At 41.3% G+C, this 127536-nt stretch overlaps 4 protein-coding genes across 8 annotated transcripts; 1 reads left to right on the top strand and 3 right to left on the bottom strand.

Annotated features, from left to right (window-relative positions):
- Window positions 1-8859: 8859 nt before the first annotated feature.
- Window positions 8860-21037, bottom strand: LOC144515216 (dehydrogenase/reductase SDR family member 13-like). Its single transcript, XM_078245852.1, has 5 exons — window positions 20852-21037; window positions 18026-18144; window positions 14930-15053; window positions 13474-13800; window positions 8860-9495 (listed from the first exon to the last, which is right to left on the bottom strand). The coding sequence occupies exons 1-5, from the start codon at window positions 20976-20978 to the stop codon at window positions 9236-9238; spliced, it is 957 nt and encodes a 318-aa protein (XP_078101978.1). The 5' UTR covers window positions 20979-21037; the 3' UTR covers window positions 8860-9235.
- A 2376-nt stretch (window positions 21038-23413) lies between these two features.
- Window positions 23414-55985, bottom strand: LOC144515214 (cadherin-1-like). 4 transcript variants are annotated; one of them, XM_078245851.1, is made up of 13 exons: window positions 55621-55980; window positions 51488-51607; window positions 50652-50792; window positions 50225-50380; window positions 49151-49295; window positions 46733-46905; window positions 46012-46140; window positions 41185-41307; window positions 40615-40770; window positions 39742-39886; window positions 37188-37360; window positions 36598-36726; window positions 23414-23843 (listed from the first exon to the last, which is right to left on the bottom strand). In XM_078245851.1, the coding sequence occupies exons 1-13, from the start codon at window positions 55669-55671 to the stop codon at window positions 23826-23828; spliced, it is 1659 nt and encodes a 552-aa protein (XP_078101977.1). In that variant the 5' UTR covers window positions 55672-55980; the 3' UTR covers window positions 23414-23825. The 4 variants fall into 4 exon arrangements, 2 of the variants coding, with proteins under 2 accessions (XP_078101977.1, XP_078101976.1); XM_078245850.1 differs by lacking the exon at window positions 23414-23843 and adding an exon at window positions 26117-26230 and having other exon boundaries at window positions 55621-55981; XR_013501730.1 differs by lacking the exons at window positions 23414-23843; window positions 36598-36726 and adding an exon at window positions 38692-39444 and having other exon boundaries at window positions 37274-37360; window positions 55621-55985.
- Window positions 55986-60419: 4434 nt separating this feature from the next.
- Window positions 60420-73710, bottom strand: LOC144515213 (scavenger receptor cysteine-rich type 1 protein M130-like). Its single transcript, XM_078245849.1, has 9 exons — window positions 73608-73710; window positions 70928-70960; window positions 70560-70844; window positions 68722-69039; window positions 68341-68631; window positions 65019-65336; window positions 64649-64933; window positions 62943-63025; window positions 60420-60835 (listed from the first exon to the last, which is right to left on the bottom strand). Exons 1-9 carry the CDS (start codon window positions 73651-73653, stop codon window positions 60716-60718), a joined length of 1779 nt encoding a protein of 592 aa, XP_078101975.1. The 5' UTR covers window positions 73654-73710; the 3' UTR covers window positions 60420-60715.
- Window positions 73711-89848: 16138 nt separating this feature from the next.
- On the top strand, window positions 89849-123111 carry akap1b (A kinase (PRKA) anchor protein 1b). 2 transcript variants are annotated; one of them, XM_078245848.1, is made up of 11 exons: window positions 89849-89929; window positions 95587-97217; window positions 104595-104719; window positions 109910-110036; window positions 110197-110324; window positions 111367-111544; window positions 114611-114761; window positions 119534-119601; window positions 120281-120354; window positions 121208-121273; window positions 122682-123111. In XM_078245848.1, the coding sequence occupies exons 2-11, from the start codon at window positions 95612-95614 to the stop codon at window positions 122742-122744; spliced, it is 2586 nt and encodes an 861-aa protein (XP_078101974.1). In that variant the 5' UTR covers window positions 89849-89929; window positions 95587-95611; the 3' UTR covers window positions 122745-123111. The 2 variants fall into 2 exon arrangements, with proteins under 2 accessions (XP_078101974.1, XP_078101973.1); XM_078245847.1 differs by having other exon boundaries at window positions 89850-89997.
- The last annotated feature ends 4425 nt before the right edge of the window (window positions 123112-127536 follow it).

Genomic DNA, 127536 nt, shown 5'->3' with positions numbered 1-127536 from the left:
GAGCAGGACTGACAGAACATCTATGAACTATAGCTCAAGGAAGAGAAGCGCACACTCCTGAGCTGCACACCTTCGGCCTTCAACAAGACAGCTTTATTATCTAATGGGCCTTCAGGAAATGAGGCTGCAACACATTTTTACTTTTCTGTGGGGGTCAGGACCCACCGCATCTGAGGGTTATCCCCCCCCCTAAAAAATTATTAAAGGTCCTATGACATGCTGCTTTTTGGATGCTTTTATATAGGCCTTAGTGGTCCCCTAATACTGTATCTGAAGTCTCTTTCCCAAAATTCAGCCTCGGTGCAGAATTACAGCCACTAGAGCCAGTCCCACAGTGAGGTTTACTTACAGCTTTTTTACAATCGCTATGGCACTTTTTTCAATACTTTTACCAACTGTCCTAAACTCTTAACACAGCACAACATCCATCTGTGTAGGCTATACAATTAACACATTTCTTGTTGCTTTGACACAAAATGCATACAGTTAACACACATTTTAAATGCTTGAACTTCTTTTACACACAAGCTCCACCAAGACCAAAACAATGGATCTTTACTGCCAAATTTACAAATGCTTTCACACTGTATGTCAGAACAGATAACAACATGTTCTTAACCTAACTTAAAGGCTAAAGTCAAAGAGAACAGCTGCTCATATTGTAAATTGAAAAACAAATATATCCCCTGCATTTTATACATGCATTTATTGAGAAACAGCTGATTGAAGTTATGCAAATAGATCAATCACAGCTGATTCCCTTCTAGGAAACACACCACTCAGGTGTTGAGGTTCTTTCAATCGCATGATCATATGGTAGTACAGTAAAAGAGGACCTATTTGAACAATATACTGTAGATGAACACAGAAAATAAGAAAAATGCCTTCACGAGGGAGAGGAAGAGGAGTACCAGGACAATTCTTTCTCTGTCTCCTTTTTTTCATAAACTGCACATTCTATAAAGCTACTCTGAGATGGGTCATTAATTTCTTTGTATTGAATCTCTGCAGCAAAAGAAACAAAACGGTGGCTGGGCTGGCTCAGTGGGTAGAGCAGGCGCACATATACTTCAATGCAATGCAAATCCGACTTCTCAACTAGCTGTCCTGTCAAATAAAGGCAGAAAAGCCCAAAAAATTATCTTTAAAAAAAAAAAAAAAAAAATATATGCATGCATTTACTAAACCCAACAAAACAAAAATGTAGAGAGGCTTCAAGAGAAACTGCAGTCCAAAACACAATCTATGATCGATACACTATATATGTGTGTAAGGGCAGACCTGACACATTTAAAATAATGCAGTTTCTGTAATTCCATGGGATGTTAGTGTTTTGTATGACATTGTTCTATGATTGACTAAATGTTCCTGGTGGGAGAGAACATGTGTTAGTGTTTTGGAAGAATTATTTGACTTAGACACATGATTGCATTGTTTTGGTAAACACAGTGTATTGTGTTAGTGAATTATTGTATTTTGAAAATCAGTGTTGGAGTTTAGTTTACAATGTGTGATTTTGAGCATGAAATTAACTGTTTTGCCAATGGTGTGTTGTAGGTGTGTTGGTGCGTTAAGAGTTTAGGAAAGTTGTTAAAAGTATTGAAAAAATTGTCATAGCGATCATGAAAAACTGTAGTATGTGCCATTTCTGTGTCTGTAGCTTTAAATCGCGATTAATCACATATTTTATCACATGATTAAAGTGCTATTATTTTGCATTTCAGAAAAGTTTTTAAGTACATATTAACAATCAAAAGCAGTTTTTACCAGTGTATCTTGATTGGGAATCAAATGAATGCAAAGAAGTTTACTTTATGAACTTGATTTTAAGATTTGTAGTTATTTATTTACTGTAAACAAAAGAAAAATTACCTAACTAAAAAACTAAAAATCCCTATCCTTACCAGAGTCAATATAGTGTTTAGTAACTCCTAAATAATGTTGATTACTCACTGACGTCCAGTGATCACCGGTTAATGAGCAGCTCATTTCTGCACAAGTCCGTGTTAACACTGCCCATCTCCACTCTTACCCGGCAACAGAGAAACAGGCTGGATAGTCCGGTACACTGTTGTTTCCACAACAACAAAAACACAGCAGTCTCTGAACTTGCGTTGGGAGTTTCGTTGAAGTTGGATGTAGTCCAGTTTTTGTCTAATGAGCAGGCTCTTGCAAGCAGGATTGATGGAACAGCTGGCCAGCTAGCGTTAGCTTTCCACCTAGCTAGGTTATACTCCAGCCCCCGTTCGCGTTTCACCGCTGAGGATGTCCCCTCGTGATTGCCCGCTCCGGCCGCTGCCCGCTACGGCCGCTGCAGCTGCTCGCTCCATCCGCCGCATCTGCTGCTGCTTGCTCCGGCCACCGCTGCTGCCCGCTCCGGCCACCGCTCTTATTTCCGAACATTCATCTCTCCCCCGTCCCCCGAGGGCCGGTGGTCTAGCTAGCATCACGTTAACTGTACTACTATGCTTAGCTCCGTAGGTGGTAGCTCAAGCTTGACGTGCTTCAGTGATATTTTAATTCGGCTTTACACAATGTTCATTTTTAGTTAGCACTAATTAGCCTGTGCCTATGTCATCTCCTTACATATACCTACGCTCTCCGTCGCTGCAAGATTCGGAATGATTGAGATTTCTCTTGGCACAGCTACCAGAAGACTTCCAACTTTCAGAAAGGTTGCTCACGGCACATTTACGTTGTGTCTCTCAGTTGGAGGCTGTGCAGTAACGCTCAGCCATCACCGGAAAAGTGCTTGTAATAGCCTTCACTGGTCTCTGTCCAGAGCATCAGGACCTGTTGGTCCATTATATATATGCAAAAATATACAGATAACCATTGTTTTTTTTACAGCCATGACTTATGTGATAAAATCTCTGCATTCTCATCTTACGCATCCCACTCCTCTGTTATGGTGTGGTGGCCATTTCAGTAGATTTACTCACAAACATAGTTGTGGAAACACAATAAGCATGGAAACTAAATACACACTTCCTGCATTACTGCGTTACTTCAAATGCTAAGTTACTCCTCTAGTAAACTAGTATTCACATGAAATAAAACAATAAAACATTGAGACCATTCAGCAAAGGACACTGGGTAACAAATTCAACACTGGTTGCTATGGACTCGTCACTACGCTTCCTCAGTCATTGTATATTTTAGCTGAACATTATCCGGAACTCCATTTCTCAGACAAGTGTCAATTTGGGGGCTTGCATGCTACCACTCCTTCCTTCTCAAATGCCTTATATTATATTATATTATATATATATAATAACAATCTAAGCATGTCAGGGGCAAAAACAGCACTTTTAGTGAATGGAAATTAAAGCTGCGCAATTTCCCATTAACATTAACATTGTAGCTTATTTTGTCTCTGCCAACTGCTTGCTTAATACTGGACCAATTTCAAAGAGTGTTGTTCCCACATAGACATACAAACATGGGAAAATAGAGTCCAGGTTGAAGAAGAAAAAAAAACGAAGTTACCCTTTAATGACCTCCCCCCTGTAACTGTTTGCTGGGGAGGGCAGTGCTGTTACTGGATTTTAAAAAAAATATGGTCACTAAAGCTGTTTCTCAATGAGGATTCAAGTTTACCACAGGTCCTTTCAGCATGCAGCAGAGACGGGGGGGCGGGGGGTGGTGGTGAAAGAGGGAAAGTTGAAGGCAGGAGGAGATAGGAATCGATCGTGGAAGTGTGTTCCTCCCCACCAACACTGCGGTTAAAGGAGAGGCCTGTGCAAAAGAATGTCCTACTGAGTAATTACAAGAGCACCTCTCTTAACACACACACACACACAACTGCCCCAGCTTTCATGCCAACCCGTGTTAATAATCAGTGCTCATAATGAACAGAATCCATAGGTCTGCTGGGTTAAGGTCCTCAACAACCTTGCTCCAAGCAACAATGGCCACGGCACAGCATAAAGACACACTGGCCTTCCTGCTGTTGGAGCTGTGCTGCGCTACTGCCCCCCTGTGGACACACTGGGCACAGACAAGCTCCAGTAGATTCTGTCTTTCAGTTGTTTTAGGATACTTCAGCTTCTGAGACAGACATGACATTATAAATAAGGTAATATACTGTACACATAAATGTATGTATTATGCAATTCAATGCGAGAATGTAAGTGTTAATGCATGTTTGATAAATGCTCTTTTTAATCTGGCTTTTAATTTGAATGTTATAGCATTAGTTTAAAGTGATAATCATTGTTTTTTTATATCCTTTTTTTTAACCCTGGTGTTTATTTTATGTTCAGAGTATTACCAGTATGCTCTGTAATTTTTAGTCTTGCTTTAAACAAACTGCATTATTCTTTTTTTGTCTAGTTTTCTTTTTGTTCCTTGTTTTAATTTAGTTCTGTGAAGCACTTTGGGCTGCATGCTTGCATAAAAGGTGCTATATAAATACAGTTGAGTGTTCATGTCAGACTTGGACTATGGTGATGTGATTCATAGACATGCATCATTTTCAAATTTTAAATCTCTAGACTCAGTCTATCACTCCAACTTGAGAGTCATAACCGGTCTAGCATAACCGGTATTTTATATGAAAGTGTCTCCGAGAGAGACGTGATACTCACTGGTATCTCTTTATCTATGAGGCTCTTATTGGGACACTAGCACATTACCTTACACAACTTCTCTGTTACTCAGAGGGACATTAACAGACTTGCTCTGCTCGGCTTTTCATTCATGTTACAATTTCTTTTTTTTAAACTGTTTATTTTTTTAAGCAACAGAACATTCCCTGACAATGGACCAGATAGAAACATTATAATAATTCCATGTAAGTAAATAAAGAGAAAATAAAATAAATTACATAAAATAGAGTGAAATAAAATAAGGATTGTGTTTATACATACTCTGCTATAAAAAGTACATAAACCCACAAATCAAATTTAGCAAAACAAGTTTAGAATCTAACTTAATAATAATAAAATACTTTTAACTTTAGTCCTGGAACTTTTGGACAATTTAGAAATATGGTTTTAAACCTTCTAACTTCTACTTGTACTTTCTTTACATCATTGTACTTTCTTTTGTATCCGTATTATCCTAATTTATTTATCAAATTGTATTCATCAATTTTCAATTCAGAAAGTTTTAAAGTTTTATTGTCTTTTTATCTTAATTATTCTTTTATGTGTTGTTTAGTTGTTGTCTTTGTAATTACTCAATGTCACTGTAAGTGACGGCTGCTTCTCAATGAACTCTTGAGTGTAATGCTGCGTTCCAGACACGATTTTTAGCCCGTAAGTTACGACTTCAAGTCACGACTCACGACTTGGTAGCTTTCCAGGCAAAGTAACCACGAACCCTTCTAGCTAGCGTTAGCTACCGACTACCTAACGTTGACGTTAGCTACCGACTACCTAACGTTGACGTTAGCTAGCGCTAGCTAGCGCTAGCTGATATTAGCGATTTCTAGTCGGCGACATATTTTGGGCTTCATTTAATAAACATAACCTGTAGTAGTACACACTCGTATGTGTATTGTTTTGAATACAATGTGCGGAATTACTTTACGTTGCCTATTTATGTCTATTTATTTCTATTTCTCACTGTTAATCACCGGCGTGTGTACAGCATCAACAGGGGTCGCCATTGTTGTTTGTGTGTGTGACGTCAAAAACTGGAACAGGGAGTACAACGATTTGGTACGAGTTCACGAGTAGTAAGTTACGGGTTTGACTGCCGTTCCAGAGCACTTTCACGGGTAGAAGGTTGTGAAAAGATGAGTTACGGGTTGCCTGGAACGCTGCATAAATTAAACGTTTATTAAAACAAAAAAAATTAGGTCTCATGGGTGTTGCGGTGCATCTCATAGCCCTTAAATTGCCTCCTCGAGTCCTCCACTTGCCTCCCTTCCTCGCATCTTAAGCTTGATTTATGGTTCAGCGGAGTCTCCACGCAGAGCTTTCTCCGTAGACTACGTAAGTGGCCTGAAGTTTGTACTTGTGCGTTGATGTGTGCGTCGAGCCGGCGTGTGTGTGTGTGTGGGGAGTGGGTGATAGAACGAGGGAGAAAGTGAGAGTGACGGCGATTAGCTTCGGAGCGAGTACCGACTCTAGAGTCTTAGTGAGAGAAACAAAGTGTCTCCCCTGTGCTTTCTGACCACGGTGGGAAATCTGGAGCAGGAAAAGTTAACCCTCTCCTTGATTTCATGTTGTTTATGGAGAAGGAGAACCAGGAAATGAGTCGGGGAAATGCAACGCTACCCAGCCAAGGCCGAGCGCCATACGTCGCCGCGACGTTACATTTTTTCGAGAAGTGCACGTCAGGCTACGGCGTAGGGTCAGGCGAGGTTCGTGTCTCCACGTACTCTACGTACTTAGCAACGGCGTAGATTTTAGGCAGAAGTATAAATCATGCTTTAGTCCCCCCCACCGAGGAGGCACGGGAGAGAAGCGAGGAAATCACGGGAGGAGAGAGGAAACAAGCAAATGTGTTTTAGAGGGATGAGACGTCTTTTCCTCTGTAGCGTCACATGAATAGGTCAGCTGTACGGGCGGAGTTAGCAACTCCTTCAGCTGCACGGCTTCCTGGAAGGCTGCTCTCGTGTATCCTCGCCTATAGCTCCTCGATGATCCCTCCTCAGTCCTCGGCCCAGAAATAAGAGCTTTGAGACGGCCTTCACCGAGGAGAGACAGAACAACGTCCGGTTCAGCAGAGGACCGAGGAGTCGAGGAGCTATCACATAAGGGCCATGAGATGCAGCCTTGGTCTCTGTTTTACAGTTTTAGGCTTTTTGCTCCGTCTTTCCTGCCCAGCATGGCTGGTTGATCTCTTGGCAGACTGGAGAGGCTGCCCTGCTGTCGGTCATCTGTCAATTCACCATAGAGCTGCAAGTCATAATATCACATATCTGCACTTACTCTGTCATTTACTCATTTGGGAGTGTCTCATTGGCGAACACATCTTATTGCTTGTTTGTGTCATCCTTACTATCTAATGTTTTGTTTCTTTCTGCAATGAGTATCCAATCCTATTTCAAGTCCATCTCTTGACTTTCCAGTCCCTCCACAGGGTGGCACACCCCACCTTTCACAAGACGTTACCCAAACCTCCCATACAAAAAATACATTTCCTTGCGTTGGTTAACAGCGGACTTGAACCACAATACCTTTTCAATCTGTTTTATCCAAGTTTACCTGCTACTAATACTACTAATTAATAGTCACTTCCCATATAATTCACTGATTTATGCATACATTCTGTTTGTTTTTTGAGTGATGTGATTTTTTGAGTGACATATTTTAAGGTCTAAAGGGCATTTTTTCCCAATCTTTGGGTCACTTGGTCTTCTTGTGTAATAATGCTTGTCAAACTTGTAAGGCACAATCAAGTTATAGAAAAAAATAAATTCAGGACGACCTGGGCTATCAGGATATGTATGCTGCAGGGATGTCACATGAATGTATATATTGGTATGGGACTATAAAGACAAAAAAAAAAAGACTAAAACAGAAATGTATTGGAATCACACAGAGAACAATAATGAACACGACTTTTGAAAAAATGTCCTCCAAAGTCTTGGTGAATGGTGCCTTTTATCAAAATATTGCACTTATACATCCATGATTTTCAACCGCAGAGTAACGTCAGATAATCTGCTTCCCGTTTATGCCGGCACACACATACCCAGTGTATATGTGGATGGTCATTTGATATGTGCTGTCAGACGTGTTAATATGGACAGAGATGCTACTGGAGTTAAAACTCTTGTGTAAACGAGATCTTTTAGTCTCAAAATGCTGCTTAAAAATTAAAACGTAGCCGTGTAGATGTAGCCTAAGGCATCGGAAGGGGTAGAGATGCTGACAGGCTTTCTTCACCAAGGTATTGACGCAAGAGGACAATGACAATCCTCTGTGATGTAGACACCGAGGGACCTGAAGCTGTCCACCCTCGGTTGATCCTGGCAGGTTGGTAGTTCCTTCCCTGCGTCTTCCCAAAAGTCCACCATCAGCTCCGTAGTCTTGCGGACATTCACACAGAGGAACTGCAAACGGCAGTACAGGGTTTGGGGGACGTGAGGAGGAATAGCTTCCAACACGTCCGGAGATCAGAGGATTTGTTAAGACAATCTGTGTTGAGGTTTAATGTCGATTTCAACTTTGGTGTAGTAAATGTGTACCTTTGACCAAACTGTCTTGGCAGTCTGACCTATCAGCAATCACATTACAGTGCCTGTGCTGTCATAGTATAACCTACTCCACAAGAAATGTGGCATGGTTTGCTGACAGTTGTGAGACAGAAGTAGATGGTATAAATTTCTAGAGCTGGGCAATATATCGATATTATATCGCTATTGTGATATGAGACTAGATATCATCTTAGATTTTGGATATCGTAATATCTTAATATGGCATAAGTGTTGTCTTTTAATGGTTTTAAAGGCTGCATTACAGTAAAGTTATGTTACTTTCTGAACTTACCAGACTGTTGTAACTGTTCTATTACTTGCCTTTACCCACTTAGTCATTATAGCCACATTACTGATGATTATTTATCAAAAATCTCATTGTGTAAATATTTTGTGAAAGCACCAATAGTCAACACTACAATATCGTTGCGGTATCGATATCGAGGTATTTGGTCAAAAACATTGTGCGATTTGATTTTCTCCATATCGCCCAACCCTATATATATTTCCATAAATTAACTGTGCTAAAGTATTGTCCAGTTAAAACCAAAGACAGCAAGTAATCACCAAGCTGCCAGCACTGTGTATTTCCAGTACCGGAGGGATATTAGCTGGGCCACTTTCTGGTCTGATGGAGCATTTATTGAAAGCAGTTATCTTCTTCATACTGGCCGGAGTAACATTTCAGTAAGAAAATGCAATCATGACATCTTTGTGGTTATTTAATCAACAGTAGGCACATATGTAAGGTTATGCAGATAACAGAAATAGTAACACACTGCACTCCTTTATGTTCACTACCTGATATATGTATCAGACTATAGCACATATAGGTCTGAGACCATGGGTGTAGCACTATTTGTTTATAATTGGATCTTCAAGCACTTAAAAAAATATTACTAAGAACTAAGAATATTCTGTTTCTTCACTTGGAGAGAAAAAAGTGGCGGGGCGTCATGCCGGTGCGCTCCGGCAGCACTACACTCCTGATCGAGACCAACAATAAGACACTGACACTGGAGGCCTGTAGAGGTCTCTGATAAGGCACCGAGCGATCTCTCTGGATTAGGATTTAGTCTGTTACGACAAACGGGTTAACCTCTCACTCACTTCCCACAGCTTCTTAGCCAGGGCGTCATCCCGTCCCTTGGCTCCCACTTGTTGCAGTGCACAGTTGGAGAAGTAGCGTCCGCTGAGCGGCTCGAGGCCCTCCTGCAGGGCACAGTGCAGGGTGGTCTGGGACCCCCCCTCTGGATCCAGGAAGAAGAGCTTGGCCAAGGGCTTCAGGAGGAGCTGCTGCCAGAGGCTCATACTGCGACACAGCTCTGTGGAGACCACTCCTGGAAGAACACATGACCCAAACATATGAGGTTTGGCTGAAGTGCTCCATGGTTACTGTTATCTGACAGAATAGCATCTAGTGGCAGCCATACTGGCCCATAATACCCCAGCAACAACAGAGTATGAGCAACTACTGCTATAGTTGTGGAGCAAATAAACCCGTCTATGAAAGGTATTGTCCATTTTATTAATAAAGGCCTTTACACACTGGGGTTTCTTTCGTGTGAATAATTATCACGTCAATATTGTTTTACGAACCTTTGTTTTTGTCATGGGTACTTTCCCACAGAACACGAATATTACGAGGCGATACAGCGACTGTTTACATATTTATGACCATATAGGCTACATTTTATGTACCGGTGTTATTGTTGAATACATTGTGTACACATATTTCTGAAATTGTATGATGTTTTTGTTGAGTTATTATTACACAATATGTTTTCTGACCTTTTTGAATTTTGGCCCTGACAAATAACCCATATTACAAAAAAAGACTAAAACTAACACTAAAACTACTAATACTAAACTAAAACGAAGCATTTTCAAAAAAAAATAATAGAAAACTAAACTAGCAAACCACTTTTAAATCTAATTAAAACTAAACTGAATTTGAAAACAAAATAAAAAAAATACAAAAACTAATGAAAAATGCAAAACTATAATAACCTTGGAGACGGGTGCCAAAATCGTGCGAGCATTGCGTCTCGTTCCACATCACTGTCACCATGTCATGTCTGAATAAAGCCATAACGTCTGTCAGATTGTTGTCATCTCTTGTTAGTATTAAAAACCAGCAGCTAAAAAATGATGCTGTTATGTGGTGTGGTCAGAGGTGCAACAGAAGAAATGGGGAAAATGAAAATGCTTTCCTGCTACGTCTTGACCTTTGAAGCCCCGTTCGGACCAAAGATTCACGACGAGACCAAACCGTTTTTAGAACGTTGCCGCAAAAGTTGGAACAGTCTGAACCGGCCCGTCTCAGCTCGACTCAAGCCAGCTGATGGCATCGCCTACGACTCAGATTCAGCTACAACTAACTGTTTTTATATCTATGAGTTAAGCACAGTTCAGACCAAAGATTCTCGACGAGCCGGTCTGCAGCGTTCTGAAACCTGCCAGTTCACACCAACGCCACGAGACGAGACGGTGTATCATCTCCATAACAACGCCTCTTTGAACTTCCGTTCTAACTTCCGACTTTCAGGCTATTTGTAGCTGGATATATAATTTGTTTCATTAAAATGTGAAAGTGGATAACGTTAGTGATATTGAGATGCTTGCTACAGTTACATTTCTAGTGATGAATCGGCGAAAACACGTTTTATTTCTCCGATTCACGGCTTTGTTCTAGCGCCGCCGGGCGCTCCCTCTCTTCGGTCACTCTCCATCTCTTGACCGTATAACGTTACCGTGCTTTTGGGCGCTCGTTGAGGCTAAAACTTCAGCTGTCTGTGACATGAAAATATAATTGATTATGGATCATTTTATTTCTTGTAGTTTATAGCTGACTTTTCCAGCGGACTTCTCTATTGGCTGTCGAAACAGGTTACGTCTCTTACGTTCTAAAACCAGCCTCTGCGACTTGACCGGCTGAGTCGCGGCGAAACCTTCAGCTGGCTTGAGTTGAGCTGAGACGGACTAGTTCAGACCGCTGAAACTTTTCCCTGCGACGGTTTCGTCTCGTCGCGAATCTTTGGTCTGAACTGGGCTTTGTTTTAGACGGAGGCTCAACGAGCAGCGGCGAGCGCGGTATGTGAAGGAGCGAGCTATAGAGTGACTGAAGAGAGGGAGCAGTGTGATAATACAGCAGTGATTCAGAGAAATAAAGCATTGTTCTTACCATTTCATCACTATCAGAAAAGCAAGTTTCTCACAATCACTATCCCCTCTTTTAAGACGCTACAAATTATATCCAGCTACAAAAAAGCCAAAAGGCAGAAGTTAGAACGGAAGTACAGAGAGTCGTTGCTATGGAGATGATACACCGTCTCATTGATGTAAACTGACGGTACAGATCCATTTGTCCGACATGACTGAAGCGTGGTGTCGCCACGTCATACATCCATGGTTGATGCTCCACGCCCTTGACCGGCAGCTGATTGGACGAACGCGTGACGTGGGTCTGGCTTCTCGAGAATTTCAACAGAGTGTCATGGCGGCTCGTTGAGAATACGATCTAGTATTTTGCGAAAATAGTTCACCGAAACGTGTTTCTGAAAACATTTTAAGCGAGAAATAGGCCATGCAGGTGCTGAATCTGTCTTCATTTCAGATCGACAAAGGTCAGTTTGAAAGATTTTCGTCTACTTCTACTGGATAGTCAGCGCGTTCAACGGATTCATTTGCATAAAGATGGGCATCGGCCAGCTTTTGGACGCGCAGCATTTTTTCAAATGCAGCGCCGCCTTCCCGGAATGCTTTGCGTGCACGTTGAAGTCGCTTGACGTCACCCATAGGAATAGAGTGGAGCGCGACAGCAGCGTCGCACGGTCAAATGGATCTGTACCGTGACAGGTTTCAGAACGCTGCAGACCAGCGCATTGCAAGTGGTTGCAAGTTTCAACTCGTCTCGTCCAGAATCTCTAGCGCTAAACCCAGCAGACTCCATTTAAAAAAAACAATACTTTTAGCGTGCATAGAGCCAACGTATTTTCACGTGTCGGTAAACTATGTGTTTTTATTTCAACCATAACTAGAGTTGTAGTGGTTGGAAAAGTGGAAAGACGACCCAAAACGGCTTTTCATAGTTTTATTTTGTTTCTGTCGACTTTGAATGAAGTGTATTTTACGACGCTAAAATTACTATTTATTTGCATGGAGTCTGGTGGCTTTAGCGAATGAAATTTCGCGGTTGTTTTTATGTTTAAAAAAATGATCTTACTCTTTAACAGAAAGGTCGACCTCCTTAGAAATCCTTTCCATAATGTTGTCGGACACTTAGAATATTAATCTGAGCCTGTCAGTGGCAAACACAGAACTTTTGTGAAGGTAAATACAAGCTGCACAATTGCCCTATTAACTTGTATTGTAGCTTGTTTCTCTCGCTTAATACTGGACCAATGTCAAAGATTGTTGTTCCCATCAGACACAAAAACATATGAAACTAGGGTCCAGGTTAGGCCTGCACGATATTGGAGAAAAACTGACATTGCGATATATATTGCGATATGAAAAAAGACTAATTTTTACAATATGACATAAATAGCTCTATTTGGAAATAATAAATCATTCTCGACTACTGGGGTGATTTTTGTAAGGGAGTGCATCTACATAGAAAATAAAAATGAAAAAGGAACTTTTCTTATGTGAACCATTCTTTGTTGAACTTTAATGCTTTACAAACACCAAAGCAAGTAAGCGCTGTGACTACTCTATTGAGAACCTTTGGAGCATCCTCAGGCAAAAGATCTATGAGGGTGGGAGGCAGTTCGCATCAAAACAGCAGCTCTGGGAGACTATTCTGACATCCTGCAAAGAAATTCAAGCAGAAACTCTCCATGAACTCACAAGTTCAATGGATGCAAGAATTGTGAAGGTGATATCAAAGAAGGGCTCCTATGTTAACATGTAACTTGCCCTGTTAAGATGTGTTTGATTGAAATAGCTTTTGATTTCAGTAAATATGACCTCCTAATGCTGCAACTTCAGCAAATGACCATTTTCAGTTCTTTACAACCTATAAAATGTTTTGAAACTCTGTTGTGCATAATAATTTGGAACAGTGCATTTTGAGTTTTTTTATTTTTGAAAAAAAATACAGTTTTCCTTGGGTGGTTTGTTCAATGAAATTCGTGAAAGTCACATTGCAACGTCCTGCGATGTGACTATCGCGCATGCGATGTAGCTGATGAAACAAAATATCGTGCAGCCCTAGTCCAGGTTTAAAAAAAACAGTAGTTACCCTTGAAAACAACAGCCACAGGATATGTTGCCTCACCCAACATTCCTGTATAAAATGTGTAGAAGGCACTGACCTGGGTGGAGGCTGTAGCAGGTGACACTGGTGCCCTCCAGCCTGTTGGCCAGCTCCCTGGTGAAGAGCACATTACACAGCTTGCTGTTGCAGTAGGCTTGAAGGTTGTGCCAGGTAGACTGAGCAGACACCGAGTCGTTCTTGGACGCCAGCAGAGGGAAGTCAGCTCTGCCAAAGCGGTGCAGAAGTGCAGCCACGGTGACCACGCGGCTGGGACCACACTGTTGCAGCTGCTCCAGGAGAAGGTTGGTGAGCAGGAAGTGACCCAGGTGGTTTACCCCAAACGCCATGCCGAAACCATCCTCAGTATGTCCTGGACCCATCACACCTGAAACAGAGTGGTTCAATCACTTAGTGTGCTTCCATTTTACAGCACTGTAGTGGTGGTCAAGTCAGATTTAACTGATCCTTTAAAAGGGTAACTTCTTTTTTTTTTTTTAACCTATTTTCCTATATTGTTGTGTCCAAGTGACTGATGGGAACAACAATCTTTGAAATTGGTCCAGTATTAAGCAAGAACGCTGCAGTCGGCAGCGGCGAAACAAGCTACAATGTAACATTAATGGCCAATTGCATCCACCTAAAGTGCTGTTTTTCCGCTGAAAGGCTAAGATTATTATTCTTATTATTATTATAGTGTCTGACAACGTTATGGAAAGGATCCCTACAGAGATTGACCTTTTTTTGTTAAAGAGTAAGTTCCTTTTTGTTTAACATGAAATCGCTATTACCAAACCCACCAGACTCCATTTAAATAAACAGTAATTTTATCATCGTAAAACACACTTCATTCAAAGTCGACAGAAAACAAAATAAAACTATCAAAAGCAGTCTTGGTTCATCTTTCCGCTGTTCCAACAATCACCACTCTGGTTTGGTTGTAATAAACCTTTAACTCACCCATTTACATGGAAATATATGCTGGCTCTATACAAGCTAAAAGTAGTGTTTATTTAAATGGAGTCTGGTGGGTTTGGTAATGGTGATTTCGGAGCCGTTTCTGGTTAAACAAAAGGATCTTACTCTTTAACAAAAAGGTCTATCTCTGTCCTTTCCATAATGTTGTCAGACACTTAGAATAATAATCTGTGGAAGAAATTGACGATGCCCATTTGAACTATAGGGTTACATTGCAGCCCGGTTCGCGTCTGCCGGTTACAGCGTGCTCGCTCAACACTGGACCAATTTCAAACATAGTTGTTCACATTATTCATTTAGACACCAATGCATGGGAAAATAGGGTCCAGGTTGAAAAATAAAATTAGCCTTTAACAGTGCTTTTTCATTTTGTTTCATGTCCAAACTGATAGAAGAGAGATCCGCACACTCAGATCTATGCAATGGTTCGCTTTATTTTGAGCTTTCAGTCTAACAGACCTTCATCACAGCGTTTCATTTTGATGTAAAAATAATAACATAGCATGGAGGGATATTCCACCGTATTTAAACATTCTCACCTGCGTTGTTGATGAGGATGTCCAGTCTGGGCTCAGTCTTCAGGAAGGTTTCAGCAAAGCTGCGAACAGACTTGAAACTCGCGAGATCCAACGGCATGAACACCACCTGGTTGTTCCCGCTCTCCTGAAGCACATTCACACTGGATCAGTCTGGCTGTAATGTGCATATCTGGCAGAACTAAACAATACTGATGGAAACACAAAACTTGCCTTGCTGATTTTTCTGCATTTTGAAAATACACCTGAATATATTGAAAACAATGTTTTCCTGCAGTCTGGTTGGTCTTGACAGAGCGGACAACGTGCAGTCTCCTGAAGGCTCAGGTCATTTCACAGTTACTGTGGTCAGAGTGATTAGAAAAAAAAACACCTGCACATCCTGATTATCACAGCAACTTCATTCCACATTAGTACAAATGTGCAGAGGGCTATGAGCAAATCTAATTGTGGGTTTACAAAAGCCTGGGCCTGGGAAGTTTTTGCTATGAAAAACGTCTATGAAACTGTGTGAATGCTAGACTTTATTAGGGGCAGATAGCTAAAACTAATGCAGTCTAAAATAGCAATACATCCTACTTTCGTGAAGATTCTAATGTTCAGTTTGTGTTGAAATATTTTAGAGGAATTGATCCTACAGTATGATCATTTTGGAATCTACTAGGGCTGAACGATTCGGGGGAAAAAAATGTAATTACAATTTTTCTGCCAGATATAGCAATTACGACTTGCGATTTCTTTTAGCTAAACTATAGCTAAAGTTCAATATTCACTGTGTAACAGATAAGACACGTCATGGAGCATTATAACATGAGACGCTATCAAAACGGCTCTATATTCTTACGGAGGATGAGAACATGGATATGAATTGCCAGAAATAAGTGTTTTTCTTTTAATAAGCATGGAAGATTGAACAGTCAAACACAGAACATTTATCAGAAAAGCTAAAGTTTTAATAATAAAAAAAACTATTCCAATAAAAAATATCAGTACTTTCCTGTAAACCGAAATGTCCGATCATCCTCCGTTCAACAGCAGCATCTACATATTACACCTTCTACCATCATGTTTAATAAAGTAATGCAAAATAAATGAAAACTCCACTGAAAATAGGACATTTCTGGAAACAATTTATTTTAATATATTTTTATCTTATGAAAAAAACAGTATATATAATAAGGAAAAGAGGAATAAAAAATGTTAAAATAAATGTTACACCAAACACTCAACTAAATATTGCACGATATTGTCGATTAATCGCCGTCTTCACAATTAGCCGATCACATTCTTTCCAATCTCAGTTTCCATTTGAAAACGATGAATCGATCAGCCCTAGAATCTACAGTTAGTGGTGCAGTTGAACTGTTTGAGAGGGGTTTCTATCATGTTGTCATTTATATCAGTGGTTAGGATAGGGGAGGCTAAAGAAAGTCCAGATTTTGGAGTATATCGGGAGCAGGGTTATGATAGTAAACTAAAAACTAAAACAGGCAGTGAAAAATATAAACGCAGTGTCCGTCGTTGAATCACCAAAAAATTACATTATCGAGGTAAAATGTGCAATTAATCGTGATTTTGATTTTAGGTCATATCGTGCAGCCCTAGCTACAGCTCTGTGTCTGTCCCTCTGACTTAATAGGTGCTTTCCGACCGGATAGTACTCTTTAGAGGAAAAGTACACTTCTAAGCAGTTCTAAGAACTACTCTCCCCCAAAATCTTTTTTTCCGTTCGCATTCCCACTGGCCAAGTGGCCATAGGGACTGGTAGGAGGGGTAAGGGAGTGACGCAAGCACGGCAACGGTCTTTATAGCATCGCCACTAGACCTTAGCGCCACATACAACAACAACAACAACAATAAAGCAGCATTCCGTCCATTCTCGTAGTAATTCACGTAATGTTTTGCTCAACACAGACGGGGCTTTATTATACTCGGAACAGACCCCGCCTCTGCCTGCTGCTGCGCTGTGGACGTGTGTGTGTGTGTGTGTGTGTGTGTGTGTGTGTGTGTGTGTGTGTGTGTGTGTGTGTGTGTGTGTGTGTGTGTGTGTGTGTGTGTGTGACGGCCGGCGAGCCGCAGGACACGCTTGTGGAGTTTAACTCCAAAAAGACAGCTAACCACAGGTTCCCGTTAATCTTATGATGGACATGTGTTGTGATATTTAAACAAACGAACCGTCAACGGCGAAATAAAAAAGCCTCTTATTTACGAGAGCGGTCTGAGAGACCTCCAGCTCACAGCGAGGTGTCTGAGCATGACCCTCCGAGCGACGAGCTAGAGGCCGGGGCAGGCGCCTGCTGGCTGTCGCCTCACTTCATGGAGCTTCTAAACTCCGAAAACTTTGAAGCAAATTGTCAATTTGGCATCAATTTTCGCAAGACTGCCTACATTCGAAATCTAAACAGTTAATTTCTCGCCTAAAACGTTGTCAGAAGTGAATTTAATGATGAATAAGATGGTGAAAATTGTTAAAAATGTCCCGTTGTTGGTTGTTGCTCTGCCTGCAAGTTCCGAGTTGGCAGTGGGCGTGACTTATAAGTTCGACCAATCAAGTACACCTAGGTAAAGGGAAAAGGGAAAAGACCCTGCTCTGGAGTAGGAGCTAAAAAAGTACGCTACAGCGGCCAGAGGAACTTAAAAATCCCCAAATTTTTCCTGTCGGAACACGACGAAAAAAGTGTTCTAGGAACGTTTAAATCTAAGAACTGCAAAAATTCCTCCGGTCGGAAAGCCCCTTATGTCCCGCCCACAATACTAGCTGTATGTTTTACTGTGGATTATGTTGAACGTTTATAATTATTAAATAATTGCTTAAAGCATTTCAAAAATAAGTTTTGTGTTGGAGTTTGTAACATTACAAAATCTTAATTTTGATTTCAAGAATTTCATTTGCACTGTAAATGCATGTTGGTTCCAAATATCGGCTATCGGTTTCATTAACTACAAATAATAGGTATCGGTCTTGAAAAACCAGTATCGGTTCGATCCCCAAAATGCTTTATAGTCCCACCTTTTGGATCACAACAGCTGACATTTGAATTGGAATTCTCTGTGCTGCGTGTGGAGTAGGGAACAGACTATAACTGTCAGAGTACTTACTGTACGAACGTCAAAAGCAGCAGCCTCAGCTTTGTCCTTGTTGCGGCAGGCGAGGATCACCCTGGCTCCTCTCTTTGCCAGATCCAGAGCCGCGGCCTTGCCGATGCCAGTGTTGCTTCCTGTGCAGGAAAACCACTCACTCACAAACATAATAATCAACAAAACACTGACAACAAGGAGCAATTGCTGAACTCTATCGATTCACATTCATATCGTGATTCAAGTTCTACCGATTCATAGAATTCTAAAAATCGTTTCATATTTTATTTTATTTTTTTCATTTTGTAATGCCGTGTATACTGTTGTCCTGAAATGAGGTTAGCTCGCCATTCCCATAGATGGCACTGCGTCTAATTCACACTGACGCCTGGGCACTCTTGTCATGATCAGAAGAAGGAGGAGTGCAGCGGAGGTAGTTTAGTCGGCGCAAACAATGGCAAACCTCACAGAAAGAATTATTCAACCTGCTCCATCCCATGGATGTATTAAGAGAACGCTCCATCATCATTGAAGGCGAGAGTTTAGACACATTTTTATAACCTCAAGGGGAAGACAGAACTTGATAGGAATCATGCGATATGCTGGCTTTGCAAAGCGAAAGTTAAGTATTTTGGAAACGCCACAAACTTGAGAACTCACATGGTACGGCATCACCCAGAGATTAACATTAAAGACGTGGACGAACAACAACCTAAAGTAACGTGCCAGTCAGGCAATGCACTCTTTCAATGCTCTAAACTCCCACCGAACTCTGAACGAAAAGCTCTTTTTATTTAACAGTTTTATTTTATACTTTATTTAAATGTAATTAAATGTATTTGAAAGCTGGCCAAAGCTTGGCACTAAAGTAATATCAAACTACATTTCATTTGTTGTGTTTCTTGTCTTTTAAATGGTATGTCTACTGCAATCACATGGGAAAAGTAACTACATTTACATACTGTGAATCGTTTTGTTTTTTTATAATCGAGAATCATTTTTGAATCAGAAATTGATTTGGAATCGAATCTTGAGCCTAAAAATCGATATCAAATCGTGACATTTTCTGAATCGTGCACCCCTACTGAACTCAATGACACCTGTCATTCCAAAGACTGGCATTTTATGTTGCTTGCAGATAACGGAATATTAGAGCTCATGTATGAACCAGTCATTACTTGTTTCATACATTTGGTATTGAGATTGTACAATCAGCATTCCATTTAAAAACAATTTCAGTTCTTTAAAATACACATTGTTTTAGGGATGCAAACTACCAGTTATTTTCATTGTTGATTAATCTGTGGATTATTTTCTGGATTAATGGATAAATTGTTTGGTCTCTAAAACGTCACAAAATGGTGAAAATGTGGATCAGTGTTTCCCAAAGCCCAAGATGACGTCCTCAAATGTCCACAACTCAATATATTTCGTTTACTGTTACTGAGTGATAAAGAAACCAGAAAATAGTCACATTTAAGAAACTGGAATCAGAATACCTATGACTTTTTTAAATAATAATAAATATAACAAATAATAAAATGACTTAAACCAACTAATTGATGTTGATTAATTTTACGACTGACAACTAATCTATTCATGTTTGCAGCTCTACATTGTTCTATAGCACCCAGCACACACAGAGGAATATTGGTATACAAAGATGAATTAAGAGTTAATAATTATGAGGGCATATTGAGAACATGCATGGGCTTATCAACACTGGACTCCACTCATTTCATAATATTTCTGCATGTAAAATATTACATATTTAAAATATATGTGGTTGGATTAATTCTTCATTTCAAAGGTACATTTCCCTTACAAATGTAGGTAGTATAGTCAAATAACTGAAAACAGATGTGGGTAGGTTTATTGGACGCACTATAACACACACTTAAAAATATCTAGGTTAGCTTTAGAATATCTGGATCCAAAACGAAATATAGGAAGACACTAACGTAGTTGATATGCTTGGATCAAGAGGAAAGATTAAGATAGCACTTGGGATAGATTAAAAGGAAATAAACTGAATATTTTATTTACAACTGTGCTGTCCTGCAGTGCCTCGTGAACACCACAAGATGGCGCTAACGCATTAGCTGCTAAACGTAGCCCCTCTAAACCCGCTCTAAACCTATATACCGTACTGTCTATGCTTTAAACCACACAGCCAGTTTACGGTTTCACAGTTTAGCGAGCATCCCTCGTTACCATTCGCTCGCTGTTTAACTCGCATTTGTTCTCGACAGTCCTGATATTCTTTTGGAGACCACGAAATGGCTGGATAGCTAGTTTGTCTTGTTGTTCAACATACTTTAAAATTACCCATAACGTTACGGTTTATCAAATCCCGCTAGCATAGCGTAAACTTTCTGGCTGGGAGCTGAGCGGACTAGTACTGTCTCCCGTTGCCAGGTCCGTCCTATTTACTGAGAACAGTATTTAGCAGTGAACAGCGTTTCCATTGCATTAGAACCTTTTGGGATGGGAATGTATCTTTCAGGGATTAGTAAAACCTTCAGGTGTTGCAAGGAAACAGAGTATTTGAAAATACTTTAGATTGTGATTGCACAACGCATGAAAATAATATATTAATTGTACATGTTAATGCCCTTTAATATGTCCATTATCGGGTAATTAATGGACTCCCGGCGATGCCTATCACGTCACCTAGCTAGCTAACTTTAATGAAAGGTACAGCGTTGACACACTCGGGATCATTTGGGGAAGTGTTTCAGAGACACACCTACTGTTTACATGAAGATGAGCTTATATACTGTCTGTGGCTGAGAGTCTGAATGAAGCTACATGTTAGCAGGATCTACAGTAGGTGAGGCTCTTTACCTGTAACAATGGCCGTCTTCCCATTCAGCTTCACTGAACTGGAGCACCTAGCGCCTCTGAATACACTGTAATACACTATCACATAAAAGCAAAGTGCTCCAGCTACGAGGCAAAGCAACGCAGACATCACTGCACTGAAGTAGCAACAGTAGGCTACAGTCAAGTTCGTAAACGCAATACCGTGTTCAAGACTTTCAAAATAAACTCTGTAGAACGTCTAATAATCTGTATCTTCAAACCTAGCTACTATGCTGGAGTAGAGTTCACAGAATGATTGTTTAGCTGACCAATGTGCTACATTTGAATTGAAATGCCATAATAACATGGGCTGCTCTAAATGCAAATCAAAGATCCTTAGCAATTGCCAAATGTGGTCTTTAATAGTTTGATGTGAATTTAGGCCAACAAAAGAACATTTACTCAATTATATTAGATGTATTTAGGGAATAGCATATTAGTAGTAGCAGCATAGAACATTTGAAGTTATTTTAAAGACCTAATGATTCGGGATTTGTGAGAAAACATTTGGGGCTGGAACCAGTAATATGTCGATTTCCACGTACCAGAAAGGGATTGCAGCTCACCTTGTGACTGAAAGGTTGTTAATTGTGTCTTACATTGAAGTATAAAACATGTCACCAGTGTTCCTAATGAACTAAAAATAAAATGCCACTAAATTGTGAGGGAAATTACTGTTGTTTATGTTGCTGGAACGGAAGTTAAATGAATAATTCCTGACAGTGGTGCTGAAAAAAAACATTCCTCCATCATTTCTGACAATTAATTATAGGCCTATATTTAAGTTTAGGACATCTGTTCTAAGACTGTCAAAAGGAACATATGTTCTATAGCCTACTTCCTGTGAATTTAATCCAAATTACCTTATTCCCATATATGCATTTTGTATAGCCTAGGCCCTACGTTAACACTTTATTTTGAAAACCGGACGTAGTGACATGTGTATAATGTTTGCATGATGTGCGCTAACTTCGCCAAGTCCGTCACTAGCTCTGCCTGTCAGCTCGATGACATTTACCATAAATGTCAGTATATAGGTCATGGCTGTATTTAGAGAACATTATGGGTTTACTACAGTTGTAACGTCGGCTGATTTGACTACAGAGATGCTGCTCAGCGCCTCAGTTCTCTGGCAATCTTCTGACCGGTCAATATAATGCAAGGCATGTATAGTCGATCAACCAAGTTGAAAAAAAGTTGATCCCTTTGGAGAGGTGCGGGGTAAAAGCATATGTCAATGGGTAAAAAGCAGTGGTGTAGTCTAATGTATTGTAGTGGCTATATTGACTAGAATTTACCTTTCTTTTTTTTGGGGGGGGCATATCATAGTGGGGGGGTCTGGGTGTCCTCTCCCAGGGAAGTTTTAAGCACCAACGACTTCATTTCCTGCATTCTGACACACTTTTATGCACCGATTTACGGTGGAAATACCTTTATTTAGTGTGAAGATGAAAAACACAGATGACATTTCAAAATATATTAAAATTATAATGGAAAGTATGTTGCTGCGTGTCACTGGGCCTTTTTAAGTTGGTATATGGAAATCCTGGAGCTTTCTTAGTGGGTATACTGCGTATACCTGCGTATCACGTAGGCTACACCACTGGTTAAAAGGAAGATCATTTCAAAATATGACAAACATTTAAAGGTAATTTAAAATAAATACATTTCAAAAAAAAAAATGAATAAATGAAAGGAAATAGAATTTCACTATATTTTACTGTGTGTATGTGATGATTAAGAATAAAGTTTGTTTGTTTGAGAGCGAGTTTTATTGCTGTAACGTCTGTTGACTGGTGTTGAAGCCAAAGTGTGTGTGATGAACCCTGAATGCCAGACAAATAATGTGAGATCATACTGTATGGCTGTTTTCCATTTAGTGATTGTGGTGTGCTGCAAATATACATAGCATAGCATCAATTGTATAGGGACAGTGTGGCAAGGCTAGAAGAGGGGAACAGGATGTGTTCGAAACCGTTCCCTATCACGGAAATAGTGCACTATATAGTGTGTTCGCCATTTTGTAGTTAGTAGTTAATTTCATTCACTATATAGTCCAGTATAAAATACCCACAATGCACTGCTAATTTGAGTGCGCATACGATGTAGCCTACATTTTACTCCCGTATACCACAATGTAACATGCAACATATATGAGTGCTCGGTTTGTCTTAGGGACGTATTAGAAGTATTTTTGTTTCAGTTTGTTTACATGATGCTGGGCGCACCCGCCTCCGTCACACAAACAACGGGCGCATCTCCTGACGCAAGTCACGCAACAATGTTTTCACTGAGTGTCCGAAATCTTGTTTGGTTGTTCCCTATATGGTTCACTATTTAATAAACACTATATCGGGAATAGTGAGTGAGTGAGTGATTGAGGGAGCGGTTTCGAACACAGGTCTTGTCACATGACCAATTAATGTTTCCATGACGACTATCCAATATTATGATACCGCTGGAATTTCTTTTCTTTTTTTTTGTCAGACTGAGTCTATAGAAAATGTGTATTTTATTCAGATATACAATTTGTGTAAAAACAAGTGAAACTTATAATGAATGTGATGTTTTATTTAGCAGAATTACATTGTGTTATATCCTATTCAATATTTCTTAAAGCTGTTTTTTTAGTATACAGTATACAGCAGATTTTATATGCTGTATACTGATAAAAAACAAAGCTTTGATAATAAAGTACCATTGGAGGTATAGCACCAAAAACCGTGTTGACATTATAATGTGATAAAGATGTCAGCTAAATAGACACTTATCATTTCAACAACAGATTGAACATTTTAAAAAGCATTTATTGATATCTCATTGCCCACAGCCTCAGAGGGTGATGTGGCGTTGGCTGGCTAACTGGATTTTCCCTTAAAGGGGTGATAGGCTCCAGGCCCTCGTGGTCTGCAACCCTCAGGACCACAGTGTACTCTCAACTGCTCAGCGATTAAATTCAGGACGATGACCGTTTCTGTAATAAAGAGGAAAATGGAGGAAATTTGACTTCAGAGCCCCTTTCAAATCAATTAAATTGTATTCATAGCATCAAATCCTAAAAAGAGCTATCTCAAGACACTTTACAGATACAGTAGGTCTAGACCACACTCTATAATTTGCAACTACCCAACAATTCCAATAATTCCCCAAGCAAGCATTTGGTGCAACAGTGGCGAGGAAAAACTCTCTTTCAGGGAGAAACCTCGGACAGACCCAGGCTGTTGGTGGGCGGGCATCTGACGGTGCCGTTTGGGGGTGTGATGAACAGTGGCAATAATCGTCACAATAAAGATAATGGAACTATGATTAGAAATAGTAGTTGTAGTAGTTCAGGGCAAGGCAGGGCGTAGTAGGGTATAGCAGGGTGTAATTTGGCATAGCAGGGCGTAGTTGGGCATAGCAGGGTATAGTAGGGCGTAGCAGGGTATAGCAGGGCATAGTAAGGCATACCAGGGCATAGAAGGGCGTAGCAGGCATAGTTGGGCCTTACAGGGCATAGTGTGGCTTAGCAGGGCGTAGTTGGCTTGGCAGGGCGTAGTAGGGTATAGCAGGGCATAGTAAGACATAGTAGGTTATAGCAGGGCATAGTTGGGCGTAGTAGGGCGTAGTAGGGTATAGCAGGGCGTAGCAGGGCATAGCAGGTGTGTAGTAGGGCGTAGTAGGGTGTAGCACGGCGTAGCAGAGTGCACACCAGGAACACAGCAGCAGCTGCAACCATGATTTAGGTACCAACCTCATTGAAGGAAAGCTGCAAGGCGGGAAAACATAAGGACTCCGGGGAATAAGCTCCCCAGAGCTAAGTTAGTAACAGCAATTACTGGGACATGAATACACACAGATATGACTGTGATACTGTACTGGACCCATGTACTCCGGTTCTTGGCGGGAACTGTCATTTGAAAGTGTTGAACCACATACATCGTTCACTATGGCATAATTATTGCTAAACGAAATATTCTTATTGGAAAAGCGAGGATTATACATCCTGTAAGACCTTGCAAACGCAGAGAGATCCAAGTTGTTACATATGGAGAAAGTGCAATACAATGTCTCTGGCAACTCTGCAGCCTTTGACTAAATGTGGTAGCCATTTCTTTCTTACATATAAAAAATATCTTAAAACACTTACTTTCTTTTTCCATCTTATCTTAATTTTTGATACATTGTTGATGTTTACTTGGTGACTGGTGTCACTGGTTTTTCTGTCTTTTTAGAAGAGCAAACTTTATTTTTATTTCATTTACGTGTGTGTGTGTGTGTGTGTGTGTGTGTGTACACATACATTACACAATTTTTTCTTCTTCTTTAGTTACTAATTTGTTAGTCTACGGTGGTCTTTTTGTTTTATGTGGGTGGGTGTGTGCCTACAGAAGAAGCTGGTCATGTAACGTCAAGTGTGCGTACTGCTCTTCTCAAAGTCAAGACCCTGGTTGGATGGAAGGAAACGCACAGCAGCACAATTTATCAGACGCAGCATACAAAACTAAAGTTCAATTTCCCAATCTTTACTTAAATACATAAAAGTGATTGTTATCTCATAAACTGACAATAGGTCGCTGAAAAACAAAATAATACAAACATTTATATCTCACAACTTTAATATTGTGGCATGTTTAAAGTGCTCATATTATACTTTTGGGCTTTTTCCCTTTCCTTTGTTGTGTTATATATCTTTTTTGTGCATGTAAAAGTGAAAAAGCCCAAAGTCCACCCCAAAGGGACTTACCATCTCCAACAGAAAACACTGTTCACAAACTCCTCAAACAACTCTATTGTAGTCCAGCCTTTACTTCCGTGACGAACAAGCGTCACTTTGTAACACACGTTATAATGCTCGCCTAGGCTAGCTGCTAGCGTGGCACGCCCTTCTACTTTGCTTCTGACTGGCTTGTAGGGCTGACCTAGGTACTGCATGTGTGACTCCCAACAAAGATGGAACAGAAGTCAGATGCCTCACTCTGTAGCTAAAACAGAGAGCTCAACACACAGGGTGAAAAGAGGAGCTATATCATCGTGCAGCACAACAAAAATATGGAGTTTTTTGAAAATTAAACCATGTAAACCTATTCAGGTACAACCTCTAAATACAATTATGAACCTTAAAATGACCATAATATGAGCACTTTAAAATAAAATGTTTCAATTGTAACTACAGCGATACAGCAGTATTTTGTCAGTATAAATTGTTTCTAATCGTCACCCTATATTCAGATTTCAGAAAATAAATCTAATTCTTTGTGACTGGGGGCCTGGGGAGCGTTTTCAAAGATGATGTTGTATATTAAAGGAGAATGCCTGGTCACTTTCCTTATTAATTGATTGTTCATCTATCTTCATCTGATTGGCCAGACCAATCACCAGCTGCAACGAAAAAGTAATAAAAAAGTAATTGCAACTACTAAGACATAAATACAACTTCATTGTCTATTCATCTGATCCACGGTCAGCATGTCAAGCAGTCTTACCGAGTGAAACGCTGTCAGTCTGCATACTGTCCATGTAGATTTAAATTCAATGTGGGGTGTGTGAAGTACACTCATCTTCACATAACACCTCCTCAGTTTGTGCATGCAAAACAAAATGTCACTATTTTGATGGAGAATGTATTTAAAAATGCATATATCATCCTATTTCAAAAGAGCTTACACTGTCTATTCCATCATGTTTGACCATATAATTTGGCTACTCACAAGCCTAATAATTAAAAAAGGAAATCATTATGTCCATGTTAATGCATTGATTGAGTTGTAACTGCATGTCTTCAGTTAAAGTGTAGAGTTTGACTGGTACCTTTCTGTTTCTACCACTACCTTTGTTCAAAGCCAGCCCTTTTGAATGAATACCTCTGCTAGAACTAAATTACAACTATGAATATAATTTCTCATATTATTTCATCAAACACAGTGACCAAAGGGTTTCAGGTTACTATTTGGACATTAGTAGGAATGAAAGGGTTATTGTATACGTTCTGGCTGGCTCTTGGAAAAGGTTAATCAGACACGGGGGTAAAAGCTAAAGTGAAATAATAACCACATGATAATGTTATTTAGTACACAACAAAAAACGCTGGTGAATGCTTAGGTAATGTTTTCTGAAAGCCTAACATCTAAAAGCATTCATTTAATTGAAATCCTTTGTCTGCAGCATTCAGAAAACATCTTAAACTTAAGCATCAATTTCCTAAATGAGTATTCCACTGTTTGTAAACCTCAGTGAAATGAAGAAGTATCTATGTCTGGTCCACCTGCACTAAAGTACTGCTAAGATTAATCCTGGAGTCTTATGTGTTAAATCAGCTGCCGCTCTGATCCGAAATAAACGTGTTTAACAGTTATTCCGTTGTCTTCGGAATGTGTTCTGCTTTATTTTTATTAAAATGCATCACTTGTCACTATTGCTGTCACAAGTTTGATTTAAATCCTACTATTGCAGTTGTTTGGATGGTAAGAAACGGGCTTTTCCTCCGCTGCTCTCTGAAGCGGAGGAATCTCTGAATTTGCCCCGTGCAACGTGGAGAGGCGGGGGGGAGGCAGGGGGATCCTCCCACACCGTGCGGCGGACCCTAAAGGAGGCTTTTAGCGTCAATAACGACGATAATGGCACCTGACCAAACGTCCGTATTTTACGAGATGGGAGTGGGAATGTGTTGGAATGCCACAAAGCTTCTTAATCTTTTTATTTTGGTGCTGTCACGCATCTTGGAGCTCGGGAGTGAGAAAAAAAAACATGAAAATAGGCTATATTGTTTTACAGATATGCTTACAGTGTGTATTGAAGTCACTTACTTCTTTTTCTAGTTTTTGCCCAGTCATGTTTGTTCTGTATGAACATTAATTGTAGAAAGATATTTAGAATTAGACATAGCTTATAGAGATTTGTGGATATGGTTGTAAAACATATTCTCGCATTATGAATAAGGGTTTGAAATTAAGCCTAGTCCTTAGGGTGAATGTCCAGAGGAACATTAATTCCCTCTGCTCACTTTTAAGGCAAAGTAGGCTAAATAATAAAACATTTTATTTATATAGCGCTTTACATGGTAGGCTACTCAGAGACACTTTACAGTAAAACCAGCACATTTAGCACATAAAAACATAACATATAACACATAAAACAAGCATATTAAAAGCAATTAAAACAGAGTGTACAACTTTGTAAAAATGTGGAGTGACTAGTAAGTAGCCTAGATCTTTTTAAATCCTTACACATTCAGTCGGTCCGCTATTGTCTGCCAGGCTTTTTTTCTCTGTCTGATAACAGCCGTATTTCCCTTTTTGCATATTATATGCTTCACCTCCTCGTAACTTTCCATTAGAAGCTGCTGCTGAGCGGGTGAAACATATGCCGCACGCGTCTTCTCCATTTCTGCATCAGTAAATCTGTGATCGATACCGTGGTCTATTTAAGAAAGCCGTGGACGTGCACTTATCCCAGCTATCTACACCTGGCTTGACATAGCTTCACCTTCTCATCCTGGCTCGGCAAACGTGCAACCGATTAAGCCGCGATGAGCGGATCACACTAAGTCAAGCTGCGCTTTTTCAGTTATCCTGGATTTCTTCATTCTACTTTTGTGCAACAGGCCCCTGGGCTCACCCTTTTTCCACAACAATAGCTTTAAGCCCTTTGTGATGGTCTGATGGTCTATTCACATACATGAGGGGACTGCACAGTTGTGTCTCAATAGTCCCCTCTTTGTCGGAACAACGAGATGCACACCTCTAAAGAGAACTTTACCTGGCAATTTTGTTTTGCCTTTGTGCTCTAAAGGCCCTGACACACCAAGCCGGCGGACGTCGAACAGGCGACTACGGCCACCTGTGGCGTCTGTGTCAAAAATTTGCACTGGAACACACCGCACAGACTGCAGCCGACGGCCAAGTACCACGTACGTTTTGCGAATGCATGCAAGGAAATACCTCCCCATACAAGCAGGCGGCGGTAATCATTCAACAAGGGAAATGTTTGTTATGATACCCACAGCAAACAGTGTTTGCTCTAGCAGTGGCAGGACTGAACAGAGCCTACGGTCCCTCTGCTTCACGTCCTGCCGGGAAGACAGTGGTACCGGGAGATGGCTAACTGAACTGTGCCTCTCCTGGGCTGTCATCCGATCTCTCGGCAAAGAAGTCTCCCTACGGTGGGAGCGGAGTGGAGCGACTGTATGGCCCGCTACTGGCTCGCTAGCTAACATTAGCTTGCTAATTTCCGAATCGCCGATATAAATAGGCTTTTTTTAAATTTATTTTTGGCCGCGCCGGCCCATAAGGAACGCACAGCAGCCCATTGGTTAATTTTCTTTATTGGCACTGGCCTGACCCAATCAAAGCCAGGAACCCCCTTCCCCACTCCGGGCCACAAATTTACGAATCCCCACTATGGCCACGCCTCCCGGCCCTGAGACACGAGCTGTAATAGTTATGCTGGAAGTTTAGCATCCACCTTAAAATGGACAAACGACCACCAAAGTGCAAGGGAGGTGCAGAGAAATTACGGGAGAAAAAAATTAAGAATCTACAGGCGTATTCCTCAAAATGTCCCGAAATTTCTGACACGTTTGGGGCTGTAGTAGCTGCTTCAACATCAGCATTGCCTGAAGTAGAGGAAGGAGGAGAGGTGGCTGGCTATACAGAGAATATAGAGATTGAAGCAAAAACAACATCATGACAGGGAAGAAGCCGAGGAAGAGGAGAGTGACCATGACAGGGCCATGGGAGCGAGTGAGGAAAAGATGGAAGAGAGAGTAGATGACGACGTGGTAAGGAGTAGGCAAATTAACAGGGACTCTCAGGAAGGGAGGGAGGTTGTGTGTGTGTGTGTGTGTGTGTGTGTGTGTGTGTGTGCGCCTCACGTCATAATGAAAACAAGCAGTTTGGCTGTGACGTTAAAGTTAGTGGCTGTCAGGTAACCTAACCGCTTAAGCTTACATTGAAAATGCTAGCGGTTGGCCTGTTGGGTAGCTGAAAAGTGTATTAAAGTTGTGTTCCTTGAATTGCTTATTTAGCTCTTTTCTAGGGCATATACTACTCTCAGCTTTATTGTAGCTTTTGGGAAGGGTTATGGTTATTGTATTTAGCAGACACGTTTGTCCAAAGCGACAAAATATGAATTTTACAATAGTTTAAAATAACAGTAAACAGTTTTTAAAGGGGTGATAGAATGATTATATAGGGTATTTCACACTGTTCCTTAAGGTCTCCTAATAGGGTATGTAACATTGGTTGGGCTGAAAATTGCTCGAATGCTATTTTATGGGTCCTTAACTATCCTGTGAATATGGCCTATTTGGAACAAGAGCTTTTCTTCCAAATATGGTATGCTCATGAATATTTAGATGAGCTGCTCTCTGATTGGTTTGAGCAAACCACATACACATCCATTGGAGACTAGACAGCAGGTCTCATATTTCAGACACTGCAAAGTTATACACTGTTTGTCTGCTATTTCGTTATTAAATTCACTTCTGAGACTTTTTTATGCGAGAAATCAACTATATAAAGTTCAAATATGGGCCGTTTTATGAAAATTGATGGCTAATTGCAAATTTGATAAGACGTGTCGGACTTTAGGAGCTCCACACAGTCTGACGAGAAAGCGGAAACCTCCATACCCAGTGAAAGTCACCGTTTACTCGGTCACTGGACTACCGGGGCTCCGGGCTCCGTGGAGCTCAGAGTATATTTACAGTTTGAATTTCGTCACGCCACTTATTTTACAGCTACTCCAAGGTCTTATAAAGCTAACAATGGTGTCCGATTTCAATTTAATGCATTTGTGAATTTCAGAGGTCTAAAAGGAGGCTAGCTAGCTCTCATTGATAGAGCTCCATCCAGCCGCAGGCTTTATCAATACAACTCGCGGACAAGAAGTGTTTAATTCCCCGATCGTTCGTTTAAATAACTCAACACACATATCCATTATAAGATTAACTGGAACCTGTGGTAAGAGATTGCGGGCGTAACAAGCTCGCTGACCGCGCTCTCACTCACACACACTGGCCGTTTAGCAGGAAGAGGGGAGCTGCAGGCCCTGGAGCTCTGTCAGGGCAGCGGCGTTTGGTAGTCCATTAACCCAAAAAATTGTGACTTTGCGCGGGTATGGAGTGCCGTGGGCTGCCAGCCGCGAAGGAGCTCCATCTACCTCACAGCAGGCCGGGGTCTGTGAAGGAGGGCAGGCCGGGTGGCGATGCAGCAACACAGGCAGCACCAGCCGCTGAACTCCGACACACAGTCGGACAAAATTTGCAATTAGACATCAATTTTTCGTAAAACGGCACATATTTGACCTCTACATACATAAAAAAGTCGCAGAAGTGAATTTAGTGGTAAAATAGCAGATGAACAATGTATACAATTTCAGAGATCTGCGCGACCTATTCAGAAGACTACCTGATCTCAGCTCAGTGGTGTAGCCTGTGTAAATGTTGGGGCGTGACAAAGATAGAGACTAGAGCCAAATAAGGAGGAGCGGATTCGCCCGTTTTCAGAGGCAGTTTCAAATTGTGAGATTTGCAGAGGAAAGAGGTGTCAATGGGATTTTGAGCTTCTATGTATGTCCTATTTACCCACTAAACTGTCGTTATTTAACTATGACTATTAACTATGACTATTCTATCACCCCTTTAAAGTTGCTATGCCAATATTACAAAATAGTAATAATAACAATAATGGCAATACAATATCAAATATCAATAATAAAAAATACCATAAATATACAAATCATAACTCTAAGAATGAATGAATTATTTAAGTGTAAGATCAACAGATAAGTCTTGGGACCCCTCTTGAAGGATCCAAAACGATCACATGAACACATAACACTAGGCAACTCATATCATAGAATGCATGCATATTTTAAGAGGACTGTCTGCAGGGAATGTGTCTGACCAATCACGGGCCGCCTGGGCCAAAAATGCCAGGGCCAATTTTTTGTCCCAGTCCAGCCCTGCTCGTAAATGTTTTTGCTCTGTCTCTGCAGAGGAAGATCAATACTTTACTAGAGAGTCTCGAGACAATCTTGAATTCACACTATGAAGACTTAGCATTAGTAAATACTTAATTCCTCATTTGTAAAGTGTTGTTCCTACATCAATACACATTAGTATGTCATTCATAATAACAGTTATACATGTTTTCTTTTTTTCTTTAATAAGCTAATCTATAATGTGTTTAGTGATTGTTTTGTCATACTTCATGAATAATGGATTCTCCATTTCTAAAATAAGTGTTAAAACTTATGCACTTATGGTTAGTCAGTGTGTTAATATACGTTTTAATTGTTAATAGATGTTTTTAAAATCACGTTTAATACTGCAATTCCTGATTAATTCACAGTTAGTCACCAGGTGTTTATGTATTTTGTGTGAACTGATCTAAAGTGAGGAACACGTATTAATACAGCAATCTACGATTAATCCAGGTAGTGAGGAAGCATTTACTAGGTGTTAGTTAAGTATGTTTTGTGTGCTCATCTAAAGTGAGGGTAATCTATCCCTCACAAAGCATTCACAAATGAGATTGAAAGGCCAGCAGATCGTCAACAAAGTCTCAGTTATCTTCTAAACTAAGTTAGTTCTTCCTATTTCTAACTTCAGAGTAGCACTTTCTAACTGATCTTATGAACCATTGACAGCTTCTAAATGCCTGGTTTGTAATTTATATAATGATTTAGAAATGGGGAATCCATCATTCATAAAGTATGTACATACAGTACATTCCTTTATCACATTGTAGATGAGTTTATTAATTAAAAAAACAAACATTTTATAACTTTGATTAGGAATTACATACTAATTTGTATTAATGTAGGAACAATTGTTTTAGCAATGATGATTACAGTATTTGCTGATGCTTAAATAGGGCTTCATATATCAGACAAAAATAAGCATATATTAACTTGATTTAAGATATTGACTAGTATGCAGTGACACTCACACTCCTGCATGGGTCCATACATTAGGTCAGAAAAAGACATTATTAGTGTCAGTAGTAACGTGACAAGTTTGATAGATGGGATTTACTTAATGCTTTATAATGTTGTTCTCTTTTGAGACGTTTCCTGCTCTGTCTCTGCAGAGGTAGATCAGTACTTTGCCAGAGAGTCTTGAGACAAGCTTCCCTTGTTCGCAAGAATGAATGCTAAGAAATTCACATATAAATTGTGTCATGGGAAAAAATACTTAAACTTCTATAAACTTTGTCATTCATTCATGTTTTTTTCTGATATAAAAACAATAAAACAATAATAAAAGTTTATTTTTATTGGTGAACAGACAAGATGAAACCTATGTGATTCAGCATTGCTACAGTGGAACTGAGAGTTTGCATGAAGTGGAAGGCACACCACAAATGTTGCATTATTTTCTCAATAACTAAAGAAAAAGTAAAAATAAACTTAAAATGTACGCAAATCTTTGAAATGTAACTTTAAAAGTATATTTTATATAAATGAACCTAATAAAATTGTTGTACTTTAAACATTGATATAAGTGCATGCGGTCAAGTTACTTCTGATTTGCAGGGAAAACATTATTTATTCTCTATTTAAGTGGCCTGATTATTTCTTAATATTTGTATAACAGAGAAATTTGTATAACAGAAATGTTTGATTAAAGTTGAATTAAAAAGAAAGAAAGTTACTATTTGCTATAAACAAACATTCATTGAAAGAATGGGTACAGACAGTTTCACTTCAGTATATGGAGCTTCCCTCTTTAATATGCAGACATCACTTAAGGATGCAAGTCCCCTCTTGGAAAAAAAAAAAAAAAAAAAAGCCTATTTGCAGTAATGTTATAAAAAAAGATCTTAAAAGTAAATGTTCTTTGCTATTTTTGTATTTTTTAAAAGACCAGAAATAGAAGCCCACACTTTGTCGGTGTAGCCTGATAGTCCACTGTTGGTAATATACATAAGTCTGTCTGTCTGTCTGTCTGCCTGTCTGTCTGTGTTAAAGGAGTGTAAACAGTTAACATTACTGTTTTTCAGCTCTATATATCTTAAGGAGGGGGCCACAGAAATCTAAGCAGACACATAAAGGCTGATTTTGCGTGGAAAAGCAGTTTTTCGGGATCACTTCACTAGCTGTGTCTCAACTGTTTTGCGAGTAACTAACTCACGTACTAATTCAATTTGATTACACAAATGTTTAAATGACGTAAAATGCCCGTCCCTAGTAGCCGTGATAAATTAGCCTGAAGCTTAATGCTTTCAGGCTTAATGTTCAGGAGGAAATTAGCCAACTCGGCGTCCTTTTGGGCTCTAAGCTGACTCCATCTTTCAAATATATCTCCAATATTGACCCGGGGTTTGTTACGTCTCTGGTCATGCAACTGTTAGAAACATGCAAAGGTCTGTTTTATCTATCTCCGTTGGTCCTGTTCGTTAGTTTGCTGCTTCCATGGCTGTACTACAGCTGTAGCGCGCTGGGTTTGTGTTTTTACAGGTATATCTGGCAACCCGGCACGGCTGTCAAAATGGGCAGTTGATACCAACACACAGGCCATAACACAAATTTCAAAGGAGAAAATACTGGCTTAAGCATTGTTGTCAGAAAATATAGTATTTCAGCTTAGTGTGTTTCCTGATAACACATTGTGGTAATTCTTGGATTTAATACAGTAAATATATTACATATTGCACCTTTAAGGGGGAACTATTGTATACATGCCCGGATTATCCATAAGGGCACTTGGGCCAGTGCCCAGGGGCACCAACCATTCACAACCAGTGGGGGGGCACCACATGACACAAGCTTTAACAATATTTTCCATAAATTGTTATATTATTCTCTTAAAATTGTTGAAAGACCATACGTTATTCGTTTATGAACACTCATTTCAGAATAATAATAATATAATAATAATAAATTATAAATAAATCCATATTACATGACCACTATCACTCCCCTCCCCAATCTGTCAGAGTTGAGTTGGTCCACAAGTACACGCAAGTGTATCATTTGGGGGATGGGGGTTAACAATAATCAAAAGTGGCCAGTTTAACCCCCGACAAATGTTATCATAATGATGAATTTAAAATATTAACTGTTATAAAAAATTATAAGTGGTTGGCTTTCTTGATTCAATGTAATTGGCAAGCAAAGAAAAACATTTTTCACACAAACCCCCCCCACCTCTGGGTGAGACTTGGTTGCGCCCAACCCTTCTCCGTGTTTTCCTAGCACACAGCATGGCGTGTGCGCTTCGTGAGTTTATTCAGTATGCAGAGAAGTGTAAAAGATCTAATATTGATAGTCTTTTGTCCATATCTTATTCATTTTCGGTCTTTTATTGTCGCAGTTTTAGCTTTCCCATGATGCTTTTGAATGTTTCTGACCAATCAGAGGAGTTGTTTTCAGGGCCCATGAAATAAAGTCGGAAAAATACAAATTTGACCGACCCACAATGCTGCAATATATTGTATTGATTTGGGCTTTTTGAATTGAGACATTTGAATATAGTGCTCACCGCTCATATGCCTACATGTATGTAGTTGAATAAGTTAGTAAATTACATTTGAGAAATCCCCTTGATTATGTCTGATATTTTTGGCAGGGGGAAAGCAAGTGTTGGTTTCTCTTTGCATAATGACAATGCTTTGTTTTTTGTTTGTTTTTTTTGGCTTGTCTGCTGGACTGATGTACTGATGTGTATTGATTTTGACATTTTGAATTGAATGAATTGAATTGACTTTTGTTTCTTTTTTTATTTCTTTTTTTTGTTATTTAACCTAGCTAGTGCTAGCTACTTTAAAGGTCCCATGACATGGTGCTTTTATATAGACCTTAGTGGTCCCCTAATACTGTATCTGAAGTCTCTTTTATATAGACCTTAGTGGTCCCCTAATACTGTATCTGACGTCTCTTTTATATAGGCCTTAGTGGTCCCCTAATACTGTATCTGACGTCTCTTTTATATAGGCCTTAGTGGTCCCCTAATACTGTATCTGACGTCTCTTTTATATAGACCTTAGTGGTCCCCTAATACTGTATCTGACGTCTCTTTTATATAGACCTTAGTGGTCCCCTAATACTGTATCTGACGTCTCTTTTATATAGGCCTTAGTGGTCCCCTAATACTGTATCTGACGTCTCTTTTATATAGACCTTAGTGGTCCCCTAATACTGTATCTGACGTCTCTTTTATATAGACCTTAGTGGTCCCCTAATACTGTATCTGACGTCTCTTTCCCGAAATTCAGCCTTGGTGCAGAATTACAGCCACTAGAGCCAGTCCCACAATGAGCTTTCCTTAGTATGTGCCATTTCTGTGTATGTAGCTATTGAGGAGGAGAGAGTCTGTATGGCTTTCTTATTTGTCAGTACTTTTAAAGTTTCAAAATATAATTTCATGTCATTTTTAAATGAATATTCGGTTTTCTTTTTTCTTTTCTCTAAATGAAAACATGGCATTTATCCAAATCAAAAGCTCGCCTTGGATGTAGCATACAATACTGACTCAAATGACTCGCACAACCCAGATCAGTTTAGTGAGTGACTCAGAATAACCAGAATCCTTAAAAGGAATCAAGTTTGCCAGGCCTAGTTTACACTGCAGTAGCTGGAAAAAAAATCCAGTCTTGCCTACCTGGAGCAGATGACCAATCATAGAAGAGTTAGGGATAGACCTGCTGTGCCTCGTTATGGTTGCTAAGCTATGATTGGAGAACTGCTCCTCGGGGAGTGTTTAGCCAATAGTGAATTTCCAGTCAAAAGTATGTTGTACTTACCGACGGCTGAGTAGAGGCCGGAGCATTGTCCTTGCTATCTGTGACAGTAAGGATTACTTTCGCTTGTCCAGTCAATCCATCTCCCACCATGTCTGCTGCTTCTACCACCAGAGTATACATGGGGTATTTCTGTGAAAACGGATCACATTCTTAATTTACAGATTTTTTTTTTTTTTAACCTTTACAAATTTCATATTCACTTCATACACTTTATGGAACCTATTAATAACTGTTATACAGTTTAATTTGGGCGCTGTTATTAAATAATAATACTGAATAATAATCTGTTCTTTTTTTTAATTCACTGTACTGTAACCCGCTGAAACAACACAGGGTCCAACATACTGTACATCAGGCCATATATATATATATATATACAACATTTCATTCAAATAATTTTACAGACGTGGCTTCACGAGAAACGTTACTACGTCTACTCTTATCTCTGAGACTTTCCTCCACTCTACCAGTGTCTCTCAGCACGCCGCACAGAGACGGACACAGTACACTAATGAAAACAGAAGTTTTATCTTTTTCATTTCAGGGTGAAAGTATGCTAAGACAAGTGCAATTTGTTTTAGAAGTCTCACCTCTCTGTCTAGTCCACTGGCATTGACACTGATGACTCCCGTGACTGGGTTGATGACAAACAGGAAGTCACTGGGCAAAGTTGGTTCCTGGCTGATAAGACGGTAGCGGATATCTGAGTTGTCAGTATTTGGCTGGTCAATATCTGTGGCCACAACCTTAATCACCTCAAAACCTGGGGAGATGGAAGTCAGAAGTGAAAACTAAGTACAGACTTATCAAAGTATTCAGAACACTCCATAAGAGAGGGGATTTACAAAATAAAGCTGGGCCATACAGGGCTAACAGTATGTTGGTTTTCTTTCCAATCTAACAACGCATCTGGTGATCATGGTATGTGTAGGGTTAAGGTGTCAGTTAAATCATTTTGTAGTTTTGTCATCCCCCATAGAGTGGACTAAAATTACTCTTAGATGTTAAAAGTAATGTAGAATCTATGATTACTAGTTAAATTAGCTAACTACTTTAATGCATTGCGCAAACAGAAAACAAAGGTAGATTTAGACAACTACCAGATAAGAGTAATGATCAAGATGACAAAGAGTCCAAAGTTGTTTCTGCAATCAGATTTAGCTTAATATGTGTGCTCACTGCAGTGGCAGCACACTAGTGTTTTTTAATTGGCATTTTTCTGGGCACAACATTGGCCTAGACCCCTATACTTGAACAGAAAAAAAAAATTAACTGGAAGATTTGTTTAAACTTTGAAACTTAGTTTTTTGAGAATTTGACTTTTTTTCTTGTTTTTTTTTTTTCAATGAACAGCTATAGCATGTCAAGAACATAGGATCATCAAAGTAAGAAGACCGCAAAAATATTGTTTTAACTGCTATCTCTAGCCAACTACATTATTTTTTGGGGGTAACAGGTAACATTAAAAAAAAGTCCCATTCAGCACTAGCACATCCACTGAGTAGTATTTCCCCCAATGTGTTGGAGCAAGTCTTGGATTTTACTATATCAATGTCAAAGTGTAGCAGAGATTTGTGGACCTAAATGCAGAGATGAGGCAGGAAGGCAGGAGACGGTTTGAGCTTGGGGGTTTGTTATACCAAAAAAACAAGGACAATGCCAAAACGAGAGAGTCCCAACAGCCAAGGGCAAAAACAGCTGTCCGAAAATACAAAGCACAAGGACAGGACGTCCGCGGTGGTTCTGGGCGGCTGCATGTCAGCGGCGGTTCTGGGCGGTTGCACATCAGCGGCAGTTCTGGGCGGCTGCACGTCAGCGGCGGTTCTGGAAAATGTGAGGCTGCTAGCCAGCCGGTGATCGGAGAGGCTGCTAGCCAGCCGGGAATCGGAGAGGCTGCTAGCCAGCCAGGATTCTGGAAGGCTGCTAGCCAGCTCGAGGAAACTAGAAAGCTCGGGGACACTAGAGAGCTCGGGGACACTAGAGAGCACAGGGACACTGGGCAGTGCTGGGACACTGGGCAGTGCTGGGACACTGGTCAACTCGGAGACACTGGGCAGTGCTGGGACACTGGGCAGCTTAGGAAAACTCACTGACCATGTTGCAGGCTGGGTGCCAACTGGCAGCAGGGGTAACTGACTGCTAGCAGGCTTGGAAGAAGATGGCCTGCTAGCATGTTGGGCTGTTGGCTCACAGGTAGGAGTCTCCAAGAAGTCCTGAATCCACTCCGGCAGGGAGCTCCTGAGCCAGGGTCGAGTGGAAACTCTCCAGCGAGCAGAACAAAGAACTGCCTCTTTAGCCTCCCAAACTTGAGCAATTCTCCACTCCCCAACAGCGCAGATAAGCCTACATGTTAGGTCACAAAGTTCGTCCTCGAATGACTCTGCTGGGTCCATGGTGGTCAGCTCATTCTGTTAAGTGTAGCAGAGATTTGTGGACCCAAATGCAGAGATGAGGCAGGAAGGCAGGAGAAGGTTTGAGCTTGGGGGTTTATTATACCAAAAAAACAAGGACAATGCCAAAACGAGAGAGTCCCAACAGCCAAGGACAAAAACAGCTGTCCGAAAATACAAAGCACAAGGACAAGAAAACCAAAAACCAGAAGTAGCTCAAAAACCAGGAAAACAAATAAAAGGAAATCCAGGGAGTACAGACCTTGACATGACTGACACAGGGAGACAATACACACCGACACACTGACAGCAACAAACACAAACTGACAGGGAAAAACACAAAGCACACTGACGCAGGGACATACTACAAACACAAAAATGATCTCACACCAGACAGGCGGAAGACAAAGACTAAATACACAGGGTAACGAGGAAACACAAGACAGGTGACACAAGGCTGGGAAACAGGTGAAACATCATCCAACACAGGAAGTAAAACAAGACAAGACAAGACAGAAAACAAGACAAGACAGAAAACAAGACCGTCAAAATAAAACAGGAAACAGGGCAAAAATACAAAACAGAAAAAACAGATTACCAAAGTAAGACAAAACACGCCAAACCCATAACAATCAAAAAAAGTCAAGTAAAAGGTCAAACAGTAAAAGTCCTATCCTGCTGTTTTGTCTTGTAAAAGGGAAACATACTCTGACATACATCTTTTTCAGGATTAAATGAGATCCACTAACAGTACCTCTTGGTGAGGCCTCAGCAACTTCTCCCAGAAAGATGTCTTGAGCGAAAGTAGGTCTGTTGTCGTTCTGGTCAATTACTTTCACTCTAATATCCATAGGGGCCTCAGCATTTCCTGAACCGTCTGCTACAGCATGTGCTTGAAACTGCATATGACAAACACATTTGTATTTTATTACTGTACATGCAAGAATACTCCATGGAGATGATTGGGCATGGATCATACAGAAAGATACATACTGATTCAAGTAATCCTGTTATTGACCAAAATGTGAATATGTGTCACCATGTTCTCAGTTGAACTCAGAGTGAGAGCCTTTGAACTTACATAAAGTCTTACATGTTTCTGACAGCCAGACACTTTTATGTAATTTAACAATAATCCTGGCATCTGAACGTTTAATAAACTGAGGAAAATTTAAATATGGTTATGCATATGCATATATGAATTCATATGCATGAGCCTGTTACCCTTGTGTATGATGAGCACAAAAATGTAAAGTAAAATGCATTTAGCCATATTTTAGCAAGTTTCTGTAACATACAGAGCATGTAAGGGCAGCAGAGAAATTGATTTTCTTGCAGCTGGGACGTGAGAAGCTTCTTTGGATATTTGCTTTTTAGGCGTGAATATTACATTTAAAACATTTTTTTTATTGAATTAAAGTTAACCATGTTTTCTGAAGGAGCGAGGGTGAATGTTTGGTACCAAGAGTATACATTTTGGGTAACGTATAGCTTTAAAGACGCGCTGGAAACTAATATTTTAAACTATTGAATTCTGAAGGCAAAGTGTGTTCGGATAACTCCCAGCGTCATCCTGAAAATTTAACAAAAGCATAAGTGTAGCACTAACATCAGAGAGGATGCTCACCATGTAGCTGTCTTTCTCCTCTCTGTCCAGTGGTTGTGTGAGATACAGATTACCAGTGTTTCTGTCTATGGTGAAAAGGCCAACAGGAGGCTGATCAGCTCCTGGACCAGTGATGCCGTAGAAGATCTTCTTCACTTTATCGGCATTAGAACGGATCTGGACAAAACACCACAGGCCTGAGTTATACCACTCTCACTCACTACAACAATAGTTACAATATTGTTAAACATGTTTTACTACAGTAAGAAAGCAATGCAAATGTATTTGAATCATACGGTTCAGCCTCCTGTGTGTGTTAGCACACAGCAGTGTGTTAGCATTTAAACAAAGTGCTGTAGATCCACAGTGTTGTGCAGGTTGTGGTTAAAGTCATGGGATAAGTCTGTAGAGTTCTGAAAACTGTGTTCAAGCAACGAAAAGTTTTGCACATGTGGCTCCAGTTGTTTAGCAATCGAAAAAAAACAGAGTTCAATGACAGCAGTAGAAACCAAAATGGAGTCATCTTTTTCAGAAACAAATATTAAATACAGTTCAGTACCAACGAGTACGAGCGGCTTTATTTCCTCTTACCTGAGATACTGTTAGGGGGTAGGGTCCTCGGTCATTCTCAACGACAGTTAGTTCAGGAATAACCCATTCTCTCTTCCTCCTCCTCAGCCCCTCACCCGACTTGGGAACTTCCAGAATGGGCACCTGTTGATCAGTTGCACTCTTAAAGAACATGCACATTTAATTACAGTTATAGTGCAATAGACACTAGAAACTGGACTCTTATTGGCTGAAAATGATTAATCAGGGAAATTACAATGACAATCCATAACTGATCATGTTACTTCTGTAAAAATGCTTTGATAAGCAGAAAGACATTCTCTCGGGATCTTTTGTGTAGTAGTAATTGTTTAGCCTCGTGAGACCGTCCTGATCTCGCGAGCTCCAGTTTTCCACTCGCAGATCAGTCTGGCATCCTTAGATAGAGACAATTTGGAGCCGTTTGCCAAACGACCGACCAATCAGCGCTGGTTTTGAGGCGGGTTTAGGTGTGATGCAACAAGAAGTGACTGTTCAGTCTAAACAACATGGCGGCTTCCACGGATGAGATGAGCGTAGCTATCGCGCAAGTTTTATCCGAATTAGAAAGTATTCCTTCATTGAAAGAAGAGCAGAAAACGGCACTGGAGGCTTTTCTCGGAGGAAACAATGTTTTTGCTCTTCTCCCGACTGGTTTTGGCAAGAGTTTGATATATCAACTGGCTCCGCTAGTCGTGAAGAAAATTAGCCTCGTGAGACCATCCTGGCGGCGTCAGGTTAGTGATAGACAGATGGTTTATCCAATCAGCTAACCAGTATTTTCGCCCCTTCCCAAAAGTTCTCCAACGGAAAGTTCCCAGATGGATATGCCAAGCAAATGCGAAGTAATCCATCTGGTGGAGTCAGGTTAGTAATTGTTAACTGACAAACTATTATGTCTTACAGACTGAGGTCCTTTATTCATCCAGGCTAAAACACATTAATGCAAACAGATTGTGTGTGTGTGTGTGTGTGTGTGTGTGTGTGTGTGTGTGTGTGTGTGTGTGTGTGTGTGTGTGTGTGTGTGTGTGTGTGTGTGTGTGTGTGTGTGTGTGTGTGTGTGTGTGTGTGTGTGTGTTTAGCCCATACGAAGGCCATGCCGTTCACCTGTGAATGAATAACACCTACAAACAACCCAAGTCATACACTACACCCAAACTCATTATCTATATCTATGTATATTAGTATACAGAGGGACCTGTTGGCAAAATTACTTTAAAAATCTGCACAATTTTTCACAATCATGAGTGGAAAGCAACTTAGTACATTTACTCAAGTAGCTACTGTACTGTACTAAAGTGCAGTTTTGAAGAACTTGTACTTTACTTTTTCCATTTTTTGCTACATTATTATTTTACTCAACTACATGTAACAAGTACATATTGGATGTTTACTCCACTATATGTATTTGACACATATTTACTTTTTACATGAAAAACAAAACAAATTGTATGCTTGAATGACATGATGCAGTGATTTACTATTAACCTACTCAGTAGCATACAAAGTATATAAAACTGGTCCCCCATTGATGAACATAGCATTAAAATGCTCATTGATGCATTGTGATAAAAACACACATTCTATTATATTTTATAAAATATAACACTTTGAAAGGAGCCATTCTGAATAATAGTCAAAATGGGAAGTTGATACCAACACACAGGCCAGAGAAAATACTGGCTTAAGCATTGTTGTCAGAAAACAACAACAAACAAATAGCTTAGTGTGTTTCCTTGATATCTGATGACACATTGTGGTCATTTTTGGATTTAATACAGTAAATATATTACATATTGCACCTTTAAAGGGGAACTATTGTATAGCATTTTCAGGTTCATAATTGTATGTTTGTGTTTGCACTAGAACATGTTTACATGCTTTAAAGCTTAAAAAAACCTTTATCTGTTTCCTATTGCCCATGGCTGCTGCACCTGTATTCACCCTTTGTATGAGACGCTCTGCTGGAGCTCCTGTCTCTTTAAACCCCCCTCCCGAGAAAGCCAGTCTGCTCTGATTGGCCAGCGTGTTTCCTGGAATCTCCGCCAGTGTTGCCAACTAAGCGGAGATTTAGCGACTTTTCAGACCCCCTTAGCGACTTTTTTTCACAAAAGCGACACGCGACAAATCTGCCGACTTTCTGTCGCCAGTATTGTCCGGCGAGCACGCAAGGTCTTTCTCTCTTGTGGCCACCAAAACAGTAACCTCTCTCTTCTGTTCTGTGACTGAGGAGCAGGCTGAGGAGCAGGCTGCCCCCGCTCTCTCCTCATGTGCAGCAGCACAAGAAGGGGAGGGGGGACAGGGCGCGACGGCTGGGCTGCCTGCGGCGGAGACGAGAGACAGCGGGACAGGACGGGATGGGAGAAATTGGGTGGTGATGGCGCAGTGGACATGAGTGGGTTCAATTCCCATTGCAATACATCAACCAATGTGTCCCTGAGCAAGAAGCTCAACCCATAGTGGCTCCAGAGGCATGCAACCTGTGAAATATAGCATATATAGCATACAGGTCCTGGTCATATAATTAGAATATCATGAAAAAGTTGATATGTCAGTAATTCCATTCAAAAAGTGAAATTTGTATATTTATATTCATTCATCACACACAGTGATATATTTCAAATGTTCATTTCTTTTAATTGTGATGATTATAACTGACAACTAATGAAAATCCCAAATTCAGTATCTCCGAAAATTTGAATATTACTTAATACCAATACAAAAAAGGATTTTTAGAAATGTTGGCCTACTGAAAAGTATGAACATGAAAAGTATCAGCATGTACAGCACTCAATACTTAGTTGGGGCTCCTTTTGCCTGAATTACTGCAGCAATGCGGCGTGGCATGGAGTGGATCAGTCTGTGGCACTGCTCAGGTGTTAGGAGAGCCTAGGTTGCTCTGATAGTGGCCTTCAGCTCTTCTGCATTGTTGGGTCTGGCGTATCGCATCATCCTCTTCACAATACCTCATAGATTTTCTATAGGGTTAAGGTCAGGCGAGTTTGCTGGCCAATTAAGAACAGGGATACCATGGTCCTTAAACCAGGTACTGGTAGCTTTGGCACTGTGTCCAGGTGCCAAGTCCTGTTGGAAAATGAAATCTGCATTTCCATAAAGTTGGTCAGCAGCAGGAAGTCATGAAGTGCTCTAAAACTTCCTGGTAGACGGCTGCATTGACCCTGGACCTCAGAAAACACAGTGGACCAAAACCATCACTGTGGAAACTTTACACTGGACTTCAAGCAACGTGGATTCTGTGCCTCTCCTCTCTTCCTCCAGACTCTGGGACCTTGATTTCCAAAGGAAATGCAAAATTGACTTTCATCAGAGAACATAACTTTGGACCACTCAGCAGCAGTCCAGTCCTTTTTGTCTTTAGCCCAGGCGAGACGCTTCTGGCGCTGTGTCTTGTTCAGGAGTGGCTTGACACAAGGAATGGGACAGCTGAAACCCATGTCTTGCATACGTCTGTGCGTGGTGGTTCTTGAAGCACTGACTCCAGCTGCAGTCCACTCTTTGCTTGTACACTTTTTTCTACCACATCTTTTCCTTCCCTTCGCCTCTCTATTAATGTGCTAGGACACAGAGCTCTGTGAACAGCCAGCCTCTTTAGCAATGACCTTTTGTGTCTTGCCCTCCTTGTGCAAGGTGTCAGTGGTCGTCTTTTGGACAGCTGTCAAGTCAGCAGTCTTCCCCATGATTGCGGAGCCTACAGAACTAGACTGAGAGACCATTTAAAGGCCTTTGCATGTGTTTTGAGTTAATCAGCTGATTAGAGTGTGGCACCAGGTGTCTTCAATATTGAACATTGTCACAATATTCTAATTTTCTGAGATACTGAATGTGGCGTTGTCATTAGTTGTCAGTTATAATCATCAAAATTAAAAGAAATAAACACTTGAAATATGTCAGTCTTTGTGGAATGAATGTATACATTATACAAGTTTCACTTTTTGAATGGAATTACTGAAATAAATCAACTTTTTCATGATATTCTAATTATATGACCAGCACCTGTGTATAGCAATTGTAAGTCACTTTGGATAAAAGCGTCAGCTAAATTACATGTACTGTAATAAGGAGAAAGACACCGCTGAGCTGGCCTGGCCCTGGGCAAGCCAATCTTCTTTGAGAATTCTTTATCGATCTTTCTCCCTCCCTTTTTAGAATACCTTTTTTTGACTTAAAATATAGGCTACCTAAGTAATACTTATAATTTAATATAAATTCCAGTAGTGAGTTTGGGATTATTTGGCTAAAGATTTCTATTTCTTTTTATCTACCGTGCTGACACAACCACTAAGTTTTACGCATAATGGCGTCACAAATATGCAAATGAGCGTATGATGTCATCTAGCTACTTTTAGCGACTTTTGGAGGTAGTGCTAGCTATTTTAACTGGAAAAGAGTTGGTAACACTGATCTCCGCTGCGCTCCAGTTTTGTTTCACTAGTAGCAGCTGGAACTACTGCAGCGGAGTATATAGCAGGACTTTGTACCATGAAAAATCATAAATAATAGGCTTCTTAAACAAAGACTACACAACCGGACATGTCCCAGCAGTAATGTGACCTAGAATTGGGGAGAAATGTCCAGCGTTGGCCACTTATCTGGCGTTAGCATGTAGCTAATTAATAGTTAGCAGTAGGCTAACGTTAGATTGTAATGGAATGAAGCAGCACTTTGTTGCAACAATGTTTACACTGCAGTAGCTGAAAAAAAAATCCAGTCCTGCCTACCTGGAGCAGATGACCAATCATAGAAGGGTTAGGGATAGACCTGAGTGTTTAGCCAATAGTGACTTTCCAGTCAAAAGTATGTTGTACTTACCGACGGCTGAGTAGAGGCCAGAGCATTGTCCTTGCTATCTGTGACAGTAAGGATTACTTTTGCTTGTCCAGTCAATCCATCTCCCACCATGTCTGCTGCTTCTACCACCAGAGTATACATGGGGTATTTCTGTTAGAGAAGACACACAATAAGTTGAACTCATCAACTGGAAGGCTTAAACATGTTGTGGTCATTTGCGGTGGAACAGCTCAGTGAAAAGTTTGGGTATCGATTGGATTTTAATGATTTTTGATTGTGATTATTTAAGGGGCGGAGTGAAAACAGATCACAGATTTTATTTTTCAACCTTTACAAATTTCATATTCACGTCATACACTTTATGGAACCTATTAATACATGTTATACAGTTTAATTTGGTTGCTGTTATTAAATAATAGTACTGAATAATAATCTGTTCTTTTTTTTAATTCACTGTACTGTAACCCGCTGAAACAACACAGGGTCCAACATACTGTACATCAGGCCATATATATATATATATATACAACATTTCATTCAAATAATTTTACAGACGTGGCTTCACAAGCAACATTACTACATCTACTCTTATCTCTGAGACTTTCCTCCACTCTACCAGTGTCTCTCAGCACGCCGCACAGAGACGGACACAGTACACTAATGAAAACAGAAGTTTTATCTTTTTCATTTCAATAGGGTGAAAGTATGCAAAGACAAGTGCAATTTGTTTTAGAAGTCTCACCTCTCTGTCTAGTCCACTGGCATTGACCCTGATGACTCCCGTGACTGGGTTGATGACAAACAGGAAGTCACTGGGCAAAGTTGGTTCCTGGCTGATAAGACGGTAGCGGATATCTGAGTTGTCAGTATTTGGCTGGTCAATATCTGTGGCCACAACCTTAATCACCTCAAAACCTGGGGAGATGGAAGTCAGAAGTGAAAACTAAGTACAGACTTATCAAAGTATTCAGAACACTCCATAAGAGAGGGGATTTACAAAATAAAGCTGGGCCATACAGAGCTAACAGTATGTTGGTTTTCTTTCCAATCTAACAACGCATCTGGTGATCATGGTATGTGTAGGGTTAAGGTGTCAGTTAAATCATTTTGTAGTTTTGTCATCCCCCATAGAATGGACTAAAATTACCCTTAGATGTTAAAAGTAATGTAAAATCTATGATTACTAACTGGACCTGGACTGATCGTTATTTATTTCAGGGGCCACCAGAGGAGTTTTGGGACCTTTAGGCTAAAAAGACTTGCCCCTCCCCTCGACAGTAATAATTTTTCTGTGACCCTCCAAAATGATTTGAAAAAAGAAGCATGACCTTCCCCTTATGTGCTAGCTTGCACTTAGCAAAGATAGACAGATGACATTTGATTTTTTACAGCCATGACATAGGCCTACATGAGTTAACCTCTGCATTCTCATCTTACACATCCCACTCCTCTGTTATGGTGTGGTGGCCATTTCAGTAGATTTACTCACTAACATAGTTGTGAAAACACAATAAGCATGGAAACTAAATGCACACTTCCTGCATTACTGCATTACTTCAAATACTAAGTTACTCCTCTAGTAAACTAGTATTCACATGAAATAAAACATTAAAACATTGAGACCATTCAGCAAAGGACACTGGGAAATAACCAATTCAATACTGGTTGCTATGGACTCGTCACTAGGCTTCCTCAGTCGTATATTTAGCACATAGGTAAAGCTGCCGAAGCTGAACATTATATTCCAAAACATATATGTTTATTTTTAAAGCAGATTTTAAATTACATTGTAACAATTTAACAATTCGCCCTTATGAAATCCAATCGCGGCACGGCTGTCAGGAACACAATAGACAGACGGTGGCGGAATGCCCCGACACTTAAATTCAACTGAAATGTAACAGTGAACAATCAGTGTTGGACCTACAGTCTGTTGAGATGCCTCTCCAAAGGCAGAAACCAAGCGCAGTCACACCATGAAACGTTAAGACACGTTGAGAAAAAAGATCCGTATTTTGCCGTAATCCAATGACACGAAAAAAACGTAATCCACAGCGATCAGTAGATCCACAAAAAGGGTCACGGTGTATCCAGCAAGGCCTATACGAGTGTCACATTCACCAGCCAGCTCCAGCCAGGTGAACGAGGCCTCTCCACTTCGCCATTTAAACAAAGTGGAATAAACGTATAAAAGTCCAAATCTACACAAAACCCGCAATCAATTAGTAAACTGACATCACATGTATATACATGGCATTTAGGAAACCTTTATTGCAAGATTGGCACGGCAAGATGTCCAGACTAGTGCAACAGTAACTTTCGTTTTTTGCGTCCTGCTGCTCCCGTTGTCAGCCAGGTAATATTTTCCCCCCAGCAAACTCATCGGTCAGACCCATCTGGTAGTGGGGGCCGAGACTAAGAGCTACATGAACAAATATGCACCAAACAAGCCACTTTGAAATGTTGCTTTTTTCATGAATACAAAAGTTGGGTAACCCCCCTCCTAGACTAAAAAATGTTGGATAACCTCCCCTCAACAAAGAATAAAAAGACATGACCCTCCCCTATTTTCCTCCGGTGGTCCATTCCATAAATACCGAACGGTACCAGATAAGAGTAATGATCAAGATGACAAAAGAGTCCAACGTTGTTACTGCAATCAGATTTAGCTTAATATGTGTGCTAATTTCAGAAGCAGCACACTTTTTTCTAATTGGCATTTTTCTGGACACAACATTGGCCTAGACCTCTATACTTTTAACTGGAAAATTTGTTTAAACTTTGAAACTTAGTTTTTTGAGAATTTGACTTTTTTTTCTTGTTTTTTTTCCCAATGAACAGCTATAGCACGTCAAGAACATAGGGTCATCAAAGTAAGAAGACCGCAAAAATATTGTGTTAACTGCTATCTCTAGCCGACTACATTATTTTTTTGGGGTAACAGGTAACATTAAAAAAAAAAGTCCCATTCAGCACTAGGACCATCCACTGAGTAGTATTTCCCCCAATGTGCTGGAGCAAGTCTTGGATTTTACTATATCAAAGTAAAAGGTCAAAAAGTAAAAGTCCTATCCTGTTGTTTTGTCTTGTAAAAGGGAAACATACTGTTGAACTCTGACATACATCTTTTTCAGGATTAAATGAGATCCACTAACAGTACCTCTTGGTGAGGCCTCAGCAACTTCTCCCAGAAAGATGTCTTGAGCGAAAGTAGGTTTGTTGTCATTCTGGTCAATTACTTTCACTGTAATATCCATAGGGGCCTCAACATTTCCTGAACCGTCTGCTACAGCATGTGCTTGAAACTGCATATGACAAACACATTTGTATTTTATTACTGTACATGCAAGAATACTCCATGGAGATGATTGGGCATGGATCATACAGAAAGATACATATTGATTCAAGTAATCCTGTTATTGACCAAAACGTGAATATGTGTCATCATGTTGATACGCACAAGTTCTCAAGTTGAAGGCGAGAGCCTTTTAACTTACATAAATGTTTCTGAGAGCCAGATACTTTTATGTAATTTAACCCTCTGAGGTCTAAGGGCATTTTTAGATATCTTCTTGAATTCTCCTTTTAAGGGTATTTTTGCATATAAACTGATCCGACTGATGTTTCATATCAAAATGTTCAGAACAAACTCAGCTTTCTGTCTAGTGACGCCTAAAATTGTTCCAGAGCAATGTCTAAAGAGATTATTTGGCCCTAAAGCGGAAAAACCTCTCAAATCTTTTGTGAAAACATAACTACATTCAATTGTTTTGGTGCTTGAAATGAGTTTACAAAAGTCTTGGGTTCACAAAAGTAGCGTAATATATGAATAAAATAGTAAATAAATGTCTAACTTTTTAAATAAATAAATTTTGAGTAGGAGTGTTGTCGAACATCGCTTGGACTCGGTAGTGCGCCTTTTGTCCTCAGAGGGTTAACAATAATCCTGGCATCTTAACGTTCAATAAACTGAGGAAAATTGAAATATGACCGAGTTATGCAAGAAATTTAGTTAGAGAATTATATGAATTCACATGCATGAGCCTGTTACCCTCACGTATGATGAGCACAAAAATGTAAAATGAAAATGCATTTTGTGCTGAAAACTAATATTTTAAACCAATGAATTCTGAAGGCAAATGGAGTACAAAGTGTGTTAGGATGACTCCTGGCCTGATCCTGAAAAATGAACAAAGAATGTGTGTGTAGCACTAACATCAGAGAGGATGCTCACCATGTAGCTGTCTTTCTCCTCTCTGTCCAGTGGTTGTGTGAGATACAGATTACCAGTGTTTCTGTCCATGGTGAAAAGGCCAACAGGAGGCTGATCAGCTCCTGGACCAGTGATGCTGTAGAAGATCTTCTTCACTCTATGTGCAGTAGAACGGATCTGGACAAAACACCACAGGCCTGAGTTATACCACTCTCACTCACTACAACAACAATACTACAATAGTTACAATATTGTTAAACATGTTTTACTACAGTAAGAAAGCAATGCAAAAGTATTTGAGTTATACAGTTTTTAAATTTTTTAATGTACTGTAAATGAAAAGATTAAAAAAATAATAATAATAATTTAAAATCCGAGCTCAATGACTGCAGAAGAAACCAACATGGAGTCCTCTTTTTCAGAAACGAGCGGCTTTATTTCCTCTTACCTGAGATACTTTTAGGGGGTAGGGTCCTCGGTCATTCTCAACGACATAGAGGTCAGGAATAACCCATTCTCTCTTCCTCCTCCTCAGCCCCTCACCCGACTTGGGAAATTCCAGAATGGGCACCTGTTGATCAGTTGCACTCTGAAGCATGCACATTAGTAGCCAGTTATAGTGCAACAGACACTTATAATACAGCAATGATTTATAGTTTATTTATCCCACAACAGAAATTACAATGTTTTCAATCTGTTAGACAGGCCTGACATACACACACATGCTCAGTACCTATACATGCACAAATGGAGAGATGTCGGGGTGGGGGGGTGTTAACTGTTTGTCAGCTCTATAAGGAGGGGCCACGGAAATCTAAGCAGACACATAAAGGCAGATTTTGCGTGGAAAAAGCAGTTTTGTCTTCAACTGTTTTTACCAATTATACTCATTATTAGCTCATTTTATTTTTGCACAACATTTGTTATTGCAAAGAGCCATACAGAGCCAGAGAAATGTGCACAGATAATAAATTGACATACCACGGCTTACACACATCTAACATTGCTTTAACAACATAGCTATGAAAAAGACTTGTACTAACAAAACGGAACCAGTAAGTCTTGGCTCTTCCTACACAGCCAGCCACAGAGGGGCAGTGCTTGTTGTAGAAAAACAGGTCTTTGCACGCAGAGCCTCTGCACTGTCAAAACTGCCTCTAACAATGTCTTTACTGTACTAGACCCTTGATAAGCAACAATGTGATGCATATGGCACTTGCAAAGCATATTTGGAATAAATATATTCTTTTTTAAATGCCTCTGTAATAGTGTGTCTAATCCTACCTCTACGTTGTTAGAATAGTCCACTTCAGTATGTTGGTGTTGATGGTTCTGGCCTTTTTGCTCTCCCTGGTAATGCTCAACATTTAATGTTGGCTCCTCAGTAGTCACAAAAGCAGAGACCTAAGAGAGGAAAACAGCCTTTTAATTACTAATAATCCAGATGTACAGAACATGTGCAGGCTACAAGAAAACGTTTTCAGTCTGATTATGAGGAAACTGAATATGGCATTCCTTGTTATTAAAACAGTATTTAACACTAGTGTAATTCACAACGGAGGTAGATGAACTAAAAAGACACAAGACTTTTAGCATCAATAACAACGCCAAAGGCATTTTACAAGATGGGAGTTAGATGTGTTGGTCATAGGGTCTATTCAGGATTGGCAACTAACACCTATTTTCATTATTAATTAATCTCTCAATTCATATTTTTCGATTGATCATTTAGTTTGGTCTCAAAAAAATCAAAAACATTGAAACATGAATCAATTGAATCAATTATCAAAATTGTTGCTCTCTGTCTATTAACTATTAAAACCCTGAAAAAGGGTTCTAAAAAATGATACTGTAAAAACTATAATCCGCACAAAAAACTTTATCAAAATGTTAACATAATGGTGAAACCCATTTGTTTTTCTTACGCTTTCATCAAAACAAATAAACACATCATTATTTGATCCTGTTACTTAACTAAATGTGCCAACCACAAACTAATCTAATCTAATTGAATATTTGAAAATGAACTCAAACATTACATTTTATCAACTTTAATATTCTAAAAACAAGAAAGGTATTAAAACCATCAATCTATCCACTAAAGGATCTTAATGAACTGACTTATTTGTTATTTAATTGGGATCCCCCTGACTTTATGTATGTTTGTGTTTTTTCTTTATGCTCTGACTGCTTGTCTTTGTATGTCATTTAAATAAAGACATTAAAGTGTAGACTCACTGACTCCTTGATGGGAGGAAGAATATAACTCTAAGCTAACTGCAAGCAGTTATGACGGGGTCCAAGCCTCCCCGGCACGAGTCTGATGACCCGTGGAGCTTGTGAAAGTGGAACCCAAAGTGTGACGGACGCGAGGCAAACGTCAGGAAATATCATGAAGTGTGACCTACAAGGTCTGTAGTAAATTGAAATTTCACTGAGTTATAGGCCAAAACTCCTCGATAATAGCGCTCCCTAAGGGCTGATCTTCACCAAATTCGGTACAGAGCCTTAAAGTGCCATGGTAAACATGAATCTCAAGGTTTGCGTTGATAGCATTTACTGTGATCATGAAAATACAAACGCAAATTTCCCGTTTATATCCAGTGAGTTATAGGCCAAAACGCATATACCTTGATTACAGCGACCCCTAATGGCCGATCTTTGCCAAATTTGGTACAGAGCCTCGGAGTGGCATGGCGGAACAGGAATACCAAGTTAATAGCATTTTACGTTAATAGCATTTGATTTGGCCGAGGTATGCTAAAGTTCGTGTTTGGACGGTAGCTACAAAAATGTGTTTGTTCGTAATTTACACAATTTTTAACGGAGCAAGATTCTTTTGATAAGTTTATGTCAGGGCCATCCGAGGATGTTATGTGCCAAGTTTCAGGCCGATCAGCTCAAAGCCTAGGCGGAGTTCACTATGTGCGAAGAAAATTCTTCACGGAAATTCATGTGATTCAGCTTGATTCAACGAACACGTGGATGTAAGATGTGTAACATGGGAGTTATAGGCAAAAGCGCGTCTAATGTCATTATAGAGCCACCTAGTGGTCCACATGTATAATTTTTGGTAGATGAGGTGTATGAGTCAGTGTCCATCTCACCTGAAAATTTGTAGTTGCTCACGTTAGTTTAATGTGAAACCAAACATGGTTCCAATAGGCCAAGCCCACTTCGACAAATCAGTACACCATTGTAGGCATGGCCTCAGGAGTGGCCCTAGATGGTACCCTTAAAATCGTTGATGAGATATAAACATTTCGTACTTGTAGTGCCCCCTATGGGCCAATCTTCACCAAATGTGTTACAGAGCCTCAGAGGATCATACCAAACAAGATTTTGCGTTGATAGCATTTAATTTGACCAAGATATGCAAACGTTAGTGTTTTCGTAGCTAGCTACATACATTTGTTCGTACGTTATTTCCGCATTTCTGAACGGAGCAAAATTCTTTTGATATTTTTTGTCAGCTTCATTTGGAGATGCTATTTGCCAAGTTTCATGCAGATCGGACGCACAGCCTGGGAGGACTTCGAAAAAAGTAGGTTTACAATAAATCACAATTTTACTGTTATAGAAGTCTAGGCAGAAATGGGCGCGGCCTATATCAGGAGATTCAGCTCCATTCAGTGACACTTGGATATCATTTTTAAATGTGCAATGTATGGTATGGGAGTTAACGGGCAAAATGCATGGTGGTGGAAGTATGTCAGTTTTTATGTCCCAAGTCCTTGCAAGGTTCTGGTCCAGTCTTGAAAATTGCACAGCCCCACCATGCACAGTTTAGGCATGAAGAAACATTTGCATGCTGTTGCACAGTGCTGTCGTTACCATTTTTCTGGGGAAATCATGATGTTGCAGTCCATAATCCATTTAAGAGTGATGATCCGCAGCCGATGTTCATCTATTTTGTTTGCTAAAGAAATCAGGGCTCCAGACTGTGACCAAATGGCATTTTGGGAGTAGTTTTTACAAAGTTGCTCACACATGTGCGACCTGCAAATTTGACGATATTATTTTAATTCATGTAAAACGAGAAGGGAGCGAATCTGCCGGATTGACCAATGTGTGTGATGGACGGAGGGTCTGTGAGTGATGAGTCAACTGCATGGGAAATATCATCTACAATCGTAGTTTCTTGTTTTCGTGGCTTCACACCTGGGTAAGTCAACCATGTTGAAACATTTACATGCTGTTGCACGGCACTGTTGTTACAATGTTACAGTGTTTCCGTTCATAATGTTGCAGTCCATAATCCATTTATGAGCGGGGATCCCCAGCCGAAGTTCATCCATTTTGTTTTCTAAAGACCGTACATTGGTGAGGAAAATGCTGCGTAGTGATAGCCAATAAGGAGAGCCTAACGTGAGCCCTCCTCTTTTCCCCCCACATTGTATACGGTCTCAACCCCATCTGCAAGAACTTCCGGTCGGCGGAGCAGGGTTGGTAGCCCTCGTCCCTGTTAGTACTTGTCACAAAATCATCACAAATCAAGCCCATTTTTACTCAGTGTTGTCTCGGCCTCAGACAAAAAGGACTGGATTTTATTATAACACCACAACTGCAGGGATATCACTTAATTACCTGTGCATTCACTGATTTATTTGCATTTTTACATCAACTCATCATCTCGTCAAATCAAATAGTGCTTGTGTGTTGACTTTTGTTTTGTCTCCTACACTCCTATTTTAATCTAGTACTTTAACTTAATGTGTTTAACCTATGTTTCCTATTTTTCTGTGTCAACTTTTCTTGACCCTGGTCTCAAGACTCTTATGAAACTTGTTTTTGACTTGTCTTTCTGCATACTTGCAGTTCTGAACATCAGAACTATGTCTTGGAGTCACTCAAACAACTAGTTATATAAATGATTGGAAGAGCATGTGGAGTTTGAGTGATCACATATGGGGATGTTGTTGCTGGGATGTCCAATGAGAAGTGGGGGCCTGTTTTTGTGGCCATGGGTAAAAGGAACAAATGCTGAAGGAAGGGCAGTCATTTTCCTTCAGGGTCTTTCGATTGAATAAAGATCTATTATTGCACCATCCGTTCTCCCTGAAGATTCTTTGATTTGACGAATCAACCTAGAAAATCCACAACAGTGTTTTGAGTGTCCTGCTTCCTCTCTGGCTCGCTCATTACTCAATCTTTCCCACACTGGCTGGTAGATACTTAGGTAGATACTCCCCTTTCCGTGGGATTTTAATCAGATAAGATATGATTGCTATTTCAGTGTTACCAAATAAAAGACAGAGAGGAGGGAGGGTGAGCCTGTACAATGTACAGTACATTGACAGTAATAATACTTTGTTTACATTTCTGAATGTGCATTTGTTAAGCACCATTATTTAAAATGTGACAGTGAACTAAAATAAAACAGCAAATGCAGTTTTTGTATTTATTTTTTTACTCACCTGTAAAATGGCGAGTAAAATGCCAACAACCGCAAGCCGAGTGGTCCCCATCTGTTTCTGAATAATAAAAACAAAAAAACTGAACTGCAAAATGAACTATAAGTATATTCCTTTGAAAAGTTTCGTCGTGGCTTCTTTGTCTTTTCTCCTGAAGGTAGGTTCAGCTGAGCGAGTTGCTGCAGGCACTTTCAGCGTATGAACACACCTAAAGAGACAGATACCCGCAGTTTCTGGTACGTCCTATTCCTAAATGGGTAACAGATATACAACAGAGCAACAGCGTTCTTATTCACCAGCAATGAGCTGTATCTGAGCTAAGTGAGCAGCATTCTACAACCTTAAGCTCTGCTCTCTCTCTCTCTCTCTCTCTCTCTCTCTCTCTCTCTCTCTCTCTCTCTCTCTTACACACGCACACACACTGTGTAAAATTTGTTTTTTCTGATATTGACAACATATTTTCATATTTAATGACATAAGAATCTGATTTTAAACTACCCTGTGGGAATTAAGATTCCAAGAATGGTTGTTCATCAAGAATGACCAAAGAATATGTACTCCTGTCATTAGTTTGAAACCTTTTGAAAGTGGCAGTAGAAGTTTCAGGTTCCCCATTTTCATGAAACTAAATGTGATCCTGCAACAGGGCCAGGGAGTACTAGGAGCACTGTAGCCCGAACTTAAAGCGTAACTCTCGCCAAAATGCAACCTAGGGTCTTTTTGTGAATGTACCCGAGTAAAACTTTCGTTTAAAAGCATATTTAGGACGGAAGCGCCACTTTTAAGATTTACCGTATTTTTGTTTTTGGGTCAAATGGCCTTTTGAATGGGAGTAATAGGGGCACTTTTATGCTAGCCTTAAAATAGCTGTTTTTAAAACACTAAGAAGGCTCGACACAACATGAAACTTTGCTCCAAGTATCACCAGGGTCTCTACACCTTAACGAAAGCATTGACAACATTGTTTGTGTACCCAGAGTTTACTAAAAAGAGAGGTTTTGAACAACTCACCGTAGCTCTTGTTGTTTCCGGCCGCTACCACCTCGGCAGTCAAAACGACTCAATATCAAAACAAGTAACCACAGATTTAGTGCCCTTGTGCACCGGTGTAGTTAAGATGTAGAGACCCTGGTGATACTTGGAACAAAGTTTCATGTTGTGTCGAGCCTTCTTAGTGTTTTAAAAACAGCTATTTTGAGGCTAGCATAAAAGTGCCCCTATTACTCCCATTCAAAAGGCCATTTGACCGAAAAACAAAAATACGGTAAATCTTAAAAGTGGCGCTTCCATCCTAAATATGCTTTTAAACGAAAGTTTGACTCGGGTACATTCACAAAAAGACCCTAGGTTGCATTTTGGCGAGAGTTACGCTTTAAAATTGTATGGGCACAGACAACTTCAGAGTGCACAAGCTTAAAAACACCTGCAACGCAATTTTCCCCATATTATAATTGATAAATGCTTTAGTAATTGTTGTGAATAACGTTACATTCCATTCTGTGAGAAGTTTGAAGAAAGTCGTTCTCACGTTTCATTTGTATCCTAGAATGCAACACTGTTTTCCTATCTGTGTGAACAGACCTTGAGACAATCCTTCCTCCCATCCTGACTCTCTTATCTTACTACGCCTCAACTTGATAAATGGAGCGATTGTTAGAGAATATGTATATCCTTGTGTGTCTCATTAAACCTTTAGAACATTGTGAACTGAACCCTGCTTTGTGTCACTTTGTTCTCCGAAATCTGGCCACTGCTTTCAGAATCTACTCACAGGGTTCAAGCCAGTAGATGATAGGATACAAACCACAAAACAATCCTGATCGGATTGTTTCACAACAGTAATTAATATATAAACTACAATGTGCTGTTTTTTTTTTAGTTCACAGTCACATTTTAAATAATGGTGCTCAACAAATGCACATTGAGAAATGTAAAATAAGTATTATTACTGTCAATGTACTGTATTACTGCCTCATAGAGGCGTCTCTGCTCTCTGCTGTCACATCTCTGCCTCGCTCACCCTAGTCGATTTTGTGACGAGAACGAGGACTACAACACTGATGAGGGCTACAAACCCCGCTCCCCCGGACCGGAAGATCTTGCAGACGGGGTTAAGACCGTGAACAAAGTCGGGGGAAGAGAGGAGAGCTAACGTTAGGCTCTCCTTATCGGCTATTACTACGCAGCATTTTTTTCTCCAAGGTGAGGTTTATAGCAAACAAAATGGATGAACTTCGGCTGGGGATCTATGGAAGTAAATCTGTTTCATCAGATTTTGAAATTAAAATGTATTTCTAGCACTGAATATTTATGCATTGAAATTACGTGTCTGAATTTATTGCCTCTGAATTTTACTTTTCGAATTTCTCAACAATTCAAGATTAAAAAGTCTCAGAAGTGAATTTAGTAATGAAATAGCTGATGGAAATTGTGAAAAGTTTCCAGTTGTTGCACGCTCCCAATCCAGAATCTAGAATCGATTGCTTTTCCTAGGGTTCCCGGATGTTAACACTAAATTTTATATATTACATTTTGCTGAATTTGGCCTGTTGAATTTGAGCAAGGTGAAAATATATTAGCTGAATTTCGTACATTGTATTTTGCATGTGAATTTGGTATATTGAATTGTTTTTACGTTTATTTTTTGACTCTGAATTTAGGAACTTAGAAAAATAGAGGTGAAAATGTGTTGTTGAAAATTTGAAGAGTAAAATTCAAAGGCATAATGTCAATGCATACATTTTCTGTGCTAGAAATTCAATGGCTTTTTAATTTCAAAATCCGATAAAACAGATTAACTTCCATAGGGATAACCACTCATAAATGGATTATGGACTGCAACATCATGATTTTTACGGAAACATGGTAACAACAGTGCTGTGCAACAGCATGTAAATGTTTTGCCATGGTTGACTTACCCTAACCCTAACCCTAAAGCGCGTTTAGATATTTAGAGATTAGAGAAGGCCCTGTCCCCCCCTCACAAGCCTGTGAGGCCAAGTGCTGGTCATCTGTATTTAATACAGAGCAGACATTAAGCGACGGACGAGTCTACTTCAGAGCTCTGAACTTATGGCCTGAACACAACGAGAAGAGGGTGGGCGACTTTGGAGGCAGGCTTTAGGCTGCCCACTCAATCAGAAGTTAGATACAGTACAGGTATTTTCTCATAATTAACAAACAGTTTTCTGGTAATTATCAGATAAATTCTGGTAATGAGGAGATAGTACATGTAAGTCATAATGAGAGCCTTGGAGTTTTCTCTTCTGTTGAATGCAAAGCGCTCACATTCACAGAAAGCAAACAAAACATTTTCACAACTAAGAGAGAAAATACAACACTTACAATCAGCTATTTCAGAGTTTTATAGTTTAATTAAAGTGGTTTTATTTTGTTAGAACATAGTAGATGATATGTTATGAGATACATTTTTGAGTAAAAAAGTACAAAAATATAGAGTTAAAATCATGAATTAAAATATATATTTAAAAATGCTGAATTTCAGTAATCATTCTTCTTAACTGTCATTGTATGAGTCCGGTACCACCGATATCTGATAAATAAGATCTAAACCCAGAACTTGCAACTCTCTTACCCTGAATTACTTTTCATTTTGGCTTATGGCCTATTTATAATGCAGAATATGCTGTTTTTGGTGATATATATAACTTGGCAAGCTAATATGACATGATACAGAGCTGCTTTAAAATCGGCAAAGTATTCCTTTAGGTATAAAAATAAGCAATCCGTTACAAAATCAAGTAAATTCCTATACAAAAATAAACATGTTATGAAAAAAGCATGAAATTGGTTTTAAAAATGCCTCTGATTTTTAATATTGTATTTTGTATGTGAGCTACATGACTTTAATGCATTGTATTTCTTTAATCACAAACACCAATGTGATGTGCAGATCTCCAGCTCCAACGTTACAGACTTTACTCACCAAGAAAACGACCGTGTAGGGCAATTGTGCAAGCAGCTCATAACAACCCATAATTACGTTTGTTGTTAGGTTGTGAGGCTAGTAATTAGCCTATTACTGCCTATTAGCAAACGTGTAAGTGAGATGGCAAAGTATAACAGTGCCAAATTCCGCACAAAGAGGTAGCATTCATCATTTTAAGCTAATCCCTTATGTTTTACTAACCCTAAGTAGTTTTTTGGCCTAAACTGAACTAGTTTTGTTTTACAATGTTAACTATCTTAAAAACCTCGTCCATTCCGTTAAATAGAATGGTCACATGATTAAAATTTCCACCGCAGTCACTTGTTATGGTCCTATGTTTAAAACGGCCAATGTGCGACGTTTAAGTATGAGGAAGTGTTGAACAGCAGGTGGCTCTGACATCTCTGTTATCTCAGGATTTAATTCAAATGTCACTCAATTTAATTTACATTGAATATTGTAATACAGAATTAAAAGGATTATGTCAAGGTTTCAAGTTTCAATTTAATATTTAACATTATTTGTCCAACATTGTTTCTGGTTGGCCTGTCTTTGGTTTTGAATTTTGCCGGCCGCATGGAAATCAAATTTCAAATTCTCAGGTGTTTGTACGCTTTCAGTAGGAACCAATGGCCTTAGAGATGTGAGCTATATAGTAGAGATGTTCCGATACCGGTGTTTTAGGCTCTGATACCGCCTAAAACACTGGTATCGGTATTGGGAAGTACTGGAGTTTATGCACCGATCCGATACCACGTAACAAAGCCCTAAAGAAAATCTACATTAAAGTAGTTTATTTATGTTCTTTTTCCGTTATAACTGCAGAATAAAAGAAAGTTCTGGGACATTCATGTTTCACAAAGAGTTTAACCTGAGCCAGACCGACAACAAAGATACATCCATACAGGGATAGTAGTACACAGCTGTTAAAACATAATAAAATATATGACACACTGGTATCGGATCGGTACTCGGTATCGGCCGATACGCAAGTACAGGTATCAGAATTGGTATCGGGAAGCAAAAAATGGTATCGGGCCATCTCTACTATATAGTATATAACATAATATAATAATTCCTGTCTTCTTGTTTTCAAGGGAACTTGCACATTAAACTCCATCTGGATGTGAGATGAGCTCTTTGGAGGTGCTACTCTGCTCCCTGAGCTCCTTCCTCTTCAATTGGCTCTCCTTCAACTGCAGGAACACCCAGGTTATAATCATGTAGCTCAATGCCCTCCTGTGTGTCCGTCTGCTGCCCCCTGCTGGCCTGGAGAGACATGACAGCACACAATTAACCCCACATAGTGAATACAATAACTGCAGCAAGTTTGTGTGAAACAAGGGATTTTGGATGCAATTCAATTCAATTTTATCTATACTGTATAATCATAACATGAGTTATCTCAGGACACTTTACAGATAGAGTAGGTCTAGACCACACTCTTTAATTTACAAAGACCCAACATTCACCCCCCCCAAGAGCAGTTGTTCTTATTTTCTTCTATTAATGATGAGTAATAGGCTGCCCTGGCATTTCTGAGGGCCTTCCTATATGTTTTCAGACTGTCTTGCCAGTCTAAACGAGATTCTTCCAGATTGGTGGAACGCCATATACTTTCAAGTTTACGTGAGGTTTGTTTTAATTGGCGGGTTTGGGAGTTATACCAAAGTGCTAATTTCTTTTGTTTCATTATCTTCATTTTGAGAGGAGCAACAGAGTCTAAAGCTGTCCGTAGCACTCTCTACAAAATGATCAATTTGGTCAACTTAAGTTAACATAGGAGTCCTCTGTTATATGAAGGCATGGCACTGAATTAAATACTGTTAGAAGCACACTGTTAGAAGCCACAATTTAGCTATAGCACTATCAGATAGACATCTAGTGTAAAAACTTTTATCAAATGTCATAAAGTCAGGTTAGAAGAATTCAAAAGTTATTGAAGAATCTGTCTGATAATAGTCTGATAATAAAGGATTCTGTGGAAATACTTTTAAATCTTCAATTTCGATGCCATATGCTAGCACAAGGTCGAGGGTGTGGTTGAAACAGAGAGTGGGTTTATGCACACTGACTGAAACCAATTGAATCTAGTAGTGAGATAAACACAATACTAAGCCAACGTCGTTGTCAACGTCCACACGAATATTAAAATCACCTACAACAGTAACTTTGTCTGATCTAAAGCTATAGTGCGTAGTTTATGTTGCCCCCACGGCGCGTCCACATGATACAAGCCTTCGTTGATCACGCATGCAGAAGAGTTAATTATCTTCACTCAAGCTTCTGCGCGGGAAAGTCGCCGGACAACACAATCTTCTGAACATAGCCAATCCTGAGAAATACAGAAAAAGTTGTGTGGAGCTGATAGTCTTAATTATCTTTGTAGCAACTCATTTGGCAATGGCTTGAATGTAACGGACGTTCATTAATATAAAAAAGTTACGCACTAAAGCTTTAAGGACTAAACTTGATAAAAACTCAGAGAATTCAGATAAAAATTCAGAATACAGACCTGGAGTGTGGTACACAATAACAAATATAATTGGCTGTAATGTTATAATTTAGTTAATGTTTAGGATTAATTAATAGGCTTGAGTCAAAAATGGCTGCAAATCCCCCCTCCAGGTAATTTTCGTGGCTTTTTGGGGCCTTTATTTAAGAGGACATCTGCAGACAGGAAGAGAGAGGGGGAATGACATGCAGCAAAGGGCCGCGGGTCAGACTCAAACCCGGGCTGCTCCGGTAAGGACTGAGCCTTGGTACATGTGGCGCAGGCTCAAACAGGTGAGTTACCAGGGCACCCCAGAACATCAAGGCTTTTGAGAGGCATTTCATAGCATTACAAGTGACATGAACAGTTGTTTCAAGTAAAGCGATCATCATCGGGTAAGGTATTAAAAATCTAGGCCACCGTGCCAACTGATATTATTCTGGCCACCACAGCCACTGTATGCCACATGTTTATGGTGGTAATGTTTATTTGGTAAAACGGTCATCATGAAGAATTATCGCTCCATCTGTAAATGTTATAAATGTTATAATGTGTCTGTATAACATTATGTACATTTACTGTAATTCGGCATAATGACCATTTTCCCAAATAAACCATAACAATTAATATGCCCCTGTGCTTATCTAATAATATTATTTATTAACAATATTTCTTGTTTGTGGTGGTGATTTCCAAAATGCTCTGTTCATGGTTCTTAAATGTCTGTCGCTAACGGTTACTTGGCTGTGTGAACGCTGTTATGATGTGTTTACATAATATTTAGTTGGTTTAAAAAGTTGTCTTACACCCCTTAAAATGAAGAAGGCCTTGCAACCCCCAGGTTGGGGACCAGTTGTCTAAACAACAAGCATGTGTCCGTACCTTATAGTAGAAGTAAAAAGCAGCGTTCACCAACAGCAAAGTCAGCAGCAGGACAACCGCTCTGATGATAAAAGGCCTCGGATCTGATCAAACACATGGAGAGATCTCACATCACACAACATCATGAGTCCAACAGCTCCCATTTAACACAAACTGTAGGGACCTGAAATCTAAAATCACTTTAACATGGACACATATCGCTTACACCTATCACTCTTAGAAGTTAAAAAGCTAATAAGCAGGATTATAGCAGGGTTATTAAACATACTCTGTCCCTATATACATATATATGAATCTCACTTCTGTCATTTGACAGCTACACGGTTGAACCAGAAGTTGTTCTGGGCCTCTTGGTAAAGGCGGGAGCGAGGATCTCTGTGGGATCGCTGAGGAGCTATGAGCGAGGAAACAGGAGAGCAGCCTTCCTGGAAGCCGTGCCGCAGAAAGCCGTTGCTAGCTTCGCCCATAAAGCTTCACAAATTCACATGACACTTCAGAGGAAAGGACGTCTCATCATCCCTCTAAAAACACATTTCCTCATTTCCTCTCTCCTCGCATGATTTCCTCCCTCTCCCCCATGCTTCCTCGGTGGGAGGGACTAAGATGTGAGGAACGGAGGCATGTGAAGGAACTTTGGATGCATTTTATGGGAAGTGAGATTCAGTCATTGTGAGATCTAAGAGCACAAAGCTACAGTAGAGACTTAGTAACGTTAGAGAGGGAGTGACAGACTGTGGCTGTGAATCAAAAGAAGGATGTAAGAAACCGGTTGCTTATACCCTCTAAAATACTAGTGACAGCACTGTTTGGCTTAGTTATCAATGCCATTAGCATTAGCATTAACACTATTAGCCACGTCCCAATTGCTAAAACGCACATTGAGGAGCGAGGATCAAGGAGGTTCCCGGGAAGAGCTATAATCGAGGATACACTGATGTATCCTCTGCTTTGCCTGTTTTTACCTGTGGCATGTAAACAAAGAGGTGTGACACAGAGAGAGAGTGGAGAAGAGGGAGAGAGATAATATTGACTGGTCTGATCATATTAACATTCTGATTAATAGTGGGTGGGTGAAATAATACATTTACAAGGAATATATTTTTAACTTTATCTAAAGTTGAAGCTTTAGCTTTAGCTGCTGTCGGACAGCTTTAATAGTGTCCCCAGAGAGAAGCTTGAGAAACAGCAACTTAACTTCATAAGGATTATTTCAGAAGCTATAAAGGTGCAGTTCTGTTTCCTCGGTCAATTTTATAATTACAGTTAGTTTTGCTGCTGAAATGTCTGACGATATTAGCTGTAGTGATATTACTGGAAAAAGTTTACAAACAGCCTCTCTGACCATTTAAAGTAAAACATTATAGAAAACACTCAATACTTTATACAATACATAATTTAAAAAGCAACATAGCCTACAGGGAATGAAGAGTGGCAGTTAAATGTCCATGTGGACATGGAGACAATATTTCCAGTTCAGCAGGTAGGAAGGCAGTTCGGCAGACAGTTCAGCAATTTTCGGCAGGCAGTTCAGCAGGCAGTTCGGCAGCCTGACAGTTCCACAGGCAGTTTAGCAGTTTGACAGGCAGTTAGGCAGGCAGGTATGCATTTCGGTAGGCAGCTCGCCAAGGCAGATAAGCAGTTAAGCATTTCGGCAGGCAGGTATTTCTGTCATACATGATCCATAATTGTGTCATTGATGGGCTTACCTGAGCAGATGATATTCAGGATGGAGGAATAGGAATCTGACACCGCACACTCCCTCAGAGTAGATCCAGACTGAACACAGTCAGAGCTGATCATCCAAACAGAGCGTACTGAGGACTCTTTCCTCGGTCCTACAGAAACAGGAGACGGACAGCCCAGCTCTCTGCATGCAGCAGCTGCCACCTTAATGGTCCAGCCAGAGACAGTCACTGGTCTCCAGTCTCCCTGATGTTTCACCTCCAGTGATCCTGTACAGCGAGTGAGTCCTCCCACCAACCTGACTGATTCTGAACAGAAACAAGAGAGTCGTCCGCAAAAGAATAAAGTAAATTTGAACAGAAATGAACCAAATCAAAGCTGCTCCTTTTCTACCTGAGCAGGTGAGTCCAACAGCTTTTCCAGATGAGCAGGTGACTTTTCCATCTGAGCCTGAGCTTCTACAGTCCAGGAGAGCAGACTCATGGCCTCCACACTGGAACTCTTTGGTCCTCATTGGAGCCTCCACTTCGCCATAGAGCGCCCCCTGGAGGACTGAAGGAGCTCCACAGCCAAGCTCCCTACAGACCACCTCTGCATCCTGCTGGTCAAAGTCATCCTCACACACTGAGGACCACATCTGGGTAGACTGGTTAGTCTTCACCTCCAGTCTGCCTGAGCACAGACTGGTCCCATTCACCAGCCTGACAGAGTCTGGAGAGATGATAGAAGATCAAATAGAGAGACAAAAAAGGCACCAAACACAAAAAAGATGTCATGAAACAACAGCACAATTACAACATAAGTTCATCATTAACAACAGAACACATAGTTTATAACACCACAGACTGCAGCAATGTTATTTTTATTATTCTGTTCCTTCTGCTTAAAGGAGCATTCTGGTCGATTTCAACTCGTAGCTCTGTTGTTTGTAAATTTGGAGTTCTGTCAGTAGCGAGAAAAACGAAAACAATCAGTGTTGCCTACACCGTGTTATCCTCCTGCTACAGTTTGCACCAAGAAGGCTGAAACAGGGCAAGTTTTAAATGTGCTTTTAGCCTCTTAACATGTTCGAAATGTCATTACAAGTGCCTACCCATGTGAAGTGATTCCTCCCGAGTGAACACAGTGAATCTGACAGTTGATGGTAGGCAGTAGATGTGAACGAAATGCCTAAAAGTTGTGCTAATTCAGCTCTGTTTAGTTCCGGTTAGACTTAGGGACCATCTACAAACTACAACACTGAAAAGAGATGTAACAAAAATATTTATTAATTTAATGATTAAATAAGGTAGTGTCTCCAAACTTACCTAAATTATAACTTGTCTCCTGCTAGTTAGTAAGTTAGCACTTACTTTTAAAAAATAATGCCTATTTTTGAAGATATTTTTGTATCTCTTTTCGGTGTTGTAGTTTGTAGACGGTCCCGAAGCACTCGTCTCTCAACACCGGAACTAAACAGAGCTGAATCATAGACAGTTTATAAGAATGGACCAACAGATCCCGTTGCTCTGGACGGAGACCAGCGAAGGCCATTAGAAGCACTTTTCCGGTGATGGCTGAGCGTTACTGCGCAACTGAGAGAGACGACGTAAGATGTGACGTGAGCAACGTGTCTGAAAGTTGGAAGTCTTCTGGTAGCTGTGCCAAGAGAAATCTCAATCATTCCCAATCTTGCAGAGACGGAGAGCGTAGGTATATGTAAGGAGATAACATGGACACAGGCTAATTACTGCTAACTAAAATGCTAGTGAACATTAGTAATTAAACTTAAACAGCGAATGGAAGTCAAAACTTCCTGAGAGCTTCTCCTGTACTATATGGTAATTCCTCTACTATGCGACAGTAAGTTGCGTGGTTATGACACAATCGTTAGCCTATTTTTACAAAACGTCTACTACGGAGCAGTAACGTGCGGTACAAGGTAATGGAGCCTTTTATACATTGTCGTGTTTCTTTAGAAATAAACAATGGACAAATAGAGTCTTTAAACGCTTCAGATGTAAAGTTATTCGCTGTCAAAGTGACGTAAAAATAAAGGCAGTCAATGGAATGCTAACGTCGGGTGATCGCTTTGTAGCATCAAAATGCCGCCATAGGAGGTTCGAGCTCTGAACGAAGCTTACCCCCTTGAGCTGAATTAGCACAACTTTTATGTATTTCTTTCACATCTACTGCAGTCAGATTCACTGTGTTCACTCGGGAGGAATCACTTCACATGGGTAGGCACTTGTAATGACATTTCGAACATGTTAAGAGGCTAAAAGCACGTTTAAAACGTGCCCTGTTTCAGCCTTCTTGGTGCAAACTGTAGCAGGAGGATAACACGGTGTAGGCAACACCAATTGTTTTCGTTTTTCTCGCTACTGACAGAACTCCAAATTTACAAACAACAGAGCTACGAGTTGAAATCGACCAGAATGCTCCTTTAAGTACTCAACAATCTTTTCTCTCCACACAGATAAGTTCAAAAGTTTTCAGTCTTTCTTTTTTCTGAAAAGATCTGTAACCCAAAATAAAAATCAGTTTAGGAAATGATCCCTACAATCTAAAGGGGATAGGGGCTGGACTCTCCTTTTAAGGAGTTTCCCAGGGTGGAGGACTACGCTTGGGTGTGCAGATACTGACGAGCCCCAGGCTTAGCTGAGGTCCTCAAAGTTGGCAAGTAGGTCATTGGTGCGTATTATGCTGGCATCCAAAGAACCTGCTGGTGAAAGCCAGTGGCTCAGAAAGCTATCAAGTTGAAGGAGTCCTTTCAGACTGGTTTCAGACAGCAGACATAAACAGGTATGTTTCATATAGACAGATATATTTTGGTGCATTCAGCACCGAATTTACTAAGGGAGCAGCTCATCAGACTCCATTATGGCTGAGGGAGACAGTCTGCTGCAATTCTAGCTGGTGCAAGTGTGTGTGTGTGTGTGTGTGTGTGTGTGTGTGTGTGTGTGTGTGTGTGTGTGTGTGTGTGTGTGTGTGTGTGTGTGTGTGTGTGTGTGTGTGTGTGTGTGTGTGTGTCAACCTGAGTACATTACTGCATAGATGATGTCATAGATTATGTCACTGATGGGCTAGTCAGGATCAACAAAAGTACATTTTCAGGATAAAGCCTGACATCTGGCACGTGAAGTCAGGCCCCTTCCACTCTCTGTGTGTTGCCGTTCTCAAAATGCCTTCGCTAGGGTAAACAACAACAAACTTGCTAGCAGGCTTCACGCTGAAAATGGCAAGAAAACTTTAATCTTGCAACAAGACAGGCCTGGTTGGTTCTTTCGGAGAATGACTGTAAAGATTTACAAAGAATATGTTTACAGCGTTTACTCTCTAATTGGGAGGTTTTGGGATCAATTGGTAGGATTGCTGTGGACAAAGTACACACGGCAATACACTGGTAAGAGCTAATGAGGTTTAACCATGTATCCAGCTAATTTAAAAAGCTCACTTTACTGTATTGTGTGACAGTTAACTACATTTAATATTGTATGTGACAATTTATTTTGCGGGGTGCAAATGTTCCACCAAAACAAGGTCCTTCCCGAGACTATTTTGCAGAGCCACCGTCACTACTTAGCGCCGCCCAAGAATATTGTGATTTGTTTATATAAATGCAAACAAGCCAGTGTTTTTCTTCTATCCCAGAATGTATGTGTGATGTAGCCAGACATTACTCCACAGTGTTGTGGACATAGGTCTGGCAATGTGAGACTAAGGATGGGCTGACCTGAGCAGGTGAGATCCAGGATGTAGGAAGAGGAAACTAAAGCTGCACACTCCCTCAGAGCAGATCCAGACTGAACACAGTCAGACCAGATCCTCCACACAGATCTGATCGAGGACTTTTTTCTCTGTCCTACAGAAACAGCAGAGCCACAGCCCAACTCTCTGCAGGCGACAGCTGCTGTCTTTAGGGTCCAGATAGAGTTAAAGTCAGACACTTGTCTCCAGTCTCCCTGATGTTTCACCTCCAGTGTTCCTGCACAGCGGCTGACTCCTCCCACCAACCTGACTGGTTCTGAACAGAAACAAGAGTGTCATCAGTAAAAGAATAAAGTGAATTTCATTAGAACAGAAATGAACCAAATCAAAGCTGCTCCTCTTCAACCTGAGCAGGTGAGTCCAACAGCTTTTCCAGGTGAGCGGGTGACGTTTCCATCTGAGCCTGAGCTTCTACAGTCCAGGAGAGCAGACTCATGGCCTCCACACTGGAACTCTTTGGTCCTCATTGGAGCCTTCACTTCGCCATAGAGCGCCCCCTGGAGGACTGAAGGAGCTCCACAGCCAAGCTCCCTACAGACCACCTCTGCATCCTGCTGGTCAAAGTCATCCTCACACACTGAGGACCACATCTGGGTAGACTGGTTAGTCTTCACCTCCAGTCTGCCTGAGCACAGACTGGTCCCATTCACCAGCCTGACAGAGTCTGGAGAGATGATAGAAGATCAAATAGAGAGACAAAAAAGGCACCAAACACAAAATAAAAAGACATCATGAAACAACAGTTCAGTGATTCAAACTGGACTCAGCACAGTTCCAAAATAAGTTCATCATTAACAACAAAACATATCCTTACATCTGCACAGATTGCATAAATGTGACCATCACATTTACATTTATACCATGGTCTGGGTGAGTACTCGATTCTGATTGGCTGCAGGGTGTCTATAAAAAAAACTCATAGGACACCTACTAAAGGAGTTTCGGTGAAACAGACTGTTTACCGTTCAAAATTAAAGTGCTACATTAAAAGAAAATGAAAATGGGAATTGATAGCGGACTATGTAATTATCTCCCATTGCTAAGGGTAAGCAAGTCATATCTAAGGTTCGTCCTATTTACTGGAGCAGTGAATGTTTGCATTGCATAAGAACCTTATGGGATGGGAATGACTTCTCCAGGTATTAGTAAAACCCTCAGGCGTAACCAGGGAAATGGAGTTATTGTTAGGAAAAACTTTAGATTTCGATTGTAAAGCAAATTTAAATATTAATAATGGTTAAAAAAATTTATTTGGCACGTGACCATGGATACATTGTCAGGTATTATTGAAATTCGGCGGAGGCAACCGTCCTCCCAGTCGTCCATTATTACCTGACAATGAACACTTTGTTGGGCATTAACCGTTAATACTTAATACACTAACAATTCATTTCCATTTTTGAACACTTTCAACGTGTTTTTAAACAATAACACGGCTTAATCATCTGCATATTTCTCTATTCTGTTCCTTCTGCTTAAGTACTCCACAATCTTTTCTCTCCACTCAGACAAGTTTAAAAGTGTTCACTATTTCTTGTTTTTCTTCGAAGATCTGTAAACCAGAATAAAAATTGGTTTAGAAAATGATCCCTAAAATCTAAAAGGGATATGGGCTGGACTCTCCTTTTAAGAAGGGTGAAGGACGCCACGTGGGAGTGTAGATAGTGACAGGCACTGAAGGAGTCCTTTCAGGCTGGTTGCTGGTTGGCCTAGGGGACAGACAGGTATGTTTCATATAAACAGATATATATTTCAGCTTCTAATTTTCTTTCTCCATTATGGCTGACGGAGACAGTCTGCTGCAATTCTAGCTGGTGCAAGTGTGTGTGTGTCAACCTGAGTACATTACTACATAGATAATGTCATAGATGATGTCACTGATGTCTGGATAGTCTGGATCAACAAAGGTACATTTTCAGGATAAAGCCTAACATCTGGCATGTGATTTCAGCCCCCCCACCCCCATTCTCAAAATGCCCTTGCTAGGGGAAACAAGACATTTTGAGCTAGCAGGCTTCACGCAGAAAATGACCGATCGGCAGCAAGGCAGGCCTGCTTGATTCTTTCGGGGAATAATTGTAAAGATTTACAAAGAATATGTTTACAGCATTTGCTATCTAACTGGGACAATTTGGGATCGTTTAGTGGAATTGCTGTCATAGATGATGTCACTGATGGGCTTACCTGAGCAGGTGAGATTCAGGAGGTAGTCCGAGAAATGTGATGTTGCACATTCACTCAGAGCAGATCCTGACTCAACACAGTAAGACCTGATCTCCCACACAGATCTGTATGAGGAATCTTTTCTCCGTCTAACAGAAAGAGCAGATCCACAGTCCAACTTTTTGCAGACAACAGCAGCTGTCCTCAGGGTCCAGACAGAGTCAAGGTCATTCACTGGTCTCCATTCTTCATGATGTTTCAGCTCCAGTTTTCCTGTGCAGTCTCCGCCCACCAACCTGACAGACTCTGAACAGAAACAAGAAAGTAATCAGTAAAAGAATGTAACTGCTGATTCTGCCATAATGATTCTTTATTGTGTCTCTACTTACCTTCTGAGTTGTGTTTTCTTTCAGCCTGGAGTTCTGAGAAGAAAGTCAGAAGGTAAACATCTGTATAAACAATCTGTATATAGACAGAACAAACTTTCTCAGGTTGTTCTGTAGAGAATCTTCTAGCAGCTCAGAAACACCTCAGTGAACTCAGTGAGATGAACAGTACTTTCTACTCCTTACATTTTACAAAATTGGCTCGTTACTTTAGTTTCAAATAATTTGCTGCAAATTGTGCCAACCGAAACACCACGAACTGCTGGCTTTCAAGCACACATAGGGGTAAATGCATCTTTTTGTTGTTATCAAAAGCTATTTGTTGTTTGTTTCAGTAACTTCATTAAGTTTACTTTAATGATCAGTTACATTTGTGCTCCTGCTAGCAACGACGACGCCTTGGTTCGCTAGCATTTAGTTAAGTTACCCGAGTAACGTTAAGGTTAGCGAGCGTTCAGTTTATTTGAAAATAATCTAATACTAGCTGATACAATATCTGCATGTATAGCTTTATATTAAAAACAAATTCAGTAACTTGATTTAGTGTAACAGTGCTGTAAGTAATGTTAACATTACTTAATGCCGTTCTTGTTTTCTAGACCACTTAAGTTAACGATAACGTTGCTTGGTCTTGTCTCAAATCGACTTTATTTTGGGCTAATGTTAACGTTAATGTCTCAAACCTCTCAGACGTAAGTTAGAGGACTCATGTTTGAATTCTCACAGAATCACAATTCATATCTTGCACATATCTTGCTGCTCAGTCAGAATCTTATTAACCTGGAGTCCCAGTCTCTGTCACAATAATCATATATGTGATGTGTTAGGCCTATTGGCAGACATCCATTTAAAATGTAGGCAATGGCATATAAAGAGCCTTTTTTCCATGTCCACTGAAATTTCTTAGCTTGCACTCTAGTAACATTTGTGTGGTCCAGGTAGCTTTGCATAAAAAATGGTTGTCATTCGCAAGGCTACTTTTACTTTTATACTTTAAGTACATTTCCAAGCCTGTACTTTGTTACTTTTACTTGAGTAAAGAAGTTAAATCAGTACTTCTACTTTTACCAGAGTATTTTTTAACACAAGTATCTGTACTTCTACTTGAGTACAGGAAGTGAGTACTTTTGCCATCTCTGCAAATGAACAGAGCTACAGCCGGATGATGACGGCCAGGTGAGTGGGTGAGCAGGCAGAATGGAGGGAGGCACTGTTATGCTGCGTTCCAGGCAACCCGTAACTCGTGTTTTCACAACCTTCTACCTCGTGAAAGTGCCCTGGAATGGCAGTCAAACCCGTAACTTACTACCCGTGAACTCGTACCAGATCGTTGTACTCCCAGTTACAGTTTTGACGTCACACACACATAAACAACAATGTCGAGCCCTGTTGATGCTGTACAGACTCCGGTGATGAAATAGAAATAAATATACATACGTAAATAGGCAACGTAAAGTAATTCCGCACATTGTAATCAATCTTTGACACTTGTGGCTACGCTACATCACAGTTCCAGTTAGAGCAGGTCTAGAGAAAACTGTAATTTAAAGACACCCAACAATTCCCCCACTTAGTACGGCGGTGACGAGAAAAAACTTCCTTTGAACAGGCAGAAACCTCGAACAGAATATAAGTGTTTATAATAGCATCATAAACACATTTATTGTTGGATTATAAGACATTTAAAAGCAATTGTTAACAAATTATAGACTGCTTAAGAACATAAATAAAACCTTATGAGTTTCTTATAAATGTTTATCATAGCATTACAAACAATTTTTTTGAGTTTAACTAACTTACCTACAGTATTATGTCATTGTTAAATCTTTTCTAAGCTTCTGTGTTGCTTTATTAAGAATAACACTTACTTTATTATGCAATATACAGTTACAGCAACTATTCCAGTTGAAGCTACCGGATATAAAGCCAAAACAATGCCTTATTAAGGTTAACAAACCCTTTAATATGCGCTTGTGTTGTGTGTGTGAACAAAGCCAGCAGGATAACTAACAACATCATCTTTGAGACATTAGCCTCAGGTCCTGGTGATTGTTAGTAGTAGTAGAAATGATTGGAAAGATGAATGTAGGCCAGTTTATCGGAGATTGACTACAGCTGGCCTTTGCAATTGCAGGCATAAAGAGATTCTCAAGTTTTAATGAACAATGCATGGTTATTATTAAACATACACAATTTCTGTACTTTTAGATTTTCACAGTAATATATTTAATAACTTCTGGTAGGTGAAATCAAAGACTGTATCCATAATTTTGTTCATTTTATTAAGTTATAATAGCCATGCAAAAGCATCAAACCGCATGTTAAGGCACTAATTATCTGGAGAGGGACACCCACCCCCCAGTTAAGATTATCCAACTCGCCTTTTCAGTGTGCAATGCACGCGCCCATGTATTGTATGGCGTGTGTGTGTGTGTGTGTGTGTGTGTGTGTGTGTGTGTGTGTGTGTGTGTGTGTGTGAGCTTCTGATTTGAAGATTCAACAGAAATGATTGAATAACATGTAGTCTTTAAAGCACAGTCCTACCTATCATTAGTGGGTGGATTTCCTCTTTTTTAAATCTGTAAAGTGTCTTTGAGTGTTGTAAAAAAGCACTACATAAATAAAATGCATTATTATTATTATTATTATTATTATTATTATTATTATTATTATTCCTTATTACCTGAGCTCCACAGCAGCAGCAGCAGCAACAGGTGACCCATGTTCATGTGGACTGTCTCTCTGCGTCTCCGTCTGTCTTCCTGCCTGTCGGCTCTCTGCTCTTATAATCCTGTGTGCCATCCTCAGTGTATATCTGCATACAGAAAGAGGTGGAGCTTTATTTATGAATACATTTTACTTACTTTGGTTGAACATAAGATAAGAATTAGGCCTGCCCCTCTAAAAACACAAACGTGCATGCAGACAGTGTCAGTAGTTCCTCTTTGTTTCATCAGTTAGTGGTTTGAGGTATTTGTTTGCAACATGTGAAAATGTTGTCACATTTACAAAAACTAAAATTCTTTATGTGCAGGTCATTTTTGTATTGGGATCTATGTTTCAGATAATGGGTAATAGAAAAACATCCACTGTAAATGATGGCTGTCAATTTACAGCAGGGTTTTAATAGTATTAACCTGTTATTGGTAAATGCAGCACTTTACTATCAATACAAAAAAAAAAAATCCTCTCACCAGAGCGGCGACCTAAGGCACACAAGCAAAACTATTAACATAGGGTTAAGGTTTTTCCCGTTTAGGTAGGGGTGAACAGATCTCGACAGGGAAACAGAGCTCAATACAGAAGGGGCAATGTCAGCCTGACAAGGGAGCAATGAACCAGGGGGAAGTTTCTTAGAGACAATCTTTAGGGGAATGTTCTTGGGGGAAAGCCAAACTTTCTGACCTCGTTCGTACGCAGGAGCTGGTGGTGCCCGATGGTGATCAGCTATGCGGCGGTTACCCTCCGAAGAGCGGAGCAGAGCTGCCTGGGTGTCCTTCTAGACCTTGCAGCATTGTTGCTTTAGGGGACAAGGAAAAGGGAACCTTAACAGCGGTGAGTTGTGTGAGAGGGAATGACACCTTACTGTAGGCCATGATTAAGCGTTTGTAAAAGTTTGTAAAGCCCAGGAAGAATTAAAGCTGCTTACCAGAACTGAGGACCAGCTGCCCTGCCACTGTTTTTATTTTCTCTGGATCCAATGTCATTAGTTGGCTAGTTTCTGATCTAAAAAATTGCCCTCGGCACCTGAATCGATCAAAGCAAAAATAGACAGGGCCAACTGAGACGAACACAAGGTGCCTTGGAGTTACATAAGAGACAGATCAGAGGTGGGAATATCATTAAGGCTCGCCAATATCCCCACAGCTACTGGAAAGCCCGGTGTTTTGGGCAGGCGGCGAGAAAATGACCTTTTCCTCTACAACATCGGCCCTTACCGGATCTTCTCATACGAGATCGCTTTGCCAGAGTTAGATAGGCTTGGCCCAATTCTATGGGTTCCTGTTCTGAGGCGGTAGTAGAGTTTAGATTCTCTGCCAAGCCCGAGCCCAAACTTGACGATATTTCCGGCCACTATCCTCAGGGCGGGCCGGGCCGGGCCCTTGATCAAGCATTTGTGTTTTTTTAATCATTACTTTATTAGCCTAATTGGGTGGGGAGAAAGCTATGCCTCTCCAGCTTCTCCCGTAGCTCTGGGTGTATGTCCTGCACTGACTTGAGTGGGAGGTAAACTGTGCTAAAATGTGTCTCCCCCATCTGTAGCACTGTCTTCGATAATTGCGCAACCAGGGCAGATTGTTTCAGATATCTCACGAGTCCTTCAGCAGCAGATATGGTCTCTCATATCCGGCGCGTTGTCGGCCAGTGCGTCGGCATGCAGATCGTGGCGAAGGACAGTATTAATTAGGTGATCGAGACAAGAAAGTCTCCTATATGGTTCCAGGGCGTTGATTATGTTGCTGCCTTGATCTGTTACCCACACTATTTGGCTGAGGGAGCTATAGGTTGAGTTTTTTTTTTTTTTAACGTTTCTTCATTCGGATCCATTTGCGATCCATTCCATTAAGAATAAACAAACAGCGCAGTTTAGCATGCTTCGTCCTTGTTGCATTATTCATTAAGATAATTCTAAACAGATTTCTGATTCTGCTTTAGTGTTTCTAATATTTTACAAGAAGGCAAAAAATGTGAGCAGCTGACAGACAGCGAGTGACGGAGAGGGCGGACCCTGATGAGGGGGAGATTTATGCTGCGTGCATGCCACCTGGGAATAACAGGCACCGCCCCAGTGATTACGTTGTTTTTCCGACTGCCAGCGTTCACATGGTCGGGATGCGTGTTCTTCTTCTTCTGTTATATTGGCGTTTGGCATAACAACTTGTTGCATGACTGCCACCAACGGTTGGCCGTAGCCTAGAGCATCAGGTGTGTGAAAACATGGAGGCCACAATAACAAAGGATTTGCTGCTGTTTTCTTATACGAGCATAGAAACAGCACGTGGACAGGTGTTTGTTTGTGTTATCTGCAGGACAACTAACGGGAAAGGACACGGATAAGGTGTAGTTTTTTTATATATCATATTTATGAATAATTTGAAACATGTTATGTCTGTGTATGTTTCTTGGCAGAGGCCTTTATCCACAATAAACAGTTTATTGTCATTGAAATATGTTCAGTGAACCAAAGTCGCCTACATCAAAAGTCAGTTGTCAACAACACATCACCAACTGGGAAACTTGGTTAGCAAAATCCAGCCTGAGTTTCCCACCTCTGATTCCCACAGGAAGTGACGTGAATGGTGACGCTTTCACTCTGAAAAATGTTTTTCCGATGTCTATGAACCAAGGGGGTAAGCGTCTCCTCGGAACGCGTAGCTCCTATGGCGCCATTTTGATGCTAATAAGCCATCACCTCCCGTTAGCATTCCATTGACCGACATTCATTTTGGCGTCACTTTGACAGCGAATAACTTTACATCTGAAGCGTTTAAAGACTTTATTTGTCCATTGTTTATTTCTAAAGAAACACAACAATGTATAAAAGGCTCCATTACCTTACACTCACGTTACGGCTCCGTTGTAGACGTTTTTGTAAAAATAGGCTAACGATTGTGTCATAACCACGCGACTTACTGTTGCATAGTAGAGGAATTACCGTATAGTACAGGAGAAGCTCTCAGGCAGTTTTGACTTCCATTCGCTGTTTAAGTTTAATTACTAATGTTAGCTAGCATTTTAGTTAGCAATTATTAGCCTGTGCCTATGTTATCTCCTTATACATACCTACGCTCTCCGACTCTGTAAGATTGGGAATGTTCGCGATTTCTCTTGGAACAGCTACCAGAAGACTTACAACTTTTCAGACAGGTTGCTCACGTCACATCTACGTCTTCGAGCTCAGTTGGCGGCTGCGCAGTAACGCTCAGCCATCACCGGAAAAGTGCTTCTAATATCCTTCACTGGTCTCCGTCTAGAGCAACGGGATCTGTTGGTCCAGTTTATATACTGTCTATGCTATGAACGCAGCATAAGATGTGTTGTCACGCGCACTGACGAGCGATGTATGGTCTTAAAGGAACACGCCGACTTATGGAGACTTTAGCTTATTCACCGTATCCCCCAGAGTTAGATAGGTCCATACATACCCTTCTCATCTCAAATCACTCCGCCCAAGTAGCAGAAGTAGCAGTGCTTCGCCTTCTGAGAATATAGTTCAGAGTATGTATACGGTTTGAAGATGTCTGTGTCTCATGTGACCTTGTTATTTGTACACGCTGTGACTATACAAATCACAACATGTAAATAGGAAAAACGTTGGCGTTATTTTGTCACTTATTGGGAGCAGTAGACTATTGGAGCCGGTTACCTTCAGGATCTGTGCTAAGCTAGACTAGCGGTGGGTGCGTCAGACAGAGTTACGACACACATGGAGATGAGAAGGGTATGTATCGACTTGTCTAACTCTGGGGGATACGTTGAATAAGACAAAGTCCCAATAAGTCGGCGTGTTCCTTTAATAGGTTATGAATTTCAATGTTATCATTCATTAAATCATAAATAAGTCTGTAAATGGTGTGCAATGTTGAAATTGGAAGCGAACCGAGACCCCCGTTTTTAAGTGGACCAGAGTTTGGTTGTTTGGTCCGCACCAGAGTTCGAATGAGCTTTTACACCACCACAAACAAACCGGACTATCCCACGAATGTAAAAAAGGGACCAAACTGCTCCGGTGTGAAAGCAACCCTAATACTACTACAATATATAACATGAGGCTGGGTAAACACCATGGAGCATGGTAATAAGAACCCACTGCACCTGCTTTATTCTCTGGAGAATGGCTCTGGATCTGGGAAATACAGCTCTCTCTGTGGAGGTCTGTGGAGGGTTTGTGTGTTTTTTTTTGTTTTTTTTTTGTAAGCCATTATTCAGTTTTATTGTATATGTTCACTGGTTCATTTACATATTAGTAGTCTATTATTACTAATGTTATCCAGACATTTCAAAAGACATGACATCAGTGGCAGATTTGACTCAACATAAGATTAAGGTCTGCCGCTCTAAAAACACAAACTTACCAGCAGGCAGTGCAAATAGTTCCTTTTTGTTTAATCAGTTAGTGGTTTGAGGTATTTGTATGCAACGTGTGAAAACGTTTTCACGTTTACAAAACTGTGTACTCTTTATGTGCAGGTCATGTTGTAATAGTATCTTCAGTAGTTTCAGAATAATGGGTTTCACAAAAAGTAGATACAGTATGAGCATATTTTGTTATCCCCATATGATTTTAAAATCATCTATGTGTTTTCTGAACTACTTATTCTGTTCATGGTTACAGGCATGTTTACATCAAGACCCAGAGAAAACATGTATTGATATATACTGATAGTATTACAATTAAGTTGTTATTTCAGGTAACGGGACTAGAGAAAATAAAAATGAGCATTCATTTATCATTACATTTTTAGTCTTGATGTCCAGTAAACAAAGTTTGATAATGTCAGATAACAAGTAAAGTTAAAACTGTCATCCAATGATAAAATAGCACCCATACCACTAATTCATCACGCTTCTGCAAACCTTCACTACAGTCAAATCTCAATCCTTATTACTATCAAACATCAATAATGAATGATTCATTTATAGTGTTCAATATATATTTAAACGGACTTCCAAAGTTCACAATTCAGGATACATCCATAAATAATCATCAAGAGGAAGATTATGGCTCAAATGTAAATAAAAAGAATAACATCCATCACTCATACAAAATGTAAAATGAAGTTTATAAATTTGCCTTTGATTGACATTTCACAGAACGCTGTTCACCAGAGAAAATGACAGTGGCTTTAATCAAACTTACCCTGATGTGCCAACGCCACAAATCTGTGATCAAACTTCTGAGAAGAGTTTGTTAAAATATTCGTAATTTGAAATAGTAAAATAGATAGTTATACTTTGTATAAAAAAAATAAAATCATCCTTAACCCTTAAGTTAAATTCTGTATTTCTATCCGACGGCCTTTATCCGACCCACTGCAACTTAATGAAAAACGCACGCAAATAGACAAAACACAAGCAAATTAAGAAAACATCTTCATTAATTTGACAACACAGGCGCAGCATTTAGCAAATGCACTGCAAATACACACAACACAGCCAATTACACAAACGCTCTGCAAATATAGAAACGATGCAAAAAGAAAAGCACGCAACCCCCGAAAAAAAGCATGCATCCAGTTTACACAATAGAAGTTCTCCAGGCCTCCACGGGGAGCGCTAAGGGACTGTTCGTTATTTATTTCAGGGGCCACCGGAGGAATTTGGGGATCTTTGGTCAAAATACACCTGACCCTCCCTTCCCCAGCAATACATTTTGGATGACCTTCTGAAATGATATGAAAAAAAAAAGAGATGGCCCGATACAATTTTTTGCTTCCTGATACCGATTCCAATACCTGAACTCACGTATCGGCTGATACCGAGTACCGATCTGATACCAGTGTGTCATATAGTTTATTATGTTTTAACAACTTTATACTACTATCCCTGTATTGATGTGATATGATTTCTACTGTTACTGGTATCAGTATTGGGTCATCTCTAAAAAAAAAAAGAAAAAAGGGATAACCCTACCCAAAAATGTATTGATGTCTTCTGTACTGATTTATGCTTGGCAAAGCCATGCAGATAGCCATTGTTTTTTTTACAGCCATCATGCATATGACTAAATCTCTGCATTCTCATCTTACGCATCCCACTCCTCTGTTATGGTGTGGTGGCCATTTCAGTAGATTTACTCACTAACATTGTTGTGGAAACACAATAAGCATGGAAACTAAATGCACACTTCATGCATCACTGCAATACTTCAAATACTAAGTTACTCCTCTAGTAAACCAGTATTCACATGAAATAAAACAATAAAACACTGAGACCATTCAGCAAAGCACACTGGGTAATAAGACATTCAACACTGGTTGCTATGGACTCGTCACTAGGCTTCCTCAGTCATTGTATATTTTAGCATAAGTAAAGCTGCCAAAGCTGAACATTATCCAAAACTCCATTTCTCAGACGAGCGTCAATTCGGGAGCTTGCATGCTAAGGATATTTGAGTCGGTTATGGCTGCAGCCTGGAGACCACCCGTCTCATGCCTTCCCGGCTTGGTGCAGTCCACAAGCTTTGACTTTTCAAAATAAAAGCTTGCATCTGGTCCGTTATGTTTTCGTACGGTGTTTTGGATGTTTTCTGAAATTAACAGTACGGTAATCATGCTAATGAATACAATTATTTTTTCATCAGATTTCTTAGTTACAACACGATTGAGCTAGCAATGCAGTTTTGTGTTTATATGTGCAAGCGGGATTTATTCAGTTTGGGAAATCCCACGGTCTCTAAAGCTACAGTTCAAATTGTCTGGCTGATTAAACAGGGAGGGATCCATCTGCTAGCGATAGTGGCCGAGACTGAGAGAGCTACATGGAGCTACATGGATAAATATGCACCAAACAAGCCACTTTGAAATGTTGCTGTTCTCATGAATACAAAAGTTGGGTGACCCTCCCCCTAGACAAAACTAATTGGATGACCCTCCCCTCAACAAAGAATAAAAAGACATGACCCTCCCCTATTTTCCTCTGGTGGTCCATTCCATAAATATCGAACGGTCCCTAAGTGCTAACAGCTTGATTTTCGACCCCAGAGAGAGAGAGAGAGAGAGAGAGAGAGAGAGAGAGAGAGAGAGAGAGAGAGAGAGAGAGAGAGAGAGAGAGAGAGGGAGGGAGAGGGAGACAGAGGGGGAGAGAGAGAGAGGGAGGGAGGGAGAGAGAGAGAGAGAGAGAGAGAGAGAGAGAGCCAGGGCCATGGCCTGGGCACGTTGGGAATCGGTGTGCAACTGCTTTGAGATCATAGACTTTAAATATTAAGTCGATGTTTGAGAAATATTTTCTCTCGTATGGTGGGTGTGTCTCTAGTTTGTTGGCTCAGGTCACAGGTGATACCCAATCAGCAGAGACATGTCTGTAAACTCGTGGTAATAAAAAGGCAGAGAGTTCTCTCTTCTCAAATCAAGCTGTTCCACTTCACGCTCTCCCTAGAGGCCTGGAGAACTTCCGTTCTTTGTTTTCGGGGGTTGTGTGCTTTTCTTTTTGCATCGTTTCTGTATTTGCAGTGCGTTTGTGTAATTGGTTGTGTTGTGTGTATATGCAGCGTGTTTGCTAAATGCTTGCTGCGCATGTGTTGTCAAATGAATGCAGATGTTTCCTTAATTTGCTTGTGTTTTGTCTATTTGCGTGTGTTTCCTAACGTTGCAGTTCATTTGCCCCTGTTGGCCACCGTACCTTTGTGCTCTCAAAAGATTGACAATAGTGTTGTTTGGCAGTACTTTCAGTCAAAAGAATGCGACTCAAGTTCAATTTGCAATGCCGATTTGTCTCGTGGTGGCAAGGACCCTAACAAATGAAAAATACGTACACTGCTGTGGACTTTGTTTACTTCATTAATGTGTCAACTGTGTTAATGGACTGAGGATGGGAGTAGGATCAGAGTAGGATTCAGTATTCGGTTTCGGATTCGGCAGAATCTTAACCAATGGATTCGGTGCATCCCTAGTTTAGAGCGAATAAACTAGACTCCGCAAAGCGTAGTTTCATCAAAGGTTGACGTTACGCATGGTTGTAGTTAGCAAACCGGCTAGCTAAATCAAAGAGTTTAGAAGCTAAGTTCTTTGGCTAAATGGAGAGAGGTAGCATTGTACAAGTTGGCCACCTGTGCAGAATACAGGGTTGTGGCAGAGACATTTGTTGTCAGCGAGACAACTGTTCACCGCTGTGTATACTCGGTGTGCAGGGCCATACGATTCAAGCTGTCAATTTAGTCGGCGTGGCTAAGGCACAGGCAATAGCGCACCGCAACTCCACTACGCACCTTGTGCGACAAGTGTACGGCGCACTGGATGGGACCCATATCCCGATCCTTCCCCCATCCGATGGATACCTGGACTATAGTCATGTGAGTTACATGTTCGCTACATCACAACTTATTCAGCAAAGCTGTTTCCATCTCCCATTTCGCGCATTCACTCTTTTTCGAAAAAGGCAACAAAAAAAAAAACAGTTTTGTCGAATTTTGCCGTTTCCATCAACATTTTCTAATGCGATACTTCAAAATGCGCATACAAATATGTTGATAGAAACATGACTTATGACAAACTTCCACCAAGAAAATTTTAAAACGGATGGAAGGCTTATTTTTGTATTCATATGTAAAGTTGTATGTCATGTTTAACACACAACAGATGGTAACACTTTATTTAAAATAAATAAATAAAGGAAGGAATTCCTGGATGAATCTTCTCTACATCTCTTAATCAACACATGGAATGGTTCCACAACAAACATCAAGTTCATCTGCAGACCTGCTGGCTTATTGTAACATTAGAGACTTATGACCCTTTTTGCTTATTTCTACACAGCTCTAATAAGCCAAAGGGATTTTTTCACAGTAGACATGTTGAGTGGTCACAACAGGAACAGTACAGGATGTGTTACTGATAACATTAACATGGCCGTGTTCTTCAAGTGTCCCAGTAAGCAGAGATGTAACTAAGTACATTTACCGCAGTACTGCACTTAAGTCCAAATGTTGAGGTACTTGTATTTACTACTTTTCTTCTTTTCATGCCACTTTCTACTTCTACTACGCTACATTTCAGTGGGAAATATTGTACTTTTTTTACTCCACAACATTAATCTGACAGCTTTAGTTACTAGTTACTTTACACATCAAGATTTCTGCACACAAAACACATGTATTTTATAAAATCTGATGTTTTATTATAAATGAAACTAGCCAACAATATAAGGGCCTACAAGTCCAGCTGAGATGATTAGACCGTTAAACACACAACTGTTTGGATCCTTTCCACTTTCTAAAATGGGAGGATTTTTCTGCATTGAGTACTTTTACTTTTAATACTTTAACTACATTTTCTGATAATACTTACTTAAGTAACATTTTCAATGCAGGACTTTTAGTTGTAACAGGTATTAGTACTTTTACTTACTGAAGTAAAGGATCTGAATACTTCTTCCACCACTGCCAGTAAGCCATGGCAGTGTGACAGTGAGCCTTCTTCCATTTGATTATCCATACATCAAAATGTCTTCTGTGAAAAACAGCTATCAAGTCTCGAGGAATTTCTCTTCTCCATCAAGTTGACTGAATGAGTGAAAGAAACCCTGTTAGTTTACTGTATCTATTGTGCTCTATTGACTGCTGGGATTGATGGTCCTCGCTCCTCTCCTCCAGGTGGAGGCGCTGTAGGACAAACAAACAACTGTTTTTTGAAGGTTTCCATGGAGACAAGAAAGTAAGCAGTGATGAAGCTGCTGTAACATATTGTTACATTGTTGTTGAGCGTGTGTGTTGTCCCAGCAGTGTAAAAATATTACTCAGACTGCACTACAGCGTTTATTCACACAGGCGTCGGGCCCGGGGGGGCTCTGACCTGCTCCGTCTCCGACCTTTTTCTTCTCTTTTTATTGACAAAATGCATTATACAAAGAATCGGGTAAACATCAATAGCGCATACACATCGAGTGTAAATTCTTATGAATATATGATTGAAAAACACACAACGTAATACAAATGTATTTGTACAAACAATAAAATAACAGACTCATAAACAATTTAAAACGAGGTAGGCTACAGTCATGTGAAAAATAAAATTGACTAAAAAGAGGAATAAAAAAAATCATCTTTAAGAAATTGATCTTAATGCCTTATTTTTTTTAAAATTAGGAAAAATCCAACCTTTAAGGACACCAATTTTCTTTGTGAATGAATAATGTATCGTAAATAAATAAATGTTCTTCCTTAAAATACAGGGGGCATAAGTAAGTACACCCCTATGTTAAATTCCCATAGAGGCAGGCAGGTTTTTATTTTTAAAGGCCAGTTATTTCATGGATCCAGGATAATATGCATCCTGATAATGTTCCCTTGGCCTTTGGAATTAAAATAGCCTAACATCATCACATACCTTCACCATACTTAGAGATCGGCATGGAGTACTTTCCATAAAATCATCTCTCATTGCAAATCAAACCAGCTATTAGGCTAACTGAAATAAAACCATGAGGAGTACCAACTCCTGCCCTCCGGGAGGCGCTATAGGGTCCCAGACTGCAGAAAGAAAAAATATAAACAGTCATTTGTTCCTCTGTCAATATCTCTGCTGAATCAACAAAGGAGGGCAAAGAAGTGATAGTTCCCCCCCCCACTTTCACTTTCATCTATATATTTATGGCTATTTAAGACCACTCTTGCAGGGCAGGGCCCCCCTCATATTAATTAAGTATCTATTTATGTTTTATTGATGCCTCTATGTTTTTAGCTCTTTGATTTTAGGTTGTTGTGTTGTAATTGTTGGAGCTTGTATTGCTATCTATCTATCTATCTATCTATCTGCTCCTCAGATCTCTGCAGGGTAAATCCAGACAGCTTTTCTCTCACATGACTATTTTGCAGTGGCTCTGTGCCAAGTTTAGCACCGCCCGTGACGATTGAGATTGGTTTAAAGAAATGCCAATAAACCAGAGAACGTTTTCCTCCCATCCCCGAATGCTATGTGGACTAGCCAGACCCTCCTTCAGCGCGCTTTGGAGAAGGGTCTGGCAAAGTGAGACTAGTTATATGTAAACATAAATTCACATTTAGTCAGAGGTTTTAAGGAAAAAAGCTCTACAGTTTCCACAAGTTTAATACTTTTTTTTGTTGTTTAACAATCTAAATGAGTTGAGTGGAGATTTTAGTTCTATGAGAAAAGGTATAAAATAAGGAAATTAATTAGAAAATGTTTGCTTGTGAATATAAAATTTGGCATATACTGTAGAATGATGAGATTAATTAGATACTCAAGAGCACAATTTCCTGAATTATCATAGAAACAGATTATATCTTTAAGGTTAGAGGAGTACACGAAGTTAGTGGGTTCTAAAAAAGTAAGACTCAAAATCTGTCCAAAATCTTTTGGATATTTCAGAATAAAAACAAAAGGTGAGAAATTGTTTCAATATTCTATTTACAAAATGTGCTGGAAATCCGTCTCCGAACCTGGGCCGGTGCACCCCCACAAATTAGATGTCATCAGGGGAAAGCTCCAGCGGCATCTAGTGACCAAAATACAACCTACAGCTGCAGAGTCGAAGGCTACTTGTGGAAAACTGACAGATCCACTCACAAAGCATTAATATTTTACGACTTCTACTGTCGCTTTGATGGACAATGGGTCGGTCCTGACACCATCCCCCGCGACACCGCCCAACAGCTCCAGCTACAGTGCATCACCTCCACCTCCCCCCACCTTAAAGGTCCCCCCCTCCACCTCTCCACCCACCTCAGTGACGACTCTCTCCATCAATGAGGAAGACGTCAACAGGCTGTTCAGGAGACAGAACCCCAGGAAAGCTGCTGGACCGGATGCTGTCTCCCCATCCAGCTTGAAGCACTGCACTGACCAGCTGTCTCCAGTGTTCACAGACATTTTCAACACCTCACTTGAGACATGTCACGTGCCAGCCTGTTTCAAGACCTCAACAATCATCCCTGTTCCCAAGAAGCCAAGGACCACAGGACTTAATGACTTCAGACCCGTCGCCCTGACCTCTGTGGTTATGAAGTCCTTTGAGCGCCTTGTGCTTTCTCACCTCAAAGCCATCACTGACCCCCTCCTGGAGTCCACAACCCCCTTGCAGTTTGCCTACAGAGCCAATAGGTCTGTAGACGATGCAGTCAACCTGGCCCTACACTACATCCTCCGGCACCTGGACTCCGCAGGAACCTACGCCAGGATCATGTTTGTGGACTTCAGCTCTGCCTTTAACACCATCATCTCTGCTTCAGGAGAAACTCTCTCAGCTTGGTGTGCCTGACTCCACCTGCAGGTGGATCATTGACTTCCTGTCTGACAGGAAGCAGCATGTGAAGCTGGGGAAAGACATCTCCGACTCACAGACCATCAGCACCGCATCCCCTCAGGGCTGCGTTCCTTCTCCTCTGCTCTTCTCCCTGTACACCAACAGCGGCACCTCCAGTCACCAGTCTGTCAAGCTTCTGAAGTTTGCGGACGACACCTCCCTCATCGGACTCATCTCTGATGGAGACGAGCCCGCCTACAGATCGGAGGCTGACCACCTGGTGAAGTGGTGCAAGCAAAACAACCTAGAGCTCAACGCTCTAAAGACAGTGGAGATGTTTGTGGACTTCAGGAAGAATTCAGCCCCACCTGCCCCCATCACCCTCTGTGACTCCACAATTAACATTGTGGAGTCTTTCCGCTTCCTGGGAACTACCATCTCCCAGGACCTCAAGTGGGAGCTGAACATCAGCTCCCTCGTCAAGAAAGCACAACAGAGGATGTACTTCCTGCGGCAGCTGAAGAAATTCAACCTGCCAAGGACAATGATGGTGCACTTCTAAACAGCCATCATTGAGTCCATCCTCACATCCTCCATCACCATCTGGTACGCTGCTAGCACAGCCAAGGACAAGGGCAGCAGCGTGTCATTCGGTCAGCTGAGAAGGTGATTGGCTGCAATCTGCCGCCGCTCCAGGACCTTTACGCCATCAGGACTCTGAAGCGTGCTGGAAAGATTGTGGCTGACCCCTCCCACCCCGGACACAAAGTCTTTGAGTCACTCCCCTCTGGTAGGAGGCTGAGGTCCATCAGGACCAAAACCTCACGTCACAAGGACAGTTTTTTCCCCTCTGCCACTAGCCTTGTCAACAAGGAAAACCACCCTGACTCTCTCCACATTACACCTCTGGCTCTACATGCCACTGTACTTACTCTGCTCTTTTTATCTGAACTATTACTCTCTTATTTTTAATATATTATGTGTGTGTATATATATATATATATATATATATATATATATATATATATATATATATATATATATATACTTATATTGTTTGTTCTGTTTAACCTGCTTGTTTAACTTATGTTAGAGAATGTGTGACATGCACCTACAACACGAAAACAAATTCCTTGTATGTGTAAAAAACATACTTGGCAATAAAGCTTTTCTGATTCTGATATCTGAACTCAATTAGCAAAAGACAACCAGGGTCCTGACTGTCCTTCTGATGTCTCTACATTTCTCTTTATTAGGGAAACAAATAGCAGTTTATCCTGCAAAGCTGTCAAAGAGAAAACCACAACTTCACATTATTATTATACAAGTGAAGCATGTTGTGACAGTCAATGACAAGACAATATATATGGACTATATTTCACTGGGGACGGGATATGTGGTGACACAATACAAACATGACGGGAAAATAATTTAGCAGCTGAAAATTGGATCACAATGTGAACATGTTTTCTTTATTTAAATAATAAAAGAGGGAAAGCGTCTGGTTTAAGGTTTAAGATTTAGTGCACATGCTTTGTATGAGGTCTGAAATGGTTCCACAACTAAGGAAGACAAGTTAATCAAAGTTTCATATGATCAGTGGTGGAAGAAGTATTCAGATCCTTTACTTCAGTAAAAGTACTAATACTACACTGTAGAAATACTCTGTTACAACAAATTTTCAAGTCCTGCATTGAAAATGTTACTTAAGTAAAAGTATGTAAGTATCATCAGGAAAATGTACTTAAAGTATTAAAAGTAAAAGTAGTCAATGCGGCAAAATCCTCACATTTTAGAAACTGGAAACAAAAAAAGCATTGAAATGCCAAAAAAGCTTCAAAAACATAAAGATTCAATATGGCCATAAAGCTTCAACAGCGTCAAAGCTGCAGAGACACTCCTACTGTTCACATGAAGATGAGCTGAGACTCTGAAGGAAACTGTATGTTAGCATGAGCTAGCTGGTGAGGCTCGAACAACACTGCAGTGGTAGTGCGACTGTACCGCGCATCACTAAGAGGACTCAGGGTAACCTTCGATTGAGTATACATACATCATTGTTTTATTCTGCAGCGGCGAACAACCATCAGTCCATGAATGAGGGAAATGTCTGTGGTTAGTTTGCATGTGGGTGATAACAGCAAGAGTGTCTGTTATCCACCTGCTAAAGTCAGTTTTGAAGTGAGGATAACGTTGTCGGTAGGCACCTGTGTTGTTGTTGTTTTGATCAGATAATGATATATCAAATAAAATGTTATGTGAAATCAGTTTGACTAATATAAAATGACAAAATGATTGGTTTTGGTTAGACTAGATTACCTGATATGTTCAATATAATAATAAGTAGAAAATGCATTTCCTGCAGTAAATGCTTGTGAGTGCTGAAAAGCTAAATTGCTAAAGCTAAACTGGATTGATGGCTTAAATGCGTAAAAAGAAGGGAATGGTTTTAATAAGTATGAATTTCATTGAATTGTTGAATAATGCCAATACTGTATGAAAGTTTCTGTAAAAGCTGATGCTAAACTGAATTGCCGGCTTTAATTTGGATAAAGTAATAGCAGAAAGAGTAATGAATGAGTTGGTAAAATGAGAAATGGGTGGGTCAAATGGGAAATCTCAATTAGCTGTGTTCAATATTTTCAAAAAGAAACGAAAAGAATTTGAAGTTGTATGAAACTCCTAATAAATGAAAGATGTGGAACATTTTTAGGTTTGAATTAAGTAAATAAGACTTGATCTGGAAAGCAGCTGAATCTGTATAAATAGCTGAAAAAGTGGGAAAGGGATGAAGAATGCAAAATAAAGAGTAAGAAATGATAGGGGTTCAAATGTTTTGTCTATCTGCGCCACTATTTCTTTACAGCAGAAAGACATATTGACAGAAAAAGACATAAACATAGATATGGAGAGAGAGGTCCCGTTTTGACCTGGTATTAAAATCCTGAGTGATCGGATCACAAGTAGACAGCTCTAAGTACACGTGTAAACGCACTCAGGACTAGGCTTGTGCCGAATGGCGATCAGATCGTATATCGATGATTAAAGGAATGATCGGCGATTGGGTTTTCCTACGCATATATTAAAGCAATTTCAACTAACTTACTATCACAATTATAATATCTAGAATCTGCATCCCTACTGTTTATTTTCCGGTGGAGCGGTAAGTCCGCCCACTGAGCCACGTTAATCAGCACGAATAATGGTAATAATTTTACATCCTTAACAGGAATTACAAAGCAGTTTGATCTGAGGGACAGGCAAACAGCGTCTTGGTTTACTGAAAACTAAACTGAAACTAAAACTAGCAAACACACTCTGAAAACTAACTAAAACTAAAATGAAATACAAAAGTCAAAACTTAAATAAAATAAAAACAAATTCAAAATTCAAAATAACCTGTCAATGTGGCCGCCACAAAAACATTAATGGAAATACTGTACATGAAAAACATAATTTTCAGCATCTTAATAATATATTTATACTTATTATTTCAGCAAAAATATACTTTACCTGACTTGTTAGTTTAATTAAGTATCAGGATAGTCACGACACTTAACTTTATAGCATAAAAATTAAAAAATAAGGTTACATAAAGCCATACAATTCTTTGACTGGTATGATTGTGAAATATTTCATTCAATGTGATATTAAAAAAAAGGTCTTATAAAGTGCTTTTAATTTCGCTTGGGCACCTGCCCCTCAAAATGTCCATGCACGTCCCTGTGTTTAACCCTTGTGCCGCTGCAGCCTCACATTAATCTCGTGACATTCAATTCAGACTTGTGTCGTGTCGAAAGTGATATGGAAAGTACAACCTGGTAAGATTGCCGTCGTGACTCAAGTGACCATGGGCGCTTTTTCAGACATGAGACCATGAGAACATGTTGAAAAACTGTCAGATAACGTAAAGGTCTGGTCTGAAATCAAATAGGTGACTTTACGGCATTCTCAGTTAACGCGGGACTACAGACGGCTTGAGCACCTGAGTATCGCGAGATTTGACCAGCTGTTTAGTCTGTTTTTTTTAGACTGGTGCTTGTCGGTCTACACGTGGGGAGGATCTGACTTTGCTTTCCCACAGGGGTACGTTTGAAAAACTCACAATATCAGTATTGCTCTCATCGTGGCGGCACCAAGGACCATAACATACTGTAAGTAAAAGTAAAAACTCTGGAGACGAAAGAGCGAAATTAGCAACGAAGGGGAAAGCCCAAGACTATAACGTTAGCCATTTGCTTCTTGTTCACACAGCGTGACTTAACGTAACGTTAGTTCAAATCTACTCACAGGGGTGCAACACGCGCACAGTGTATAAAACCCCATTCATTGAAATTTCCACGCGTCTCTGCAAGCTGTTTCGGGTTTACTGTGTCACCGACTGAATGCAGTACTCCCATGTCATTGAACAACTAGCCTGACGTTACACATCTTTCTCTAACTTAACAGTCAGCACACTCCAGCTAGCCTCTTTTCCTGTTGTGTAACTTAGATTACCCTAATTCCTTTTCTCGTGCGGTCTATATGCATTTTCTAAAATCAGGGCCATGTGTCTTATATAGTAACAAATGTGTATAGGTTATCAGCAGTAAGAATGCAAGTTAAGTTAGTTGGATATCATTTACGCCAGGCCGGCTAACGTAGTAAGCTAACACGAAGGTCTGAGGCCCATGCAGGACAGGAGCACTCCAGAAGCGTCCTTAAACCCTGCGTCAGTCTGGGACAAGCCCTCACTGGTGCATTTTGGTTACGTTTAAAGCTGTTTGATGTATTGCATTTATGTCGTGGCCTAACGAGATGGTCAGACTGTGAAATTAAACTCTCAAGTGGCCCTATACATGAGGCTATCATGGTGTAACTAACCTATCGTAGTGGAATGTGCGATTAGCTGCCTTGGCATTTTAATTCCTCTATGTTCATAGACGGTTTAGCATTGTAACCAATGTGCGGTGCTAGCCTGCTAACTTCATACTTTGTATCCTGCACTGCGGCCTCCTAACCAGCCATGCTTATTCCCGGTAGTGTAACGTTAGCGTTAGGTCACAACCACCTCTGGTACTGGATTTCGTTCCAGACAATGTTACGCCAACCTCTCTGTATCTGTCAGTCACACTTTTTAGTCATACTGACAAAACGTTGTGCATGTTAGTAGTGGACATGCGTGCTTATTGCGATGTAAAGTGTTTTATGTTGAATTCGGCTTTCAATTGAGGCACCTTGCGACACACATTGAGTTAGTTTCTATAAATTGTTCTCAATGCTAGCTAACTTACCTCCCCCACGTTTTGTTTTTGTCTTTTTTTTTAAATAGGTTATACTATGTAACGTTAAGCTAAGGCACACAAAAGTAACAGTGGTGAAGGAGGTATGGAAAGGAAAAGGGACTCGTGTGAATTAAAAGGGGAAAGCCTCGAGTCTTATTTTGATAGAACTAACTACAGTAGCTACAGTTTCATGTTACCTCATTGCGAGGAAACATGAAACTGTAGCTAATAATTCTAAGTGCAGGTTCACGTTTTGGTCTGTATACTTGCTAGCTAGCTAATTTGCAATTTCCGTTAGCTGTTCTGTGTTGTGATGAAATGGTCGTAACGTTACACAGCGGTTTGATAGTATTGAGCTACTTTTACACATGGCAAGATTTAACGTCGATTGGATTATTTATTTGGAGTCACAGTCTCATTGTGGGTATTATTAGCATGTAGGTAGCTAGCTGTGATGGTTTGGCATTAAGTCGCTGAAAGTTATTGACCCTCGTGAACAGTTCACGTTGAGACAACCCGTTAGCTAAGTCAAGTGTTGTCATGTAAACTGCAATACTAAGATTTTGTTGGGCTTTGTTTATCTGTCAGCTGTATTAAAGCATTAGCCTGTTGTAGCTAACCATAACGCTGACGTTGGTTAATTTAGAAACTTGACTTTTGACTTTCCGACTAAACCAACACGTCTGTGAACAGTATGAACGAATTAACGTTATAAAAAATAAAAAAAATAAGTCAAGTTTCACAGGTATACAGTAGGCACAGTCTGCTGGACTGTTTAGATGATAGTATGTCACAATGCTCTGTATTCATTGTGCACGCTGCTTAGGTTGCCTGTGCTCAGCATGTTGTAGGGTTTGTAACATGTAAATACAGCCTGGTCACTCCCATATCTGGACACCAAGGGCACAGTCTGAATCTTGACTTTAAGCTCCAGAAAGGCTGAACACCTGTCTGACCCGTGAGCAGCGCTCAAGATTAGTTTGACTGCTGAGCGGTTATAGTAACCTTGTCCAAGGTTAATGTAGTGTGGGCGACCATTTCATAAGCACATATACAGTGTACAGGCTGACATCACTACCTTTCTCTTATAGTTTAGCTTGTCCATATGGAACTATTTCAGTTTACAATTGTATTGTACATTGAACATCACAGGTGATATTATCCAATGTGAAACTGAACCAACTTATCAGCAAGGCATGACCGTTCAATTGGTTTGAGCTGTAAATAGCCCAGGTCAGTTGTTCAAAATATATCATTCTCCTCGTGTGTGTGTGTTGATTACATTATGATTCACATGACTACGAAAAAAAAAAATCAGGAAAAGTATAGAGGAATAGGCTAATGGATGACGGAACATAGAACCATTTTTTTTTTATTAAAATGAAATGATTTATTTGATGGTGAACTTTATATTTGCAATGACATATCACTTACAGCAGGGGTCCTCAATGTTTTTTTTAGGCCAAGGAGCCCTTAGCTGAGAGAGAGACGGAGCAGGGACCCCCTTCTAGATGTTGCATAAAATTAAGTTGCAAAATAAACTGGACCTACAATAACGTGTAGGGCGGCCTAAAACCTTTATACATACATTTTTATGCTCCATACAATACTACGTTTAAAAAAAAAAACAAACACAGGGACTTCTTAAGCTATGCACTACCTGTGGATGGTTATCTTAGTGGCTACCTTACCTACAGGCCAGTAAGCCTGTCATCAATGTTGTGTAAATTAAAAGAAAGTCACAAACAGGCTGATTTATCTTTGCTTATAACATTTTGGATTCGTGTTTATGTATACTTTTAGACCTGTTTTATCTTAAAAAAAAAAAAAAGGTTGTCAAACTGAAATTTGGTGAGCCCCTGCAGTAACTCTGAGGTACCCAGTTTTGAAGAGCTCTGACTTACAGCATTTAGCAAGCCTTTTTGGTAAAACGCCTCCTTCGCTGGCGCAGCAGCAACACTTCAGGCAGAGAGTGGTACTGCAGCAAAGGTGACGGCAAGACTTGGCTTCTTAAACAAAAACCAACAAAATGATAAAGAGAGGTGAAGTTCTGTGAGAAATGTATGAGGGGAAAAGCTGGTTAAATCAGGAAGGCCACATTAACTGTAGAAAGTGGTCGCCGACTGTTTTTCTCACTGTCCGTTGCACAGAAACACGGTGGTGTCTGGTGAGAGTTAAAATATTAATGTAACGCATGCTCCTCATTGGGTTATGCATTTGCAGAATAGCAGGTGATGCTTGAAAAGATGGTGAAGCTTCATTTTATCGGTACATTTTGTCGAGCGTCTCGTTACTAAAATAAAAGTGCTATCCAGTTGCTAAAGCTCTGGGTGTTTCTCGCTAACTGACCAGACTTGGTCAACAACCTGTAACATTAGTTCCTATTGCTGCAGTAACCAACACTTTAATCATTTTGAGGTAAATGGTGCGTAGTGTGCAGAAATAAATGAAATCAAATGTACAAATGCCAAATATCAGGATTATGTTATCAGGGGTAGAGTTTTAAGGATATACACAGAAAGTTGCCTGGTATTTTCATCCATTTGAAATTCTCTAGCAGTTGTATGCCCTTGGCAATACCAATCGCATCACCCGATGTGTGGATGGTGTAGTCTTTCTCACTTCTTTGGGAATACGTTTTCATGGCTATGTATTATTCAAGACAAGGGCCACAGTCTCGGTTCATTCACTCATTTGTGTCTGCACCGTCTAGCCCAAATGTTGACATTCTTAGAGGAGAGTCCCTACCTACTGGTCGTTGAATTCATAAGACACTTTATATGACTATAGCACAGTGTTGGTTCTATTTCATAACCCCCACTTACTGTAATTATTTGTTTTGTTCTAACACAAACGCACACAACGCAACCTAATGTTGAAAGTATATCCCAGGACTGCTAGCTGCAGTGGGCCATCCGTTGATTATGTAGAGCAGGTGGGAGTGCAAACAGCCATAGAGGTCAAAAGTCTGTGTGTGCGCGCGTGTGTGCTCATTTGTTGCTAATGACGGCCGTGTCTGGAAGCATGGCAGGATATGATTGAGTCACATCCAGACCATGTGATGCATTCCTCCTGGTGGAGGCAGGCTTGGCCACGTTTGTTAAGGAAAGGCATGTGCGCGTCCTTTTTTTAACATGGACAGAGAGTCACCCGCTGTCAGGCGTTGGGTATGGAGAGGGCTGTCCCAGTGTCTTCAGTTGGGTCTGATTTTCCTATGTACAAGCTGACCATTTTGTACTCAGTCTGGGTTCTCCTGTGTTCCTGCTGTGTTCCATTCTTTGGTTCATTTTCCACAGAATATGATTTGATAGTGTAAAAGATTTAAATATGCTGAACTGCCTAGATACAGAGACGCGATTTACATATCTTGAAAGATAAGAAGGCGGCACTGGCTGGGTTGGATTGACATTAGGACTGCACAATATATATATTGTTTCGGCATCGACGCTGCGCTGTGCCCATGTGCAATAGTCCCATCGTAGACTGTGCGATGTCAGGCAATCTAAATCGGACACGTCACCCGAAGACTTTTTTTGCTGCTTCATACAAAAGGAAAACTCTCACGGTTCTCATTTTCCATGACTAATACAGTTTTCCATTAATTACCCCCACAACAGTCTAGGTAAGCAGTTTCACAATAAACCCAAACTATTTTTACACTTCTCAGCGGTGGGGTCCGCACAGTCTGCCCAGGGGGTTCAACCGGCTTCACGGCCGCTCTGTTCGGGGGGGTTCTCCTTGTTTCATGCATTTTCCCTGTGGCAGTGCGCCGGGGCTGATGTCGCCACTTCCCGGGGCCGGTGCTGCGCCCTCTGTTGTTGTAGGCGCATTTGTCAAAGGGGGTGGTCTGCCGTCAGGGGTCTGCGACCATGTCGGCAACCCTTTTCCCTGTTTTGCAGAGTCGTCACCATTCATATAAAATAAGAACTTTCGGGCTGCAACTATTATTTTTTTTTATTGTCGATTAATCTGTTTATGCAATTGTTGTTTGGTCTAAAATATGTTCATCAGTGTTTCCCAAAGCCCAATATGACGTCCTCAAATGTCTTGTTTTGTCCACAACTCAAAGATATTCAGTTTACTGTCACAGAGTGAAGAAACTACAAAATATTAAATTTAACAAGCTGGAATCAGAAAATCTTTACTTTTATCATTAATAATGACTCAAACCGATTATTCGATTATTTAATTCTTGACAACTAATCGATTAATCTTTGCAGGTCTAGCTTTACATTTTCAAGAGGATTTCAGAAGGTGAGCTGAAAGGGTGAACTGTTCATACCTCCAAGTCTTTCTCGGGGTCAAATGGGATCTAGCATATTTCCCAGTATATGTCAGAGAGACTTGAGCTTAACCCTTAAATCAACATGCGAACAACGTGCAGATCCAGACCAGTTTTCCCAGATTTTCTTTACATTTAGTTTACTGTGAAATCTCCCTCAATTAATACGAATCTTTTGTGTCTTTTGTAACTTTCAGGTGTAGCTGTTAGTGTCCTGAGGAAATGCCGCTGAGGTTTCGTTCTATCGCGCCCTACACACTACCCGGAGTCCTTGCACTGATCGGCTGGTGGTGGTACATCTCGCGGAAGAAAGAGCGGCTCGTCAGCCATGACAGCCCAGAGGGGGCTCCAACCACTATGGGCCTTAGAGCATCTCCAGCAGAGGGCAGCAACGGTTTGGTTGAGAAAGGCACTGTATCCCCCGCAAATGGCACAGAAAGCCCCACCCACAGACCTCCGAAAGTCGGCAACCTGAGAACAGAACATGAAAATATTCCCCCGATCCATGTCCAAGACAATGAAGCAGCACCTTCACTAAAACAAAGTTCTGAAGAAGCTGCTCCTCACCTTGGCAGAATAAGACTAGGGGAAGTCCATAAACCCCCGTTCTCGACTCTACCGTCACCTGGCAAAGAAGACTGCCTGCAGGTGTCATTGAAAGACCATAAAGACCCAGAGAATAGCGTAACACCTGCCTTGGTTAAAGAGCTGGATAAAAACCTAGTCAACGACCCAGCCTCTCCTTCAGAAGCCACAGTAGAAGAGGTGGTCTTGCCCTGCCGGTCTACCAAAGTCACCAGCTCCTCCCCAACAACGCACCTTTCTGATGCAGAGAGGCCAGAGCCAGAAGGGGAAGTTGCAAAGCACTACAGCCCTGTGAATACGCAAGCTGAGATAGTTGTTTGTGCAGTCACCCCAGCCAATGTGCAGAGAGTGATCCCATCAGAGGCTGACTCTCTTGAGACGCCCCCTTCAGCGCAGGATTTCCACCAACGCGTTCTAACCAGCACGCCTGCCTCCCTGGCCCCGACCTCCACGGCCCAGACGACAGACCAAGACTCCACTACCATATCAGAGACGCCAGAGGACATCCAGGTACACGGCGGCCGTGGAAAGGAGCAGGATCTGGAGCTTCTAGCAGCTGGACTCATACATGAGGTCATCTCGGCAGCCACCCAGGAGGTCCTTGGTGTCACCAATTGCCAGGTCACAGAAACCAGCCAGCCCAGTTGCAGCAGCACACCACTGACCGGCGGCAGACTATGCTCCCAACAGGAGCCCAGCACGGCAGCACAGCAGCACCACCATCTACTGACAGGCCCCTCTCAGATAGGCTGCGAGTCCAGGGAGGCCACAGAGAAGGAAGAGCTGGGGATGCCCAATGGCTGCTCCTCGGTCCCAGTATGGGAGTCTGTCGAGGTCAGTCACAGGGTTCATCAGACAAACCATGCACATTGGCCAACACCGTCGCACCAAGCAGCACAGAGTCCCCCTCCTTTGCTAAACATGAAACTGAAAGGCGATGAAGCAGCGGTGCTGGGCGACGACTCTGCCTGCAGTACGTGCCACTCTGAGGATGGCATCAGCCACGAGGACCTCCAGAACAGCGTGTTGGACAACCAAACGGATGTGATCCAGCTTACGGACTTGTCTGCAAAAGATGCCACGCAGCCTCAATCACTGGTCGAGACGGCCACGGAGGCATCGTTGTTGGCTGTAACTGAAGAAAACTCATCGGATGCGGTGTGCGAGATAAAGAGTCTTAACGGACTGGGCCTGAGGAATGGAGCTCACGGGACGTGTGAGGTGGAGACGGACCAGTCTGGAGGTGAGGCATCGATCAATTGATTCTCGGTATTGGTGTAAGAAGTGTTGCTGAGCACAGCCAGACCACTAATGCTTTTTCTTTGGCCGATACTAAGCTTGATATTTGAGTTTAAAAATCTGATGATATATCAGCCAATAGTCGGTTTTTATTTCGGCTCCCATGTTAAAAGGTTAGCGCTTGCACACTGCCTGCGTGGCACACGCGTCTCAGGCGCGGCTTGAGCTGCGCTGAAAACTAGGGCTGTCCCAAACAATTTATTTTTTAAACGAATAATCTAGCAATTATTTTTTCGATTAGTTGACTAATCTTAAGGATACATTTTTCAATTAGCGATTATTTCCCCATTGCTCAATTAACAATTTACACAAAACAAATTTCAATAAGGTTCAAGTCTCTATTTATTAAAAAATTTTAACACTGCACTGTGCAAGTAAAATTAATTTGTAGTGCAAACATATGAAATCAGATGTATCAAATAAATCCAACATAAGGCAAGTTGCAGTGTCTTATATAACAGTCTGTAATCGATTGGGTCACTCATGATGATGGTAAACCAAAAAAATAACGCTGCCGACTGACAGCGTTTGATGATGCTTAATGTTAAGTCATAGCGGGGCATTAAAACGAATCAACGGACTAACATACCGTTGGGCTCCTAGTGGGAACACATTCCGTGTCACTATGTTGATAATCGCACACGTCTACAGTGCATGTTGTGGCCGAGCACTGCCCAACACATTAACTGGAATTATGAGCCCGAGCCCGATTTTAAACCCGACAATTTTTTAATACGTGGGCTGCTATAATTGACGTTATAAAGGACTCGTGAGATATCTGAAACAATCTGACCTGGATGCGCATTTATCGAAGACAGTGCTACAGATGGGGGAAACACGATTGTAGCACAGTTTACCCCCCACTCGAGTCAGTGCAGGACATACACCCAGAGCTACGGGAGAAGCTGGAGAGCCATAGCTTTCTCCCCACCCAATTCGCTAGTTGCATGGTAATAAATAATAAAGTAATGATTAAAAAAACACAAATACTTGATGAAGGGCCCGGCCCGAGGATAGTGGCGGGACATATGGGCCCGACCCGGCCCATGGGTCAAGCTCAGGCTCGGGCGGAGATTCTAAATGGGACCAATGCCAGACCAATTTGTGTGTTGGAAGGGTTTCCTGGCAAAATAGAATACGAAAAGATGTCATTTTGACACGAATACATTTAATAAATGACATTTTGATGTTTGAAAGTCTCTGTTTTGACATGAATGCAGCTATAAATGTAATTTAAAAAAAATAATAAATATAGATTTTCAAATATTGCACCTGTCAATACAGAACGAAATATTCTGCTATTTTGCCGTCAATACTGCCAACGTTATCTTTGCTGTAATCAAATCAGTATATATTTATGTTTAACATGAAGAATACTACTGCTTGAGTGCAGTAAATTTCCACAACTCTCTCCCCATATGTCAAACAAGGGTTTTATATATATATTAGGGTTGAGCGGTAATACGGTATACCACGGGGTCTAAAAATAGCAACAGTATCCGTTTCAATACCGTCATAAAAAAAAAATGCAATGCACTTATATAGGAGACAAGGATTCACTATTAAATTGTGGTGACCCACAAGTAGACTGTGGTGACTGAAAGAGACATTCACCAAGGTACTGTACCTTTTTAAGGGAGAGGTGTTATGATATACGAGTTCCGGGTTAACGGCTGAATTATGTCAAACGACGACGGTGGAGAAAATGCTGCTGCAGCGGCGCGGCTAATGTCGATGCAATCTACGCGGCCACCATCAAGTTACCGGACTTTTGGCAGCACAACCCACGGCCGTGGTTTTAGCACATCGAGGCCCAGTTCCAGCCAAGAGGAATAACACAGGACGTTACAAAGTATTTCCACGTGATATCGGCCTTAGATGCCTCAACAACAGCCAGGGCTATGGCGCTGTTAGAGGCTCCTCCGGCTAACGGCAAGCATGACGCACTAAAAACATTCCTGTTGGAACTCTTTGAACTATCGGAGCTGGAGAAAGCAGACCGCCTGCTGTCCCTGAACGGCCTTGGCGACAGCAAGCCGTCCGAGTTAATGGAGAGGATGCTGGCTGTGCTGGGCGCGGCGGATCCCTCATTCCTCTTCGCCCACATTTTCCTGCGGGAGCTTCCAGCACCCGTGCGCATCGCACTGGCCTGCTCCCCCCTCTCTTCCTCCAGAGACGCGCTGGCTGTGGAGGCAGACAGGATTTTCCTCGCCAACCGGCAGCAGTTTGTCCACGCGCTGCTGCCCCCCCAAATCACACGTCTGCCCCGCTTGCACTCCACAAAATATAATTTATGTAATTATGTGTGGTTGTCATCACGTGACAGTGTGCAGGAGAAAGTAGTTTTTTGTAAGTTATGTTATTATTGTGTAAGTAATTAGTGTTTGGTATTCAGTTTCTGAACAGTTTGGTGACGCCGTCTGAGCCTTGCGTCATAATTTTTAATTAGTCACGGTAATACCGTATACCGTGGTAAAATAGGGAGGAGGTTTGACGGTATCAAAATTTGGATATCACCCAACCCTTGTGTGTGTAGGTAGGTAGATTTTGAAATATGTGCAAACATATTGACAAAATAAAAAAAAATTGAAGAACACGCTATTTCATTTTATCAATGGGAAACCTACACGTGTACAGACAAGGCTAGCAGCAGCAGCGCCGTGTCAGACACGTTTCTGGTGTGCAAAGACATAGAAAACGCCGGAAACGCCACGCTGGCAGGAGGCCTAAATGCCAATGATTCGAATCATCGGTCGAGAAGCCCCCTAGTCGAATTTGTCGGTCTAATCAGTGTCCATTTTTATTTTTAGCTGCATCATTGTAAATGGAGGAAAGCAGGATAGTGGCATGACTGGATATTAGCATTCACAAACTGACTCTTGAGATAGAAACAGGGGGCAGTCACACAACTTGTATTTGTTGGCTGTTCTGATGCTCTCCTCTCCGGTGAATGTCAGCTGAAAAGCAGACAGAAAGTCGGCTAAACTACTTTTGAACCCAGACGCTCTGGGGTGCTCTAGGGTTTTGTAACTAAACTATGGGCAGCATGCACACTTTTTTTAATGTTAAAATCTGATGTTTTCACATCACCGATGAACAAAGGCATGAAAACGTTAGTCTTCAGGTAAGACTTGAGACTCATTGGAGTTGAGTGCAGTGCCACTGCTATTGAAGAAAACGCCTCCGTAATAATAATTCATAAAGCGAAAAAATATCTATAGGTTAGACAAATCCTGAACCACAAGCACATGTCAAATGTATGTACATTTTCATTTACAGCTTCCATAAACTCTAAAATCTGTGCGTTTTTTTAATAATCACAGGTCTCGGAATAAAACGCTAGAAGTACAAACAAGTAAAGACGTTTGCAGAGTTTGCATTAACAGCAGATTAAGGAAAGCCGTTGAGCAGACCATAGGAACAGTGATGTAACTTTGGGGCCACTTGCTAACTTTTTTGCTGGAGCTATTCTTTCTTTGTCACTTTTTTCCTACTCATTGAAGTGAAAAGACTTTCGTTACCAACCTCTTTGGCCAAAGGTCTCCCTTCACTGAATTGGTTAATTTATCTTTTGGTATTTGTCCTGTTGATGGACTTCACAGGTGCATTTGGGTCTGTATAAACCCATAGTGGGCTATTCCTGACAGAACATTCCTGCAGTGTGTATGAACAATTAAGACCAGCTGAAAAGCCGGAAACGGCCCACTATAATAGCTCACATAAACTCAGCATGAGCTACGTATAATTTACACCTGCACAACCGTGTCAGTCATATAGTGTTTGCCAAGAATTTGATTTACCAGGGGTTGGACCCATGACTGGACAGTATGGCCTAAAAATCTATTTCCCCCAGTATAATTTATCGGTTTTGTTTCTCTCTCTTTCACTCACTCACCTAGTGCAGAGCAGAGAAAGGTGCAGTGACACCTCAACAGTCTGCTAACTTGTTGCTCTCACTACCATCATTAGCTGCACTGTTTCAACAACGCGAGGCTGAATGTGCGTGCAGGCTGACATTCACCGTGTTGCTCTGTCGGGATTGAGCTATGAGCAGAAGTCCACTAGCCGATGTAATTCACACAGTGTAAACACGATCCCGTCCATCTCCTTCTGCATCGGAGAACGTCTGGCTGAGTCGAGTTATAACTGAGCAGTCTGTGTGTGTGAGGCGTGTACAGTTTTACTCTATCAGCCTGGTGTCTTACTTCAGGCAATTTAATGAAGGTAAACACAGCGAAAATGCATAATGCCACTGTGCTCTTGCCCAGCACTGGCTTCCCGACTCAACCTCAGCCCCCTACCGGTCGGCACTGTATGGTCAAAATTCATACCGTAGGGCAAGTTCATACCGGTGTGTAGGCCTGCACGATTTGGGGAAAAATATGAATCACGATCTAGCTTAGAATTGATATCACGATTCTCTGCAATGATTTTTTTTTTCTCACAGTGTAATGTTTATTGCACACACGACAAAACAAATTGGCAGTACCAAACAGATTTTTTTTGGCACCTATAGCACATTGCACATCCCCACAAGCCTGTAAACATAGAGGCTTCAATGAATAAAGAAAATGTACATACTGGCCATTTAAGTACAGTAGGCTACCAAAAATGGTGACATATAACACATTGAACTAAATATGGCCCTGATACAGGCTCTATCTGAACTCCTTGAACATGTCTTAACATAATTAAAACATGTCAATGTCAAATGCTTTCAATAAATTAGTTGGAGGGAAAAACAGTCATTTAAAAATGAAATCGCTAACGGGTGAATTGAGATCGCGATTTTATAACGATTTATCGTGCAGGCCTACCGTTGTGTATTTTTATACCGTCCACCCTGAGTTGTGTGTGTACTACTATAGTATTCCATATTTAGAACTTAGTACATTTTAAATTTAATTAAATTTCCATGTTATTTAAAGCAGTTGATAGTAGGTGCAAAGCTAGCTTGATTGTGACGCAGTGACAGAAATTATGTTTGCATTAGGGATTCCCCAGTTGATCAACCACTGATCATCATCGGTCCATATTTACCGAAAACAAGTGATCGGGCGCTCTGCATTGGTCTCTTGTAGCCGCCGATGAACTACTACACACACATAGTTGAATACTCCGCCAAGAGCGACAACTGCATGTCTGTGACTGTCTGTTCATGTGAAGTCCTCCCGCGGCCGCCTCACACCCACCTTATTGGCCAGGAGCAGCACTTGGTTGGCGCGCACGCTAGTACAAAAAAAAACAGTGGTTACGTATCGTAACTCCCGATTCAATGAGTATAGGCTTAACGTTAGCCCTCTAACGGCTGTTGCTAAAACATGTCGGCAGTGTGGAACTTCCACAAAGTGTGTGAGACTGATATTACACATGCCATCTGCAATGTATGCCATGCGAAAATACCTTGTTGGAGAACCAACATAAACAAATTGATCACGACTAACTTAATTTGGCACTTGAAGAGTCCTCGCCCAGCGGAGCATGGCGAGTTTAAGCTCACAGCGGCGAGTGAGAAGAAACGACTGAAAAAGCGGCACCCAAACGCCAGATAGTAACACAAGCAACGATAACTAGTTGTTTGGTTCCTAAACTTAACTTTGGTCGCTGCATGACGCTCCTTTTTTCTGCATAAACGCTGTAGCTGTATCCCTTCTAGCCACAACCGAGATCACCTGCCCGTCTGGGGAATGTGTGGTGGACCTGGGTGTATTATTAGACCGGTGGTAGAGCCAGTGAGAGAGTGACGCCGACTGCAGACTAGGGGTGTCGCGATACCAAAAATTCAGTAGTCGGTGCCAATGCCAGTAAAATAACACGATTCTCGATGCCGATTTTCTAAGATTCCATGTACTTTAACTTGAAACATGAACTTCTTTATTAAAATATTTGAAAAATGTCATAACAAGACATACAAAACATGTGCAATAGAGCATAGAACAAAATAATAAAGTCCCCAGACATATTCCAGACTTTCAGGCATCTTTTCAAAAGGTACTGTGCAAAAACAACAGTGTTGCGTGACCAGAGACATTACAAAGCCTGGGTAAATATTGGAGATGTATTTAAAAGATGGAGACAGCTTGGAGCCCAAAAGGACTCAGAGTTGGCTAATTTCCTCCTGAACAGGCAGCTAAGCATTAGCTTCAGGCTAATTTATCACGGCTGCAAGGGACGGACATTTTATGTCATTTCAACATTCCTGTATAGCTAGAGTACCCGAGTTGGTTACTCGCAAAAACAATTGATACACTGCCAGTAAAGTGATCCCGACAGGTCCTGGCTAACCATGGCTAACGCCGTCATGCTAACCCTGCTAATGGCTAACATTACCGGAGGAACAGGCAAGCGGGCCACGGCTGTTTACAATGTGTTGCCTGTACAGCGGCCGTGGCCGACGACGGTGAGTTATTCGAAGCCAAGAGAAGGGGGGCTGTAAATCGGAAAGAGAGGACCGTGAGTTTGCAGTGAACATGCCATTGATTAGGTCGGTAGAGTTGACTCTCGTTCATATTTTTCCGAAAGATATGTACCGGAAGTGCCACTTGTTCGTGACCTCCTTCGTCTGAATATATCGACTGTTCAGTTCCAGAAGAGGCGCAGCTAACCCTGGCATCGTCGCTAACGGTGCCTACGGTGCTTCAAAAAAATGGGCGTCGTCGGTGTTTTGTCATTTTAGAACCGGTAGTATCGGTTCTCGTGACATCCCTACTGCAGAGCGAGCGGTTGAATGTACTTCGTTAATCCAGACTCAAACCTAACTGCAACTCCAGGTGGTAAAAAGTAAAAAAAATAAAAAAAATAATAATAATTTCCTACTCCTAATGTGACCAGTAGGGGTGTTAAAATTAATTATTGCATCGCGACGCGGACCTGGACGATTATGCATCAACGCAGTGACAGACCATAATCGATTATTGCCTACTGATGTTCTGTTCTATTGTGTTCAGACTCCACTACATTCAGGAATTGTCTTTTTTTAAGAGCAGATACAATAAAAAGGGGAGTTCATATAGTGTATGAAAACCATGTGTAGCAATAGATAATATTGAAGAGGTGACGCATCGTGATATCGATTCAAATCGTTGACAGGATAATTGTAACCGAATTGAATCGTGAGACCAGTGAAGATTAACACCCCTAGTGACCAGGTGGCCTCTGATGTAATTAACACTGTGGAAGCATCATGCTGAAGTCTAAGTGAAGTGATGATTGCATGTCAACACATTGCTTAGAATGAGCACTGGACCCTGAAGCATCTATGTTGCTGTGAATATCGCTGGTAACGGTAATGATGATTGTGTGTGTGTGTGTGTGTACCTAGGCTCTGATGTGAACAGTATGGACTCGGTGGACAGCGGCTGCACCATGGGTGCTGGGGAAAGCCAGAGCAACCACGCTGCCTCCTCCAGCTCTGAGCTCATCATCTGGGAGATCGAGGTGCCAAAGGTGAGTCAGGCTACCTGGCACAAGAATCAAAAACCACAACTTATGAGTGACATGATACCAACCCTTTTTACGCCGCACACCACTTCAGCAGAGAAGTAATTTCAGCATAAAAATGGAACCACCCAGCTTCCTCTTTACCAGTGTCAGTCTAGTGTAGGGATAGACCGATTATCGGCCGTTTTTTGGCAGTTTGCAGATTGTCATTCGGCTTTTTATTTGCCTGACAACCGATAAAGTTAATTAAATAAAGTGTTCTACTTTGGCTCGGCTACAGCTCTGTGTCTGTCGCTCTGCTTCGGTTTTACTCGCCACTGAGTCTGACTTACCGTCCCGCCCACAACACTATCTGACTATCTTTTAACGGGTATTATGTTGAAAGTTTTTCCATTTATTAAATAATTGCTTAAAGCATTTAAACTAAGTTTTGTGTTGGAGTATGCAATATTCCAAAATCTTAATTTGGATTTAAAGATTTTTCTTTTTACTGTAAATACAATATCTGAATCGAAAAAAACTAATAATAATCGGTATCTGTATCGGCCTTGAAAAAACTGTGTATACTCACTCACTACCGGTCAAAAGTTTGGGGTCACTTAGAAATTTCCACTCCATTCCAGTTGTTCCAGATTGTATTTTTTACATTTTCAATCCCTCCCCGACCAACAGTCTGCCTTACATAATATTCATTAATAGTAATAGTACAAAATATGATGATAATAATGATACAATATTAAAATAAGATAATAAAAAAAGAGAGGAAAAACAGTTGGACACCACAATCAAAAGTGTAACAATGATACAACAATGAACACAAGCCCTACATATGTACAAATGTAAATACCTGGAGAAACACCTGGAGCACTTGTGCTGAAGCATCAAAGACCACGAGTTTGTCATACAGAGAGGTGTGTGTGTAAAAGGTACCAATGTAAATCCCACTACTCCCCAGGAAGTACATTTATGGCAGAGAAATAGGATAAGGGTTGCCAGACATATGAAAATGTATGGGAGCGTCTAATTGAATATTTCATCTTTTCCAAATGTAGGTATAACATCAGATCCTGAAGCCAATGCGATGCTTTAGGTGGGTTTGCAGATTTCCATTGTAATAACACCCGTCTGCGAGCCAATAAGGATTCAAAAGCAATAATGTTTAGTTACCTTCGACTCAGATTCGATTCATCAGCTGGAGCACTAAATATAACAAATTCAGCACTTGGTTTCAGTTGTACGTCACATACTTGAGAGAGTGTATCAAATATAGTTGACCAGTAAACAGTAAGTGTAGGGCACGTCCAAAACATGCGAGTCAGATCAGCTTCTCCAGTGTGACATCTTATACAGGTCTTATCAAAAGTAGGATTAAAAGAGGCAATCCTTGTTCTGCTCAGGTGCACACGGTGCAAAACCTTAAACTGTATAAGACTCAATCGGGCACAAGAGGTACTACCATTCACTCTATGGAGGGCATTGCTCCAGAACTCCTCTGAGAATACTGTTCCAAGCTCTTTCTCCCATCTACTTTTAACTTTGTCTGTTCCTACACCTTTTAAAGACATGAAAATTGTATATATTCTTGAGATAAAACCTTGTAGATGGAGGGGACCTTCAAACGGAGAGTCTGCAGGAGACTTGGATGGAATATGTGGAAATGATGGGCTTTGGGCGTTCACAAAATGTCATATCTGAAAATAACGAAAAAAGGTCAGCTTGATTAAGATTGACTTTAGAACGCAAATCATTAAAACTAGCAAAAAGACCATCAATATAAAGATCACCAAATTGAGCAATGCCCTTATCTTGCCATTGTTGAAATGCAGAGTCTAGTTGGGCAGGGAGGAATGCATGATTGGTGCATATTGGGCTCTGAAGCAAAAGTGCTTGTCTTAACTGCAAATGAAGAGGATGCATGTTTGCAAAATGAGTCATCTGACAATAGTGAAGAATTTAATCGCCATATGTGGTTCGTAAAGTTAGATGGAAAGGAGAGATCTAGTAGTAAGGGAGCATGATCAGATTCTACAATAGCTACAATAAACATTCATTTTTGTTTATTATTATTATTATAGCTCTTCCTCTTGCCTTAGCATTAATTTTAGAATGGAAAATGTGTCCCACCCATGGATTCTGCAACCTACGATGATCTGAATTGAGTAAGTGTGTCTCTTGAAGGAAGATAATATCTGATTTAAGACGCTTAAGATGGGAAAAGATTCTTGACCTCTTTATAGGACCATTAAGACCTTTAACATTCCATGATGTGAACCTAATTAGAGATGTTCCGATACCAGTATCGGTATCGGCTCCGATACTGCCTAAAGCGCTGGTATCGATATCGGGAAGTACTGGAGTTAATGCACCGATCCAATACCACGTAATAAAGCCTTAAAGAAAATCTACGTTAAAGTCGTTTATTTATGTTCTTTTTCCGTTATAACTGACTGTCAAACTGGAGAATAACAGAAAGTTCTGTGGCGTTCATTGTTTGTGTTTGTTCACGTTTCACAAAGAGTTTAACCTGAGCCAGACCGACAAAAATAGAAATCACATCCATACAGGGATAGTAGTATACAGTTCTTAAAACATAATAAAATATATGACACACTGGTATCGGATTGGTACTCGGTATCGGCCGATAAGCAAGTTCAGGTATCGGTAAGCAAAAAATGGTATCGGGCCATCTCTAAACCTAATACACGACTTTCCTGTCATTCCTGTTTAAACATCGGATATATTTCACTATATAAAGATAAACCCTGCACCTGTGGCATAGACAAAGCTGGTACCCAGCTAAATTTCTCACCCCAAAACAAGTGGAGTATCCATTGAAGAAAAACAAAAGAGAAAATAAAAAACGCAATCAATAAGGCAGTAAACCAACCTATGAACATTAGACCCCAAACTATATAGAAATTCATGTTAACTACATGGAATAAAGTGTTGCTAGTATCATGATGTGAAGTATTACAAAAAAACCTGCCTAACACCTCAGTCATACTGAAGCTAAGAGTGATAAACAGTTTTAGTTCTATGACAGATACACAAAGATGAGTTCTGCTAAAATGTTTCAGAGCAACTGATGCCGTTTACTGTTCAACCTTCAACAACAAACACGAAAAGGCTTTTACACCCTACAACAAAATACTAATGTTTGGTATAAACAAGTTCATATTTGATGGTATAGGGTATTGATCACCTTTTAATGAAATAGAATATAAGCACAGAATTATTTCTTATTTCAGTTTAAATCCAAAAATGCCAATCTTTGTATCGGGCACTAGTGTCAGGGTAGGATTGCTTGTGTAGGGTTTGAACATGTTTGACTTTGGCGACTACTGTACTGATAGTAGTATCAAAGGAGACACTGGCAGACGACAATAAACACCGTAGGGTAGTCCAGTCAGGTCAATGGAGTGTTTTCCCCTTTTAAATAGTCACACAGTCAACCCGTTAATGATTTACAGTATAGGGTGGCCAGCATGTCCAAGGCCAAGTGCAAAGATTGTCATCTAGACTGAGTTTAGACTCTATCATCTGGGCCTAGTCAACTTGAAATGGCTGACTTCAAGTTCTGGTGAAGGTATGCACTCACTGGCCAGCCAAGTATTTACGAAGTAGTGTTGTATAATTACCAAAACGATGCACTACCGCAAGGGTACGTTGAATATCACATTTAACCCGCTGCTGAAAATTGTTCCCAACAAATGCACTATTTCCTCCTCATTGAGTAACGATCACTAACATATACGTGTGTGCCAGCTGTTTAAGGACATTACTGATCCTGTTCTTAAGATGAAACTATACATTTGTGTGCTGTTTTAGGGATTTATGTATTCAGTAGGAACCAGTGGACTTGGGGCTGAGTGGCACAGACCGTTTAGGGAAGATTGCGTATTAAGTATTGAGAGACAGACTAATATATTGTTTGACTAACCACAGCCTCATGCTTTTTAATATAACAGTGGGCTAGAACTGTCTCTGTAAATGACAAAGTGCAAAGTTATCCATGCATATGCTGACTTGATGAAAAATGTATACTGTGAATGAATAGTTCTCCAGAGTTGTAAGCATTGAGAGGTATGTAGAGCCAGTGCTGTTTGGGAGCGTTGGCAGGTGTGGTCACACTGACGCGCCTTCTCAACTCCGGAGTCTCTCAAGTAACCTTTAAACCACCCGTGGTAATGGAAATATTCAGGCCGCCATGGGGACAAACTAGTTGGCCGTCTTAAAACACAGGATTTTGATTTCAGTGGTGATATAATTGTGATACATTAATGTATATTAGGGTTTTCCCTGCAATTATATGGCTTAGGTTCAAGGTTGTTGATTTGTCATGTGCACAAGAATAACATAAGTAGTTGTTGGCATTGACGATCTTAGGCCTCAGGCACCTCCAACAATGATCATTAAATTACTAAAAACACAAGTAAAAGCAAAATCTGAATATAAAACAAAAGGAAAATAGTGCAAGTTAAGATAGGGCTAAAAAAAAAAACATCAAATTAAATGTGAAATGTAGGCACGGGCCTAAGTGCACGAGATGGTTGTCCGCTCGTTGTCTCCTACGCGCGCGCGCGCACACACACACACTATGCATGTTGCGCACACATCGAAAAAAAAGAGAGGGAAGTGTGTGTTAGTGAATATGAATGTAGCAGTGCAGGGGGGTAAGCACTGAAGTTAGCAACAACTTTAGCACAGGCTCACTAACTTAAGGTGGACTGACCTTTTAAGGTGCACCAGCTATTCTGGTTACAGTGACAAGCCGCTCCTCCCAAGTTTTGCTGTAGCATCTCTCCCTAGCTGCAACATGCGCTGCTTACAACCACTAAGCTTTATGCAAATAATTGTGCGACAACCTCACTAATATGCAAATGAGCGTATGTCACTGCCACCTAAGTACTCTAAAAACCCAGGGAAAACCCAGTGACAGACTTCAGATGAAGCTAGTGAAATATTTCGAAAGTATTTTAAATATTTAGTTGGAAGACGATACATATTGGATGCTAATGATTTATAGGGAACTATTGGTGTCCATTTGTGGGTGTTTTCTATTTAGAAAAGTTTGAATTGTGGCTAGGCTCTCAGGGTTTGGTTCAAATTCGTATAAAATGTTAACACCACAGTTGTGTATAAATTAACTGTCCTTTTGACATGTTGTCATCTTTTCTGCCTGTTTTCCTGGACCAGCATCTTGTAGGGCGGTTAATAGGGAAGCAGGGAAGATATGTGAGCTTCCTGAAGCAGAACTCTGGTGCAAAGATCTACATCTCCACCCTGCCTTATACACAGGAGTTCCAGATCTGTCACATAGAGGGTGAGTCACAGGGACCAGGTGCCCACATCCCCTTAATGCTGGGGGAAATCCAGATTGCTACTGGATGAGGAAAATCTCACTATTTCAGAGAAACTATTGAACTCCATGTTTCTATCAGTGTTGGTTTTAACCTAAAGCTTTGCCTTGTGTTTCTCTCCAGGTACGCAGCAGCAGGTTGACAAAGCCCTGTCCCTGATTGGGAAGAAGTTTAAAGATCTGGACTTGACCAACCTGTATGCACCTCCGCCGCCCCCGCTCACATTGCCATCACTTCCCATGACCTCCTGGGTAAGGGTGGGCTCTCTGGCTGCTCTCTGCCACCGTTTACTGAACGGGACAGCTTTTTAGCTACTGCAATATATTTCTAGACTAGCAAGGCTGAACATGAAGGCGCGTGTCAACCCAGGCTTCATGACATAAAGAGAATATAGCCACATTTTTTGCATCGCAGTTCTTTTTACAATTGGGTGCTATTCTCCGTAACAGGCCTGCGACTAACGACTAATTTGATAAGTCGAATGATCTATCGACTATTGAAACGAAAAATCGATTATTATTTGGACTGGGCTTTTATCTAACGATCAGCTTTTAAATTAAGCTTGAGGTTGTCTAAGGCATGTGCTAACTTACAAAAAAAGACAATTTAAATTCAGAACTGGATTATGATCGAATATTTAAAATATAACTAGGCTAAATGATGTTTTTAGAGCAGCAACAGTTATGTTTACAACGGCAAAGCCCTGGGTTTCCCCCAGCAAGCCTGGTGGCCCACCAGGCCTAAGCCACTGGGAATTATTTTGTAATGCATTTTAAAGACGTTTTTTAAACTACAGTCACAGCGGGGTGGCTCGGCTGGAAACTTGGACGTAGTCATATTTTCAAATGTCCGGTTAGATTTTAGCTCTGACTTAATGCAGGGCCCTATAGAATCTATAGAGCAGGGGTCTTCAACTTTTTTTTTAGGCTGAGGACCCTTTAACTGAAAAAGAGATGGAGCATGGACCCCCTACTACATATATTTTATAAAATGAAGTTGCATATTAAACCTTTTTTGCATAGAATACTAAGCTATTAAAATAGCCATATAACCGTTTTTATAAATCATGTTTTAATGTTAAACATGTGGAACAGTTTTGCAAATCCTTTTTTTTTGTCACGAACTATTGGGCTTATGCTGTCCTCAGTCTGGGAGGGGAGGGGAGGGGCTGGTTCGTCTCAGTACTGGTCTCATTTAAAAAAAATGCTGGTTTTAGCCATCTGCAGTGACTGGATCATGGAAGCTGTTCTACGGGATGAGTAACCATTCCTCTCGTGTCATTTGCCTCCTCAGCTTCTTCTCCCCAGCGGAGTGACCGTTGAAGTGATCGTGGTGAACATCGTGTCGGCCGGTCACGTCTTCGTCCAGCAGCACACCCACCCCACCTACCACGCCCTGCGCAGCCTGGACCAGCAGATGTTCCTCTGCTACTCCCAGCCGGGCACCCCGGCCCTCCCCTCACCTGCTGAAGGTAACCACGGTCACACAAGTCGATGCACACTGATACATGGTTTAGTCATTCATTCATATTCATTAGTAGGCCATGGACTGCAAATGCAGCTAGAACTGCATCTTCAACCATCATAAAGATACCCCAGTTGCATCAGCAATTGTGAAGATTAGATAAATTAATTGCACCAGTGTTGTATTTAAAGAACTAACGTCATGGCCAACACCACAGTACTGTCCACACTGTTGCCAGGGGATTGCTAGACTGGTAGCTGGAGAGATGCCATTTCACATCCTGGGCACTACCAAGGTGCTCTTGAGCGCCCAACTGCTCGAGGCGCCTGTCCAGCAATCGCAGCCCACTCACTCTTGACATCTCTCCATTTGCAGAGCTCTAGAATGTGACCAAAATTTGTAAGGGTGCGACTAAGATTTTTCCTAGGTCGCACCGGTGCGCCTAACGTCCTCGCATCCGCTGCCTCTCCACGAACGAAGTGATGTCATTTATATCGATATGGTTTAATGTTGCGTTACATGACCCATTCCTTCTGTAAAGCCGTGCCTGTTTGGATCTCTCCTCCGCGCAGCCCCCCCTCCCCCATTCACTCACACACGGCTCACCTGCAACATGGAGACAGACACAGCGCCGCCTGTCCACACTGCTGACATTTGTCTACAGTTTTAATTGTTATTAACACAGCTGTATATTAAGTATGAGAGGGAAACGTGTATTGGTACCCGTGTTTCCACTGGTAACTCCCTGTTATTGCGGCCGCCACGGCGAAAAACACCTTAGAAGTTATTAAATGCAACTAACTACAGTTCGTTGAGTATTAGCGTGAGACGGAGCCTGCTGGACCTGGGCGAGAGATGTGACCCATGGCCAGAATATCATAGTTCATAAAAATGCAGCGCAGTGACGATTAGGGCTGCACGATATTTTGTTTCATCGTCTACATCGCGATGTGCGCATGCGCGATAGTCACATCGCAGGACGTGGCGATGTCGACCCTACAACTTCTTTGCTGCTTGATAAAGTAAACTTTCACTGTTCTCCTTTTCCATGATTGTTACCGGCCGACCCTTCCCCTTTTTTAAGACAGGTGGTCATGTGACGTAACGTTAGTCCGACAGAGGGGGGGTTGTTATGTGAAGTGAGGCTCTCCCGTGTGTAGGAAAGTACCGTAAGCGGCAGCTGCCGCTGACACAGTGATGCACATGCTTCTCCATGGGTAGTGAAGCTACAGTGGTCAGTGTTTTTATGTTCCCTGCAAAGACAAACTAAATCACCTGATTACTGCAACGTAATCACGACATCTCCCGGCCATTTTTCACCGCAGAAAGCTGCTACCAGCCAGGTAGCCCTAAAGAAACAAGGCGTCTGTCCCAACTAACGTTATGGTTCGGAGCTGCGACGCTGGAAACGTAGACAACAGCAGTCTGTTTCTGATAGAACGTCATTTACACTGATTTAAATGCTCTTGGATACACAGTATTTTAATCAAATTATCAAACAACCAAAGCAGGCCCCGCTAGTCGACCACAACCTGACATTTAGAGGACGCAACATGCATGTATTATTAATATTCACTTTAGCCTGGATTGATATTATATGAATACAATGGTGTCATGTCAGTCAACCAGTGTATTTGTATGCAGCTGTATATTTTCAAACTGGTAAAGGAAACCCTGTCTTTGCATTTTATTTTAATCACAATCTGTTTTAATAAAAGAGCTTGTGAAACGTGGCTTTGACTTAAAACTGAACATTTAGCCCACTTGGTAAAAAGATACAGAGCTATATCCCCATTCAGCGTTAACGGCGACGCGAGGAAAGATTTGGGTGCACCTAAATTTTGTGCTGGTGCACCTAAATAAAAAAAGTTAGGCGCACCAGTGCAACCAAGGCAAAACGTTAGTCTGGAGCCCTGATTTGTGCGTGTATAGGACCTGAGCATGGGTGTGTATTTCAGGCCTGTGTGTAGTGTGTCTAACAATAAAAACAGAGTGTAAACTGTGATTTTTATTTTTATTATTTTTTTTTTACTAATTATTTAATACTCTATTCTAATATTCTACATGACACGACACGTTCTATGACACGCTCAAAAACTGTATGCTCATCCAGTGCCAATCACCTGCACCTGTGCTGGAGAGCTCACCTATATGGCCGCGAATGCGCCACCCAGTGTACAAAACATGGTATTGACACACATTATTGTAATGGCTGTGACTATATTAAGAGGCAGTACTGTTGATGTTAGCACCAGAGCTTGTTCATGAATTGGAATCAATATATCTGTAAAGAAGTGTACCACTTTTTCAAAGTAGATTTTTTTTTTTTTTTTTTTATTTTTTTTAATCATTCATATTAGAGATGCACCGATTACAACTTTCTAGGCAGATTCCGATTTTCTTTGAGTTAGGCCAGCTGATACCAATATTAGCCGATTCCGGCTAAAATCCGCAATCAAAGTTGCGATGTCTTTTGTACGTTTGTTGCAATGAAGTTGCGGGAGACAGTGAAAGTTGCAAAAAAAGTTGCGATGAATCAAATTTGAACATATGTGTCAGTGGCTTGTTGATCTTTACATTGTTAGTTAATTTCCTAACCCGGCCTGGGACACACATTCATACGGGTACTGACTTTAACTTATTAACTTACAATAACGAGCGCAGCTGTCCTCAATTTAGGTCATCGTGTCGTCTCATCTCCGGTTTTACCTGCATACACCGTGTGTGTGCGTTTGTGTGTGCAAGCGTCAGTCGCGGGGGGAACGGCGCAGCAGCCCCGCCCGCTGCAGAGAGCTGACAGCCCGGATTGAAACGGCAGCAACTTCAGCGACTTTTAAATCGTTACAGTCTACATTGATGTTTAAAATGTTTACAGGTTGGCAGGACGGTCTGAAATGTTCTGAAATATCTTAGACATCCCAACTGAAGTTTTTATCATTTTGAAATGTCATACTTTGAAAGTTTTTACTAAAGTCAGCAATATTTAGGGCAAGCCTGTTGTACTGCTACTTGCAGCTTTAACCGTGTGTGTGTGTGTGTGTGTGTGTGTGTGTGTGTGTGTGTCGTTCTCCAGTGGGTGTGATCTGTGCAGCTCCAGCGGTGGATGGAGCCTGGTGGAGAGCTCAGGTCATCACCTTCTATAAAGACACTAATGAAGTGGAGATCAGATACGTTGATTATGGAGGCTACGACAGAGTTAAGATTGACTCACTACGGCAAATAAGGTGAGAGGTGTCAGAGGTCTCCCTGTATTAGAACAGTGTTTTGCCATTGAGAATGAATCGGGAACTCTGAATATAGTTTCTTTCCAATCCTGGTCACTATCTGCTTTGTAGCAGTTCCTGTGGCAAAAGTATTCCTGACTCCTACAATTACAATTAGTCCTGGGCTAAATGTTTTAAATACATGTATCTATTGCATTTTGTTTCTGTGCAGGACCAAGTTTAATACCTGTCCAGGTAACCAGCTGTAATGTATCTAACTAAAAAGGAAGGAATATCTGTCCTTCTGTCCTACAGGTTTCTCAGGAACCGTTCATCTAATAGACTTGACACTTGGCGGGTGTATTGAGGACCAAAGGAAGTTGAGATCTAGGGGACATATGTATTATTGGGTTATGTATACACTGTGTAGTGTGTTGAGAAGGGGCCCCTTTTAGCTGTTACTTCGCCGAACGGCATGCTGGGTACAGCTCGCTCACCGTCGCTTGTACAGTACATTCGAGAACCGATGAAGAAAGAGAGACTGCAGATGTTATATTGTAGCAAGCTCAAACAATTGGATGGCTGGATGGACTTTATTAATCCCAAACAAGAACACACACGTACAGAAAATACAAGAAATATACTCGAAATAATAGGTAGCCTAAGATATGCTAAGCATCCACTATGTAACTTTAGGAATGAACCTTTTTGTTCCTGGACATAGCCTAGTCCCAAATGGTAAATGTCACTTCTATTCTAGCATTGCTAGGGGACGCATCTATGTCATGGCTGGTGTGTTGCTTAGGACCTGAGGAAGGGCAGTGTGAAGTTGTTTAAATGATACAGCAATCAGCCCGTTTTCAACAGGCACGTTCGGCTCAGAAATACTTTTCTCATTTTTTATTTTCTATTAATTCATTTTGTTCTTGATGTAAGTGTAAATGAACTATCACAAATATTGTAGTCTCCCTTTGCCAGACCTTCCTCCACAGCGCTGCACGGGAGGGTTTGGCTAGTCCACACAGCATTCAGGGATGGGAGAAAAACGTGCTCTGGTTTATTGGCATTTCTTTAAACCAATCGCAATTGTCGTGGGCTGCGCTAGGCGCCCTGGACGGAGCCGCGGTGCCTCTGCAAAATAGTCTCGGGGAAGGAACTTGTTTTGGTGGAACGTGTGTACGTTCAAAAGTAGTTTTAGTCGTCCATCCATCTTCATCCATCTTCATCCGCTTATCCGGGGTCGGGTCGCGGGGGTAGCAGCTCCAGCAGGGGACCCCAAACTTCCCTTTCCCTGGCCACATTAACCAGCTCCGACTGGGGGATCCCGAGGCGTTCCCAGGCCAGGTTAGAGATATAATCCCTCCACCTAGTCCTGGGTCTCCCCCGAGGCCTCCTCCCAGCTGGACGTGCCTGGAACACCTCCCTAGGGAGGCGCCCAGGGGGCATCCTTACCAGATGCCCGAACCACCTCAACTGGCTCCTTTCGACGCAAAGGAGCAGCGGCTCTACTCCGAGCTCCTCACGGATAACTGAGCTTCTCACCCTATCTCTAAGGGAGACACCAGCTACCCTCCTGAGGAAACCCATTTCGGCCGCTTGTACCCTGGATCTTGTTCTTTCGGTCATGACCCAGCCTTCATGACCATAGGTGAGGGTAGGAACAAAAACTGACCGGTAGATTAAGAGCTTTGCCTTCTGGCTCAGCTCTCTTTTCAGTCTAACGGTGCGATAAATTGAATGTAATACCGCACCTGCTGTGCCGATTCTCCGACCAATCTCCCGCTCCATTGTCCCCTCACTCGCGAACAAGACCCCAAGGTACTTGAACTCCTTCACTTGCGGGTAAGGACTCATTCCCTACCTGGAGAAGGCACTCCATCGGTTTCCTGCTGAGAACCATGGCCTCCGATTTAGAGGTGCTGATCCTCATCCCAGCCGCTTCACACTCGGCTGCGAACCGATCCAGTGAGTGCTGAAGGTCACAGGCCGATGATGCCATCAGGACCACATCATCTGCAAAAAAGCAGCGATGAGATCCCCAGCCCACCGAACTGCAACCCCTCTCCACCCCGACTACGCCTCGATATCCTGTCCATAAATACAACAAACAGGATTGGTGACAAGCGCAGCCCTGGCGGAGGCCAACTCTCACCTGAAAGCGAGTCCGACTTACTGCCGAGAACCCGGACACAGCTCTCGCTTTGGTCGTACAGAGGTGGATGGCCCTGAGAGGGACCCCCTCACCCCGTACTCCGCAGCACCTCCCACAGTATCTCCCGGGGCACCCGGTCATACGCCTTCTCCAGATCCACAAAACACATGTAGACTGGTTGGGCATACTCCCAGGCTCCCTCCAGGATCCTTGCGAGAGTAAAGATCTGGTCCGTTGTTCCACGACCAGGGACGGAATCCGCATTGTTCCTCTTCAACCTGAGATTCGACTATCGACCGAACCCTCCTTTCCAGCACCTTGGAGTAGACTTTACCTGGGAGGCTGAGAAGTGTGATACCCCTGTAGTGGCACACACCCTCTGGTCCCCCCTTTTTTTAAAAGGGGAACCACCACCCCGGTCTGCCACTCCTTAGGCACCGTCCCAGACTTCCACGCAATGTTGAAGAGGCGTGTCAACAAGACAACCCCTCCACACCCAGAGCTTTAAGCATTTCTGGACGGATCTCATCAATTCCTGGGGCTTTGCCACTGTGGAGTTGTTTAACTACCTCAGCAACCTCCACCAGGAAGTGATGCCAATCCCCCCCCTCATCCTCCAGCTCTGCCTCTACCATAGAGGCGTATTAGTCGGTTTAGGAGTTCCTCAAAGTGCTCCTTCCACCGCCCTATTGCCTCCTCAGTTGAGGTCAACAGCGTCCCATCCTTACTGTACACAGCTTGGATGGTTCTCCCTTCCCCCCTCCTGAGGTGGCGAACGGTTTTCCAGAAGTACCTTGGTGCCGACCGAAAGTCCTTCTCCATGTCTTCTCGAACTTCTCCCACACACGCTGCTTTGCCTCTTTCACGGCAGAGGCTGCAGCCCTTCGAGCCCTTCGGTACCTTGCAACTGCCTCCGGAGTCGTCTGGGATAACATATCCCGGAAAGACTCCTTCTTCAATCGGACGGCTTCCCTGACCACCGGTGTCCACCACGGTGTTCGTGGGTTACCGCCCCTTGAGGCACCTAAGACCCTAAGACCACAGCTCCTCACCGCAGCTTCAGCAATGGAAACTTTGAACATTGTCCACTCGGGTTCAATGCCCCCAGCCTCCACAGGGATGCACGAAAAGCTCCGCCGGAGGTGTGAGTTGAAAGTCTGTCGGACAGGGGGCCTCCTCCAGACGTTCCCAATTTACCCGCACTACCCGTTTGGGCTTACCAGGTCTGTCCAGAGTCTTCCCCCCCACCCCTGACCCAACTCACCACCAGATGGTGATCGGTTGACAGCTCCGCCCCTCTCTTCACCCGAGTGTCCAAAACATATGGCCTCAGATCAGATGAAAGCGATTATAAAATCGATCATTGACCTTTGGCCTAGGGTGCTCTGGTACCAAGTACACTTATGAGCATCCCTATGTTCGAACATGGTGTTCGTTATAGACAATCCATGACTAGCACAGAAGTCCAACAACAAACAACCACTCTGGTTTAGATCAGGGAGGCCGTTCCTCCCAATCACGCCTCTCCATGTGTCTCCATCATTACCCACGTGCGCGTTGAAGTCCCCCAGCAGAACTATGGAGTCCCCGACTGGAGCCCCATGCAGGACTCCACTCAAGGTCTCCAAGAAGGCAGAATACTCTGAACTCTTGTTTGGTGCATATGCACAAACAACAGTCAGAGTTTTCCCCCCCACAACCCGCAGGCGTAGGGGAGGCGACCCTCTCGTCCACCGGGTTAAACTCCAACGTAGCGGCGCTCAGCCGGGGGCTTGTGAGTATCCCCACACCCGCCCGGTGCCTCACACCCTGGGCAACTCCAGAGAAGAAAAGAGTCCAACCCCTATCCAGGAGTATGGTTCCAGAACCAAGACTGTGCGTAGAGGTAAGCCCCACGAGATCTAACCGGTAGCGCTCCACCTCCCGCACAAGTTCCGGCTCCTTCCCCCACAGAGAGGTGACATTCCACGTCCCCAGAGCCAGCCTCTGCTGCCCGGGTCTGGTCCGTCGAGGCCCCTGACCTTCACTGCCACCCATGTGGCAGCGCACCCGACCCCAGCGGTTCCTCCCACAGGTGGTGGGCCCATGGGATGGAGGGATGTCTGCCACGTAGCTTTTTCGGGCTGTGCCCGACCGGGCTCCGTGGCAAACCCGGCCACCACCAGTTTTAGTCGTGCAACAGAAAACTCAGATTGGACAGATAGTCTAGCTAGCTGTCTGGATTTACCCTGCAGAGATCTGAGGAGCAGTTAACCATAGTCCTCACAAATCCACGAATTTCAGAACACCGAACAGAGTTTTGTTCCGTCCTCCGCCATGCGCCATTCTACGCCGGCTCGCAGGAAAATAGACCTGGCGCGTTTCTTTAGAGGAGCAGAGAGCCGCTTCACGCACGCTCCTGGGGCTGGTGGAATATCAAACACTGACTTGAGTGGCCGCGATTGCTCGCGGGGCACTCAACGCGCCTGGAACACGGCGCCCGGTGGGAAAATACTCAGTGTAGATGAGATGATTTCAAATGTGTAACGGCTTCTAAAATGTGTTTTTGAGTTTGGCATTATGGAATACCATTTGTAAAATATATGCTCTGTTTCTATACATGTGTTTTTAACATATTTCTCCGTTTTATTTTATTTTCCAGGTCTGATTTTGTAACGCTACCGTTTCAAGGGGCTGAAGTATTGCTTGACAACATCGCCCCACTTCCAGGTACTACATTGTGTTAACTCGTGATTTCAACACCAGTTTGACAACGGCAGTGCTCGTAGTTCTAGCGTCTTTCAACCGTGGCTTCATTTGATGGGTCTAGTTTTATTTGGTTGTGCTTCAAAAGTCGTATCAACTACATGTTGCTGTCTGAATGCTGCAGACATTGTACAGCTGGAACTATTGTCTGACTAGAACTGTAACGATTCCAAATTTTGCTATACAGCTGTCTCAGAATTAATTGTGATTAACAACATAATTGTCTTTCAGTCAAAAAAAAAATGTATTTATTACTTTTTTAAACAAATTCAAGTTTTGAATGAATTCCAGGCTACATCCTTTGGTTATACGTCACTGTAATGTGATAACACAAGTTCACAGCCTATGAAGTAAACCACGCCTCTTTATTATCATAAAACATTTTTTCTAACTGCATCCCTCCCCTTGTCATTTTTGTTGCTGTGAATGAGTATGGGGTCAAGTGCCGACAACTAATCACTTGTATAATTACAATTTGGCATATTTAAACAAAATCAACAATTACCAGTTATACAGTTTTAAGACCTTAGCTGATGTAAACAAAGAAGCCGCGATTTATGGAAAAAAATAAAATTGACAATTATGGAAAAATGGTTACAGGCCTATGTCTGACATGCGTCTAAAATGTGTGTGCGTTTCTCAGGAGAGGATCGCTTCTCAGCAGAGGCCACATCAGCACTGGAGGAGATGACCAGAGGGGTGGCATTGCTCGCACAGGTATGACCACCTTCCTCACTAAGCTCCACACCCGAGTGTCAAGTCACACATTGCCAGACCTTCCTCCACCGCGCTGCGGAGGAGGGTCTGGCTAGTCCACACAGCATTCCGGGATGGGAGGAGAACGTGCTCCGAACGGAGCCACGGTGCCTCTGCTAAATGGCCTCGTCAAGGAACTTGCTTTGGTGGAACGTGCACGTTTTCAAAAGTTGTTTTAGTCGTGCGAGAGAAAACTCCGATTGGACGGATAGTCTAGCTAGCTGTCTGGATTTACCCTGCAGAGATCTTAGGAGCAGTTAACCGTAGTCCTCAGAAATCCACCGGAGTTTAGAACGCCAACACAAAGAGTTTTGTTCCGTCTTCCACCACGCGCCATTCCACACCGGGAGCGTCTTGCTGCCCGACTTTCAGATGTTATTGTCTCTACGAGTACTTTACGGAACAACCGCGTATTTATTAAGCTAGTATCTACCTTCCTCTCCAAGCACTCCTACAGTTAAACTCCATGCCTTGTCCTTTGTGATGTGGTATAGTTTTTCTTCCTCCCAAGATGAATCTCCCTCAGTCCGTGGTGTTGTTGAGGAGACATGTACGATATTTGGGGGGAGGGTGGGGGTCTTTTGGTAAACTGACTGGATGCTCTCAAAGTCTCACTTCCTGCCCGGCTGTCTGAACGCCCCGCGGCTCGCGTGATAATAGAAACGCTAACACAAAGCAAGAGGAAGGTGGCGGGCATCCGGCCAAAACGAGTGAAATTCGGCGCAATCCCGGAAGTGGAACGTCGTGGATCTAGAATAAGTCCGCTGTAACTGACTGTCTGTCTCTGTCTGTGTGTCTGTCCCTCTCTGTGAAGGTCTCAAACTACGATAACAACACGGGCCTCCCACTGGTCCACCTGTGGAACATGGTCGGAGACGAGGTACGATGCTTACATGCACCTGGTTTGCAGCGCTCTGCACTGTATGAGACACATACTTGTAGTGTTAGTTATGTATGTTGTACACCTGTACTGGTAGGGTTGAGGATGTCAGTAGCCACGTGGAATAGCTTTAAAATGACTACGTACGTCCTTACACATTTCCACTTTGTTGCGAACAATTAGTAGTTGGCTGACACTACCGCTTTGCCGTGAAAAGCTTGAATCCATACGTGGTTTACAGTGAAACCAGCAATTCAAATCAATTTTATATTTCTTAGACTTATCTAAATGGCCCTACAGTGTAATGTTATACAAGAATAACCCCAGCTTTTCACATCTTGACTCTTGTAGGCCAGAGTAGCTGGAGAGATTAGCTGGAGCCTGAAAGTAAAAAAAAGGAAAGCTAAAAGTGGGGATAGGGTTTTTTTTGGAGGTGGACAGGATGAAGAGAAGGAGGGGAAATGGAGAAGGAGAAGACAGTAAACTGCAAAGAGCAGGAGGGTCAGAGCAGGAGAAGGCCACAGAAGGGGATGGAGAAATAGATGAAGGAGACGAGGAAAAGGAAGAGTTGACTGGGTTGGAGGAAGAGGAGGCTGCAGATTCAGAGAGAGGGACAGAGGCAGGGAGTGACCAGGAGGAGGCAGATGAAGATGACAGGGTAAGCCTGCAATTCCTACTCGACCACATGGTACGTTTTGTATTCTCCTTCCATAGAAATTGCAGTACAGTAGCATAAGATTTCATGTCACTCAGTTAAAAACCAACATGTCAAACATTGGCTGTTTTCTGTTGTGTATATGATATAAGGTTAGATATGTAAAGATTTACAAATGTGTCTTATTTTATGTGGTTGTGATCAAACAAAAGGTAAAACGAATGCTAAGAGGACACACTGTAAAACTGCATTATATAATTCTATTTGCCACTCATAAGGGGATTCCGGCGTACCGTCTTCCCACGCCACCCTGCCAAGACCCCTGGCCACCCCGTGTAAAATGTTCCGTGACATTATACAAGCCTTCCGTGACCGCGCACCGCACCCGCCCCTACCCCTTATGTACATTTCCACAGCACTAATTCTGTCAGAACTCACCAAATCCTCTTCTTACTCGCTAATTCCATTTGGTTGGTCCATACTTTTTGTTTTTTGTGTCAAGCTACTGTCAATGACTCTCAACACTTAATGCACAGATATTGCACATCAAAAGCCTTCAGATGCCTCACAGGATATAATCTTTCCCTTCCTTGCTAGTAATGTACTATTTCTGTTGAAAAGAGAAACTCAAAGCAGTAGATTGGTAAGTATGACGTGACTGTTAGCCTGATAGAACTTGTGCTGAGGAAAGTGCATTTGCAATGTGAGCAATTGATCTAGCCGTCAATCTGAACGTTTCTCTTCTTATTCCAGGTGGTTTCAGTTAACCGTACGCTGGCAGAGAGGGGCCTGGGTGTTTGGATGGATGGATTTTGAACTCTTAACAGGCTCTGATCTTCACCCCACCCACCCACTCCCTTATTGTCTTGTGATCGGCAGGCTGGGAACCGGGTCACCCGGGGGTCCCAGCCCCACCAGACACAACCATTGGATCTAAGAAGATTGTTTTTCATTTCAATTTTATTTTTTTTATTTTTTTTTTGGGTCCCCATTTCTTTGAAAAGAAATTAAAAATTGTTTGCAGGCATAATCTACAAGAACGGCACTGCTTCAAAATAAGACAACCTCTCCCTCTTGTTCTTGTACACAAAAAGAACTCAAAGAGGGAATGGATGAGGTACTTGTGAGAAAAAAACAACCCTTTTTAAATCTATATTGTAACTAAATAAAGATTCAACCAATATTTTTCCCCCCCTCCCCCATCTTACCTTAACTTTTTGCTCTGGGCCTTTGCTCACTGACTGTGGATCATCATGCTGTGTGAAGGACAAACTCCTCCATCAGACTATGTATACACTTGTGAACAGTTGTGAGTTTCATTGACACCTTGGTTATAGTTGTCTGTAGGGCACTACATTTCAAAGTCAGTTTTTAGAAGATTGTTGGGGGTTCTTGTCCAGATAGAATGTAGGAGGCAGAAAGGCATTCGAGACTGATGGGTGACGGCGCAGAGCAGAGGAGGGCTGAGGGGAGGGGGGGGGGGTGCCTGGTGGAGCACCCAGCTGCTCTCCAGCCTCAAGAGACATGGACTTCTCTGGGTCTGGGTCTCCACCCAGAGCAGCTGCTGCTGCACCTCCAACAGGACCGAGGAGCGAGCTGGTTGCCTTCGCTCTACCTTTCTCCACCATTTTGCACTGCGTTACAGAGGAGCCTGGAATTTCAACCGGCCAGACACCATGCAGTCAAACAGCTTTTCAAATTGGAACGCCGAGTCGGGCAAGATCTATTTAACTCGGTATTTCCAAGATGCATTTTTCTGGCAGCATATGGCTGATGATGCATCATTGGACTGTTTGTAATCCTCAAGTTACACATGTTCAGTTTTTAAAGAGTGACATAACTGAAGATCTACTCCGATTTTCTGATAGCACCTCCAAATCCCCAGATTTGTGTGTCCCCAAAGTTAAGATAAAAACAATTGATAACCAAAAGAAAATTCGGGACTAAGGGAACCCCTCGAAAAATAACCGATTCGGTGTGCACTTATTTTTTAATTTTTTTTTTATTCTGTAACGTTTGTTACCAAGTGTTTCACTCCACACTTGATAACAAATGTTAAAACCTCTCAATCTGAAGGGGAAACCAAGCTGCGGGAGGTCTGTGTTAACTTGTTTTCACCGATTTTACTATTACCGATATTTCATGTTGGTAGTGTCTCATGGGTGTCCTCTGGTTTTAATAATTACAAAGTAATCAGGATTTTGGGAGCCGTGGTGCAGCATTAATATGCTATTAATCCTCCAAAGGCTTAAAGAAACGAAGGAACCACCAAACTCAACTGACATGGGAAAGAAGCATTACACGAGATTTAGTTTGCAGTGCTGCTCCTCGGTGTCGGCCGACTTTTAAGTGTTGATCTGGATCCGGTTTGTGTCACGCGTGTGCGTGTTAGAGCAGCCCAGGAGAGCCCGTGTTCTCCGCTCCACAGTGTGTCCACGTCCAATCGGCCTGTGTTGCACAAACAGAGCAGGGCCTTGTTCTTCACATGTGGACACGCTGTCTGGGATCTATCGCCTCGTCAAAGCCGGCCTCTTGTTGATTTGGATCAATTGTCATAGCAACAAGTCCTCAACCCACACCTGAGAAATGTTTTTAAGAATTCTGTTTTCAGGGGCCTGCATCAACAAGCAAATTCAATTTAGTGTGGCTGTCTTTGGGATCACTGGCGTCATTGAGCCTAACGCTGGTGATCCTGGATAACACGGAGCTGGCTATCAACTGGCTCTGTTCGCTCTGGCTTCATCCAGCTGCCAGACTTCTTTATTACAAACCTCAGAGCCATGAGTGCAATACTTAACATGACATGAGACGCAACGGTGACACCCGTGGGGAGATTGGGTTATAGAGGCAAAAATAAATGTTTATAATATAAACACAACTTGAATATAAGTAAGGATATAAATATGTGTAGGAGTTGTCTTTTTAAATGTTTGGCTTTTAACATGTAGTATAGAGTGAGTCTTTTTGCTTTAAATCATAGATATGTGATGCACATAGGACCGTTCTCCTGCCAAAGCAGGGAGGAAAACCGAAGTCCCTCCCTGATGAGGTCTCTCTGACCAACATGTTGCATTTCTAATTTAATGGGAGCTAGATATCTTTTTCTGATTAAAGGCATCAGTCGGTGTACGTATCATGTTCTGAGCTGTGATGAAATAAGAGTGTAAAAGCACCAGAAGTGGATACAACAAAGTGATTCTACTGATCTATAGAAATACGTGTTGCTCTTATTACTTGTCACTTCACTGTCAACTTTTTAATCAATTTCAGGATCCTGTAGTAATATTGATTCAAATTGTCCAGCGATCTTCTGGTCAGAAGGCTGGCAATTGACAGATTTTGATTAGGTTTTCTGAAGTACCATATGTTACCATGGTCATCTCCCCCGGTTAGTAGTGAGTCATTTTGGCGATACAGGAAAACCTGAGTCAAGCCACTGATCTCACTCTGTGATACAGGCCCCTGATGGGAGCGGTTTTGTATTTGAGAATGAGCAAGATCACAAAATCATGTCTTTTATTTCCAAAATAAGAGGCGCAAGTGTCACTTGAGATAACGTAATCCAAGATTAACACATCAGTTTGAGTCTGGGTGAGACGAGATAATTTTAGCGGGCTAACATCAGGTTAGCCTGAGCAGGATCACAAGAGCGGGGCTCAGTGTGAAAAGCAGAACAAACAAGGATTAAACTTTCATAAAACCCAAACCAACCACCTCACTTCATAGTAAAGAAAACTGACGTGTAGAGAGAAAACTACGATATAGGAACTTTGGAGTTTCCGTGATAATTTAGGCATCATTTAAACCTACTTTTTTTAAACTGAAAAGGAGCTTGATTTGCTTAACCAACCCTGGCAATGTTGCTTTATGAAACCCCCCCTCTGGATTAGTTCAACTACATTTAAAGAACACGGTCCTACAACACGTTTCTTTTCAGTTAATTCTGCATCTGAATGTGTCGTCACTATAGATGAATCATAGTGTTTCATCAGTGTCATGAAGTCAGACCTTCCCTGTGTTTGCAGTTCAACGTAAAGGACTCATTTCCACGGTGGCTGTAATTCTAACATTAACTGTGTATTTTTTTTTTATTCTCTTACCCTAGCAATAAGGCAGCTTTATTTTGAAATTGAAGGACAGAATGGGGAAAAAGTGTGGGTGTGCTCTAAGTGTTTTTATTTGACACAACTAAGAACTAGGAAAGTTAACCGCATAACTACTCAACATAACACTGTAAACCACTACAAAAACTCAATAACACATTTCAATAATGTATCTCAGGAATGGTTAATTAGTTTGATTAGTGACTCAACATGCCTGTGGGCAGCTGATAGTAGAAAGGGGCATGATTGTGTTTGAAAAGAGAGAATTCAGATGTATATGAAATGAGGCATTTTGACAAAGACTTACAAACCAGACGTGGGTTCATGAAGAAGGTGTCCTTACGTTGGTGCTGGAATCGGAGCAGTAGCCATATTGTGTTTTGTTGGCTTGTGTGCATCCTTCCTCTGTTTCACATGAACTGTCTGATCCCGTTTGTTCCTTCTTTTTTAAATCCAGATAAATATATCCCCCCCCCCCCCTCCCCCCACCACCACCTTAAAACAGTTTGATCAAACTAAATTACAGTTTTGTTCATTTCTGTGTAAATAAGATATTTGACTGTACTTTTCTATAACACTGGAGAGAAAGATATAAAGGGAACATTTTTGCTTCCGTTTGGTTTGTTCTGATTCATCCTGCCTCCCCTGTTTCAGTCAATCAATGTTTTCAAGCTATTGGACTGATTTTTAAATGTTTGCATTGAAGTCCTCATTTGATTATTTAAATGGGTGTTAAGCTCTTGTGCCCAAAAGCATTTAACATGTACAGATCAGTTTTGCTAGGCTCATCTTACGTTTGATTTGTTGATTGTACAGATCTATTAAGGGAAAAAAATAAAAGTTATTTAAAGTGTTTATGGTACTTTCTTTTCCCACATGCTCATTGGCGAAGGGATTTCTTGGTCACAAAGCTTTGCTGGCCAATGGACATCTGATAAGAACAGTTTTATATTCTATTGTACCAATGATTTTTAAAATACACTTTCACATGGGTTAAAGTACCATGTCGGAGGGACCAAAACCCTTAGCACAAATAGGATTTGAAACTATAACCTCCTAATCACTAAACTCATAACCCACTCCAACAGAGAGTGTATTTAAGAGCAACATTCAGGTCATTACTAGTCTCGCATTGCCAGACCTTACTCCACAGTGCTGTGGAGCAACCCCTCTCTCCTCTGTGGTCTTCCTTCTAGAACTTTCTGCTGCCTTTGACACATTGAATCACTAGATCCTTATTTCCACCCTTCAGGATCTGGGTGTCTCAGGCTCTGCACTCTCTTTGCTCACATCTTACCTCAAAGGCCACACCTACTGGGTAACTTGGAGAGGATCTGTGTCAGAACATTGTCTACTCACAACTGGGGTCCCTCAAGGTTCCGTCCTGGGTCCTCTCCTCGTCTCTCTGTACACCAACTCACTCGGTTCTGTTATTCACTTACATGGCTTTTTCTACCACAGCTAAGCAGATGACACTCAACTAATTCTCTTTTTCCTCCAGTCTG

The sequence above is a fragment of the Sander vitreus genome, chromosome 3 (genome assembly GCF_031162955.1).
Source record: "Sander vitreus isolate 19-12246 chromosome 3, sanVit1, whole genome shotgun sequence".
Lineage (NCBI taxonomy): Eukaryota > Metazoa > Chordata > Actinopteri > Perciformes > Percidae > Sander > Sander vitreus.
Note: the sequence above shows the minus strand (reverse complement) of the source record. Positions and strands in the feature narration are given on the sequence as shown.

Bases quoted from the DNA above. Each gene is read 5' to 3' on its own strand.
- LOC144515216 (XM_078245852.1), bottom strand. From the start codon at position 20,978: ATGTCTGCGTTGCTTTGCCTCGTAGCTGGAGCACTTTGCTTTTATGTG. The intron at 15,054-18,025 runs GTAAGTACTCTG...AATGTGCTTCAG, and splicing joins CTGCTTTTGACGTTCGTACA to GAGAGCGGGAACAACCAGGT. The intron at 13,801-14,929 runs GTGAGAATGTTT...ACTCTGTTTCAG, and splicing joins CATCCTCATCAACAACGCAG to GTGTGATGGGTCCAGGACAT.
- akap1b (XM_078245848.1), top strand. From the start codon at position 95,612: ATGCCGCTGAGGTTTCGTTCTATCGCGCCCTACACACTACCCGGAGTC. The intron at 114,762-119,533 runs GTGAGAGGTGTC...TTTATTTTCCAG, and splicing joins GACTCACTACGGCAAATAAG to GTCTGATTTTGTAACGCTAC. The intron at 120,355-121,207 runs GTATGACCACCT...CTCTCTGTGAAG, and splicing joins GGGTGGCATTGCTCGCACAG to GTCTCAAACTACGATAACAA.
- LOC144515214 (XM_078245850.1), bottom strand. From the start codon at position 55,671: ATGGGGACCACTCGGCTTGCGGTTGTTGGCATTTTACTCGCCATTTTA. The intron at 51,608-55,620 runs GTGAGTAAAAAA...TTCCTCTCTTAG, and splicing joins TTTTACTCGCCATTTTACAG to GTCTCTGCTTTTGTGACTAC. The intron at 36,727-37,187 runs GTGAGACTTCTA...CCGTTTTCACAG, and splicing joins CCAGTGGACTAGACAGAGAG to AAATACCCCATGTATACTCT.
- LOC144515213 (XM_078245849.1), bottom strand. From the start codon at position 73,653: ATGAACATGGGTCACCTGTTGCTGCTGCTGCTGCTGTGGAGCTCAG. The intron at 70,845-70,927 runs GTAAGTAGAGAC...GTTTCTGTTCAG, and splicing joins AAGAAAACACAACTCAGAAG to AGTCTGTCAGGTTGGTGGGC. The intron at 65,337-68,340 runs GTCAGCCCATCC...TCATCTCTCCAG, and splicing joins CCTGGATCTCACCTGCTCAG to ACTCTGTCAGGCTGGTGAAT.